Raw genomic sequence first — 128,909 nt, forward strand, 5'->3', positions numbered from 1 at the left:
TTTGCTTCTCTGTCGAATTAAAGAGAAACTCAAATCTAAAACTAATTGATCGTTTTTAACTCTTCATTCCATTTTGCCTTCTTTCAATGTTGCTTCTCACCCTAATACAGAGTTGGGAGAATTTAGCATGCATAAAAATTCATGCATTCCTCTTTGTTTTCCGAATTTGTACTTTACGGGTTTCAGAAAGAATGCCTCTTTTTGCCTTTTTTTGGGGTCTTTTCCTTTTTTTTTTTTTTTTTTTTTTCTTGGTGGCCAGTAGCTCCCACATCCGTAACAAATTCTTTTCCCTCTGATTTAACACCGAATAAGTTGCTCCTGCATCCACTAAAATTCCACTTTATTTCCTCTAGTCCCTAGTTTTAATTTAACCAGTGGATCTGCTGGGGTAGATTCCCCAGGTCCCCGTCTGTCTAGTTCCAATTCAGCCACAGGAGCCACCCCATGGCACTCCCCCCAGGGCAGTCCCACTTCCAACGTCCAAACTCCCCACAGCACACACGGATCCGGTCCCATAGGAGAAGAACCCACTCCCCCACCTCCGCCCGACATCCCTCCACCTCTGCCTCCCCAGCACTCATCCCACGCTCAAACACAGGAGCTGCCCGAGCTCCCTTGCTTTCCTTCTTGCTTTGCTTAACATCTTTCCCCAGTATCCCAATCTGAACATCTCTCCAGCTTAGCTTTCAGTTTTTCCCTCTCCTTTTCCAAAGCCAAAATTAAGGGATCTGACGGAGGTATATTCATCTCGCATTCCGTCTGTCACTTGGGGTGGTTTCTTAGAGTGAAAAACATATTTGCGTATAGCCTTTATTCAAAATGTCCCAGTAAAGCCAGATTGTGGACCACACGAATGTACCCTTCTCAATCTAACTATCATGACTATTGGAAAATGGAAAAATAAGAAAATTAAGGAATTTGGAATTAAAATATGGGCTACAGGAAAGGGTCCAGGAGCTAAAGTCCAAATTCAAATTACGGAAAGTGTTAAGGAATCAATACAACATCATTTATTATTCAACTCATTTTATCATGAAACGGAAACAGGAGTCCAATATGAAATTCCCACTGTTGCTAACAATCTCTTTGTAAAATATAGCTAAAGCATTGAATGTAAGCAACTGCTATGTTTGTGGGGGAACTAACCAGGGAGAGAGATGGTCCTGGGAAGCGATGGAGAGTAACATAAGCGATCCTGTGATCTGGAGAAATCAAGAAGGAAATAACAGAAGGCAGCAATGGATCTTACAAACAAATGTAATTGGAAAAGGTGTTGGCAAAATTCAGAAAGTGACGGCAAACCAGTAGGAAATTTGCTTTGTGAAGGAGGTGATCTATGGAAGAGAACAAAGAAAGGCTGGGAAAAATGGGGAGATCCTATAGAAATGAATCACCAATTCCCTAACTGGACTAATGGAACTAATATACCAAACGGTTGGCCCACTCCAGACGGGCATTATTGGATCTGTGGTAAAGCAGCCTTTGCATTTTTACCTAAAAATTGGACAGGATCACGTGTATTAGGAACAATGAGACCGAGTTTCTTTTTTACCAGCTATGAGCCAAGGAGAACGTTTGGGAGTCCAGTTGTACACAGAAACAGATGAACTAAGAAGGAAACGATCTAAAAGGGAACTACAAATTGGTAACTGGAAGGACAATGAGTGGCCACCCAAACAAATAATCTCTTACTATGATCTCTTACTACGGGTCGCAACAGCCCCATACACCAGGGAAAAGAGGCTGGTGGAAACGACTTGGGGTGGTGGTCAAAAGGCAGCTAAAGCTGAGCCAGGTCTGTGCCCAGGTGGCCAGGAAGGCCAGTGGCATCCTGGCTTGTATGAGCAAGAGTGCGGCAGCCGGGCCAGGGAAGCGATCATCCCCCTGTGCTGCTGGGTCCTGTGCCGGTGGGTCTAGCGCCGGGGCTGCCTGCAGGGCAGGCACTGTGAGGGGCAGGGGGGTCATGATGAGCCCAGCCAGCCTGTGCCACGCTCCCTGCCTCCATCCATCCCTGGATCACAGCCCTGCGCCTGTCCCCGCGTTCCAGATGCCCCGTGCGGAACCCTCGTGCGGTGCCGCGTCACAAACACCCTGCACGGCAAGGGTGCCCCGCCAGCAGCCCCAGAGCAGGAGGGTCTTTGAGCAGAGCCACGTCCCCAGGCGCAGGCATCTCCTTGGCTGCAGCCTCTCGCTACGATGAAGCGCAAATCACGGCGCCGCACGGCCCAGTGTCCGGCAGCGCTGCCGGAGGAGGACGAGCCCTCCTGTGAGCCTCCCCCGTGCAAGAGGCAGCGGGATGAGCCCGGTGAGGAGCGTGAGTGCACAGCACCCCGCTGGCACCCTGCCAGAGGGGATTGTGGATGCAAGCAGCATAGGAAGGCGGTCGGGTGTCTCCCCATTCCCGCTCCCAGCATTACACTGGGACCTTGTCACAGGGCAGGCGGTGACGCTGCTGTCCCCCTGCAGTGTGCGGGTTCTGCCAGCGCGCAGATTGCAACCCCGAGGTGCTGGGGCAGCTTTGCCGTCAGGATGGGCTCTGCGTCCATGAGAACTGCCTGGTGAGTGCCTGGTCCTGGCACCCCCTGCTCCCCGGCCCCGCACCGCCGGCAGCCCCTGGCACGTCCCCTCTTCTCCCCTCTTGCAGTACCACGCCAGCAGGCTGAACCAGAGAGGGGCTGATGAAGAGGGCTTCTATGGCTTCCTCTTCCCTGACATCCAAGAGGAGCTGAAGAGGGTGGCACGGAAGGTGAGGCCTGAGGGCATGACGGTCCCCATTGCCTATGTCCAGCACTGCACAGGCCAGCACTCCCGCAGGGACGCTCTGGCAGCTGGCTGCAAGCAACCGCACAGACACCCCTGTCATCCCCAGAGGTGCTGCATCTGCCGCCAGCCGGGCGCCTCGGTCACCTGCAGAGCCCGGCGCTGTCCCCGCACCTTCCACTACCCCTGCGGCAGCGAGCGGGGCTGCGTCTCCCAGTTCTTTGGGGAGTTCAAGTGAGTGTCCCCGCCCCGGGGTACCAGAGCCAGGGCCGCGATGGAGGAGAGCTGGCGCTGAAGCATCACCTCCGTCCGCAGGTCCTTCTGCTGGAAGCACCGGCCGGTGCAGCGGGTGCGGGCGGTGCAGCAGGACCAGACCCTGTGCCTCATCTGCCAGGAGGCGGTGGCGGAGCGGCCGTGCTTTGACACCCTGGTCTGTCCCACCTGCACCAGCGCCTGGTTCCACCGCCGCTGTATTCAGGTAGGCGGCAGCCCCCGCGGTCCCCGACATCATCACCCCTGCGCTCACCCCGGCACCAAGCTGCGGGGGGTGAACGGGACCCCAGCACCCCCTGGTGCTGACGCTGTGTCTGCCCCAGGGCCAGGCGCTGCGCTCTGCCCTGCACCACTTCCGCTGCCCGCTCTGCCAGGACACGGTCACCTTCCGAGAAGAGATGTTCCGCCTGGGCATCAAAATCCCGGACAGGTGGGTGCCCTCCCGCTGCCTCCTTCCCCTCCGGGATGCTCCAGCCGATCCCCTGCTGCCTCCCCACATCCCCAGGGCTGAGCCCTCCTCTGCTCCCACAGGGATGCTGCCTGGGAGGAGGATGGAGCCTTTGCCGACCATTATCGGCGGCACAGCTCCTGTGACAGCAGCCGGTGCCTGTGCCCCCTGGGACGGGAAGCGGCAGAGGAGAACGGGTGAGTGCGGGTGGTCCCCGAGGTCACCCCCTTTGGCTGGGGATGGAGGTACCAGGCTGGCACCCCCCATCCATCTCAGGGGCCTTTGGTGGCAATGTGTCCCATTGCCCCCCCAGGCCCTGGCGACTGCTGCTCTGCCAGTCCTGTGGCTCCCGCGGGACCCACCAGCGCTGCTCCAACCTGGGAGGAGAGGTGCATTCCTGGGAATGCTGTGACTGCAGCGGCACGGGCACTGGTGAGGGCTGCAGCTGGGGGTGGGACGCAAGGTCCCAAGAGCCATGCGGCCACCACTGCTACTTGGGACGCGGGGACAGGCTCGGGGCCGTGATCCAGGGCTGGAGGGAGGGAGCGTGGCACGGGCTGGCTGTGCTCATCATCCCCCTGCCCCTCGCAGCGCCCGCCTTGCAGCCAGCCCAGGCGCTGGACCCAGCGGCACAGGGATCCTCGCACAGTGGCCCAGCTCCGGACACCTCCCCTGAGGACGAAGAGGCCGGCATCCCTGCAGGACACCCCGACACCAACCTGCCCTCGCAGGCCCTGCCCTAGGCATGGGCAGGTTCCCTCTAATAAAACTTGGACCCTCACCGACGCGGCTTTGCTGCTTGTGCCTGAGCGCTGCGCGGCAAGAGGCGCTGCCGCGGCCCCAGCCTCCTCCTGGCATCACAGGGGATGCCGGGCTGCTTCCCAAAGAGGAGCTGGCGCTGGGCACCCGCTTGAGAACCTGGTGGCACCCGATGGGTGGCACCGCAGCTGAACCCAGGCTGGGGAGGGGGAGGCACCGTGGGGGATGCTGTGGGGCTGAGGCTGCTCTGTTCCAGAGAGAGCAGTGACCCCAGGATGCGTGGAGAGCAATGGGGTCCCCGTGGGTCTTGTCTCTCGCATCGGGGCTCCAGCAGGGACTTCAGAGACACACAAAGGGGTTGATAATGCAAACACTCTACTCAGGCACCGAAGCACCAGGCTGTTCATTAACAAGCAAATTGATACGGTTTAAATTCTTTTCAGTTTAAAGCAGGGATTTCATATAATTGATTTTGGGGGGTTTCCCCCCCTTTTTAGCAGAAAATAGTTTGTTTAAATAAGTTAAATAGAATAAGCTTTCCCATTGAAGAAGGCTGCCATCCAAGTGCTCTCCTGCGTACCTGGGTCTGGGGAAGCACCAGGGGCATCAGGGGTGGCAGTGGGGAAGGATCAGTTCTTCAGGCTCTGGAAGTGCTGCACATGCGCCTGCACCCAGGCCGCCCGCGGGTCTGTGCACAGCTCCTTCTTGGTGACCATGCTGCCAGGACAAGTCCCACGTTAGAGTGCTCGGCCGGGGCAGCGGGCTGCCTGCAATAGGGCCCCAGCCGTGTCCCCATCCCTCTGCCCCAGCCATCGCCCCCTTAGCCCCCAGCGGTACTCACATCACTCCCGGCTGGCTGCAGCCAAAGAGTCCTTTAAATCCAAGACGGCAAAGCATTTCTGATTAGTGTTCAATTTAGTCAATAAGGTGTACGGATTAGCTATTACTGGATGAATATCCTCTACAAATTTGTTGATTGCTCTGAGATCTTGAACCAGTCTGCAACTTTATTTCTTTACTGGCGAGATAGGAGTATTATATTCCAATTCACACTCAATTAATAATGTAGATTTCAAAATTTATCAACGATTTTTACTTCCCTTTCCCTGCAATTTTAGGGGATATTGTTTTATTCTAATTGGGCAGGCCCCCCCTTTTTATTTCTACTTGAACAGGCAAAGCATTTTTCGCCTTCCCTGGAACTTCAGACGCCCATACTACCAGATACACCTGCTTGAGGATTTCTTCTATTTCAGGAAGCTCCTCCTGTTTGCTTCTCTGTCGAATTAAAGAGAAACTCAAAACTAAAACTAATTGATCGTTTTTAACTCTTCATTCCATTTTGCCTTCTTTCAATGTTGCTTCTCACCCTAATACAGAGTTGGGAGAATTTAGCATGCATAAAAATTCATGCATTCCTCTTTGTTTTCCGAATTTGTACTTTACGGGTTTCAGAAAGAATGCCTCTTTTTGCCTTTTTTTGGGGTCTTTTCCTTTTTTTTTTTTTTTTTTTTTTTTTTTCTTGGTGGCCAGTAGCTCCCACATCTGTAACAAATTCTTTTCCCTCTGATTTAACACCGAATAAGTTGCTCCTGCATCCACTAAAATTCCACTTTATTTCCTCTAGTCCCTAGTTTTAATTTAACCAGTGGATCTGCTGGGGTAGATTCCCCAGGTCCCCGTCTGTCTAGTTCCAATTCAGCCACAGGAGCCACCCCATGGCACTCCCCCCAGGGCAGTCCCACTTCCAACGTCCAAACTCCCCACAGCACACACGGATCCGGTCCCATAGGAGAAGAACCCACTCCCCCACCTCCGCCCGACATCCCTCCACCTCTGCCTCCCCAGCACTCATCCCACGCTCAAACACAGGAGCTGCCCGAGCTCCCTTGCTTTCCTTCTTGCTTTGCTTAACATCTTTCCCCAGTATCCCAATCTGAACATCTCTCCAGCTTAGCTTTCAGTTTTTCCCTCTCCTTTTCCAAAGCCAAAATTAAGGGATCTGACGGAGGTATATTCATCTCGCATTCCGTCTGTCACTTGGGGTGGTTTCTTAGAGTGAAAAACATATCTGCGTATAGCCTTTATTCAAAATGTCCCAGTAAAGCCAGATTGTGGACCACACGAATGTACCCTTCTCAATCTAACTATCATGACTATTGGAAAATGGAAAAAATAAGAAAATTAAGGAATTTGGAATTAAAATATGGGCTACAGGAAAGGGTCCAGGAGCTAAAGTCCAAATTCAAATTACGGAAAGTGTTAAGGAATCAATACAACATCATTTATTATTCAACTCATTTTATCATGAAACGGAAACAGGAGTCCAATATGAAATTCCCACTGTTGCTAACAATCTCTTTGTAAAATATAGCTAAAGCATTGAATGTAAGCAACTGCTATGTTTGTGGGGGAACTAACCAGGGAGAGAGATGGCCCTGGGAAGCGATGGAGAGTAACATAAGCGATCCTGTGATCTGGAGAAATCAAGAAGGAAATAACAGAAGGCAGCAATGGATCTTACAAACAAATGTAATTGGAAAAGGTGTTGGCAAAATTCAGAAAGTGACGGCAAACCAGTAGGAAATTTGCTTTGTGAAGGAGGTGATCTATGGAAGAGAACAAAGAAAGGCTGGGAAAAACGGGGAGATCCTATAGAAATGAATCACCAATTCCCTAACTGGACTAATGGAACTAATATACCAAACGGTTGGCCCACTCCAGACGGGCATTATTGGATCTGTGGTAAAGCAGCCTTTGCATTTTTACCTAAAAATTGGACAGGATCACGTGTATTAGGAACAATGAGACCGAGTTTCTTTTTTACCAGCTATGAGCCAAGGAGAACGTTTGGGAGTCCAGTTGTACACAGAAACAGATGAACTAAGAAGGAAACGATCTAAAAGGGAACTACAAATTGGTAACTGGAAGGACAATGAGTGGCCACCCAAACAAATAATCTCTTACTATGATCTCTTACTACGGGTCGCAACAGCCCCATATACCAGGGAAAAGAGGCTGGTGGAAACGACTTGGGGTGGTGGTCAAAAGGCAGCTAAAGCTGAGCCAGGTCTGTGCCCAGGTGGCCAGGAAGGCCAGTGGCATCCTGGCTTGTATGAGCAAGAGTGCGGCAGCCGGGCCAGGGAAGCGATCATCCCCCTGTGCTGCTGGGTCCTGTGCCGGTGGGTCTAGCGCCGGGGCTGCCTGCAGGGCAGGCACTGTGAGGGGCAGGGGGGTCATGATGAGCCCAGCCAGCCTGTGCCACGCTCCCTGCCTCCATCCATCCCTGGATCACAGCCCTGCGCCTGTCCCCGCGTTCCAGATGCCCCGTGCGGAACCCTCGTGCGGTGCCGCGTCACAAACACCCTGCACGGCAAGGGTGCCCCGCCAGCAGCCCCAGAGCAGGAGGGTCTTTGAGCAGAGCAACGTCCCCAGGCGCAGGCATCTCCTTGGCTGCAGCCTCTCGCTACGATGAAGCGCAAATCACGGCGCCGCACGGCCCAGTGTCCGGCAGCGCTGCCGGAGGAGGACGAGCCCTCCTGTGAGCCTCCCCCGTGCAAGAGGCAGCGGGATGAGCCCGGTGAGGAGCGTGAGTGCACAGCACCCCGCTGGCACCCTGCCAGAGGGGATTGTGGATGCAAGCAGCATAGGAAGGCGGTCGGGTGTCTCCCCATTCCCGCTCCCAGCATTACACTGGGACCTTGTCACAGGGCAGGCGGTGACGCTGCTGTCCCCCTGCAGTGTGCGGGTTCTGCCAGCGCGCAGATTGCAACCCCGAGGTGCTGGGGCAGCTTTGCCGTCAGGATGGGCTCTGCGTCCATGAGAACTGCCTGGTGAGTGCCTGGTCCTGGCACCCCCTGCTCCCCGGCCCCGCACCGCCGGCAGCCCCTGGCACGTCCCCTCTTCTCCCCTCTTGCAGTACCACGCCAGCAGGCTGAACCAGAGAGGGGCTGATGAAGAGGGCTTCTATGGCTTCCTCTTCCCTGACATCCAAGAGGAGCTGAAGAGGGTGGCACGGAAGGTGAGGCCTGAGGGCATGACGGTCCCCATTGCCTATGTCCAGCACTGCACAGGCCAGCACTCCCGCAGGGACGCTCTGGCAGCTGGCTGCAAGCAACCGCACAGACACCCCTGTCATCCCCAGAGGTGCTGCATCTGCCGCCAGCCGGGCGCCTCGGTCACCTGCAGAGCCCGGCGCTGTCCCCGCACCTTCCACTACCCCTGCGGCAGCGAGCGAGGCTGCGTCTCCCAGTTCTTTGGGGAGTTCAAGTGAGTGTCCCCGCCCCGGGGTACCAGAGCCAGGGCCGCGATGGAGGAGAGCTGGCGCTGAAGCATCACCTCCGTCCGCAGGTCCTTCTGCTGGAAGCACCGGCCGGTGCAGCGGGTGCGGGCGGTGCAGCAGGACCAGACCCTGTGCCTCATCTGCCAGGAGGCGGTGGCGGAGCGGCCGTGCTTTGACACCCTGGTCTGTCCCACCTGCACCAGCGCCTGGTTCCACCGCCGCTGTATTCAGGTAGGCGGCAGCCCCCGCGGTCCCCGACATCATCACCCCTGCGCTCACCCCGGCACCAAGCTGCGGGGGGTGAACGGGACCCCAGCACCCCCTGGTGCTGACGCTGTGTCTGCCCCAGGGCCAGGCGCTGCGCTCTGCCCTGCACCACTTCCGCTGCCCGCTCTGCCAGGACACGGTCACCTTCCGAGAAGAGATGTTCCGCCTGGGCATCAAAATCCCGGACAGGTGGGTGCCCTCCCGCTGCCTCCTTCCCCTCCGGGATGCTCCAGCCGATCCCCTGCTGCCTCCCCACATCCCCAGGGCTGAGCCCTCCTCTGCTCCCACAGGGATGCTGCCTGGGAGGAGGATGGAGCCTTTGCCGACCATTATCGGCGGCACAGCTCCTGTGACAGCAGCCGGTGCCTGTGCCCCCTGGGACGGGAAGCGGCAGAGGAGAACGGGTGAGTGCGGGTGGTCCCCGAGGTCACCCCCTTTGGCTGGGGATGGAGGTACCAGGCTGGCACCCCCCATCCATCTCAGGGGCCTTTGGTGGCAATGTGTCCCATTGCCCCCCCAGGCCCTGGCGACTGCTGCTCTGCCAGTCCTGTGGCTCCCGCGGGACCCACCAGCGCTGCTCCAACCTGGGAGGAGAGGTGCATTCCTGGGAATGCTGTGACTGCAGCGGCACGGGCACTGGTGAGGGCTGCAGCTGGGGGTGGGACGCAAGGTCCCAAGAGCCATGCGGCCACCACTGCTACTTGGGACGCGGGGACAGGCTCGGGGCCGTGATCCAGGGCTGGAGGGAGGGAGCGTGGCACGGGCTGGCTGTGCTCATCATCCCCCTGCCCCTCGCAGCGCCCGCCTTGCAGCCAGCCCAGGCGCTGGACCCAGCGGCACAGGGACCCTCGCACAGTGGCCCAGCTCCGGACACCTCCCCTGAGGACGAAGAGGCCGGCATCCCTGCAGGACACCCCGACACCAACCTAAACGACACCAAATAGAATAAGCTTTCCCATTGAAGAAGGCTGCCATCCAAGTGCTCTCCTGTGTGCCCGGGGCTGGAAACTCTTTTTCATGAAAATCTGATGGCCTTCCCTCCCCACATCTCCCCCTTCTTTGTTTTGTGTATCCCCTATCAACACCTGCTTAAGGGCTGGGTTAATAAGAGCTGTATAATTTACTGAAAACTAACCAAACATTCTTAAGGCAGTTTTTTCACTCCTGCTCCTCGCCTAGCAAGCACACAGGTAAAGAGCAGTTACCGTTCTGCACCAACAGTTGGTTTCCAACTGCGGAATGAAAATGCAGCCCCACTTGTACAGCTCTTAGAAAATCTGTTTCCTGGGGCTGCGCTGTTTGACCCCCAGCCCTCCCACGTGTGCACGGATCTGAGGCTGCCATTGCTCACAACAGCAGCCTGAAAGGACTCGGAGGTGGGGCACCCGGCAGGCACAGGCTGTCTTGTCCCGCCGCCCTGGCTACAGATGTTCCCTTTTGGCTGGGCGGGAAACCGCGGTAGGCTCAGCCCTCTCGTGATGAGGAGGCAGGAGACAAGGCAGGACGGAGCCACCGTGCACGGAGCCAGCGAGGTCCTTTACCCGTGGCAGCACAAGCGCGCCCTCGTCCCCAGGGCGTTAAAGGGAACGGGCCTTCCCACTGAGGAGTTTCAAGATTCCGTACTTTAACAGGAGCTTTCCCCTGCTCAGAATCCTCAGAACCCCCGCGCTGGCTGGTGCTGTACAGGATCCGTCCAGCGATTTAAAACATCCCAAACATAACACGCTTTCACTATATGTTTTTGTGGGGTTAACCCTGAACTCCCCGTTTTGTTTCATGTATCTGTCAATGCCCGCTTTAGAACACTACCATTGCATTAGAATCTTTCTAGCTTTTGCCTTAGCATTTTCTAGCAGCTGCTGCAAACTCGCATGTTCTAGCATCTCTTTCAAGTGACAAATCCATACAAGGTGTAGTTTCTTATTAGCACCTGGCTAGTAAATACAGGTGGTTTATGCACAAAATCACAGCCTCTAGTAATAGGTACATTACAAGCACAGGCATTCAAGTTGTTACTTTTCAGGTGCCCCCAAGTGATGCTTTGCCATCATTGGTTTTTCTCTCCCTCTGTCTCATCTTGCTCGGGGTATTCACGGTCAGCTCCTGTGGCTGAGGCATGGGGTTCCTCCACTCGTCTGTCCAGCTCCCAGCTTAGCCCCAGTTTTGGCACAAACAGCCCTTCTCACCCTGCTCCCCTGCTCACAGCAGGGATACAGAGTTAGCTTCAGACCCCACACCTAGGCTGGGGAAATCAGTAATAAGCCCTCCACGGGCAGGGAAATAGGGGGCTCCTACCCTGGAAAAAAGCAGCACTGCCAGGGATGTGAGAGGGGACCCCTTGTAGCAGAAGGGAGCAAGCGCATCCCAGGGGTCCCTTGTGCCAGGGGTGGGAATGCACCAACCCCTTTCACCTCCTCTCAGTCCGCAGCCCCTATAGCGCTTGCTGCTACAAGGACATGTTCATCTGGCAGAAAATCCCTGCCCTCCTCATCAAGATCTACCAGGAGACACCTTCCCACTGCTCCCGCAGGGCTGTGCGGTCAGTACCCCAACCCAGCCTTCCTCCCTGGCACCCTGCTCCTCACCCTCACTCACCCACCTTCCTTATGTTCTTCTCTATGTTCCTTTCTTGTTTTGCCTTTGAGAATGCCCCAAGAGGTGGCTCCTCCTGCAGCAGGTGACTGAGCTGCGGGATGCTCTTCATAGTCTGCGAGATATCAGGGAAGCTGAGAGGAAGCAGGAGTGCTTGCTCCAGGGCCAAACTCTGCAGGGGCCTCAAGCGTCCCGTGTAGTTCTTGGAGGAAAGAAGGAGGCTGTTAACCCGGAAAGCTGGGAATTAGTAACAATAAAAAACCAACCGAAAAAGGAGGAAGAGGACAATTAAAAGCAGGGGACTCCCTTTGCTATCCTGCAGGGGGCTGATGAGGAAACGCACTCGCACCATGAACAACCGGCTGGTGCACTGCTAAAGATCTCTACTGGTGCTGCCAGGAAAAAGCAGCGGGTCATAGTAGTAGGGGACTCTACTTTGAAAGGAACAGAGGCACCCGTCTGTCGGCCTGACCCAGTCTCAAGGGAGGTGTGTTGTCTACCAGGGGCATGGATCAGGGTTGTTCCAGAGAGGCTGTCTGCTCTAATAAGTCCCACGGACTATTACCCACTTCTAGTGATCCATGCGGGTGCTAGGGATATAGACAACAGTATCCTGGAGAACATAAAGAAGGACTACAGAGCCCTGGGAGAGGTGGTTAGGGGCTCTGGAGCTCAGATTGTCTTTTGGTCAATCCTCCAGGAGACAGGGGAGGACCCTAAAAAGGCTAGGAGGATTGGCCAGGTTAATAAAAGGCTGAAAGGGTGGCGCCATAGTCAGGGGTTTGGGGGTCTCGAACCCTGGACCCAAGTTTGTAGGCCAGGTCTACTGGGGGCTGGTGAAGCTGATCCAAAGAACGGGAAGAGCGGTTTTGGTAGAAGGCTTGCCAGACTGGGCAAGGAGGCTTTAAACTAGATGTGTTGGGGGAGGGGGGCATCATTCCATCCCAACACACCCAGTCAGTTGCCAGCACCTATCCTAAATGCTTGGAGCAACGTAGAGATACTCCAGCCGCTGCAGCCAACGAGCCAGCTTCATTTGGAGCTCGGCTCAGATGCCTCTATACAAATGCCCGTAGCATGGGGAACCAACAAGAGGAATTAGAGATGTGTGCACGTCTCCGGGGGTATGATATAATAGGCATCACAGAAACATGGTGGGATGGCTCCTATGACTGGAGTGCTGGAATGGAAGGTTACAGGCTCTTTAGAAAAGACAGGCCCGGCAGACGGGGAGGGGGAGTTGCTATTTATGTTAGGGATAGGCTGGAGAGTACGAAACTCTGTCTGGGCACAGGTGGGCAGACAATAGGGAGTTTGTGGGTCTAGGTTAAGGGGAGATGGTGAGCATGCCAGACACACCTGAAGCCTGAACCCTGCTCCTGCAGCACGGTGCCCACCACGTCCTCGTTCTTCCAGTGCAGGGAGCAGGTGAAGGAGACCAAGTGAAGAAGAGCCGGGAAGCTCAGGGCATGGCTCACGGGCCACTTCCCAGCACTGCACTTGCAGGTCCTTGCTCCCACTCTTGAACCACACCTGTGGGGTTGAACAGTACTTGTTCGTGCTATTATTAGTGATTTTATCTATTTTACTTGTTTTTCTGCACTTTGCCTCTGCTTTGAGCAGCTGCAGTTTCCAGGCAAGGCTGCACAAACGTGCTGGAAAAGACCAGGGAGAGAGGGAGAAGCTCAGCTCTGGGTCATCCCTACAGTCACAAGCTTCTCTGAAAGCCCACATCAGGGTAAGAGTTTCTGGTCCAAAACATGGTAAAAACATGCATGGCCAGACTGGGGAGATTCCTTGCGTGTACAAACCCTTCCCTGCTTGTCCTTCAAATGGCCATCTCTTCATGCAGGCTTGATGAAGCACTGGAGATGATCACGTTGGTATTTAGCTTGTCACTGGCTATTAGCACTAGCACGCCATTTATAAATCTGCAAAGGAGATGCTGAGTGACGGCCTCAGAGGGTATTTGACAATCCCGTATTTCTTTGTTTTCAGGCTAAAGGTCCCGCGTTACGGAAACTTGATCTCAGCTGATGTACGAGCTTGGTGCTGAGAAGGCTGTTTCCTTAAAAGTCTTTTTCTGCAGCTCTCTGGTGGCGGGAACTTGATGCTTCAATAGCATTTCTTGTCCCGTTTGTAGGTGAGCAAGAGCATACAGTGGGCGTCAAAATAAATACCAGTATGGAGAGCCGGTGGGTTCTTGCCCGTGTCAACAGGAGCGTAACTCGCTGCGCGGCTGTTTGCTGACCACTTAACTGACATTTCCAAAGGGACATGGCTGGGCAGCAGCAGGCTGCTCTTGCTCCGTTGCTGTGGTTACAGCCCGGCAACAGTTGCCAGGGCGCAGGGAGCTCAGCTCCGTGTTGTGGTTACAGCCCAGTGACAATTATGAGGACGTAGGTTGCAAGGCTCCATTGGCTTGGCCACAGCTCCGTGAGCCTTACAGAGGGCCGTAGAACTGCAGTGGCTGCTACGTACGCAGTGGGGCTGGAGAGCCAAGGCAGCAGGAGCAGCATCATGCTGGGCCAGAAGCCAAACCTCAGCAAGCGCATGCGTGAGATGCGGGCCAGCATAGCCCTGCAAGGTGCTGCCCCGTTGGCTTTGCATTATGGACTGGGCCAAGCAGGGGGCATTTGGTCCCTGCATCGTCCTGCACGGTACCAACAGCTCCTCAATGTCGTGCAGGGCTAGCGAGGACGTTTTACTCCAAGCCAGAGGAAGAAAAGTTCAAAGAGAACCGGGAGCTGCTGCCCCAGCTGCGAGAGGCGGTGCAGGAGGATACCCATGTCCTGGGCCGTGTGCGGAAGGTACCAGCAGGTCCCATTTGCTGCCTCCGTGACTGTGGCTCTGCCGGAGCTGCAGAGCCAGCTTCTCCACTGGTCCTCTCCAGGAGCAGGAAGTGCAGGGCAGCAGGAGGCTGGGACTGTCCCCAGCCTGGCAGTGATGTGCTCTCTGCCCTTCTTTGCCCACAGCATGAGCTCACCCTCTCTGAGGCTTGCGCAGCGGAGCAGCCCTTGGGCATTGCTTTGGCCAATAAGACGGTGGAGGTAATAGCAGAGTCCAGCGGGCGCAGGCTGCTCGCAGCGGGCTGGGGTTCAGGGGATGCTCAGAAGGACCGGTTGTAGGGAACAGGGACCTGGTGCCAGCACCAGGACAGCCCCACAGGGCTGGTGCAGTGAGACACGGGGTGTTCATGAGTGGTCCCGTGGAACCCTTTGCACTGCAGGACCCATCAGTGTCTCCGTTAGCTCCCTGAGCGGAACCTTTGCCCCAGCAGAGCTCCTGTCCCGCCAAGGGAGTGACCAGGTGCCAGCATCACCAGCTCTGCCTTGGCAAAGAGTTGTGTGGGCAGGACCCCTTCTCCCGTGGGTGCCCAGCGAGCCCTGCCTCCAGCCTGGCAAATGCTCACATCCCATGCAGGTGGCCCAGGAGAAGCTGCGGGCCGAAATCTATGGCCGGGTGAACACGTGCAACATGCTGCTGTACCAGGTGAAGCAGCGGAGCCGGGCCAAGGAGCAGCTGCAGAGGCGGCTGCAGCAGCTGCAGGATGTGCGGATGGACGAGAAGCAGCACCAGGCACAGGTCCCAGGGCCCCTTGCTGGGGTGGCAGCACCCGTGGAGGGGTTCAGTCAAGCCTGCAGCCCTGGGTGGGCGCCGGTCTCAGCACATGGGCTCATCCCTTGTCCCCAACCATCTCTGCCCCAGGTGGTTCGGACGCTGGAGAGCAGCATTGAGAAGACGCAGACAAAAGTCCACGCTGGGCAGAAGGTGACTGCCCTGTACGTGGTGGTGCGGGATGCCCTGAGGAAGGTGAGCTCATCCTCACTGCGCTATGGTCTCAGCCGCTCCCCCTGGAAAGGCCCTGAAGTGCCCAAGGGGCTGTGCTGGTGGGACACCCTCCTGCAGGAGCTCCTCCTGCTCCCCCCCATCTTCTGTCCCAGCACAGGGCACCCCTGGGACTCAGTGGGCTGTGGCTCCCCGTGTCCCAGGAGCTGGCCCACCTGCCTCTGCACCTGGACGTGCTGAGTGAGACGGCCGAGCTGCAGCACGGGGAGGTGGAAGACATGGAGCTCAGGGCCTCGCATGGTCTCAGAGCTGCTCGTGTAGCCAAGGTGAGACGGTCCAGCGCACCTCAGGGTGCTTTCCTGCCCTGCAGAGCCCACAGGTGGCACCAGGTGCCCAGGCTGCTGAGTCTTCCTTCGAGGAAAAGCAAGACTGAGCTTGGCCTCCCCACAGCACCCTCCCGTGTGTGGCTCTCAGGCCAGGCTGCCCTGCGCTGGGGACAGCTGCCTGAAGCACTGGCCATGGGGAAGGTGGCATTCTCCATTCTCTAGCTGTCCTTGCTCAGTTTCCTCCCGGGGCTGTTTACTCGGGGTAGGGGGTGGCATTTTTGGTGCTGGCCATGCCCATGTTAGAAGCCCACAGAGGTCCATTGTAGCTTTGGGAGCCACTTCTTTTCTGCTCTGCTCTGCTCTGCTCCAGGAGCACAAGGCCAGGATGGAAGCCCAGTTCCGTGCCGAGAGAGAGCTCAGGGCCCGCACCCTGGCTGCTCGGAAAGTGCGCGTAGACAGACGCTGGCTCAAGGAAGCAGAAGAAAGGCTTCTGAAAGCGGTGAGCTGGGGGGACCTGGCCCAGGCAGGGTTGCAGGCGTAGGACGGGCATCGGTGCCCAGCCTCCCGTGGGCGAGGGGCTGCAGGGCCAGCTCCCCCAGGGTGCCAGCAGCTCAGGGTTGACGATGAACATCCTTGCAGCAAGCCAGGCATGACGTCACCAGGGACTTGCTGAGCCTGCCCGACCAGGACCCGCTGGTGGGTGAGTGCCTGTCAGGGTGCAGGGGGGGGATGTGGGCGCAGCCGCAGGCATCCTTCCCTGCCACAACCTTTCCACCCCAGCTGCCAAACCGGAGGCCACCAAGTCCCGGCTGGAGCGTGACGCCTGGCTGACGGAGAAGATGGAGAAGGCCAAGGCTGCGGTGCAGTGCTCCTGCCTCTGGGTGAGCTGAAAACCCATCTCTGGTAGAAGCTGGGGCTGCTCCAGCCCCAGGGAGCTGAGCCTTGTCTGCTCACCTTGGTCCACTGCAGGGTTATCTGCCCTCCTCTGTCCCCAGAGCCCCCCAGGGCCCCTCTTGTGCAGGCAGGGACGGAACTGCTGTGCTCCACGACACGAACTTGCAGCGGTTCTGTGGTTCCTGGGGCAGAAACCTCCCCAGCACCGCGGCCCAGATCCTGTACCCTGCAGGAGTGGCCTGGGCTGAGTCCATGTGCTCTCCCCCGGCCAGGACGTCCCCGGCAGGCTCCTGGCACAGCAGAAGTCCCTGGTGGCACTCGAACAGTACCTCAGAGGGTGCCAGGAGAAGCAGCAGGAGCTGAAGAAGGCACTGAAGGAGCTGGAGATGCAGCGGGATGAGCTGAAGTTTCGCCAGCCCGCAGACACAAGCAGGTGCTGCTGGGCTCCGGACAGCCATGCCAAAGGGGCCACCAGCCCTGGGGGCAGGGGGGCATGTGCATGGCAGGTGTCCCAACAGGGCACCCCTTCCTTTGTCACCCTGCGGCTGCCCACCCCTCCCGCACTGGGAGGGTTTCTGAGCAGAGTGCTGCCCCAGCTCTGGCGCTGGCAGAGCACCCAAAGAGGAGCCTTGCTCCTTGCCTGGCACGGGAAGTGGGCCCAGCAGCAGCACGGGGTTGAGCTGCAGGCAGCACCTCTGCTCTGCGCTTGGGGCAGGGGAGAACGTGGGCAGCAGCTTTTGCAAGAGCTCTGGGGCGTCTGCACCCCTGTGCACTTGTATGGATGTGACCGTGGTTGGCTCCAGGGGGCTGGAGGAGGAGCTGAGGACGAGGCTGCAGTGGGAGGAGGCTCGGCTGGCAGAGAGGCGAGCGCAGCTGCTGAGGAGCCAGGAGACGCTGCTGGAGTTTGCAAACGGACTCGACAGCCTCTTGGGCCGTCTGCGGGGCATCACCGTGCCTGGCCAGGTACCCGCACAAGGCCGGGCTGAGCACAGCCCAGGCTCTGCTCGGTGCTGCAACGGCACCGTGTGGTGACGCTCGGTGCAGCAGCCATCACCCCGAGGGGCTCGCTTTCCCCACCGAGGCTGTTCTCTCTCTGACTTCAGGAGCATTCTATCAAGGCCGTGGGAGCGCACGAGAAGCTCCAGCAGTGTGAGCAGAAGCTGCAGTACCTGGTGCAGCGGGTGGCTCACCTGCCCCCCTGCAGCCACAGCGAGGATGATGAGGTGCCCGGGGGCTCCATCCCTGCTGCGGTCCCTGGGGACCCACACAGGCTTTCCCGGGTGGCCCAGCCCAAGCCATCCTCCCAGCTGGAGGATGGAGGTGCTCGAGGGAGGAGCCACGGAGCAGCTCAGGCCCCGGTGGCCCTGGGCTCTGTGGGCTGTTCCCTACCAGGGGCACATGGAGCTTGGGCACCCCTTTGCTTGGAACACCCGCCTCCCCTTCAGCTATGAACACAGCGTCTCTTTCACAGACTTTTGTGAAGGTCAGGCAGCTGCTGGAGAAAACCCTCATGAACGAGCCGCAGAACCAGAAGGTTTCCTTGGAGGACGTGTGCATGAGGGTCCAAGGTAGGAAAGGGGACACATCCCACAGCAACTGCCGCAGCCCCTGCCTCCTGGCATTTCTGGGCGTCCTTGCCCACCTCCCAGTGTCCCAGCAGAGCCCAACCCGGGAGTTGCTCCGGGCGCTGGGGTGACCTTGGCTGTCTCCAGGGCTTTGAGCATGGTGCTGCTTTTATGTGTGGATGTGGGAGAGCGAAGGCAGGCGGTGGGCTGGGGAGCGTAGAACCACCGCAGGAGCAAGGAGGGATGCTGTGGGGCAAGCGGGGAGACCCTCGTCGTCTTCAAAATCACTGGGCAGCAGATGCCAGCAGCCCTCCAAACTGTGCCGGCTCCTCCTGGGGACACAGGCACAGCAGAGGCAGCCCCGCAGACCCTCCCCAGCCCACTCCTCTGCACTCTCTCCTGCAGACGATTCTGATTTTGGGGACAACCAGAGCGGCCTTGTCCTCAGCAGAGAAGACATCAAGAAGCACGGGCTGCGGCTGATCGAAAGCAAGAAGAAAAGCAAGAGGAAGTAGTGCTTGCTCCCCGAGAGCTGGGGACGCCCCAGACCACCCGTTGTACACTTTCCCCTTGGTTTAATAGAGGAGATGCTTTTCATTCCTCCAAAGCTCATGTTAGAGCCGAAAGAGGAGGTCGCAAGTCACTTCTGTCCGCAGAACATGTGGCTCAAAGGTGGAGGGGAGCTGAGCTGGCTTTGGAGGCAGCCACATCCCCTGCCCCTCTCCCCACAGTGGTGGCAATGGGCTGGGCTGGGGCCAGCTTTCTTGGGCAGAGCACAGCTGGGGGCAGGCTGGCTTTCTCCCCCTTGCTCCCGTGCGTCCAACACTTTCCTGGGCCCTCTGCACACTTCCCGGACCCTGACGGGCTGGCACAGAGGGCACTACGGCAAGCCTTTGGCTCCAGCATGGGAACCTCAGCCCTGCCCATAGCTCACAGGCCGTCTTCTCTTCTCTACAGAAGCATCACCTACACGTGGTGAGCACCAGATAAGCCCCACAGACATGCCAACCTGCCCTTTCTTAGCCCCCTAAAACTCCATCCCTCCACGTGGAAGGGAACCAAGGAAAACCTAGGGTGCAATGTGGGCACTGGCGGCAGGCAGAATGGGAGCCCTGGGGTGCTGAGGCAGCAAGGAGGCCTGTGTGAGAGGACCGCCGCTCCACTGAGCTGAGGGACTGAGGAGCAGTGGGTCTGGCCCCCACCTGGGCACACTGTCCCCACCACAGTGGGGTGGACAGCTGCATCCATGAGGAATGGCTCAGGGGGATCCGAGAGGAGCACAGAGGAAGGGAAGGGGGGCAGAAAACAAAAGTGACGCGCAGTGCAATTGTTCATCCACTGGTGTCAAGGAGGCTGCCCAGCAGGATGCCGAGATGAAATTCCTGCAGACCATCTTCACCCTGTGTGAAGCTGGCAGGGCCAGGGGCTTCTCGCAGTGCCTGAAGGAGTTCTACCACCAATTGCAGGTGGTAGAGACTATCACAGCGAGGGGACACCCGGTTGCTCCGGGGAAGGGGGCACGTTGCCAGGCACCAGCACACTGTCAGGACAGGGCACAGGCAGGGACCAGCGCGTGCAGACACCAAGCTGCCTGAGGGGCTGCGGGTGCCAGAGCAGCCCTGGCAGCTGGGACGCTGCCCAGCACCCCTCCCTGTGCCAGACACACCTGAAGCCTGAACCCTGCTCCTGCAGCACGGTGCCCACCACGTCCTCGTTCTTCCAGTGCAGGGAGCAGGTGAAGGAGACCAAGTGAAGCAAAGCTCAGGGCATGGCTCAGGGGCCACTTCCCAGCACTGCGCTTACAGGTCCTTGCTCCCACTCTTGAACTACACCTGTGGGGTTGGACAATACTTGTTCGTGTGGGTGACGGATAGAAATAGTTAATGAAATGGATCCAGGCGTTATCGCCTTGTCCCAGCTTAAGCCTTGGGAACCATGAAGAAAATACCAGGTGTTAGTGCCCTGCTCGGGCCTAAGCCTTGGGAGCTGTAGAGAGAACTATGAAGGAAGGGTAAAGATCAGTTAGCAAAACAAAGCAGGCGGTTTGCAAGATAAAGCAGGATGTGCATCTCAAAGGCAGACCAAACAGTGTGGATATTTGTAACCCTTAGTAGTGTTGCTAAATCGGGATAATAAGGGAGTAAAAGAGCGGAAAGTTACTGCTTAGCACTTAGTAGACTATAAAACGGATGGGAGGGGACCAATCAAAGAATGTGTGATCGTGTGTAAAGGAGGTAGAATGATATAAATAAGCGCTTGTCATGCAATAAAGCGTCTTATGCTGGATTCACGTTGGGTCAGGCACAGTCCGTTTCTTCCCTCATGTTCATACTATTATTACTATCTATTTTTATTTCCTTTGTTTTCCTCTGCTTTGCCTCTGCTCCAAGCAGTGGCAGTTTCCAGGCAAGGCTGCACAAACGTGCTGGAAAAGACCAGGGAGAGAGAGAAACTCAGCTCTGGGTCATCCCTACAGTCACAATCTTCTCTGAAACCCCACATCAGGGTAAGGGTTTCTGGGCCAAAACATGGTAAAAGACACCCTTAACCCAGCTGAGTTTACCGATGATGGGAGGCTGTGCCACAGCTCAGGCAGGCAGCAGGGTGACAATCCCCACCAGCCCCGGCTGGGCACTGCGCAGCCCTAAAACGGTTGTTTCACTCCTTTACCCGCTGCTTTTTCCTCTTCCTCTTCCTGGGAGCTGCTCCTGGCTCTGTTCCCTTGCCATGCTGCGGGGTGTCAGCAGCAGCCTCAGGCAGGGACCTGTGGACAAGAGCAAAGGGCCTGAGACCCACTCAACACAGCACCGTGGCTCCTGCCCTCTCCTCGTGCTGCAGTCAGACCCCTCCATCTTCCCTCTTCCTCCCCATGCCAGGAACGCAGCAGCACCCTCAGCCTACGTGTGCCACCAGCCCGAGCCTGTCCCCAGACCCACAGGAGCTGCTGGAGGCCACCGAGCTCCCAGGCCTGCTCTCACCTCGAGGCTGCAGCCCCGTCCCCGCGCCTCTCCAGGACAGCCACAAAGAAGCCGTGGGTGAGGGTGTCAGCAGCAGAGGCACGGAGGCAGCTCTCTGCCCCGGGGAAGGCAGCGAGTCCTCGGCAGGGCCAGCAAGGGAAGGCGTCCACCAGCCTGCAGTGTGGGATGAGGGTCAGGTCCAGGCCCCCCAGCGCCTGCCCTGCATCCCCCCAACACCAGACACACCTGAAGGCCGAGCCCCACTCCTGCAGCACAGCCCCCACCACGTCCTCGTTCTCCTCTTGGTGCAGAGAGCAGGTGGAGTAGACCAGGCGCTGCAGAGCCGGGAAACTCAGGGCATGGCTCAGCACCTTGCGCTGGAAGCCGGCCAGCCCCTGCAGCCGCTCGGCACTTGGGGCAGCCTCTGCCATCGGCACCCGGTTCACCATCCCTGCGGGGAGAGCAGCCGTTGCCTGGGGCGTGCGTGCCCACAGCCCACCCAGGGGTGGGCAGCCAAAGCCCCCCATGTTACCTGAGCCGCTGCAGGACGGGTCGAGCAGGATGTAGGCCACCTTGCTGTACTTGGGGTCTCCAGGATCCACCGTCAGGAAGTCCTGCTGGGCCAGCTGGAAACCGGTGACGCCAGCACGCATCAGCATGGTGTTCATGGTGGCCAGGCGCTTGGTGTCCACATCAAAGGCAAAGATCTGACTGAAGGCAGAGCCCGGCACCCAAGAGACACATAAACATCCTGCACGGCCTCAGGAACGCGCTGCCCAGGCAGCATCAAGCACCGGCCATCGGCCAGGCAGGCAGTGCTTGGGAGCTGCTCCCCCAGCCGGGGCAGGCCTTGGACAGGGAGAGGGACCAGAGGCTGCGAAGTGAACCCCTGTGTGATCCTACGTGCCCCTGCGCCCTCCCCAAGCCACCAGCCTACTCAGGGAAAAGCGAGCACCACACAGCCCTGCCCTCACCCCTTGTTCTTCAGGATGGCTGCCAGGTGGCTGGTCTTGTTCCCAGGTGCAGCACAGGCATCGATGATGTGGGAGCCAGCAGCAGGGCTGAGGAGGAAGGCTGGGAGGCAGCTGGCCTGCAGGAGGACAAAGCCCAGTGAGCGGAGCAGGCAAGAAGCAGCCCCTGTCCCTCCTCAGCCATGGCTGACACTGCGGGGCCGCAGGCAGCCACAGCAACAAGGAACAAGTGCACCAGCACCCACTGCCAGGAGCCTCTGCCTCACCGCAGCCTCCTGCTGCAACCAGAGCTGGTCCCGGCTCCTCCTGGGGGTTACAGCCCAGTTCACAGCAATACCCCCATCCGTATGTGCGACGGAAGCAGAGCCACAGGGCAGCCCCATGGCTGCCAGCTGCATTCATGCTCTCTGCTGCAGTAAAGCACGATCACAGCCCTTGGCATGTGGGAAGAAGCTTCCTCTCCACCCATGTCAGGGGATTCCCCAGCCCTGCAGCCTCCTGCCGCCAGCTCCCCACCTTGTCCTGCAGAATGATGTGTCCTGAAGTGTACAGCAGGTTCTCATGGAAGTCTGTCTGCGGAGGGAAAACCAGCAGCTCCGGGAGGTGAAGGTCCAACAAGAATTTCTTCCCGGAGAGGGCCCTCAGTTCTTCCACACTGCCCATGAGGCACAGGGATGATGAACACACAGTCCTGCCTCATCCTGCCCACACCAGAGCTCTGCAGAGCCTAGGCTGACACCCTCTTTGTCCCATGTCTCCTCTCTCCTTCAGTGCCAGGCAGCGCACAGAAGGACAGAACATAGGAGTGGGGAGTGGGGACACCCCAACCAAGGCACCCTGAGCACCAAGACCGATGACCCCCTGACCCACAGGGCCTCATCCCAAGCCCTTGCTGCTCACTGACACCCCAGATAAGCCAGGGCAGCAGGAAGAAACGCTTACCTGGCTGCCTTGCCCAGGTAGGAGTAGCCCTCACGCTTGAAGAAGTCAATCACGTCGTCCACACAAGTCTTCAGGGTGTTGACCCGGACATAGCGCGGTACCTGGGAAGCTGGGGGAGCCGTCTGGATCACACACGGTCACCCACTGCCACCACCACGGGGACACCACCGCGCCCAGAGGCACACTCACCGCCGGGGCCGGCTGCCTGCGCCGGGGCCAGGAGGTCCTCGTTGCGGCTCACCTTCTGCCGCACCTTCAGGCGGGCCAGCTCGGCCTCCAGCCGGGCCCGGTGCCGCCGGGCCAGCGCCTTCCAGCGGCCCCCGCACTTCAGGCCCTTGCCGAAGAGCAGGTCGTACACCAGCACCTGCGGGGACGAGGCTGAGCCGGGACCCGCCGTCCCGGGACCCGCCGCCGCCGCCGCCACCCCCGGCCCCGCTCACCTTCGCCAGCTGCGGGGACAGCTTCTTCTCGGCCCGCAGCAGCGCGGCGCCGGCCAGCAGCTCCTCCAGCACCGGCGAGTAGCGGAGCGTCTCGGACACCAGCGCGTACAGCTGCCGGACGTGCTGCGGGGCGGTCAGGGGCGGTCAGGGGCTGCCCGGAGGCACGGCCCCAGCCCGCCCCAGCCCCGCACACCCCCCGCACGCCCCGGGCCCGGGCCCGCCCCTCGCCCCCTCACCGGGAACCGGCTGTGGTACACCAGCGCCTTGACGCCGCCGGCGCCGCGCTCCAGCCCCTCCAGGACTGCGGCGGCCGCACTGTACAGCGCCATGGCTCCTGCCGCCCGCCTGCACACACGCCACTTCCGGCGGTGCCGCCCCCCCCCCGGCAGCTGGCAAGGACGGGCGGGGACTTCCGGGGTCTTCGTGCCGCAGGAAGCAAACTGAGCACAGCGGGGGGGACGCGGGGCTGCTGCGGCGAGGCCAGAGGGGGCCACGGGGATGCTGCGAGGGCTGGGGCAGCTCTGCTCTGGAGCCAGGCTGGGAGAGCTGCGCTGAGGTACCCGGCAGGGTGCCGGGGTGGCTGGAAGGGAGCGCAGCCGTGACGGCAGGGCCGGGCAGGGCCGATCGCCCCAGAACTGGAGATGCTGACGGAGGGCGCTGCGCTCCTGCGGGAGCTGAAGGGGAAGGTGCAGGTGTGGCCTCCAGGCAGGAAGCCCCCAGCCCGCTGGGGCTGTTCCTCAGCAGTGGGGGTGTTTCTGAGCTGTCCCTTCCAGCGTTGGCCGTGGTGAGGACAGCACAGAGAGGTGGCGGCACCTCAGTGTGCCCCAGTGCAGCCGTTGTGCTGTGGCTCATGGTTTCCTAGGCTCAGTAGTGTGGGTTGGAAGGGACCTTTGAAGATCATCCTGTCCAACCACTCTGCCGTGGGCGGGGATATCTTCCACAAGTGAGGTTGCTCCAGTTTCAGGTCCTTCTCTCTGCTCATCACGTCCTGGGTTTATGGGGAAAAGCTTTATGGTTGAGCTTTAAGGTCCCTGCTAACCCAAACCAGTCTGATTCTGTGATTAAAGGACAGCTTGGCCATGGAAGGAAAGATTTTGCTCTTGGGAAGCTTAGTGCTGTCCATGAGGATAAGGAACCACAGCATGGCATTTCCTGTGCCATGTCTTGGAAATGCTCTTGGCATTGTCCGGCATCACAGATAAGTGACTTAAGAGACCAACACCAAGCACATGAGGACCGATAGACAAGCAGCAACTGCTGCAAACTGAGAGCTCTTTGGCAAAGTTTGGCTGTGATGAGGAATCAGCACAGTGGGTGCTGGTGCTGAGGAAAGGTGCCTCATGCCTGAACAGCTGTAGGGTGTGAGAACCCTGTGGAAAGGCACATTTGGGTGCCCTGGTTGGTCTGGGACACAACATGTGCAAGAATATTCATAGAATCACTGAATGGTTTGGGTTGGAAGGAACCTTAAAGCCAATCTAGCATTAAGGAATGGCTATCTGCTCTTCTCCGACTGCTGTTGGTACCTCAGAGACATTACTCATGTAAGCCAGCAAGCACCTCATTTAGCACAAACTCCATTTATTCAGAGGAAAGACGCAGCAGCAAAGCCCCCGGATGCTCATGGCTCACACTTTTCAGGCAGACACCCCTTTCCATTGGGAGATTTCTGCAGGCCAGCCATGTTTTAGGGTTTGGACTCAGCCTGCCAAACTGGGGACAGGAATTCAAAGGTCAAGGCTGACATTTTATGCTGCTAAACATTACCCCGCAGTACCACAGCTTCCATGTGAGCACAAGCCTGCATACAGCTTGCTGCAGCCAAAGCCTCGTCCTGCTGGCCAGGCTATGGCTTCATGGGTTCCTTGGGGGCAGGATGGCTATTCAGCGCCTAAGGGTGCTCGCAGTGGGCACAGGCAGGATGATGGGAGGGGAATAGGGCCCTCGCTCGGGCCAGCACAGGTCCACAATGGGGTAGAGCTGCCCCTGGAACTCTGCCTGGAAGGTGTAGATGGGGCTGAGCTCATCAGGGTTGTCAGCATTGTAGAAGCTCAGCTCACCCTTCTCATAGTGCAGGTAGATGCCAATGCGCTGGGGCCGAGTGATCAGAGGCAGGGTAGCCCGTGGCATGCTAAAGGCCTCGTAGACCTTCCCTTCCTTCAGACCAATGAGCCACACGCCATTCTCAGGAGACTTGCTCAGCTTCCCTTTGCGGCTGACCGTGCCCTTGATGATGCCCACACGCCAGTGGTTCCTGGTGCCCACAATCACCTCCCAGTAGTGCTGGCCACAGGAGAAGCCCTTGCAGGTGAGGATACAATTGCTGGAGTCAAAACGCTTGGGGTTGCTGTCCCGGTGCTGGTAGAGGCCACACCGCACCATCGTGTCGCCCTTGAAGAGCTCCAGGAGAGGATGTGCTGTCACTGGGTCCAGTTTCAGTGTCTCTGGAGCTGTAAGGAAAGCACGTGGGATTCAGGCACCCCAGAAGGCAGGGGTCTGGCAGAGCACTGGCACAAGCTGGCACTGAACTGGAAGCAGCTGGAGCATTATGCCAAGACAGGCTGCTATCGGCATGAGACATGACCAGCCGCTGCTCCAGGAGTTCTCCTGAGGCAAGGAGCACACAAACAGCGGGCAAGACAGGCTGGGGCAGTGTGATGGTGGCTGGTCAGCCTGTCCCACACACCAGCGAGCCTGGGCACTCAGTGTGCTGCCAGGGGGGCAGGGAGTACCTGGTAGGACACGGCGGTGGAGGCGTTTCCACACAGTCATCTTGATGTCATCCTGGTGGAAGCATGGCTTAAAGGGCACGGGGCTAAACACGCCATCACCAGGGTGCAGGCTGAGGAGCTCTGACCTGGAAAGACGAGCAGCCATGATACAGTGACGGGATGGTGTGTGACCTCCTCTCACCTGGCCGCTCTTGCCCTCTTCTGGGCTGAGCGCATGGCTCTGGCTGTGACTGTCCATCACAACAGCAGTGTCCATGCAAGGCTGCCCCAGAATTGCTGAGGTGCTCACTGGCCTGTGACCACTAGCCCTGGTGTGGAGCCTGCCATCCCCTTTGGTGCTGTTTGGTCCCACCACTCACCTGAACTGGGAGGAGCTGTATTTCTGGAAAACATAAAAGAAAGAGAATTGTTGGTGGACAGAACAGCAGATCTGCATGGTCACAGCTGCACAAGCCTCTGCCCTGAGCTGGAGAGGCCAGGGCTCTCCTCTTGTGGGAGAGCTACAGGCATTGCTTCTTGTGGAGGGCAGGTTCCTCCCACCAGGGGAACGCCTGGCTAGACAGACAGTGCCTCCATCTGGCTTCTGGTACTGTCTCAGCGATGTCTGGTGAGGGTACCACTGCCCAAGGCAGGGCTCAGGGCTACGGGCAGTGGGCTGAGAGCTGGAAAGCTCAGCAGACTGTCACCGCCTTCACTAGCAAGTGCACTCACCTGGATGAAACCAAGCTGACTTTCATTGTTGAGTGCCTCCAGAGAGCTCTGCATCTCCTTAAGCCTCTGCAAGGCGTCTGATGTCTGCTTGACCTGGGACTCAATAGAGGTGATGAGTTGTGTTGCCTTCCTCTCAATGCTGTCCAGGAAGGTGGCCTTCTCCTCGTCAATGTACCTGTGCAGGTCCTGGAACTCCTTCCGGATCACCCACTTGAAGACATCTGCCTCATTCTGCAGGGAGACAGCAAGTGGCAGTGCAGGGCGGCCTCGCTCCATCCCCTTCACCTGCTTTTGAGTTTCAGAGGTGCTGCCAGCAATGTCAGCATGTCCCATCAAGCTGCCCTCCACTGTCTTTCCAAATAAAGAGCAGCTCTGTACACATCCCACTCTCCTCAGCAGCTCATCACCACAGCCCCCCTGCCTTACACCTCTCCTCTGAATCTCCCAGATTTTGATTTCCTGATGTCCCAGCCAGCCTTGTCAGAGCCTTGAAGGAGTCCCTGGATCCCTCTGCTCTCAGGGCTAAGGGAGAGAAAATGCATCTCTGTGCTGAACCATTTGGGTTCAGCCCTTTTGAGGAGCCCCACTGGGAAGCTTTAGTCTCTGAAGGGATGCTGGGTGGTCCCTTGGAGACAGCTACTGCATGGGAAATGGATGTGACACTAAACCAGGCATGAACTCAATGTGAAACCAGCTCATTGCTCTGACTGGGATGCCTGCTCCAAGCGGGGTCCTTTTCACCTGTTTATCTTCCCACCTCCAAGGACACTGAGTCAAACCAGCCTTCACCACTGCTCTGCTGGGATGTGCAGTGAGGGTAATATCACCCCTTCTGGAAACAGGGCTGTGCCACCAGAGAGGGCTACATCACCCTTCCCAAAAACAGGTCTACGGTTAATCCCTGAGTTTTGTGAGAAACAAACCACAGGGAATGGGGTGGAAGATAAGCCCTGTCTTTTTTTTTTTTCCTTTCCCAGGGAAAGGCAAAGGGAGGGGGAAGAGGAGACAAGCTGGGAGCAACCAGGAGCAGAGGCTGCTCCAGGGGCTGTGTAGGACACAAAGACTCGAGTACGTGGGCTCCCTTGACATATGGCACTCACTGCGATGCGGCTTTTGTTGTTGATGAGCTTGCTGATGTGTTCGTCCAGGTTCCTCTTGTACTGGTGGAGATTGGTCAGCAGCATAGACAGCTCCTCCTGAAAAGACAGCACCTCTGTAGGAGTGACCTCGGTGGCCACCTCTTTGGTTGCAGGCAGTGCTTGTCAGTCCCCTGAGGAGCACGTGGCCCTTAGAAGCCACGTTCTCTACGAGTTCTCTAAGTGTTCTCTAAGCTTTCTAGGGCCCTGCACATCCTGCTGGTCTTTACAGTCTTGGTCTAGAAGATTTGTGGTTACCAGAGGCAGGAGAGCACTCAGAGCATGGCTCAAATTTGGGTGCTGCTTGTACTCTCACCAGGAGCACTGTGTCTCTGCTCCCATTCCCAGCCCTCTATCTCACACTCCATGGTGGCTCTGCAAAGGGTGAGCAGGTGGCAAGTGGGTGGTGAGTAGCCACAAGCCAGCACCAGGCCAGCAGCACCCTCCTACCACTGGTGCTGGAAACCTGGCTGGGCAGGAGCATTTTTAGTGCCTCCTGCTCTTATCTCCCTTGTACCAAGAGTGGAGGGGACGGGTGGCCCTGTGCCTTTTCATTCCTGAGGCTTCCACGTGATGCTGGGCAGGGGATGCCAGATGTTTACTCTGCCTGGCTGGGTCCCTGCCTCCCTGCTCTCCTTACCCCAGCCCTTATCTTCAGACTCTTTTTGATGGTGTTTATAAACAGTCTTGAAAGGCCCCACCGACACTCCCTGATCCCAAGCTCTGCCCACTGTGGTGCAGCCACTGAAACTGTGGGTCCTCTCAGCCAGGGACATGCTTAGCCTGAGAAACGGCTGCCCCAAGGCCAGGGACCCTGCCCACATCTGTCTGTGCCATGGGACTGTGCTCCCTGCACTGGCATCGTTTCCAGCCTGTCTCTTGAAGGAGAGGGCACATTTGACCAGCAAGCACTTCGGGTGCCCTAACCCCCACCCCAGAAGCCGCAGCTGGCTCTGCCTGCAGACCTTCATCTGGCAGTACGCAGTAGAGATGGGGGTGATCTTGTGCTGGCGGTGGTTGCCAATGGTGCCACACAGCCCGCAGATCACCTCTTGGTCAGCCTCACAGAAGAGGCTGAGGGGGTTGTGGTGTGTTGGGCAGGACTCCGGGCTCGGCTCTGCCTCGCACAGGCTCTGCAGCGCCTCGATGACACGGGCCAGTGTGACGTTGGGTGACAAGGCACTGCAGTCCACCATCTGGCGGCACACAGGGCACAGGAACTGCCCATCCAGCTCCCCAGAGAGTGACACCACACAGGACTTGCAGTATGAATGCCCACACTGCAGCATCAGGGGCTCTTTGAAGACCTCCAAGCAGATGGGACAGAGTAGCTGGTCCTCCAGCTCATTGATGCTCATCCTCCGAGCCATCCTACCACCTTCCCACACAGCAGCACAGACCTGGCCTGGCAAACACGGGTGGGAGATCAGTCCTGTTCCAAGAGCAAGATAAGCAGAGATGAGTGAAGATGCAGCTTAACACCTGGGGAAGGCAAAACAGAGACATCTCCACCCCACCAGCAACACTACAGACAGTAGCAAACTTATCATTAGGCTCCCCCTTTGCTGCGCTCTGGAGGCATTGGTAGATGACATATTAGGAAAAAATTCTTCCCTGTGAGGGTGCTGAGGCGCTGGCACAGGGTGCCCAGAGAAGCTGTGGCTGCCCCATCCCTGGCAGTGTTCAAGGCCAGGTTGGACACAGGGGCTTGGAGCAAGCTGCTCCAGTGGAAGGGGTCCCTGCCCGTGGCAGGGGTTGGAACTAGATGAGCTTTAAGGTCCCTTCCAACCCAAACCAGGCTGGGGTTCTATGATACAAAGCCTGAGACACAGCATGCAGCCGTGACTGCAACTCACCCCCTTGAAACGCGGTGTGGTCTCTGGTCCCCACAGCACTCCATGCCCTGGGCCAGCACCCCCGAGAGACACAAGCCCAAATCCCAGCCCCTCCCACTAGCCCAGGGCTGCCTGTGGCCCAGCCTGTTTGATAGCTCTGACACTGTGCAGCTCTGCCTCCCCTGCTGCTCCCAGAGCTGTGAGTGTAACTGCCCAGATCCTTGGGCAAGTCAAAGACATGACCTGAAGTTGAAGAAAATAAACATGCAGCCAGAGGCTCAGTAGCTTTCCCAGGGAAAGGGGAGGCTGTGACCTGAGTTTGGCTTTTATCACACATCGCTATAGGAGCCTGGTGAATCAACAAAAGCCTGTGACCCATAAGACACCATAAAACCCCATACGGGGAAACCAGCTTCAGCTGCTCCCTCCACTCACACATACACATCCCAGAGACCCAGCTAACAGCCTCCCACTCCCTGCACCACTCACATGACCTGCACGGCTTCCTCCTGGTCCTGGCTTAGTGTGCTGAGCCTGATGGATGTCACTTGGCTTCCCAGTCAAGCTGAAGAGTTTGACCTGGTTGGAGAGGCAGAGAGGCAGGTGGTGGCACCGGCAGGCCCTCGGTGGGACAGGGAGCTGAGCCACTGCCCTCCTGCAGCCTCAGCCCTGCCAGGGATGTCCCTGCTCACTGGGGAGAGCCCAGGCAGCCTCTTGTTCCCTCTCCCACTCCAAGGGTGGTGTCACACCCCCCGGGAGGGCTGCCCTCCGCCCCTGCCACGCAGGTATGGGCACACACATCAGATGATTGGGCAGGCAGGAGCCTTGATAAGAGGTGGTGGTGTTTGCCTCCCGGAGCAGCCAGCCTCCCTGAGCCCCGCCACGTTTCACTCATACGCACTGCTGGGGACAGTAGGAACGTTTTCACTAAAACATTTTCTTATCAACTAAAGCTCTTTTTCTGCTTGAAACACCACATTTTTATTGTTCGGTGAAAACCTTTGGTTGTTTTGGAAAAGATCAGAAGGAAACCTCAAGTGCAGCTCCCCCAGGGCAGGGCAAGGCACACGTCTACTGTGCAGAAAATGGTTCCTCGCACAATTATTCCTGGTTCACGGATGCGTCCGGCTTGCAGGCACCCTGGTGGGTCCCTCTCGGCATCACCCAGGGGAAGCTGGGGACAAGGAGCCCTTCTCAGCCAGGAAGGCCCAGCTTTGGGGCAACCTCCAGAGGCTGTGCGGTGGGGAACTGGAGACAACGGCTCAGGATTAGCCTGGGGCTCCCACCTTGGCCGCTGGTGCTGGGGCAGTCCGGAGGATGCAGCTCTCACGGCCCAGAGGGAGCTGACAGCTGGGGCAGCCTCTGCTACGCTCTGGGGAGCTCCCCCCTGCGGTCCTGATGCAGCTCTGCGGCAACAGCACAAGAGGGACGTGGAGCTGTTGGAGCAAGTCCAGAGGAGGCCATGGAGCTGCTGCGAGGCATGGAGCAGCTCTGCTCCGGAGCCAGGCTGAGAGAGCTGGGCTTGGTGAGCGCTAAGGTTACAAACCACCCCATGCTTCTGACAGGCCGCGGGCACGTCCCTCGCCCGTAGGGCCACAGCTCAGCTCGGGAGCGGCGGCACGGCGCTGCTGCCGGCGCCGCGGAGGCAGCACACGGCCCCGGCCCGGCCCCGCGGGCCCACCCGGCTCTCCCAGGGGGACCGGTGCCGGGAAAGGCCGCCCGCCCCCCGCAGCCCCTCCGCGTACAGCGCGGACCCGCAGCAGGGCCCGGGCAGGAGGCCCGGCCCCGCCCGAGTGCGTCCCTCAGGGTGCACCGCAGCTGCCCATTGGCTGAGGGCAGCCCGGGGGCGTGTCCCTGCCCGAGACGCGCGAACGCGGAGTCTCTTAAGCCGCGTCTTAGGATGAGCGCGCTGCTCGGAGCGCGATTGGCGGAGAGCGCCGCGTGCGCTGGGCGGTGATTGGCGGGAGGGCGCGGGGCGCTGCGGCGATGGCGAGCGGCGGCGCTGCCCCGCGGCTGGCGGTACCGGCCCGGGCTGCGGGTGAGCCCCGGCCTTGGCCCGGGCCAGCGTGGAGGCTCCCGCCGGAAGGGCAGGCCCCGGCCGCGTACCCCTCGCAGAGCGTGGTGCGGTCCCGGGGCCTGCAGGACCTGAGCGGCGATGGAGGGGTGCGCAAGCAGGAGCTGCGCCCCGGCACTGGGCCGGCCATGCCCCCAGACGCCTCCGTGGCAGGTACTGCTGGGGCTGCAGGGCCGCTGGGGCTGCCGGCTGAGGAGCCTCTTGGCGCAGCCGCCGGTTCTTGCGTCTTTCTTAGGGCTGTGTGCGGCCTGCTGTGTGCGGCCTGCTGTGTGCGGCCTGCTGTGTGCGGCCTGCTGTGTGCGGCCTGCTGTGTGCGGCCTGCTGTGTGCGGCCTGCTGTGTGCGGCCTGCTGTGTGCGGCCTGCTGTGTGCGGCCTGCTGTGTGCGGCCTGCTGTGTGCGGCCTGCTGTGTGCCTCCAGCCACCGTCCTGCGGTGGGTGCCGCATGAAACCCTGGCCTGGCTCCCCTTGGGTTTCTGATGTGTTCTGCAGCAGTGCTGTACCCTGTTTGATGGACCCAAGCTGGCAGGCTCCAGTGCCTGTCTCTTGAGCAGCTTGCTTTATAAATGGCAATTGTCGAATTTAATCTGTGGCTAGCAGGACTCAGAAAACCTGAAATCCTCAGAGGCACAGAGTGAAGTCAGGATCTTATGTTCATCTATGTCATTTCCATCTCAGTGCAAGGTCCTTGCTTTGGGCTGTATGGCAGGGTGTGATGTGTCTGCTGGGGGAAATGGAGGGGACACAGTCTTCTTGTAAAGGACCCCCTGAGCTTCTAATGGGGAGGTGCTTGTGGCTGGCAAATCTCAGCACTCGGGATTTTAGTGTGAGGTCAGAACAAGAGTTTAAAAGTGCTTGTATTACACAGTATGTCTTTCTGTTTCAGAGACTGTCTGCTTTCCATATCAGTATTCTAGCACTTGAGATACTCTGTTTAACTTCTTGTGGGTGACATTAAATGAAAGGGCATCTTGACCTTGAGAATAGCAGGGTTTACGGGTCCCACCTGTGCTCACAGTACAGAGAAGAACTGTGAAGCTGGAAGTTCCTAAAGTGCAAAGGCCTGGTGCCGTATCAAGGGAATTGTAGACTCATCGACTGGTCTGGGTTGGCAGAGACCTTAAGGCTCATCCAGTTCCACCTCCCTGCCATGGGCAGGGACACCCTCCTCTAGAGCAGGTTACTCAAGAGCTCCATCCGGCCTGGCCTGAACACTGCCAGGACTCATTGCAGTTCTTTTCCTAACTGGGTGAGAGCTGGCATTGCACACACAGCACTCAGGAAGGTGGCAGGGCTCAGAGGGTTACCTTGTACTTTTTGCCTTTGTTTCTTTTCCCAGGCCTCCAGCTTTGGTTAGAAGAGGGTTTGTTACGTATTTTTGCAGATATTTGGGGCATTTTGATTTCTAAAGCTGAAGTTTCCAATTCTTTAAAACACAAAATCACATCTTTTAACTGGATAGGAAGCAGGGCTGTGAAGCAGCTGCCTTGCCTGCTGATGGTGTTAAAACAGCTTGGCTGTTTGGATGTGATCAGGTATTTGGTATAAAACACAAGGTGGTTTGCGCTGCCTCTGCTGTTCTACAGTAGAAGTAAAAAAGAAAAGCAGGATAAAATGGTGGCGCTGCAAATCTGATTCCTGATGCTGCTGTTGCTGGAGATGAAATCAACCTCTTGCTTTTTTCCTCACTTCTCGCTTTGGGCTTCACAGTGAAGTTCTCTGGATACCTGGAGCACCAGGATAAGCCCTTCTGCACAAACTGCTACAGGAAGTCTCCTGGGCTAATGAAACTTGGGAAAGGTAAGTTTGAGGCAAAAAGTTTGTCTTGTGACTCAGAATTGTAAACACCAGCCCCTTAAGACATGTTGTAAATGCTCTTTAGTGTTTTGGGGTTATTTGAACCTTTTAAATATTTTTAATGGAGCCTCAAAGCCTCCTGCTTCACATGGGTGATGGTCAGTCTGGAACTGATCACCCTCTGGCCCTCTTGACTCTTGGTGGCATGGGTGCTCCTCTCTGGTGTTCTTAGATCACTGAAGAGGAGACATTGTATAGAGTGTGTGCTTGGTCCCACCATGGGCTCCCTTGACAGGAGGCAGTTGGCCATTGTAGTTGCTGAGATATGAGCTACCAAGGATTTCTTCCTCCAGGTTTTGGAGAAATCGCATCTGTGTCAAGAGGTGGATTCTGTGTTTGTGATTCTCATGACCTTCCATGTCTTGTTGAGACAGACATTACGCTTTTGGGCCTGGAAGTTGGCCTGCTGACGATGAAGAAGGGAGAGTTGTCAAGGTTTGTCTTCACACCGGATTATGCCTATGGGCAGCAAGGCTGTCCTCCGCTCATTCCCCCAAGTGCCACGGTCGTCTTTGAAGTGGAGGTGCTGGACTTTCTAGACACGGCTGAATCTGACGCGTTCTTTGAGTTGACTGCTGTGAGTTGCTGTAGTAAGGTTTGAAACCTGAACCTGGTGGCTAAACCTTTGTTGTCTGTTGTCTCCTTCAGTTGCTGAGGCGCATGCATTACATACATTTAGCTTGCAGACACGTGCTTGCTGCCGCTGCCCCTGCTCACCTCCCCGTGTTTGTGCAGAGGGAGAAGCTGGGTCCTGCCGTTGTTTGCTCCTGCGTGCTGGAGTCAGGCTTCCATCCCATGGTTCTAGGATTTATTTTTAGCTTTACAAGAAACCTCCTGGCTGCACTAGAGGGCACCAGCTTCCAGGAGTTTCCCCGAAGGAACAGTGCGGAGCTGCCTGTAAAAACCCTGTGCTGTTGGCAGTGTCCGAGCGCCTCCCCCAGCCCCTGCCCTTTGTCCCTGGTCTTGGCTGCTTTCCCAAGTGCTCCTTCACTGTTTGCTTTCCTCCCCGGTGAGTTATAGTGCTATTGTTAATTGCCCCTTTTCGTGTAAAGGGTTTTGGGCTGTGGCTGTGGGGTGCCAGGGCCGGGGGGGAGGCTGCCTCCTCCTCCCCTCCTGCTGCTGCGCAGGCCATTTTTTCCACACAGAGCCCTGCGCAAACCACAGGTGCTGCAGGAGAGCTCGCTCCCCTCCCTCCCAGTTGCCCACCCTCTCTGGTTAACTGACCTCTCTGGGTGGTTCAAACTTGCAAGTCCAGGAGAAAACCTGGCTTGAATTTTATCCTTTACTATTGTTGTTTTGGTTTTGACACCTTGGCAGGATGTCAGCCTGGTCTTGGAGCTGGCCTGAGGCAACAGCCTGGGGGTGATGCAGGGCCATTAGAGCAATGGAGCCTTTCACAGCTTCAGCAGTACTGTTTAACTGTGTGCTCTGTGCTGAGCAGGTGAGAGTTGGGCAGGATTTAAGAATGCATTCCTGCTTTTTTCAGCCCACCCCAAGTGTTTTGGTTTCTGGCGTGATCGGTAGCACCCTTCACCAGTGCAAGAGCAGGAGCGTGTTTCAGCCTGGAGAAGGGAAATGCCACACAGAGTCCTGGCTGGACTCTGCTGTGGCCTTGGCAATGGCCTGTCTCCTGCTCTGGGAACTGAAAGGGACCGTGCAGGACTGGCCTGTCTGAGCTCTCTGCTGGTCTTTTGTTTGAGCTGAAACTCGTGTCTTTCTTTACACAGGAGCAGCAGGCGGCATTTCCGCTACAAAAGGTGTTGAGAGTGGCAGACACGGAGAGACAGTTTGGCAACTACCTCTACCGAAAGAGGCACTTGGATGATGCCAAAGACAGATACAAAAAGGTATGACACCAGAAAAAAAAAATGTGCTTTCCATTGTAAAAAGCTGTGAAAGTGGTGTTTGTATAGTGCTAGCTCCCCATAAAAAGTACAATTTGAAAATCGCATAATAGAACTGTAGCATCATTCTGTTGTCAAATGGCTTCATTCTATTTTCCAGGGTAGCTTGTTATTTAAGAACAGATCTTAGATACCTCTGCTGCTCACACAAAAGCAGGTAAATGAAGGAGAAGGGTTGGGAGAAACAGGCAGAGCCCTTTCCCTTCAGGCTTGCTCCCTGTGGGCTCTAGCCGGGAAGGAAGAGTGTGTCTTGGCTGTGAGCCCTGTGTGGTTGCGTAGCTGACTGCTGAGCTAGAGCATTTCAGGGCAGCTTTGGCTGGGAGACCTCATTGTGCAGCTCAGCCTTGTGTTGCAGCAGCATTCTGATTAATGCTTTAAGAAGGAATCTAGAATCCTTTTGTCTGGAAGCAGACATCATTGACACACTGTGCACTCAAACTTTATTTTTAGCCTTCCTGTTGGTAATCGCAGCATAGTTGAGGCTGGTGGGGGGCCTCTGGGCGCTGCCTAGTCCAGCGCTCTGCTGAAGTAAGGACAGCCATAGCTGGATATTGCCCAGGACTGTGTCCATTCAGGTTTTGAACATCTTCAAGGATGGAGACCCCACAGCCTCTCCAGGCAGGGAAACAGTCAGTTGTTCCCAAACTGGAGTGCATCTGCCTTTTTTTTTTTCTTTTTTTTTTTTGGAGGTAGTGGGGTTTTGTGAGTTTTTTCTTCCTTCCATTCAGAATTTTCCTTGCTGTTTTAGTAACAACACTAATTTCAATTGCCTTTCTCCTTGTAGGATGTCTCTGCCATCTTTGTCCTTAATGTTTGAGCTGTGGGTGTCATTTTTTTATTCTGTTGCTTTCAGGTCCCCTGAGAGGTTCCTAACCCTGTAGTGCTGTAGCTGAGCTTAGTCGTGCTGATAATGCCATGTGAATTCAGAGTTTTGATTCTTACTATTTTTGAAGTGCTCCAGGTGAACAGAAACATGGGTGCAGCTGTCTGATGAGATGGGCTTCTCATTTCCCTTAGCAGGTTTGTTGTGCACCAGTTCTTTTTGCTTGTCTGCTCAGGCATTATCCATCCTTGGTCTCAGCCCTTCCAGTGAGGCAGAGCAGCGTCAGATCAATGCTTCCAAGCTGCTGCTGCTCTTGAATCTCTCACTCACTTACCTGAAACTGAAGCGTCCTACCCAGGCTTTGGTGTATGGGGAGAAGGCCTTGGAAATCGACCAGAGAAATGCCAAAGCGTTGTTCAGGTGTGGCCAGGTGAGCAAAAATGAATTCCTTTGGTAGCCACATCAGGGAATATCCTGGCCTGACTGTATGTGGAGAGAACCTCGAATGGACTGAGGAGGGCCACTACATTCTGGGCCAGGCCTTTTAAGCTGCCACAGCAGCAGGGGAGATTTGCAGATCTGTCACATGGATCTCTTTTGGGGAGTAGCTCCTGAGCGACCTGGAGCTGGCTCAGAAATGTTTGCACATCTGTTGAGTCCTGAGGAATCGTGGTGAGTCTCTATTTATTGTGTGGCACAAATGTCTTCTTTCCATGGCAGGCTTGTCTCTGTATGACAGAATACAAAAAAGCCCGGGACTTCCTGGCCAGAGCTCAGCGCATACAGCCCTTCAACCATGATATTAACAGTGAGCTGAAAAAGCTGGCAAGGTGAGAGAACTCCTGTCCTCTCTGTGGAAGAGAGGGTGCTTAGACAGGCTAGAACACCTGCTTGAAAATATTCAATATGTTTAAAACAACCCAAAACAAAATGCAAAACTATTGGTCAGTAAGTGACTTGGGGAAGTGCAGAAAGCTTCTCTCAGTGTGGAGACAGCTGATTCAAACACATTGGACACAAAGTGGTTGCAGGTGATAAGTGAGAAGCTGAGAGCACCCGCTTATCCTGTACAGCATCTCTGCAGGATATGTGTTATGCTCCTAGGGAGTAGGGAGGTCAGGGATTTGGATGGTTTTGCAGCTCTGTTAAAACTAGGGAGATGGATTTGTAGTTCTGTTGGAAGGCTTGCGTTGCATCAAACCCAGAATCAAATCGTGTTGTTCAGATCTCTGGCATCAATCTGTGCCCCCAAATGAGAGGGGCTTTTGGATTTCCTGCTGTGGTAGGTATGTGAGCAGGCCATCCACAGTCCAGGTGGGCATCCCTGACCTACTCTGTGTGGACAGATGTGGCAATGTCTGTCTGAGACTTAACTGAAGAGACCTGCTGTGCTGGAATTTCATTGAGTGAAGCTCTTTTGAGGTTCTAGACACTGAGATGCTGATGGTGGGGGTAGAGGGAGGATTAGCCAATGTCACACTTGTGCTGTTTCTGGTGTGTTGCACAAAACCCCTTTGCTTTTGATGGTAACAGACGCTGGAAAGCTGACCGTGTGGGCAGCCATCAATCCCTGGGACGGTGCCCAAACTGAGTCAGTGTCTAGCTCAGGGATTCCTCACCAGTGAGACCTTCTTGCTAGTAAGGAGAGAGCACAGGGTGCAGAGGATGCTGTGCTTGGAGAAGCAGCAGTAAAAATGGAGCTGTCTGGGAAGCTTTTGCCATGCTAATGTGACACTGTTAGGGAAGTGAGAGTGGAGGAGGAAACAAATCCCAGCTATTTCCATTTAGGCCGGACACAAATCCCTGCTGTCTCCTACTCATCCTCTGCCCAGATTCAGTGTCAATGGTGGATACTCTCGAGTACAGCACTTGGGCTATATCTCCTGCTATGTGCTTGCATAAGGAGTGGCACAAACGAGGAGACAGGAAACTAGACTACAGGACATGGGTGGGGGTTCCTCTGCAGCATCACATGCTTGCAGAAATGGTATAGAAAGCATCTGGCTACCACAAATCAAACTATCTACTTAAGTTAATAGTCGCCAGTGGAGCAAAGACCCGAGGTCTGGGAACGAGGCACAATGTTTCCTGCTGTGCTTCCCTGACATGGCAGAAAGAAGGGGCTTGAAGGATCTGTGACTTTGCTGGCAGCGCTCTCCTGCATTAGGCTAATTTAGTTATTTAGAAACACTAAGAGATGTTTTCTGGTTGTGGCACTGGTGGGTGGGGCAGGTGGTCCCCAGCCTGTGCTGCCATGCTGTGCTCTGCTTTGCAGCTGCTACAGGGACTACCTGAACAAGGAGAAGGAAATGTGTTGCCGAATGTTTGCTTCTCTCAACACTTCTACCTGAGCAGGAATAAAGGTAATCAAGTAAAAAAAGCTGAGGTCTCCCAAAACCTCTGTTGTCTCTGAGCTGTTGTCAGGTGGGGAAACCTTTGGAGGGAAAGGAGTGGGAGTGTGTGGAGGGGAAGGTGCAGGATGGTGAAGTGCTGCTGTATTGTTAGCTTGGGGAAACTTTCCTGACAGACAAGCTCGTGTGTGGGGGACAGGAACCTGAGACTGGCAGTACTTGAATAAGTTTGATTTTGTTGTTTCCTGTGCTGCTCATCACAGCTATGCCTTGTCAGAGTCAAGGGGAGAAATAGCTGTATAGTCTTGTTTCTATGCCAATTAAACAAAAAAGATTGTTCCTGTCAAATGTAAGAATTAGATTTCCTCCTCCCCTCCAGCACTCCTGGCTGGAGCTGTTGGAATGTCTCCGTTCACAAAAAATCTAAATATTTTATTTTTCTTATATCAAAAAACCTGTTTGTACGAAAAATTTCAAATAGATGTTTTGGACTCTTTAGAGCCTTAAATCTTTGAGCAATATTGATGGGTTTGTAAATGCACAAAGGCTCTTTGATCATTCTTTTTTTGTCAAAACCTTTGGGGGGATGTAAGGGGGAGTGGAAATCTTCATTGGTCTCTTGCCTCTGGGTAAACCCTAGGGAAAGTTGTGGAAAATTACAGCAGCCTTCTATCAGAAAGCAGCAGCAGCTTGGGGCCATTGGAGTTCACGGCTGTTGTCTCATGCAGAACAGGCAGTGCTTCTGTGGATAGAAAAGCTGCCAATACTCATTTTATAGGAGTAGCAGTGAGAGTGCAGGCCTGGTATTTTAAGGTTGCCTCTTTTGTCTGTGCTGTGAGGAAGCTAAGGTAGTATGTGAGGAAAAGCTTTGCTTGAACAGTTGCTTCCTGAAGTGACATAACTCTCTTTTGGCTGGACGCACCTCCCTGCTCTAGTTTTCACCTCTTGCAGCCCCTGTGCCTGAGTCTGAGCTGGGCATGTTGCTGAACTGTCTCGGAGCACAAATGTTTCTGCCCTGGGTTCAGGATGAGACAGGCTGCATCTTTTAGCAGCTCTACCCTCAGGCAAGTAGCTGTGAAAGGAGATTTAAGGCTGAGAAGCGGACTTGCAAGTATGTGCAGAAAGGTTGTGGCTTTGGGCTTGGGAAGCTGGTTCAGATTCTGCACATGCTGAATTTCAGAGACTTGTAGTTTGGAACCTGCAGGACTTGGGGCTCATGGCTGATGGAACCACACAGCAGTGCCTGGCCTGGGAAGCTTCTTGTGTCCATCTGTGCCTTGCTTTGTGGTGGGAACTCCAAATGAATGTGGTGATCTGCTGAGTCACCAGACAGGTCCTGCACTGGAAAGGTAGTGTGGCCTCTTGTTTCCCAAAAAGCAGCTCACAAGGGGTGCTGGTTTTCACACAGTGGTGTAATGGCGCAGAGCTGCTGTCCTAAATAAACTGACATCTTCAGTTAGTGGAGCCCAAGAAGTGCTAGGGGAAGGGAAAAAGAGAAAACTCTGCTGGAGGTTCCAAGGAGTGGGCTGAACTGCTCATCAGCCAGTTTCCAGCCTGGCCTTGAACACTGCCAGGGATGGGGCAGCCACAGCTTCTCTGGGCACCCTGTGCCAGCACCTCAGCACCCTCACAGGGAAGAGCTTCTGCCTAAGAGCTCATCTCAGTCTCCCCTCGGGCAGGTTCAAGCCATTCCCCTTGGCCTGTCCCTACAGGCCCTTGTCCCAAGCCCCTCCAGGTTTCCTGTAGCCCCTTTAGGCACTGGAGCTGCTCTCAGGTCTCCCCTTCAGGAGCCTTCTCTTCTCCAGACTGACCCAGCCCAGCTCAGCCTGGCTCCAAGGCGGAGCTGCTCCACCCCTCTTGCAAGCACATGCTGCTAGGTCATGAGAAGCTTCTCATCAACCAGCCCCCCCAGTCCTTTTCCTCCAGGCTGCTGTCAAAGTATCTTGCTCAGAACACACTTCTTTCCTTTTTAATGGAGTTTCAGATCAGAATCAACCTTTTCTGTGGTGAAATTGAAGGCCAATTGTGATGCTTCCTTGAAGAATTTGGAAATCCTCATAGGGAGAAAATAGAAGCATGAACACTTCCTTAAAGCCATCCTGCTGCAGTTCCTAGCAAACACAGTGGCCTGGCTCTCATGCTTGCTCCTCTGGGTTTGGGTTATTTGCCTGCCTCTGCATGCTTTGTGTGGTGCAGAAATGTTAAGCCAGGTTACCTGGAATGTCCATAACTGTAAGTCTTCCTCAATTCCTTCCTGAATTGCAGGATGGATAGGCTGAGTACTGCTGGCTTATTGGAGGTTTTTCTTTCTTGTTTGAAAGACCCAGCATCAAAACCCCTGAATTTCTTATATTGCTGCAGTCCTTCATGATAAGAGATCTTAATTATAAGGAGTTGGGGTCAAGGTCCCTAGAAATTCTAGGTCTTTGGTTTCATCCCAGAAAGATGAGTATCTGAGCTTTTTTTTATTATAGGTGAGCTGAAGTTGCCTTTAACGTGTCTCCACAGCAGAAGTGGTCTCAGTAGTTGAGAGCACCCAGGGAAGTGTTCCAATGAAAACAAACTTCTGAAATATGGCAGGAAACTATGATTGTGAGGTCAAACCTGAGATTGCTGCGAATAGCGGGGTCTAGCAATTTTGAAGCCATTAACTGGTGAGAATTGGTTGCAGTACTGGGCCTGTGTCACCAGGTAGAAGTGACTGTAATTGGGCTTAAAATCAGCAGCAATTGCCAGTTAAACTGACCTAATAAGCTGAAAAGAGACTTGCAAATAAAATGAGTATGTGTATAGCACATACAAACATCCTGCCTTGGGAAGGCTCCAGCCTCTGCGTAAACAGCAACTTGCTGCTTCTCTTCCTGGTCTTATTACTGAGCAGATCTCAAATTTGCCTGTTGCTGACACTGTCCCTACCCACTGCCTGAAGCTGAACAACAGAGATCCAGCAATTCCACTTCTCCTTTAGAATATGTAGATTATTGTACCCCTGAGATGTCCTGTGCTGCACAGGGAACTGTTAAATACCTGCTTTATGCTGAGCATTGCCGGAGAAAGCAGGGGGGCTTGAAGGATGACTTAATTAAACATTCGCCTTGCTAAGCAGAGGAAGGAGAAAAGCTTTAATTAGGTTGTTGGGTTTTCTGCTTTCCCTCCAGCTCTCTCCTCTTCTAGCGTCTTTCTTTTTTTCAGAGTTGCTCTGCAGTTCATGCCTGCAGTAGTACCTGTAATGCCTCCATGGAGGATTGGTGGGCTCTAGTCTCTTCCAGAAACCGTCAGTGAAGAAAAGGCTGCACCTCCTCTCTTAGGGATACTGTGCCCTGACTGCTTCCTAGGCAGGTATACTGGCCATGTGCCCTGGTTTGAATGTACTAGTGGTGGCCATGTCCAGGCTGGGAGGCCCAGCCTGGGCTTTGAAGTGAAAAGATAATATGAAATGGAAAGGAGGGAGACCCGTGTGATACCTTGGTGCCCTACTGTGCCCATCCTTCAGGGCATCAGTGAAGTGATGGTTTTGGAGAATAATCCTCTGCTTGTGGGCTGCCAAACACTGTCCATCCTGTGCAGCCCTGTAATGGGGTGTTCTTTCCATCAGCAGTGACCCAGAGCAGCTGATGGGACTGGGGGCCGCATCACTTGAAAAGCACCAGGGCATTGATGGCTGTGTCTGACACAGTGGCACCAGTGACTGCAAACAGACAGTGTGGCTGCCAGCATCAGGAGGCAGGAGGCACCACTGAGGGCTTCGGATCTTGGGAGCATTGCTTTCAGAAAGGCTTTTTGCTGAAGATGCAGGGAATGTCTTGGCACTGCTGTGAGCTGGTTTGCGGAACTGAAGTTATTTCCAGTAAGGGTAGAGGTGACCATCATGTGCCTCTCCCACTACCCACCCTACTTTACTGGGGACCTGTTGATTTGGCAGAATGCTGAGCATTATTGACATGAAAGTTATCTGAGTTCTTGAAGGACTGGGGGCTGCTGTAAGGATCAGTTTGAGCCCAGACTTGCTGGATGAAGTCCTTTGTGAGTCAGAAGTGTGTGTTGAAGAGTTCATCCCTTCTTTCACCATCCCGTAATTATCCCTCTTGTGAGACCTCTTGCTCTCTGGGCAAGTTTTTCTGTTGCTTTGTCTGGGTGCTGTTTTAAGGGACTTCGTTTTAGACGTGCTTGAGAAAGAGCTCCGCTTTCTGCTTTTCCTTTTTGCTGGAGGTATCCTTGGCCTATCGCAGGTTTGAGCAAGCTTGACAGGCCTTTCTTCTGTCACCTCAGGTTCAGAAGGGTATCAGCATTCAGGGTCTTTTGGAGTCAAGAATTGTTAAAGATCTCTGGAGAGTTTATCCTGCCGCAGATGTGTCTATCTAGTTTACAGCAGTGCTTGAACCTCTCTGAGGATCCTTTGCAGAGCTGAGGATCATGACAAATTGATAGGCAAAGACAAAAGTTCCTGAGGAAAAAAACATGTGATTGCAGCTCTTCAGATGGCCATGGAGGTTCATATGGCTTGGTGATAGAAGAGGAGGAGCACATCTGTTCTTTGCGCCTTCCTCTGTGAGTCTGGACATTGAGGACGCCTGTGATGGGGTAGTCGGAGTCTGCTCATGCCTTCAGACATGGGGAGTCTCCAAGTGTGTGCTTGTGCTGCTGTGCTATGCAGACAGGCTTCACAGCCATCTTGGCCATAAAAGCGGGTCCACTTGAAGCACTAACAGCCGGACATTCCCAGGCAACACGTTAGAGAGGGTAGAGCTGACTGCAGAGTTGTTTCTGAGGACAGCAGATAAGTGGCACCCTAATTAGGAAACTTTCTGAAGGCATGTTGTGTGCTCAGAGAAAGGCTCCTTGGGATGGCAATGTGGCACGTTCCCTCTAGGAATTGTCCAGATAAAGCCATGATAGCTTGGTGTTGTAAATAGCTGTTTCTTCTCCTCATACCCAGTTGGATTGCCCAGCACATCTTATCAGTTAGCTGATAGCACTCTTGCTGTAGCTGGGGTTTCTTCTTGCCATCCCTGAGAGCTGCAGCCTGGCCATTACTGCTCGTGGGGTCTACGTGGTGTGTTTCACAAGGAGGTTGTTCCCCCCTGGTAGCAGTGGCTTTTCTCCAGGCTATCATTCCAGAGTGACAGATCCTTTTGGACTTGTCAAGGTTTGAGTGAAGAGCACTTCTCAGGTAATTGCCATTCAAGAAGGTTTTAGCTCCTCTGCTGATCCACACTCCAAATGCATACATGTTAACATCTGTTTTCCCAGTGTCTTCATGTGGAGCTGTGGTGGAAGATGTACTGTGTCCTTCTGACTGCCGTGTCAAGACTTCCCTTCTTTTTTTACTCCATGGTCAGTGAGAATCCTGTTTAGATTTGGACAGAAGGGTTGAAAAGAGGCATTCTGTCTCCCATCACAGACAGATGGAGGCTATATTTCTCTGAATGTCCTTTAAAGGCCCTTCTGTGAGGTGTAAAAGCTGGGCCAGCCTTCCAAGTTGCCCCCCTGATGCTGATAACCTGATTGCTTCTCTCAAGGAGCAGCTCTTCTCACTGAGGGGTATCTCAGTGCAGTGCTGTCGGGAGCTGCTGCTTCAAAGCCTGGGTGTAGCGAGGACTGAACTGGCAGGAGCTGAGCATCAGGTGCACACTTTGTACTTTCCAGTTTTGATGTGCTTTGTCAAGTATTGTATCTGCTGTGTTAGTTTGGTGCCTACGTGATACTTCTCCACAGCCCTGCTAGAGATGGAGGCAGGAGAGGGGGAGCTGGGGAACAGGCACCAACAGTTCTTCATGCAAGGAAGCAGCTTAAACAAATCTGAAAGCCTTAGTTAAACTGTTAATTATGGCTTTAATGCAGAGTAAAGGTGACTGTGATGATACGTGACCTGTGACCTGGCATGTTGCTTACTGTAAATTGATGATCTGCTGCCTTGTCTTTCTGAAGGATGAATTAAAATAGCTGGTACCAACAGACTTCTGTCTGAACTTCAAAGCAAGCATGTGCCTTGCTGGTTTTCGTGGCTGAGTTGCTGCCAACCTGCTGTTAGGCGAAGGAAACAAATCCTGGAGCAGAGTCCTGGTTGGAGCATGCTGTTCTACGTGCAGGAGCAGCAAACACTTTGAATGTGATCCAGTGCTCTGCATCTTCGGAGCCATGTGTTTCCCTTCCACTTCTCTTTTGATTGTGTAGCCATTAGGTGGAAATGAAAAAGATGAGCTGATCAAACAGTCCTTGAAATGGCTTTAGGGTTTCAGTTTGAATATTTTTAATTAGCTCGATGTGAAGACTATTACTTCAAATAGCAGCCATGGAACCAGAAGACTCACAGTTTGATCCTTTGTTTTTATGGTGCATAAGAAGCCTCAGTAGCTGTAGGTTTTATGCCCAGCTAGACACCCCAAACCACAACGAACAGCCGGTGAAATCATCAAGTGATGATTTTTTCAGTATGCCTGTCAGGGATACATGAAAGGAAACGCTATGTGGGAATAATATCAGACTAACAAATAGCAGAGGGTAAATCACTTGCAGTTTCAAAGAGAAGAGATCAGCTGAAGTGTCCTCAGTAGTTTTCCTTCTTTAGGAGCTTCCTCCCCCTCTTCTCTGGGTCGAAGGAGATAATAGATGGCACTGCCAGCCTGAAGCTGACTATGAGTATCTGGTGTTACAGTGACCTTTGTTAAGCAGCAGGTTTGGCTGTACAGGGCAGCCTGTGAAATGAGGCTGTAATATGGGATTTCCTGAGTCCAGGTGAACCTGGCCAGTGTCTTCACTGACTTGTCACCATGAATCCCACTTTGTGCTTGGCTAGAAGTCTTTACTCGTGTTTCTGTCAATCCTGAAAGGTGCTTGACTGCTTTGTGCTTTTATTATCCCAAACTTTAAATGGGGGGCAGCCCTTGAGAGAGACCCATTGCCCTGACTCAGAGTTTTCTGGCTTGGTGGCTTTTGAGTCACAGGTTTTTGGTGGCTCTGAGCATACCGACCAGCCAAAACCTGGCTGCTTCAGGGTCAGCAGAGGAAGATGAGTAATCTGGTTCACTTTATAGCTAGTCCTGCTCTGAGCAGAAGGTTGAACTAGAGACCTACTGATGTTCTTTGCAGCCCTAATTATTCTGTGATCCTGTGGTGCTTTTCAAGGATGTATAATGAATGAGGTGTGGATTTTGAGCATCATGTGATGCTTCATCTTCTCATCCTTTACTCTGCAAAATATCATTTTTCTTCACAATTACTGCTTTTCTTGCCCTCTGATTAGCAGTCTGTAAGCCAATATGCTCTAAGGAGCAGGCTTCCCCATTTTGCTACTAGTAATTTAACTTGGATTTGCAGAGCTTACTGCAGCTGAACTGGCTGAGCAAGCTGCAGTGGCTGTGGCTGCTGAAAGGGTATCCAAGATTGGTTTGGAACCTGGTATTCTTGAGCTGAGAGAAGATAGAACACCTTTTGAACACGCCTGCTTTGATCCTCAGAACTTCTGTAGGAGACAGATTAGGGGTTGTTTTGTGGAAAGGCTTCCAAGGATTTTTCTCATTTCTCTTTTTTTCTCCATCTGCTGTTCATTCCGTGGCCGATGGGATGATGGGGCTGACTGTTCTGCAGTGCCTCAGTCCTGTCTGCACTCTGACACATCAGGGAAATACCCTCTGTGTCAGCGCTCCTCTAGGAGGCTCTCAGAGGTGCCAGCTGCAGCAGCAGCAACATGAACTTTGTTAACAGCCCCATCAAAAAGCAGCATGAAAACGTGTGCTGAGTGTGTTTTATCCCAGGTGCTTAATGGCTCTGCGAACAAGAGAGAACTCCACATTGTGCGTGCCAGCACATAGCTCCACTGCAGATCTTGCAGTGTTGGACCAGCACTTGGAAACAAACAAACTCCAGCAGGTTTCGAGGGAGGTACTGGTCTGTCTGCAGCAGAGGGACAGAGCAGAGCATGGCTTGGAGAGGCACTGCAGGAGCCAGTGAGCTTTTGGCAGCAAGGTCCATGTAACCACGTAGAGGGTGAGGCAGGTGATCCAAGTCCTGATCAGTGACCCAAGAAAATTTCCTCTTTGAAATTAAGAGTGTGGAGAGGAAGTCACAGCTTAGAAGCAGCTTTGGCTTATACTCTTTGCCTGGACACTGGTTTTCTTCTACTGAAGCTCTCACGACCCTAGAGAGGTAAAGAGGTTTCTTGGGGTACAGAATCTGTCACCTTCTCAGTGTGTGCCAGGGCCCCAAGACTGGTATGGACCCAACCTCGAGTGATAGTGGTGGGGCACGGGGAACTAATGAAGAACAAAGTGCTGCAAGTACTTTGTGATCCATTGCCAGTGTCGCAGTGCTGTGACCGGGCCTCCTGCTGATCCTGTCTTACAAACAGGAAGGAGGGAAGAGGGGAGCAAGTAAACATGGTGAGAAGCAGTAGGAGTCTCAGATGAGGAGAATGGTGAATCTCAAAGGAGACACAGGCTATCTCCCAACAGCAAAGTGTAAGTATCCAGCCACTGGGTTTCCCAGAACAGGGTCAGAAAAAGTACAAGTGCTGGGCAGTATAGCTAGCCCTGGACAGGAAGGAAGGTGGCCTGATGCATGTGCTCAGGGTTTCTCTGAGGATAAATATGGTAGTTTTGAGTTCTTGTCACTGAAGACTCCATTTCCTCCAAGTCCAATGTGAAGTTGTATGAATTGTATGGGGATTTCCCTGTGCCTGCTCCACTCATGCTAATCCACAGAAATCCAGGTGTTTCTTTCAGGGCTGCTGTGGACATGTGCTAGTAACAACCAACTGACCATTTAATGTGAAAAATGTATAGGTGATGCCTGGCGGATGCTGTGTTTTGTTTTCCTAGGACCTTGGCAGCTTGCCTCTTGGACTGGAGGGTGACCCACCTCGGGGCACACAGGCATGTCGGCATCTCATCTGTGTTTTGGGCAAAGGGCGAGAGCACTGTCTTGTTTCGAGAGTGTGGAGGGGAGGCTCTGTGTTTGTACACAACCTGATCTTCCTGAAGTTGATTTTGTTTGCCATGCTCTGAGGCTGTTTGCAGAAGAACCAAGTCCTGCTGTCGGAGGGAGGAAGGCATTCCCTTGCTTCTCCCCTGCATGCTCTTGGAAGAAAACTCTTCTCTGACATCCTGCCTCTTACAGATTCTGGGCTGCTTTTAGGGAATCTGTGAATGGGGTATGATGCCACAAAGTTTTGCATTGTTTATGCAGGTTTTTCTTTAAAAACTTTATTATTGTTCTGAGAAAATAAACCAACCTGAGAACTAATACAGGATTTGTGCCAGTTCATTGTGCAAGAATGATTAATGTCTGTCTCTAAGTGTAAGGAGTTGGAATTTGGAAATAGCATCTGATTTGTTGCTCTTCTTGAGCAATGACATGTTACACTCTTTGTTTTGGCTGAATGTTCTGTGGATGTTGATGCTAAATTTCACGTTACCTAAGAATACCAGCTTTATCCCCTGCAAATATTGCTGACTCCTCTAACTTCATGTCTGTTTCCTTGTGGAGCAAAATCTGCTGTGTGCTCCCCTGTGTCTTTCTGAACATACACCTTCATGGTGAGGCTGAGATTCAGTAAATCAAAATCAGATGCTTCTGAGACAGACAGTGGCAGGTAACCACAAAGCTAGCAAGAAGCCATGGAGGAGGAACTTGGAAATATGAAACGATGTTTTCATGGTGTCTATCCTGCTGTGTCCATCTAGGATGGAGAATGTCTTCCAACTATCATTCAGTGCCTTGTTGACTTGCTGGGCAGGGAGAGTGGCCTGCTATCACTGTGTGATCCGAGGCAGCCTTTTGCCAGGAGAGAAATGTCAGGTGTTCTTGTTCTGCTGGTGCCTTTATGGCTTTTGGCTTCCTTACCACCCCATTGATGGTGTCTTAATATAAAATGCCCTCTCAGTAGGATGCTTGAAGTGAGAGGGGGAGGTTAGGAGAGCGTCGGGTTGCAGCACCTTGCAGGCACGCGTCTGAGCCTTGCTGCTTGTCTGGCTTGTTCTGGTCCTCTGTGCTTTTGGAGAAAGGATGGCTTGGTCTTGGAGAGGAGGTAAAATCCTGCTGTGCTGCTGGTCTGAAGCAAGCTCTAAAGGGAGTGCAGGGTTTGGGTTTTCTCATCTATCCCTTAAGAACAAGCCAGGGGTTGGGATTTCCCATATCTGCTGCTCCCCTGCTTCCTCTCCACTCCTTCCAACCCCTGCCCTGAGACTCCAGCAGCCTTCCCGATGCTCAGAAAGGAACAAAAGAAGTTACATGATACCACTTCTCTTAACCACACACTGATGCTTTGTCCTGGAGCAATAACATGCCCCTGAGAAGTAAGTGCTGGGCGGAAGGTTGTCAGGAAGGCAAGGAGAAGAGCAGAAGCCTGGGCTCTTGCCTGTTCAATGACTGGCTTCTGGGGCTTGGGCTTCCACAGCCATAGCTCCAGGGCTTCCCAGCTGTGCTTCTGTCACAGGCAGCCTTGTCCCGTGTGCTCAGCCTTGCCCTTTTTCAGAAGGGTGTTAGTACTGTCCCACACGGGTCCCGCTGGGCTGGAGGCACGGGAAGGTGGATGCGTGGCCGAGTCCTTTTTCCTGAGTGGACACTAGGTGGCAATGCCTCCCTTGTAATGCATTGCCGAAGGCGAGTGGTGCTGGGGTTCCGATGGGCTTTATAGCTGGGTATTGATCTTCTTCTGTACGAGTTGTTCTGGTCACTGACTTCCTTTGACTGGAAGCTGATGCCTCTTCCCTGGAAGCAGTAGAGAACATTGTGCTTCCCAACTGCTGGGATAAGATGGGTCTGAAGACCTGGAAATGGCAGAGTTTTCCAGCAGGAGACAGCTGAGCCTTTCATGCAGCTTCCTCTGTTCTGACGTGGGCCGTGCTGGCATTTCTCTGACAGCCGTCGGGTGCTTGGGTTGAGCGAGCATGGGCAGCTGGACCTGCACATGGAAACTTGGCACATCCATGCCCATTGATGACCTTGTGAAGGCAGAACCTTCTGCTCCCACCCTGCAGGGACGAAACTCTGCGTGGAAGGAGTCGCGTCTGCTACCTGAAATGTAGAAACCCATGTCAGTGAGGAGGGGGCACAGTGAGGAGCTTGGGAAGCCTCTGGAAGTCTGCTCCTGCTGCCGGCACTGCAGGAACAGCAACCTCCCTTCCCGAGCTGCCACCCAGCCTGGGCCAGTAAATTGTGTTTGACCTGGAGTGTGGCTCGATGGGCAGTTTACAGCAGTGTGAGAGGCTTGGTTAACCAGACAGTGCTGGAGCACTTCTCTCCATCTCTTTTTACCAAATAATGGCTAAAAAATGACTTCTCTGATGGTTTTGCTTGTTTTGCTAAAGGAAGAAACACAAACTTCCAGGCTCTGGGCGAAATCAAAGCTGTGTTTGGATCTTGACTTGACATTAAACCAGGAACACAAGTCCTTGAGCAAAACAGCCAAACATCTGTACGGAGAACCCTGTTTGCTGCTTGGTTTATCAGAAAGCACTGGCCTTTGAGAAGTTTGCTACTGGAATTTTATTTTCGCCTAAAATGCCTCTTCCCCCCCCATTAAAAAGCTTGACAAACATCATCATGTTCCTTGGGGAAGCTGTTCCAAAGGTTGGTTACAGCTCAGAAGTAGTCTTGTATTTCCAGTCTGGGTTTATCGGCTGTTAGCTTGTAGCTTCTGTGCTGAGCACAGCATTTGCTCAATTAAAATATCATCTAATCTCACAGGATGCTTTCCCGGTGCCTCACCTAAGATGAGCTCTTAGGCAGAAGCTCTTCCCTGTGAGGGTGCTGAGGCGCTGGCACAGGGTGCCCAGAGAAGCTGTGACTGCCCCATCCCTGGCAGTGCTCAAGGCCAGGTTGGACACAGGGGCTTGGAGCAAGCTGCTGCAGTGGAAGGGGTCCCTGCCCGTGGCAGGGGTTGGAGCTGGAGGAGCTTTAAGGTCCCTTCCAACCCAAACCAGGCTGGGGTTCTGTGATTCTATGAAAACCAGCCACTTGTGTCAAACAACCCAAAAAGAGCTTGCCTGGGCTGCAGATATCCTTTGAGGAGCTTAGGCAAGAGGGAAGCAGAGCCAGCCTGGGTGTCCTGTCTGTGGTACCATCCCCAGGAGCAGCTTTCTGCTCCTGCTCTGGTAGCTTGCAGGGTTCTTCCCAAAGCTGGAGGCAAAACCTGATGGATTTTGCAAAGCCCAGAGCAGCAGCAGCAGTGAGATGATGACATGGGGGTTTGGCTGCACCCCATGACCCAAAACCCACCCAACAGAGAAAAAAGCTCCCAAAACCGTGCAGATGCTTGAAGCGCCTTTGCCACTGAACTCTGGATGGGTTTGCATCTGGAAACAGCACCCCCCGGGTGCTAATGGCCCCTGGGGAGTCTTTCCCCTGCCAAGGGAGTGGAAACCCCCTTAGTGACCCAACTACAGGGGTTGTGGACAAATATCCCCCCAAGCACAGGAGGGCACAGCCAGCGCTACCGGCACGCTGGGGAAGAAAGGAATTTCTGTGTAAATGCTATTTACCTTTGGGTTTCTCACTTCCCCTCGGGCAGACAATCCCGGCCCTCAGTGCAGCGCTGCATGAACGGGCTGTTCAATGTATTTTTGGGAGAAGGGGAAAAAAAAACCCCTCTCTAAAAAGAGCCTCTTTCAGCTAATAATGAAGTGAATATTATATTAACAGTGAAAACATATTCAGGGTAACTTACAGAGCGAGACAGAAAACCTTTTCATAACACCCTGGCCACAAACACAACTGCCAATTAAACCGGCTTCGTTCGCTGGGCTGTGCCAAGACAAACGAGGGGCAGGGGAGCGGAGCACGATGGAGCCAGTGCGCTCGGTGCCCAGTTGGGTTTGGCCTGGCTGGCAGCACCGAAGGGTTTCCGCTCCTGCTGACATTCAGAGGCGGCTGTGGAAACGAAAAGGTGAGAGTCACAGAATGAGAGAACCCCCAACTGGTTTGCATTAGGAGGGAACTTAGAGCTCATCCAGCTCCAACCCCTGCCATGGGCAGGGACCCCTTCCACTGGAGCAGCTTGCTCCAAGCCCCTGTGTCCAACCTGGCCTTGAGCACTGCCAGGGATGGGGCAGCCACAGCTTCTCTGGGCACCCTGTGCCAGCGCCTCAGCACCCTCACAGGGAAGAGCTTCTGCCTAAGAGCTCATCTCAGTCTCCCCTCCGGCAGGTTCAAGCCATTCCCCTTGGCCTGTCCCTACAGGCCCTTGTCCCAAGCCCCTCCAGGTTTCCTGTTGCCCCTTTAGGCACTGGAGCTGCTCTCAGGTCTCCCCTTCAGGAGCCTTCTCTTCTCCAGGCTGCCCCAGCCCAGCTCTCTCAGCCTGGCTCCAGAGCAGAGCTGCTCCAGCCCTTGCAGTATCTCCATGGCCTCCTCTGGCCTCGCTCCAACAGCTCCACGTCCCTCTTGTGCTGCTGCCCCAGAGCTGGATCAGGGCTGCAGGGGGGTTGTGGGGGGGTCTCCCCAGCACACAGCAGAGGGGCAGGACCCCTCTCTTGACCTGCTGCTCACGCTCTGGGGGTGCAGCCCAGCACACGGGGGGGGTCTGGGCTCAAGCACCCACTGAAGCCAGGTCATGGGGAGCTTCTCATAGACCAACAGCCCCAAGTGCTTCTCCTCAGGGCTGCTCCATCCAGTCTCCCTCGGGCTCTTTGGTGTGGCTGCAGCTGTGCAGGGCTGTGAGGCAGCAGCGAGCGGCAGGGCAGGCGCCGGCAGCAGTATGTCTTCCCCCTGTTCCGTTGCCACCATTCCTCACCAGCCTGTGAAACACATTAGGGCTGGTGCCATTCACTGATGAGTATTCCATACTGGCCCTAACTGGGAACAATTAGCAGTTGTTTTAGCAAATGCATGTCTGTTTGTCAGGGTTCCCAGCTCTGAGTGCAGACGCAAGCATCCCCTTCCCCATCTGGACCAGGGACCATGGCCAAAGGAGCTCCCTATGGTTGAAGGTGCTCTTGGGAGAAGTCCAGCTTGTTCCAGGCTGAGCATCCCCAGCCCCTCAACGTGCCTGCTGGTCCCCCTCCAGGGTGGTGGCCGTCCCCAGTGCAGATGTGAGCAGGTCCCTGCTCTGTGGCTTGCCCAGGTCAGAGAGAAGCTACTGAAATGCTGATGGAGCCGGAACCTTGGCCCTCAGCTCCCTCCCAAGCTCCTGTTACATCTGGGCAAGTTGGAGCCACATGAGATGCTGCTCCAAGTCAACAAGGACCTTATTAACTTGTCCTTACCTGGGAAGGAGGGGGACAGCAGTAGGGGAGACTGCTTTGGGCAGTGGGGAGCTCACACCTTGGCTACTGACAGTCTGTGTGGCAGCCCCCCAAGTGCCTGGGATCTGCTCCCTACCACAGAGCGGGGCTTCCCTTGCTCTCTGGGCACTGGCAGGGAAGTGGGAGCTCTCTGATGTTCCTGGGCTTCTTTTATTTCCAGCTTTTGGGAAAAGGTAAATCAGCCTGGAGCTGTGTTTCTGCGGTCTTGCTGTCTGTGCCCTGCTCCCCATGTACACCTCGTGTCAGGTGTACCTCAGTGTCTCCCCTGCCTTTGCCTCAGTAAGGAGCATCCTCTTGCATAAAGCCAAACAGGAACCATACCTGGTAATAGAGAAGGTCGTGAAGGGATGTGGGCAAAAAGAGACTCCAAATCTGCTTTAAAATAGGACTGAAAACTGTGGCTTGGTTCTTGACCCTGCTGAGGAATGGGAAGTCCTGGGTGCGCTGCCCAGCACAGTGGGGGAAAAGCAATTCCCAGCTCTGCTCCCACAGATGCTGGTACTTCCCTGGCTTTGTAAGCAGCAGAGATGCTGCATGCTGGTGAGGCTGGTCCTGAAGGTGAGGCAGGCTGGAGCCAATGCATGCCTGTAAGACCTAGGCTTGGAGCAGCCCAGGGAAGGGTGGGTGAGGAAACCACCGGGGCTTCCTCAGCAGCACCGAGCGTTTGTCCTCAGCGTTCTCACTCTTGGAGCTCTGACTGATCCATGAAACCCACAGCGAGCCCCAGAACTGGCTCTCTGCAGCTCGGGGTCCTGCCAGGGGGAGCAGGCAGCCTGCTGCGGTGGGACACTGGAGATGCCAGGAGCTGGGGCTTGCAGACAGAGGGACTGAGCAGTGGCTCAGCTGCCGGGGACTGGCTTGGTTTTCCATGGCCTCACATTTTCCTGTGCTGGAGAGTTTGCAGAGAGGTGGAAAATGCAGCGGCCGGGAGGGGAAAGAGGGCAGAGGGAAGGTGAGTGGGAAGGGTTTGCTTTGCCAGGGTGTTTGGACCTTACGCGCCTGCCAAGGCAGACTGTTCCGGTGGGCAGTGGCGGGGGACATGGGCGTGGTCCCACCAAACCCTGTGGCTGTGGGCAGTGTCCCCTCCCAAGGTGGGCTGGGAAAGGGGTTTGGTGGAAGGAGAGCGCTGCCTGGCCTTCCTGGCTCCCACGGTGGGGGCCGGCAGCCCTGCGGGGCTCATGCAGGCTGGCGATGTTCAGAGGGTGCCGGGGACTTGCCAGGCCAGAGAGCGTGGGGATGGGCTCCAGCTTGCTGCCATGCTGTAGCTCCCTGCCGTGGATCTCAGCAGGGACCAGCTGAGGCAGCACCCGTGGCCACCCGAGGCGTCCCTCTTGTCATGCAGACATCCAGGGCTGCTGCTTGGTCAGCTCATTGCTGCTTCTGAGGGGGTTGCAGCAAACCTGACCCTAACAGGAGCCATGAGCTGGGCGCAGAGTGGCTTGAACGCACCTGAGGGCAGTGGGGCTCTGCCCTTGGCGCTGCTGGCCTGACTTGCAGGCAGACGCGGCAGCAGGGTGGGATGGGGCATTTCCTCGGGCCCATCTCTGCTGGAGGGATGTCTGTTCTGCAGCGCTGCTGTTCGAAGTTTGGAGAGCTGGCAGTGCCTGCGGGCTCTGCTTGCCCATTGGACAGGGCAAAATGATGAGGGATGGAGAGGGGGAAAAGATAACTCAGGGGTAACCCCAGGGCAAGGCAGAGGGCAAGAACAGGCAGGTGAAATGTCAGAGGAAGACTGAGCTCAGTTTTCGTCCTCTGCAGATACTTAGATGGACTCCTCTTGCCAAGAGGAGTCTTTCCTCTTTCAGCAACTTGAGGGATCGCTTTCTCTTGAATCCTTTCATTCTTTCCTCTTCTCTTACATCCCATCCTCACAGCCATCTCCATCTCTTCCCTCCCACAGAGCTGGGTCCCAGCTGGGTATCAGCTATCCTGCCTTCCCTTCATCCAGCAGAAGCATTTCATGATGTCTTGAGGAGATCCACCAGCACCCAGGGAGCTGGGACCCATGGTTTGGTACTGCTCTGGGAGGAGATGTTATCTCCAGATATTGACCTTCCTGATAACAGCCATTGAGCATCCACCCTTCCCCATCACCTCCAGTGATCTGGCATGTGCCCGAGGGTTCATGCCATTTGCTGGGGCAGGAGAGGGGCTGTGGCCAGGGCGAGGGATGGAGCAGTCCCGCAGCCCACCCTTGGCACTGCTCGGGGACACCAGGGCATGGGTGACACACCAAGAAAGTACCTTTCCTTAGCCCAGGACTGATGCCCACATGTCAGGGGCTGCCAGTGCGGGGAGAGCGTTTGCCACAGCCACCTGACCTTTAAGGAAGGGCGGTAGGAGAGGTGGAGGGAGCAGAAGCCCTGAGAGATTATTTGTTTCTCACAAACTATATTTAGGCGCCACTGGCAAAATACAGAAGTGCTGAGTTCTGCTGAATAAATACAGGAGCTTTGTGGTTCTTTCCCCCAGAGGAGACCAGGATTAGTAAGTTAACAGTAAGTTGTATTTTGGTTTGACATACCTGAGGGTTTCCATTCCAAGCTGAGCTCTTGATGCCATGAGGATGGTGATGGACCGAAGGCAGCACTGCCCCATCCTGTGAAGAGGGGAGGAGGCAGCTGACGCACCCGCCATGGCACTGGTTTAGGGTTTGGGTTCCACTTTGCGTTCTGGAGCATTTTCATAAATGTTTGCATATTAGGATGTTTTTAAGCTAGAAGGAGGGTGAAGCTGATGCCACTCCCATAGCAAAGTCCTTCCTAGTGGGATGCAGAGCCCCAGGCTCCCTGTTCCCCCAAAGTCATCAAAATTCCCTGTGCCTCAAGCTGGCTCCACTGGGGTGTCAGCATCTGTCTGTCGTAGAAATAAGGCACTGGAGTAATTGAGGTCCTTATTACAGCAGCTCATCCGCTGTAGCTCTTCTCCAGAGAGGCCCAAGTGGAGGCTTTGATGGAAAGTGTTGCACAACAGCAGCACCCTTCTAAGCAGATTAGAGACACAGCTGAAGAACTGTCTGGAGCTGCTCCTCTGACCAGGTCAGAGATAATGGTGTCGTAGCATGCTCTACATGGAGAAGAGAACATGAGAGAGGTACTCAAGGAGGATTCAGTTCAGGAAGAAGGATGCTGGTACCAGATGGTTTGTCAAGAGGAAGGAGTGACCCAGCCTTGGGTAAGAACCATCAGAAAGAGGGCAGTGACCTGAACAGGGACTGATTTGGGGCCTGGGAAGAGGAAATTCAACACGGTGTTTCCCAGCACTGATGAGTTCTATCCAGTAGCAGGGATTAAGACAGTGAGGCCGCAGGTGTGTGCCGGGGCTGCGAACACGGCAGCCAGGTCTGGGCTGCTCCAGCCTGCTCACTACTGAGCTTTGCTGGAGGAGTTGAAACCAACACAACCCAAAAGCCCTGCAAGTGCCAGACTGCCTCCCGGACCACCCTGATGAGTTCATGGGGCTTGGAGGGTGCGTCTGCATGCAGCTACCACAGCAGTGCTGGAGCTCCCAGCAAGCACGAGGCAGGCTTCAGCCACAGCACTGATGGCGCTGTCAGCAAGTGGGGGCTGGCAAAAGGCCACCCATGCTATGGGGCACCCAAAGGAGGTTGCCAGGTGACATCCATTGGGGTTGTACTGGAGATCTTTGGTTTGACCCAGGTTGAACTGGTGCAGATGTACTTGGCCCATGGCACATTCTGAGGTGTCAGAGCAACGTGTGAGCCGTGCACAAGAGCAAGATGGGGATGCAGGAGCTTCCTGGAGCTTTCTGCCGGGCCGTGGATATGTGCAGCTCTGGTTTTGGAGGGGCAGAGCTTGGGGATCCTCCAGTGCTTCCCAAATTACATGACCTGGCAGTGTGCACTTGCAGCCCAGAACCCCTCCATTTGCTGGGCTGCACCCCCAGGGCGTGAGCAGCAGCTCAGGGAGGGGATCCTGCCCCTCTGCTGTGCTCTGGGGAGACTGAGATGAGCTCTTAGGCAGAAGCTCTTCCCTGTGAGGGTGCTGAGGCACTGGCACAGGGTGCCCAGAGAAGCTGTGGCTGCCCCATCCCTGGCAGTGCTCAAGGCCAGGTTGGACACAGGGGCTTGGAGCAAGCTGCTGCAGTGGAAGGGGTCCCTGCCCGTGGCAGGGGTTGGAGCTGGAGGAGCTTTAAGGTCCCTTCCAACCCAAACCAGGCTGGGTTTCCATGATTCCATGTTTCTATATGATTCTCTTCCAGCCCAGTAGCAGTGCAAGTGGCCAGGGTCCCTGCCTGGCACATCAAGCCCCTTGCTGAGCACTTGCAGCACCCCAGCCTTGCAAAGCTGCCTTCTAGATTGCATTTGCTGGGATTTCAGCTGCTCCTTGGGGAGACACAAGGAATTGGCACAGACCTGGGGAGCATGGACATCCCGTGGGGCTCAGCTGCCGTGGGGCATCCCACGAGCAGGGGGCTCAGCTGCCATGGGGCCCCATCCCCTGGTGCTGTGGGGCTCAGCCCCAGCCCATGTCCTGCCTGGCTTCAGGCTGCCCCATCGTTCTCCTCCTCCTCTGGATCATATTTATTTATTTATACGGTGAATGTAATAAAACTCCACCAGGAAACGGGGGCGATTCCCTGCCATTCCGTGCAAGCCAGCCCTGGGCTGGGGCGAACAAGGAGGCTCATTGTGCGGCACAGCCCTGCCTGCCAGCACCAAGCCACACACGGGGCCGAGGGGCGAAGAAAGGGCTGTGTGTGTCTGTGCCTGCACCGGGGCTCAGGGCTGGCAGCAACGGCTCGGCGGGATGGGGCGTCCTGGGGAAGAAGCTTCACTTCGGGGGCAAGCAGGGCCAGGGATGAAAGGGCTCCTGTGCTGGCTTGGGACGTCATCAGGGAGCCCCACATGGCTTCTCCCAGCACAAGGTGCCTCCTCTGTCCATCCTTGTCTGCCAGGAAACAGGACTGGGCACTGCAGGTCAGCTGGGGGGCAGACGGTCACCCCACGGCCCAGTCTGGCATCTCCATGATCTGCTCTTCCCAGGGCTGAGCCAGCTGGGAGGCAGCTCCAGCCCTTCACTTACCTCCATCAGGAAGCTGCTGCAAACTGCAGATGCTGCCATCAGTAGGGTTCAGAGTGAATGCCTGCTGCCAAAGCTTGCGTGGGTCCTGAACCTCCCCGGGGGCCTGTATGGGTGAGTGATGTGGCTGAGAGCAGGGCATGGTTCAGTTCAGCTTCTCCTTTAATGGGAGAGGGTTCTCCACGGCCAGGCCCATGCATCTGAGCCCTGAGGAAGGCTGTAAGCAGCCTGTTGTGCTGCCAGCTGTACTGCCAGCCTTGCTGGCAGCTCGAACACTGGATGGGAGGTGGTGGGGTACTGGCCAAAGGCCCCCCTGCCCCTTGCTATCCCACCGTGCTCCGGGAGGCAGGTACCTCGGGCACCCCACTGCCCTCCTGCCCCATCACTCAAGGCCCATGGCTGCCTGTGGTCCCCACCCGTGTGCTGGTCTCTCAGGGCTCCTGGGGGTGGGACATGCCCTGTGCTGTGACTTTAGTGCCTGCTTCGTGCCAATGCTGCGTTGAGGGGGGTGTTGTGGTCCAGGGACCCTGTGGCCATTGTCCCCAGGGCCAGCCCCAAGACTGTCCCTCTGTGCCAACCCCACCTGTGCCGTGGTGCCACCCTACAGAGTGCCCATGGCTTCACAAGCGATGGGGTGACCAGGCTGCAGCGAGCATCCCTGAGGAGCTTTGGACACCCCATGTCCCTGAGCCCGGGCCACAGCCTCCCTGCACCATGGGCCGGGGCTGTCATTGCACACACTCAGGGGACTCAAGGCTAAGGGGTGACCAAGGGCCTGGGGACCCTGCCTGCTGCCTGCAGCTGCCTGCCCCTGCTCTGGGGTGGCTGGGTGACACTGGGGCAGTGGAGGGGCAGTACATCCCCCCGTGGCTCCAGCAGCTTCCACTGCCCGCAGCCACTCAGCTGCCCATTCAGGCAGGGAAGGCAACGCAGGCAATGGCTCCCATGGCTCCCGCGGGTGCCAACACAGCACGCACAGGGGAAAGGGGTGAAAACCTCCCGGCTCCCGAGGGAACGTCTCTGCAGGCCTCTCCGTGCGGTGCAGGGCCAGGTGCTGCTGCCTGGGCAGGCTGGGCTGGGACAGCAGCGGTGTTAACGGGGGGCACTGGGGGCTTTGGGAAGAGCTTTCCTTCCCCAGGATGGGTGAACTGGATCGGGCCCTAGCCTGGATAGGAGGACAGCTCAGGGGGGCTGCGGCCCCTCGGGATCCCTGCAGAGCCTTTGCATGGCTTGGGAGTGTTCCAACCGGGACACCAGGAGCAGTGGTGTGAGAAAAGGAGAGGACAGTCCTGTCCTGCAGGAGTCGCGTGCCAGTGTCCGAGTGCCTCAGCAGCAAGTGCCAGGGGATCAGCACCCAGTGGAGCTCCCCAGGACACGGGGCTGGGGTTCTGGGTGCTCTGTGCTTTGCGCTGCCACCGCCTGCGCCCACGGTGTCCTTCCAGGAGCAGGTTGCGTGTCTGGTGGCACAAGCTGCGGGGTTCTGTGAAGCCACCACAGCCGCTGTAGTTGGATGTACAGGGAATGGGGCTGGTTGGTAATTGCCCCGCACTGGGGGTCTCACTGATGTAATTAGTGCCAGCATTAGGGAAGGGATGAGGCTTTTCCCTTCTGTTGGTGCTGGCCAGGGTTGGGCAGGATTCGTGCCCCATGTTCACCCATCTCCTCCCACCCGTTTGTTTAGATCTGTCCCCCAGAATCCTCATCTTCCCACCTGCTGCCTCCTGCCCATGGTGGGGACTCTGGCAGGTCACTCACAGGGGCTGTGGGGCACAAATCATCCCTTGCCCTATGCTGTTCATGGGGCTGGCACACACGTGTGCATCTGCATCACATAGGACTGTGCCTGGGGGTAGGAAGGGTTCAGGCTGGAGGATGGCTTCTGCAGTGACACAAGGGGGTGTCCCCAGGGCAGCTGTCCCCACAGGCAAGGCAGTGCCACCCTGCAGCCCCCCCAGGTGCCCGGCATGGGGTGGTCCCAGGACAGACCCCTCCACCTGCTCCCCAGCCCATCCGGCCCCAGCAGTGGCATCCCTTTGAAATGGAAGCCACCGGCCTTTCGCACCAGCTATTCCTGTGAAATTCTTCAGGAAGGGAAAACCATCCCCTCGGATCACTGTGTGGCTCCTCGCGGGCTGGCAGCGAGAGCACGGGCTGCACTGCGGCCCAAGCTGGTCCCCGCGCATGGCCCATGGCCTGCCCTCGCTCTTTGGGTTTTCCCTCCCTGCCCCCGCCCCTGCCTGCAGACTTGCTCGGGGGCAATCTGGGACCACCAGGGGGATGGGGCGAGGGTAGGACAGTGGGGCCCTCAGCACCCCACAACAGGTCCTGCCTGCCCCAGACAAGGTGCGGCAGGACAGCACCCAAGGCCCCCTCCACAGCTCCATCATCCACTCCACAGCTCCATCACCCCCTCCCCGAATCCATCGCCCCCTCCCCAAATCCATCACCCCCTCCCCGAATCCATCACCCCCTCCCCAAATCCATCACCCTATCCCCTGCCTTTTGCCCTCTCTCCACCTCTAGTGCTCTCTCCCCACCTCTAGCACCTCCTCCCCAGCTCCACTTCCCACTCCCTGGCTCCATCACCTCCTCTACAGCTCTGTCACCTCCTCCTCTACCTCACTGCTCCCTCCTTGCCTCCACCACCCTCTCCCCACCTCCATCACCCCTGCCCAGCTCTGTCACCCCCTGCCCAGCTCACATGAGTGCTGTGCCCATCACTGGTGCTGAGGGGGATGTCCCAAACCCCGGGACCCCCCCTCCATGGCTGGGCAGGACGGGCACTGCTGCAGACTCTTTGTACCCTGGGTTGGCAGTGGGGGATTTTTCTCCACCCGTGTCCCTTCCTGCTCTCTTTCCTGCTCCCCTCACTGAGGCTCTTGCTGAGGTTTGCAAGGGCTGTTGATGGGAAGAAAGGAAATGGGGCAAAGCTGCTGCCAGGAACCACAGGCTCCCGGGCTCCTGCGATACGGCCCCGCTCCGCCGGCCTGGCTGCTTCCCGGGCAGGATTTCTGTGCAGCCTCTGTGAGCCCTTTCTTCCAGCTATTGATATTGGATTCCCAGCCCAGGGCCACTTCCAAGGCCGTAAATCTGCTGTGTTGCTCTACCTGGTGTTCTTGTTTTCACTGCGAGGCTTCCAGACCTGCTGGAGATCTCGGCTTCTGTGCGTGGCTGTGTCCCTCCCAGCCCGGTGCTGTGGTGCTGTGCCCTCCCCGGCTGCTGCGCCTCTGGTGTGTGGGCACGGGTGGGCAGGCAAATATCCTTGTGCACGGGCAAATTCAGCCAACGCTGGCGGCAGCCCCTGCTACCCCTACGCACCACCACGTGTGAGATGAAGCTCCGGGAAGGGTCCTTTGCTGTCCCCGTGCCGGTCCCTGAGGCTTGGGCATCCCATGGAGCACCCAAGGAGGGCGTTGGGGTGAGGGAGGAGCACCCCTGGGGTGAGGGGCATCCGCTCTTCTGTGTGAAAAGAGCCCCTTGACTCTAACCCCCCACATATTGCTCTTGGCTGGGCTGCGGCACCTCCTGCCAAGAGCAACAGTTTTACATATTAAAGCAAAATTAAATTAAAAGACATTTGTTTGTGCCTTTGGCCCCCCCTTCCCCCATTAACCCTTTGCCACCCGGGCAGCAGGGCCAGGAGGTCCAAGGGCACCCTTGAGGGTGAGTGGGGATGGTGGGACTGGCACCATCCGGCTGCTGCCCAAGCTGGGTCCTGAGGCCTTTGGGTGGCTCCAGGTGATGAGTCCAAGTTTCCATAGCAAATGGAAAAAAGGGAATCCTCGGTGGCAGGAGCTGGGCTCTAGGGTGCCCTGGAGCAGTGGCAGTGACACTGTTGGGTCCCTTACCCCACACAGGATGTGAATCCTGGGGCTGGGGGTGGGTGGGATGAGGGACCCTGCAGGGGTGCTGCCAGCTCCTCTGTGGATGACAATTTGCCCCCAAAGATGCACTGCGGCACAAAATACCCCGAACCCATCCATTTCCGAGAGTGTGAAAGGAGCATGGCGTCAGCTGTGGTGTGAAGTCCCTTGATGCCGGCTGCTGCTTCATCACCTGGGCACATGGGATGGTGCTTCCTGGGAGCCTCCTCGGAGCTGGTGGCCAAGGGGACAAACCCCCATCCAGCATCCTATTAGATGCCTCCAAATAACCCTTTTCCCAGGGCCCCAGAGCTGGGGTGAGCAGTCGCCCCATGCGAGAGGGAAATTCTGTGGCGACAGCTTATCTCCCATACCGTTAGAATAACCGATAAGTGGCTCCCATGGAATTTCCTTATAGCACTGGATCAGGGATGTTTGAATAACGCATGGCCGGGTGTCAGCGTGTGGCTGGCGATTAGGAACCGCGTTGACAGGTTGTTATGCTGTTACTAAAGGAATTGCAGGGCTGCGGGGAATGCCTGGGAACGGAGCGGCACCCGGACCCGCAGGCGCCAGCCTGTGCCCACACCACCGGCAGCGCAGCCAGCGCCCGGCTCGGCACCCGAACTGCCCCGGCGCGCCTGAGCTGCCCGTCCTCCTCACAAGCGGGCGCTGGGCTGGCACGGAGCACCCTGCACTGGTACACAAAAGCCAAATGGGTGGTCATCAGCTTCCGGACATGGGAGGCAGCTGGAGGCATCCTGTGACGGTGTCACATCCATGGCTTTAGCGCTGGCCCAAGCGCCCATGGCTCCTGCCAGCCTCCCCTTGCTCCCGGCGAGACCGAGTGGGACACTGGATTCTGGGGGACGGCAGCCCCAGCTGAGCCATGCTGACTTGTGTCCCCAGCCTGGCCCACACCAGTGCCGGTGGCATTGCTGTCCCCAGCCCACGGGCACCCATGTGTGCGTGTGATGTGGGCTGCAGGATCTGAGCTCGTGCCAGCGGCGGGGGAGGTGACCCCGAGAGGACAGTGCTGGGGTGCTCTCCCGTGGATGCCCCGCGGCGGGGGGGATGCAGCCCCTGCAAGGGGTGTGTGTGACGCTGTGGCTGCGGGTCCCGGTACCAGCCCCGGTGCGGTTGCGGGTCCCGGCCGCAGTCCCGGCCCTCACGCGGGTCCCGGTGCTGGTCCTGGGGCGGGTTCTTACGCGGGTGCCGGTTCCGCCCCCGGGCCTCGCCCCGTCCCGCCCCGCTCCCCCCCGTAGAGGCGCGTCCTTCCCTGTCCCCGCCCCGGGGGCGCGTCCCGCGGAGGGGCGGGGCGGGCGGGGCGGGCCGGGCCCTGCCCGCGGGCGCTGCCGGGGCTCGCGGGGCGCTCGGCGGGGCCGCCGCATGGCGCGCGGGGCCGGGGCCGGGGCCGCGGTCGCGGTCGGGGGGGGCCGCCCCGGCGCGGCGCCGCCGCCGCAGCAGCAGCAGGAGCCGGAGAAGCGGCGGGAGCAGCGGCAGCAGCGAGCGGCCGTCCCGGGGCGGCGGGGCCGGTGGGGCCGGGCGATGGAGGTGCTGTAGCCGGGGCCGGGCGATGGCGGCTCTGCGGCTGCGGCTGGCCCTGTCCGTGCTGTGGCAGCTGGCGGCGGCCGGGCGCGGGCTGGAGCTGCCGGGGCTGGAGGGGCCGCGGGGCCGGGCGGCGCGGTGCCAGCCCGTGGACATCCCCATGTGCCGCGGCATCGGGTACAACCTGACCCGCATGCCCAACCTGCTGGGCCACGACAGCCAGCGCGAGGCCGCCCTGAAGCTGCACGAGTTCGCGCCGCTGGTGGAGTACGGCTGCCACGTCCATCTGCGCTTCTTCCTCTGCTCGCTCTACGCGCCCATGTGCACCGACCAGGTGAGCGCCAGCATCCCCGCCTGCCGCCCCATGTGCGAGCAGGCCCGACACAAGTGCGTCCCCATCATGGAGCAGTTCAATTTCGGCTGGCCCGAGTCGCTTGACTGTGGCAAGCTGCCTACCAAGAACGACCCCAATGCCCTCTGCATGGAGGCCCCCGAGAATGCCTCGGCCGCCGAGCCCCACAAGGGCCAGGGCATGCTGCCCGTGGCACCCCGGCCGTGGCCACCAGGCACTGCCGAGGGACGGGGCCCCAACGGTCTGGGGGCCTGTGACAACCCCGAGAAGTTCCAGTATGTGGAGAAGAGCCTCTCCTGCGCGCCCCGGTGCTCCCCTGGGGTGGACGTCTACTGGTCTCGGGAGGACAAGGACTTTGCCTTCATCTGGATGGCCATCTGGTCCACGCTCTGCTTCGTCTCCACCGCCTTCACCGTCCTCACCTTCCTGCTTGACCCCCACCGTTTCCAGTACCCCGAGAGGCCCATCATCTTCCTCTCCATGTGCTACAACGTCTACTCCGTGGCCTTCATCATCCGCTCAGTGGCAGGGGCCGAGAACATCGCCTGCGACCGGGAGAATGGTGAGCTCTATATCATCCAGGAGGGGCTGGAGAGCACGGGCTGCACCATCGTCTTCCTCATCCTCTACTACTTCGGTATGGCCAGCTCGCTCTGGTGGGTCATCCTCACCCTCACCTGGTTCCTGGCTGCTGGGAAGAAGTGGGGACATGAGGCCATAGAGGCCCACAGCAGCTACTTCCACATGGCTGCCTGGGGCATCCCAGCCATGAAGACCATCATCATCCTCACCATGCGGAAGGTGGCAGGGGACGAGCTCACGGGGCTGTGCTATGTGGGGAGCATGGACGTCAGCGCCCTGACCGGCTTTGTCCTCATCCCCCTTTCCTGCTACCTGGTCATCGGCACCTCCTTCATCCTCACAGGCTTCGTCGCCCTCTTCCACATCAGGAAGATCATGAAGACGGGTGGCACCAACACGGAGAAGCTGGAGAAGCTGATGGTGAAGATTGGGGTCTTCTCCATTCTCTACACCGTCCCAGCCACCTGCGTCATCGTCTGCTACTTCTATGAACGGCTGAACATGGATTACTGGAATCTCAGGGCCCTGGAGCGCGGCTGCCTGCACCTCCCTGGCCGCCGCGCCGCCAACTGCTCCTTGGAAGCCTCAGTGCCCACCGTGGCCGTCTTTATGCTAAAGATTTTCATGTCGCTGGTGGTGGGCATCACCAGCGGGGTGTGGGTGTGGAGCTCCAAGACGCTGCAGACCTGGCAGAGCCTGTGCAACAGGAAGCTGGGCGTGAGGACGCGGGGCAAGCCCTGCAGCGGGGTGAGCTGCGGTGGGGGGCACTGCCACTACAAAGCCCCCACGGTCATGCTGCACATGACCAAGGCGGACCCGTACCTGGACAACCCGACGCACGTCTAGAGCAGGAGCTGCTCCCGTGCCGGGGAAAGCGGCCTCGCGGGTAAGGGGCGAGGGGATGCCGAGGCGGGCTGGTGGCACGGGGGACGCACTGGTTTGGGGTGGCAAGGCCCGCGGGACCCCGGCACCCCTTGACCTGACAAGGAGCTGCTTTTTCCTAGAGATTGTTTTGTTGTTGTTGCTGTTGCCAAATCCAGTGACTCTTCTAACGCTTTCTTTGGGGGGGGCAGCGGGGACGGGGCAGGGAGGGGAATAATCCAGCCTGTGTTTATTTAATTCTGTAATTTATTTTAGATTTTTTTTTTTTTTAATCATTAGCTGCGAGGAATGGAAAAAACAATAAACCCCGGATGTGTTATTTCAACTGAGCCTGGTGCTGTTTTCAGGAATCCGGGGGGGCCCGGAGCAGCCCCATGGGACGCCCCAGCCCAGCGGGTCCCCGTGTGGGTGCATGCAGGGCAGGGAGCTCTGTGCCAGCGGCAGGAGGTGTGTGCTGTGCCAGTGGAACGTGGTGCTGGAGGCAACCTGCCTCCGTCCCCCCACCATGGCGGGGCGATTGTGGCGCCCGCTGCCTGCCTCCCAGAGAGGAGGAGGAGGGTTTCCTGTGCTGTCACGCTCTTGAATCATCTTTTCCACACTGCGCTCTGTAGGTGATTTGTGTCAGTGCCATCGGCTGCCGGGCCCTTGGTGCCAGGCAAGGGGGGCTCAGCGTGCCAGGCATGGCAGGCCAGGAGCTGGGTGATGGACTGGGGGCGCAGGACCTTGGCATGGAGAGGGCTCAGCTTTGATGTCCCACGCAGAAGCCCGAGGTGCGGGTAATGGAAACTTACAGGCAGCTTTATTTATCCCCTGCTCTGGTTACAATCCCTGCTTGCCTTCCCCATTGTCCAGAGGGAAATTCAAGCCTCAGCTGGTGTTGCCGGGGGAGCCAGGCTGAGAGGTGGGCAGCAGGGGCTCGGCTGCTGGTTTGCCCCAGTGCCAAGGGGTAGAGGTGGGCTCTGCTCTGGCCCCATGGCAAGTAAGGGGCTGTGGGCAGGGACATGGGCAGCATGGGACCTGTGGCAGGCAGGGAGCTGTAGCAGGGACACAGGCAGCCCTGGTGATGCTCAGACTTGGCCATGATCAAATTGCCTGTTAATTGGCCAGTGTGCAGGCAGCAACAGCACTGGGCTCTAAGAAGGGTCTATAGGGCCCCTGGATCTTGCCCAGGAAGCAACAAGCCGGCAAGGGAGCCCCTGTCCAGCACCCAGTTTAGCACCAACAGCCCCTGGTGCTTGCCCCAGGCAGAGCCCTTGTAGCTCAGAGCCCCATGTGAGGGCTGCAGCCAAGGGAGACGTGCAAAAGATCCCCCCAATCCTGAGCAAGGTTGGGTTTGGTGGCCCCTCTCCTGCTGCTGTGCTGCACCAGGGCTTTGTTCTGCCGTGACTGATGCGGTGAAGCATCTTTCATCTGACCCTCCCGTCCCGGGGTGCCAGGACAGTGGGAGAAGTTGAGCAACTGATGTGAGAAAAGCCTTTGCCTCCCCTGGGAGCCCCTGCTGCCTGCGTGGTGCCGAGGACACACCAAGGGGCTCACACCCAATTCGGGGTGCTGGGGGGCAGACGTGCCCTTGGGTGGGCTGGGGGCACCCAGCCTCTTTCGGGTAGGGCAGGGGCCCGTGCTGGGGGGGGCTGCAGCCTCATGGGCTGCCCTGGCTGCACGCAGGGGGGGTTGTTTGGGCAGCTACAAGGGCCGTGACCCGGGGCAGGAGAGTCAATACTGCCTGCAGGGCAGGCTCCAAAGTCCAGCGCAGGCAGCCGGGCACGGCACAGGGTGGGGGGAACCTGGGGAGCGCTTGCGGGGCCTTGTCCCTGTGCGGGGCACATCCTGTGTGCTGGACCCGCTGCCCCAGGCTGTGTGCAGGCAGCCCCACAGCGCTGAGCTCTGAGCCAGCTCCTGGCACCTTCGGCTCGGTGATGGCCCCGGGGTGTGCGGGTGCCCTGGCAGGGACAGGCTGCTCTTGCCCTGGCACTTGCCAAGTAACCGGCTGCCTCCCGAGCGCCTACCCCAGTAACAGGCCCCCGTTACCAGCAGCACTGGGGGCTGCTGGTGCCCAACCACCACCCACCGTCAGCCCCGCAGCCCAGCCAGCTCTGCGTGCAGCCAGCAAGGTGCTGGGCATGGCCAGCCCCACTGAGGAGACAGAGCTGTCCCACCGCGCCTGCCCCAAAGCAGGGCTGCCCCTGGGAAGGGCTCAGTGTTAGGACAGCAGCTGCCCCCTTGTCACAGCTGCTTTCAGCCCTGTCCTGCGAAGGTTCAGCCTCCCTCCATGGTCCCCACCATCATCCCTGCATCCCCTCTTCACCCTACCTGGAAGAGACCCAAAGGCAGCCGAACACCCAGTGCTGGCAGGGTGGGGGCTGCTGCAGCAGGGCTCAGCACCCCTGGACCAGGCGCTGCTGCCATGGCTGCCAGCCCCAGTGCAGGCAGGAGGGGCTGAGCTGGGGCTGCCGCTGGGTGAGAGCAGGCACAGGACACCCCCAGGGCCTGGTGCAGCCAAGCGTGGGATCATGGACTTGCAGAATGGTTTAGGTTGAAGGGACCTTAAAGCTCCTCCAGCCCCAACCCCTGCCACGGGCAGGGACCCCTTCCACTGGAGCAGCTTGCTCCAAGCCCCTGTGTCCAACCTGGCCTTGAGCACTGCCAGGGATGGGGCAGCCACAGCTTCTCTGGGCATCCTGTGCCAGCGCCTCAGCACCCTCACAGGGAAGAGCAGCACGGAACAGCCACGCTGGGTGCCCCCACAGCACTTGCTGAGCTGTGGCCACTACCCCTCGCTAGGCAGGATGTTCCCTTGGGGTCTGGAGTATCAGAAGGGACATCGCTGTGCTCTGGGAACATGCTAAAAACCCCGAGTTACGCAGAGCCTCAACTGGTTGATGCTCCTGAGGAAGCCATGAGGACGCCACGCTCCAGGCTCCTCACCCACTGCACCCCATGGCCTCCTCCTGGGGCCTGATCCCTGGAAACACAGTTGACCCCAGGGTTTGGCACAGGCCAGCCCCGGTGAGGCGGTGGGGAGCAGGGCTGGCAAGTGTCCCCTTGGCCGCAGGGCCACGGCTGCCGGGATGGGCACAGCTATTTATGGCCCCCGCACAGGACACTCGTGCCATGCAGGGGCTGCTATAAAAAGCAAGGGTCTGAAAAGGTCTCAGAGCAGATGCTGGTGAGAGGTCTCCATGCCAAGGCCTGGAAACGTCCCAGCTGGAGTCACACTGGTTCGCCCGTCTCGCTGCGTGCCCAGCAAAGCAAAACCTCTTGTGCAGGGTGGATGAGGCTTCTCAAGCCTGTCCATCACTGGGAGCGTTCCATGCTCCAGCCCACCCCCAGGGCAGGGATTTCCTCTGTCCTGGCTGCAGCGCTCCCTGAAGACACCCAGGAACCCATCACTCCCTTCAGGCAGAGCACTGGCGTTGCAGCTGATGGGGGCTACATCACCTTGGGTTCGTTGCCTCCCTGGGCCATGCTGCCTCGGAAGCTCACTCCAGGAGACTGGGACAGCAGCTGGAGCCGTCCCTTTGGACACAGCCCAGCTCCAAGCCAGAGCCCCCAGTGCTGCGGTTGCAGAACACGGGAACAGAAGAGGGGAAGCACCCCCATCACATCCCTCTGGCAGTGCCAGACTTCAACTGCCCCATCACCTGCGTGTACTCCCTTCAGAACAGCAACCCGGTGCCACCCTGCGCGCTGTGGCAGGACGAGTGGCACTGGCAGCCTGCAGGAGACAAGGGACCGGCTCCCACATCCTGGTGCAGTGGCAGGAAGGGCACGGCCCCATCCCTCTCCTCTGAGGAGGACAAAGGGGGTCAGCTCGGCGCACACAGCACATCAGCTCTGCCTGGCACAGCTCAGGGCACGGGGTGTCACAGCTCTGTGCAGGGGAAGCAGCCAACCTGGCTGCAATACCCAGCAGCTGCTATAACCAAAGCCGAGCAGGTGCACGGGCAGATGGTGCTTCAGAGCTGAGCTGACCTGGCCCAGCCTTGCTGGTCCCTCCACCCCTTGCTCCGTGGCTCCGCTTTCCCTCTGGAAGGCAAGAGATGGCACATGTGGAGGGGGCTCTGGGGACGGCAGAGGGGAGGCACCCCTGCCACTCCCACACAAACACAGGGTGCCCACAAAGGACTCGCCACACACTGGCTTTACAAACACAAGTACATAATGTTTATTTTTAAGTTCCCGATTTATTACAAGTACAGCCCTTGGCAGAAACCCCCTCCCCCCAGACATTTATGTTTAAAAAACGTACAGTTCCAAAGGTTTCACCATGTAGGACCTGCAGAAAATGTTCTCTATGACCAGGACAAAACCAAGCCTCTGGAGGAGATGTGCGAGATACAAATGTCAGTGCTAGTCTGAGGGGCAGGGAGCTGAGGCTGGGGAGAGGGAAGTGGCTGGAAACCTGCCTGATCTCCACAGCCGGGGACAGCCCAGAACTGAAACAAATACCTGTGAAAAACCCCCAACAAACAAAGGTAAAACGTTCATAAAACCAGTCTGCATTTTTTAATTGACGATTCTTTTTGTCTCAAATCACAGGAGCTGCAGCAGCTGCTTCTGCTTTTGTTACAAAACCAGTCTAGAGCAGCCCTGGGTCTGGTTGGTGCCAAATCAAGAGTTCTGTAACAAAAAGTTCAAGCCCCAATTGTATGATCAAAACCTGTCATGATGGAGAGGGAGAGGTGAGGAACAAACACATCCTTTCCTTAGAGAAAGGCAGGGCTGGGCGCAGGATAGGCCATGACGGAGCAGCCTCCGGCAGCACCGGGCTGGTCCCGCTGCGCAGGGCGAGGAAGGCCAAGTGAGGGAAGGCGGCACTACAAAACATGGTGAGAGTGTGGCTACGGAGGGACTGGGAGACCCCCCCCAACAAGTCCCCTGATGTAACTCCAGCTACTGGTAGGAAAATGAGTTTTCAAGAGTGGGGGGCAAATATAAAGCAAACACGATTTCATATAAACTGTACATGTGCCAAAGCAAGACAACGGTATCTTACAGGTGTTCTTTGTACAAGATCACAGCTAGAAACAAGCCCCTTTTAATTAGAAAACTGATTTTAAAAGTGACACAGAACATGTTTCCGCTGCCCCCTTGCCCTGGAGCTCCCTGCGGGGGGTGAAGAAAACCACGCTCTTGGGTATGCTTCTGGCACTCATTCGTCCCAGGGGCTGCGTGCTGCTCGGGGGAGCCAGCTGCCTCCTCTTCACGTGTGTGAGCTGGGCTCAGAACCACCCTCTGTGGCGCTCAACCTCCAGAGATTACTCCCCAGGAAGAGAGAGGGGAGAAGCAGGCGCACCTCAAAGCCAGTGGTGTTAGGATGCTGGTGAAAGCCGGATCTCCATATATGTAAGTGCTTGCTTGCCCTATGCAGCCCTTCACTAGGGGCTCAGAATTAACACCATATAAATATATACATACAAGAACTAGCAGCCCATTGGCCTGATGGCACCCAGTCCTTCCATGAAGCAACATGATCCCTCCCTGCACCAGCCCCAGGCTGGTTTCACATCACAGGCAGCAGAGGCAGAAGGTCCCACCGCGCTCCAGCACCAGCTGCTCGTGGAGGGGAGGAAGTGGCTCATCCCAGGGAAGGCAGCAGCACCTGAGCTGGAGAAGGCTTCATGCTCCTCCGCCCAGCCTGGCTTTGGCCAGACCCTTCCTGTGCTCTCCCACCTTCCCCTCCTCGCAGGACAGGCTTGCCAAGAGCGTTGTGGATTTTGCAGGAAGCAGGACAGTCACCTCTGCTCACTCAACGGATGACTGAATACGTGAGGAAATTGCAGAAAAATTAAAACTAGGACAGGCCAAAGGGAAGGCTGGATTCATAGAGAAGTGCCTGCTGCTTCCCAACTCCCCCCAGACAACCCATCCTGCTGCTCGGCAGCACCAGGAGGCCTGCTCCAGCTCTGGCTCTCCCCCATGTCTCCCCATCCCTCATTTCTTCCTTTTCCGCCCCCGGGAATGTTCAAGGGGCTCTGACTCACTGTCCCCTTCCTGCTCCTCCAGTCCCTGGCACCTGGCAGAGAGCTTCCTGCGTTTCCTGCGTGCATACGTGTGGCCAGGCAAGTGTTTGTGCACCATGTCAATCAAACACTGTTCCGTCTTCTCCAGGCAGGACAGTACGTGACTCCCGTTCTGGTTGTAGCACTCGGCATTGGAGAACACCTGCTTGATGTCAGAGAGGAACTCCTGCACCGAGCGGTAATTGCCACAAGAGCACTTGCTCTGTATAGTTTGGAAGTCCATAGGGTTGCTGATGACCTCAAAGTAATCTTCAGCTTCCTCCGTGGTCACTGGCTCCCTGCCGAATGAAGAGCCACAACGATAGGAGGACAATGACAGCCCCGGCCACAAGCAGTGCAGGCTCTTGAGGAGAACCACAACCACCCCATCCCCTTCAATCTGGGCAGCAGCCCTGACCCACAACCTAACCTAACAAGCCCACACAGCACCTCAGCAGCGCTCCATATGTCAGTCATACAGTGTGATGACAGGAAGGACAGCAGCATGTCCCTCCAGGGAGCTGGTCTGGGCACAGGGACTGGCACGTGGCAGGTCACCTTCTCTGTTCCACTGCCTGCAGTGTGCCCTGCAGAGAACCTCCCCTCTTTGGCCCAACAGTGAACCCCCCTCTGCTACACCACCTCAGAAGCACTCCAGGTCTTCAGTCCAGCACAGGACTGAGAGAGCAAAGGGTTTTCTTCTGCACCAGCTTCACTCCCGTTTTTCCCCACCCATAACTTGTTTTTGAAACCCCAGTCTCGTAGCCCGCAAGAGGCTCTGTCAGGACCTCAGCACGGAAACCCCCCTTGCCTTCAGCAGCCGTGTGCCCATGCAGGGAGCCACCCGCCCTCACCTGAAGGGCCAGCTAAAGCGGTACTTGATCAGCTTGCTGAGGATTTCCTCACACTTCTGCAACTCGAGGCTCTGGCGACGTGCCATCTTCCTTGTCTGAAGGACCTGCCCACACAAAGGATGCTGTTAAAAGAAGGGAACCGCTGCGGGCTTTAGTGTTCAGCAAACAGTTTTGAGCTGGTTTTTAGCAGTTTTCTTTTCAATCCCCTCACTTATGAGCTAGTGTCTCGAGGGCTGGGGACATGTAGTACTGCTGCAGAAGCAGAGTTCAAGTCTATAAAACACAGCCATCTTCCACAATAACCAAGAGGCATAAAGCTCTGCTGCAGGACCTTTGATGGCAACAGCCAAAACATGCAGTGGCAACTTGAGTTACAGAACAGGAGCCCCATCCAGAAACTCTGGTGGGAATAACTCACCAGCAGCCTGTCTTTTTCTCCAGGGGCAGCAAAGCGTTTTCAAGATAGGTTCAAAGACAACATAGTCAAAACAACCAGCCAAAGAATACATGACAGCAAATGGGGAGTGTGAATTCCCTCCCTGCCTCCTCCAAGCCCCTTGGGGACAGAACGAGATGCAGAAGAAAAGCACTTGTGCTGCTGTACTGACACTGCAGAGCCAACCATGCACTTTAAATACCAAAGAGCAGCTGATGCCTCCAACACTGGCACAGGCTGAACACAAGGTCATTTGCCTGAGTCAGCCACCAGCATAGGGACATCCCCTTGGCTCCAGGCACACAGCTTGCCAGGCACTGCTGCTCAGGGCATGTCAGACGATGCGAAGGGTCCACACACAGGGCACTATTCCTGACCCAGCTTCAGTCTCTTCCCAGGAAAAACAGTTAAGTGCAAGAGCCCCAAGAGAGTCCTCTTCCCCAAGTTAAGTGTTTTGTCAGCTGAACAAATAAGACTTTCCCCACTTGAACATCCCTCTAAGTTGGCTGTGGCAGCTGATGGGCTTGCCAATTTGGTTGCCCTCAAATCTGTAGCACAGAGCAGCTAAAACGACACTGGAGATCCAGCAGCCGGGCCACTCACACACAGCGTGAAGCAGTGAGACCAAAGACCATCAAAACCACTCCAGAAGAGTGTCATCAGGACGCACCAGCACTACTAGTTCTGGTTAGTGATCAGATGGCAGATCTAACACAGGCTCAAGACATGGCCTGTGGGGCTTGCATATCCTCACGTATCCCCTGCAGTGTGTCCCTCCCCAGGACAACCAGCACAGCACACTGCAGCTCCACCCACCCAGCGCACACACAGAGCAGTGCTCTGTTCAGGAGCAGACAGTTTTATTCTTTAAATGTCAAGTGAAACCTAAACCAGCCAAATTATGTCCTGGAGGTCAGGGAGTGACCATACAGACAACAACTGTAAGAAAATGGCCAAGGCTGGGGAGCAAGGGTCCAGCATTGCTGGCATTCCCTGCCTAGCCAGGACCCCCATCTCTCTGCAGAGACATTTGGATACTATTTAAAACCCTTTAACAAGCTGCAGGCTGCCTGCTACTCAAGGGGACAATGTATGAAAACGGCTGGGGAAGGATGCCTGGCATAGCTGTGCTCTGTTTGCACCAGGCCCTTAGGGATGTGCATCCTTTGTCAGCCCTCCCCCAGCAGGGGCATCACGGTAGGATTCAGGGCATTTCTTTGGGAAGGGGAGGAAGCATGACACCTGCTTTGTTTATAACTAGTGACGGGAGCAGCCTCCGGGGAGCAGTTTGGCTCTTACCAGCTCATCAATGTCTGCGCCGTTGACAGGTGCCGCCCGCTGCCGGGGTCCCCTGGCAGGGTGCAAAGACTGCTTCTTCCTTTGGTGCCTTCCCTGCCTCGAGGAGTACATGGCTGCGCTCTGCTTGCCCCGGGCTGCCCTCCTGGGTCTCACTGAAACATACAAACCATGGCCTTAGAGGAGCAGGTTAACCTGGAAGCAGAGACCACAAGCCCTTTGCCCAGCCACATGCCAGGCACAGCCCTGCTGCCAGGGCAGGGAAGATGGTGAACCACTGGATGGCTTCACTGAACCCAGCTGCAGTCCTCACGTGGCACAGGCTGCTGTCAGCTGTGCTCTTGATACCCTCTCCAGACGAGATACACGGGTAATGACTTCCAGTCCAAAAAGAGGCCACTGCTATCTGGCATCAGCCTCCTGCTCAAGGGTGGTCATGCATACCAGCCAACTGGCCAGACCCTCCAGCCCCGAGCAAGACCAGGGAGCTTCCAGCATCTCTGCCACAGGCGAAGCCCTGGGCTGCAACAGCCCTTTTGTCCATGGAACAAGTGCTGAGTGAGACAAGAGCAAGGAATGGAGGAGAGGCAGTTGTTCTGCATAAAACTGCAACATCCCTTCTGAAAGCACCAGGAGCAGAAACTTGGGGTTTCTCTGGTTTCCTGCTGTCCCCCTGCTCCCCACTGTTTCAGGGATGGGTGCTTTTCCAAGCATTTACAAGTGGCCCACACAGTGGGACAAGCCCATTGCTGAGCTTCCATGAAAACTGAACTGCACACAGGGGGACTGTTGACTTACTGTAGCAGGGAGCTGCTCCGCACTGCAAGCGGGCCACAATGGGATTTTATTCCCCAAAACTGCTGCAATATATCCACAGAAAAGCACTTGCCGTTTGTTAGTTGGCCTGTCAGAGCTTCACAATGATGGAAATGCAAGCGTGCTGGTGCACTCCCTTGTCTTAAGTTTCCCCCATGACCCCTTTGTAGCAGGGGAATGTGTTGGTCAGCTTTCCCAACTAAGCTCCTTCCACCTGGTCCCTATGGCCTAAGCAAGCTGTATCCAGCATGCTGCAGCACTTGATGTGCAGCTCCTAATCCAGCCCTGCCCCATAAATCATCTTGCTGGGCCCCCTGCACGAGCAGTGTGTCGGGGCTGCGGGACGTCTGCCTGTTGTCACTCTGCTTGTGTGTCAAGCGTGCAGCACGTGTTGAATGTCTGGCAATCCAGCATTCTAGGTTCTATCACTCAGGATAAACACCACAGGGATTAATGGGACTTCTCTATTAAAACAAAAGTTTTCCACCGTGACCTTTCCATGTTAATGCTCTTTAAAACTTTGCATTTAGCACTTTATTTTTAGTGACTGCAACCCTCTTTGCTATTGTTTGGAAACCTTGGCTCAGCTCCTGACTTGGCCTTGCAACACAGGCTGAATACGCTCCAAGTGTGGACATGGATACACCACAGAACAACAAGCAGTGAACACAGCCAGGGAATCAGTGAACGTCCCTGAAACCAGAATAAAGCAAACGAATCAAGACTGACAGACCTGAATGGAAAACCCTCGGAAGAACATGGGGATAATCTTTTGGGTCCCAGTCTGCAGGTTCCACCATCTGCCTTGGTTAAATCAATCTGAAGTTAATTTTATGTCAGTCAAGGGCATTTTTGACAAAGCACAGGCTGGCAGTGTGCCATTCCGAGATTGATCTTTTCACCACATCACGTTGCCCAAATAAAACCAAGTCAAAGTGGATACACTTACTAAAAAGTGGTGAACTGGAGAAGCAGTCAGTGAGGAGTCTAGAAAATCCTCTTTTATTCCACTCAGCTGCCCAGGAATGTGCTAGTTGTGCACCCTGACTGCTGTCTGTGTGCAATCAAAGGGTGCTGGTGCTCCAGGCCACACCACACCTCAAGTACTGTGCCTTCCCACAGGAACAGGCAGAGGAAGCGCTAGTCCTGCTATTTGAAAATGCCTCCTTGCCAAATCAGTAGGAATCCCACTGGTGAAAGGGGAAAAAGCAAGGAGGAAGGGTTGTGGTTAAAGCTCCATAAGCACCTATTGACAGCATCCAGTTTACCAACCAACTCTGTAGGTGCAGAGGCTGCCAACGCCAGTAACTGATGATGCTGCAGCCTCCACCGCCCTTGCAGCGCTCTTCATGGTCTGGGCAGCATCCCCAGGGTGGTGAGTGAGAACTCAACACACCTTCCATTTCTGCTAACACTGACCCTTATCATAAAGGACAAGGGTTCCCTCCAGCTCCTCAGGTAACGCACAGCACCACCACAGCCTCCCCCCGTGACATCTCCCACCACTCACAAGCAAGACCCTGTTCAGTGTGAGGAAAAGCACAAGATCCAAATAGGATTAATACTTTTGATACTGAAGGCAGAGTCTTAATATTTTCTGTTTCTTTCCTGCACAGTCAAAGCCTTACATTTCAGACCAGCAACTTCATAATCTTCTTCCTCTTCCTCTTCCTCCTCAGCATCCTCAGCTTCCTCTGATACGTCCTCACCTTCCTCACCTTCATCTTCAGCAGAATCCTCTGCATAGTTCCTACAGTAAGGCAGACAAACATATTTGTTGTACCACACTGTGGGCACCAGAGGCTTTAGGCACTCTCTACTGTGTGTTCACAGGCAGAGACTTGCTGACCACCCTGATGGCAAATAACCACCAGCCCCACACTGAAGCAGCTATTTCAGAAAGTAGCAAGTTGCAGCTACAGCTAAAAGGGCACTTCCCAAGCGGCTGTCTGAACATCTGGGCTGAAAATCCCCAACAGCTGAACCTAGATATTTTTTGCTGGTTTAGGCACCTTAATAATGGATTTTAAGATTGCAATTGCTGTGCAATTACTCCTCCCTGAGAGGATGTCCTGCCCAGGTCTGCAGCCCAGGCCTAAGGAGTTTCAAGAGCGGGGCTTTTTGGTTTCTGCTGCAATATTTTCCATTTTATTCCTTCCCCTGTCATGCCACTTGCATGTGCACTACAGGAAACAGCCCTTGTTCAGTAATATTCACAGCAAAACTTGTATTTATCAGTGAGCAGAGTGTCAGGCTTCTTGTGTGCTGGTTTCAGAAACCGCAGAGCCTCCATGCCCAAGACAGTTCTGAGTTCTCATAGATGTCTGTTAAAGCATTCAAGCCATTACAAAAACAGGAAAACAAACAAACCAGCACACGTAGGCAAAAGGGGGACAAAGGCAAAGCTGTTGTGGGAGTCTCAATCCTCTGGAGAAAGAGGATCTTGAGCAGTAAAAGGAGTAAGAATACGTTCCCACAGTACAGGGGGGCAAAAGCACTCCCAGGACAACATTCTTTTCCTGCCTCAGGTAGGAAGACAATAGCAGCAAGCAGGTAACCAGGCAGGTGATACCCCTCCTGATGGCTCTCGTCCAGGAGCCAGCTTGCAGGTGACTGCCACATCAAAGTGATGATGATCTCAGGCTAGAACAGCTGCATTGCAGCCCTGTCATTTTTGTACAAGCCTGATGAACCCTTAAATTGTGCCCAGGGAGTAAGTAATACTTGTAAAGTCATACACCACCTGCATGCTCCAAGGCACTACACCTCTTATTGTCCTGCCACTCTGGAAGGGAGATCTGTTGGCTGCTTCTGTTTCAGGTGCCATTCGATAGCCTGACAAGCAGGTAGGTGCAGCACAGTCACAGGCAGCAGAGGACATACATTGTGAACAGAAAAATACATCTTGCATACATTGAATTTCCATCTTGCAATTCAAAAACTAATTTACCACCTTGCTCTCAAGAAGAAACTACTAATTTCTGCTGCATAGAACAACTCTGATTCCTCCTCAAATCATGTTCTCTCTGTAGCCCTACAAAGTTCCTGCCTTGTTAAGCTTTACCATGTCCAGAAAACCATGTAGACTGATTTTCAGTAGCACAGTAGGGGCTGAGCTGTAGCCTGGAGTAATGTCTGCTCTAACTTGACAAGAACACAGTAGAACTCAGCCCACTGGACAACACTGCTGCAGCACTACCAACTGCCCTCCATGAAAAAGCCACCCAGCTAGTTGTTCAGTTGAAGAAACAACAGCCCTCAGCACACCTATCTCGGTCCATGATTAGTGCATGACTCTGCCAAATATAAGTTATTTATTAAAACTCCTGAGTTGTCATGGGTCAGTACAACACAGGTGTGCTGAACTTACAGCCTGGAAAAATGGCTTTCCTATTGTTCCAGTGCCAGGGAGTTAACCAGGCTATCAAGAACCTGTTCAAGGGGCTCTGTTTCACGCTGGTTTGGTCGTGCTGTGGAAGCACGGCAGAAGTGCGCACGGGTGGGAAGGCAAAGTGAAGAGGGAGGCACTCACCGGCCCCGCAAGCTGCGCCGGGCAGTGGAAGGCTGGCACGCTGGGCACTGCCACTCGCCATCTGGGATCTCATAGAGTGCTGGTCTCAGGCAGAACAGGTGGAAGGCTTTGTTACACTCGTCACACAGGATCAGCTTGTCATCCTCACCTAGGAGAGTGCAACACACTTGTAACTAGTATGGCAGCCTTGCTCAACCTGAAGAGCAGAAGCTGCCACAATGCTGGAGGCTAGGACAAAGCAGGATAAAGATGCAGAGTACCCGTTGATGGCAGGGCCCCTTCCTTCTTGGTTCCACCGCTGCAGTGGAAACCAGCAGCACTGAAAAACAAAACAATGCAGAGTCCCTTGCCCTGCAAAGCTTTCAGCTGAGGCAGAGGTAGAAACCTGCTAAGTAGGTTCCACCCAGGCTAGATCTCAAACCAAACACAGGGAAAGAGAAATTTGCTGCTGATGTGCCCAAGAGCCCCACAAGAAGTTATAATTGCAGGTGTTCTTATTATACCCTCAATCTGGTTAACCTGCACAGCATGTTCTTTCAAATTAAGGCAGCAAGCCTACAAAGAAAATCAGTATGCAGCAGAACTAGCCTCTCTGTGCTTCTCACTAATGCAGGAAAACAGGGAGACAGTCCCGAGCCAGCTTCTTTCATTTACTGAAGAAGGAAAACAAGAAAGTACAGAGAGCATGCCAGCACCTCTCTTTTCTCTAACATCCCAGTTCTTAAGTTCTGTGAAACTATGATCTGTTAGACTCAGGTAAGCATCTTCCTTACATCTGCCCAGAATCCCCTCTCAGCAGCAGATGGTACAGTTTTTACATTGGGTTGGAATATCCCTGAGGCTGCAGGGTGAAGGACATTGCACCGATACAGCCATTATTTCTTTGAGGAGGTGGATGGCACAGCCTTTTGGTAAGCACAAGTGGTCCAGCATTCCTGCTTGCCCTCATTTCCCACTAGTGTTTCAGCAAATAGAAAGTGAGACAAAAAGCACATGATGAGGCAGAATGTACTACCAAGCTCTTTTCTCCAGGCTTCCATCCAAAAGGAGAGGTTATGGCAGAACAAATACTAGCACTCTTGCTGGTGACACCCCTTCAACTCTCCCCTCCACCTGCAAGACTCTGAAGCCCTCCACACTACAGTGTGCACAGAGAAGGTAGACCCTTGTCACTTACTTGGTTACTTCCCCAGCTGATAAGGCTTCCAGCCCACCAGCAATTCTGCTCCCACCCTGGCCTCAAAGCAGCGTCATCCCACCTCACTCTCTCCCAAAGGATAACATCCTTCCCAACCTCTCCTTATTCATTCCTTCTGTAAGAGATGGGATTAACTGAAAAGGCTCAGAAACCCACAGACCCTTCCAATTCAAAAATGAAACCAGGAAATGGACAGTGACACAAGTGCTTCCAGGAAGATTGTTGATGACTTGTGCCCAAGTACCCCAAGTACCGAGGGGACAGCAGCTCTGCAATGTTCTGCAAGACTGTGTACTGGTTTCGTAAGAACAGTTTATTGGAGTCAGGGTCAAATGCTTCTGTGAGATCAATGCTTCTGACTGTAAATCCTGATGCTCAAAACTCAAAATACAGCCAAAGACACTGACAGACTGCAAGGGCATGTTGCCTAAGCAGGGCATGGAGAGGTGACAGCGTCCAACTGCTACGCAGGCGTGGGGCAGGAATGCATTACCTTTCTTGCGACACACTTTGCATCTGGCATTCTCTGCTGACATATCCCACTTGATACAGGCATCCAGCATCCCGAGCAGCACGTGCATACGGGAGAAGGTCTGGGCCTCACGGATTGCTGTCTTCCACTTCTCCATGGCTGAAGCAACCTGCAGACAGACCTAACAACTTACAACGAAGCACACAGACATAACTTGCTACAATCTGAAGACATTTTTAAATCCTTTACCTGGGGCCCGTAATAACCAAAGCACAACTCTCTGTTTCTTTCCTTCTATACAGCCTCAGCAGTCCTATTTGTGGCTTATTCTCTGGATGGGACAGCTTGTTCATAACTGTAGAGCCCTTTTGCATTTCACAGCCAGGCTGAAACAACCTACGTGAAACTCCAATGAATTCCTGCTCTGAAAGTCTAACCCAAATAATCATTAGGCTAACAAAATAAAAGGCAGAAATCTAGCACTGTAAAATGCTGGATGGAAGTTAGGAGACAGCTGGCAGCACAGCTCAGCATGGTGGAGTGGAGCAGCCTATGCTGCCCTCCCGTGGGTACTGCAGAGGTATTCCAGACCAGCAGCAAGACCCACCACAGGCCTGGTCCTGCACGCTGGGCAAGGGGGACCAGGGCATTGGCTACCATCAGGTTTGTCAAGCAGAGCATGTGGAGCTCGGGACAGGAAATCAGCCACTGTCCTGAGACAAGATGAGTTTGGAGCATGTGAAAGTCCAGAATCAGCTGCAAGATGGGATGAAAGCATTAAACCTGAGGCTGGTACCAAGGCAACTGTTGGAGCCTGCATATCTCAAGTCACATGTGGCATCTCACACTCAACTCTGAAGTTTAGAAACAACACTGTGGTAAATCACAAATGCACCAGAACAGAGATCCAGAGCCACCACATGCTTCACTCCAATGTTAATCCTTTGCTTTACAACAATGAGGTGATGGCCTAGACGTGACAGGGACATAATAGGACTCAAGTTAATGTTCTTCGACCCCAGGAGAGTGAAAAAAACAAACAGTGAAGTGTCAGATGGGAAAATCTAAACTCTGCAGCTGACAGCAGTTTGGGAGCCAAACAAAACCCAGGGTTTTTGCAGAGTTGCACATTCTCCTCTGACTGAATTTGAGGAAGCACAGCATATATTAGACGCTTGGAAAAACACACAAACTGTTATAAAATGCCAACATCCTTGCTGCCATTGCTAGTGTGGAACCTGGAGTCCGAGACATTCAAGACAAACGGAAACCTGCGCAGCCTCCTGCGGCAGATCACACAGCCCTGAGCTATTTGCAGAACATTGTTGAGGTGCTTCACATACTGTGCAATTGATTTTCCAAGTAACTGTTCCTGGGTTTTGCTGTTAATATACTGGGTAACTGCTGGGCCAAGATAAATCTGCACAAGCTGTTGGCAAGTTTTGCTTAGATTTTTCTCCCCAAGCCTGTGGAATTTAGCAGATTTTTAGTCTTGCTTCCCAAGCATCATGAGACTGTGGCATTTTAGCAGTACCATTATCAAGGGAGTTCAGACTGCCAACTAGGCAAACAGGAGACTGAGTTACTTATATACCCTCCTGACTGGAGAGGAGCAATCTAGCACGGAAAACAAAACATACCCCACAAAAATCCCAAAGGAGAAGTCCTCAGTCACATTTCAACTTCAGTGACAGAAACCACCTTGGGTAAAGGTGGACAAATCTCCAGCTAGAAAGGTTCTCCCCTGGTATCCTAGGCAGATGTGGAGCTGCTCTTTGAGGTCTGCAGGTGAGGAATGACCCTCTCTAGGCTTTCCCATCACCATCGAGAAGGCCACTGAAAGCCAGCAGCAGCTGCCCATGCCTATGCAGTTGTGACCTCTTTGAAGCGTGACATCGCAGCACATCTCCTCTCCTGCTCTGGGACAGCCCAGGGTGCTGCTGCCACTAAAGTGGGAATGTTTTCACAGGCACAGTGGCACCAGAAACAGCCACAAGCCTAGGCTGCGCTGCGACCTCGAGCCCAGCCAGCAAGAACCCTTGGTACACACATGTCAGCAAACAGGGGCCTATTGAGCCATGACTTGTTTCTCACATGGAAAATGAGCAAATAACACACCACAGGGCTGCAATTTCACTCCTATGGTCTGTGAGTCTATTAAGTGTGTTTCTGCAGTAGAGCTATGCTTCATTTTACCTGCTATGGACTCACAGCTCAGGTCTGGCTCTAAAGGACTTTGCAATTCCTGACCTATGCAGGAAGTTTGTCTCTAAAAGCCTAACAGTCAGATTTTTTCACTGGAAAACTGTATCTAAGATCTAGGCTGCTCTTTCAAGTCATCTCTAGATTTTCTGCTTTGGCAAAAAAGAAAGCTCAACCCAGATAAACAGAAGGCAAACAGAACAAAACAAAAACCCCAACTAAAAAGCAAGCAAACCAACAAACCAGCCCCAAAACTCAACAAAATAAGATGGACATTACTTGTACCATCACAAGCGCCTAGAAAATTCTGAGCCTGACAAAGAGAGCATTGCCTAAATGCATGCTCCAGCACCACTGGCACACGACAAAAATCAGTGCTCTGGAGGGAGGCTGGGACAACTGCATGCTTGGACTGGCAACACTTCCATCTGTGCCCATACAGCTGTAAGGGGAGCTGCAGAGCTGAGCATGCAGTCACCAGAGAAACTGGGTGATACCAGAAAAAAATGCAAAGTAATTTATGATTGCAAGCCCAGCAATATTCAGAAATCTTGTTATCCAGCTGGTTCACAGAGGAGGAAGTACAAATCAGGATGTTTCCATCACACAGAGAACTTTACCTAACTAGGCTGCTGTAGCTGGAAGTTATGCTTGGTAGAACCAAATATGCTGAAGTAGCCTGGCCTTCCTGTAACCAACAAGGCTCTGTAACTGTGTCGTGAAGTAGGAAGGCCATGCTCTAAGGTAGAACAGAGAAACTACCCAAACATTCATGGTCAATATGGCTCCATTTTCAGGCAAATAAAAGTTTGGGTTTGAAATCTGGTAGAACTTTACCAATAGTAGGGATGTGACCAGGGATCATACTGCTAAATTACTATCCATTTAGACATTGTAGTAAAGCTGATGTTACCACTAAAGTATGCTCCACAGCTATAACCCTAGCCTTTATAGCTGTAAGACCCAAAAGAGTAAGGTTGCTGCAGATACAGGAAATGTGATGATCCAGGTCCTTTTTGTCTCAGACATAACTGATTCCTACAGCTCTGCGTTCTGCTGACAGCTTTTAGGAGGAGGCAGGCTTTCACTCCCCCTGCACTAAGGGCTGAAAGATGCAAAGTTAGCAAAGTTTAAATATTTCAGGACAACTGAGTAGCGTGAAAATTTCTAGTGCCTATCTGAATACCCTGCTAACGTGGTAATGCCACAGCACAGCAAAGACTTGATGTTCCAGCAAGGGTCCAGCATAAACTGACAGGAGCTTTAAAAAACCTACCAACCAAAATACCCAAACCCCCACACCCCAGCAGATAAACAGTATTGTATACTGGGAATTTTAAATGCTTCTGTTGATTCAGTTCTGATCTTGCTACTTCTGCTGAAGTCAGTGATCAACCTGGGCAAAGCACATTGAAGGTGGCAGTGGGTAAAGTCTTCTAACACCCTATTCACCTTAGTTCATAGAAGCTACTCCCAAGCACTAGCATCCATCCCTCTTCAGATGAAACACTAGTACAGCTCGACTGCCTGTGGAACCAACCAAACCCTCCACAGCAATCCTTCACCCCATCTAAGCTTCAGTTTGGAAGGCTGGATATTTATCCCCACAATACTTCTTCTGTACTGCAGCCACATACAGCTTGTGTGCCCAGGTATGCAGACATGCTGTGTGCAACCTTCTGTTTGCCATCTTGTGTGGGTGTCTCCATGCACATGATGATTTCTGTTGCTTCCTGCATAATGCTGAGATTTACTCTAACCTAAAGCCCTTGCAGTCCCCAAAACCTCAACATGTCTCTACTTCTCTTTATGGACCATGAGTCCTCCCTGATGGATATAACTCCTGTTACTTTCTCTATAAATGCTCCATAATATGCTTTTATTAAAGTACCCAATTTGTGTGAAGAAACTTCACAAAGGAACTCGGATATTTGACTTCACCCAATTCCTGTTTACAGAGAGGAAATTAGCTGTAATTCCTCAGTATGATATTAATTTTGCCAATGCTTTTACTCTTCAAAATAAATGGGGAACACCTGGCCCCATCACCTACACTCCAAACTTGGAATGGGGAAAAGCCACTCTGAATTTAGTACGTAATAAGATGTACTGTCCCTGCTCAAAGACGTACATCACAAGACAAAAACAAAGACCTGAAGTGAACAATACCTTTGCTTCTTCTGCCATTTTCTTGTCTTCATCAATCTCCTCAGCCTTGGCAACATAGTCCTCTCCTTGATGCTTCCTTCTCTTCTGCTTGGGGGCCATGAAACCTTGCAGAAACTTCTTAACAACACCAGCTTGGAGCGCAATCACACACTCCCCAAAATCCTTCAGGCTCTCTAGTGAGTATACCTGTTAGGAAGAGGATATGGTCATGTAACAGCTGATGTTACTCTCCCTTCTGTTTTAGGTAGGTCTGTCCTGCAAATGGATACATGGGATTCTTAATACAATGTCGTTATCTACCATACTTGGTTGTGGAATCAGCGTATTGCTGCTGCTTCTGCTAGAGTTCAGATACAGCTGATCGTGCATAATACTGGTCAGAAAAAAGCATCACGCCTTGAAAAAACAAATAAAAAACCAAACACACCAGAATTCCCCCAAAACTCAAATCCACAATGACCAAGCACTAAGCCATTCTTCCATTCCTATAGTGACTTAACTCTTCCCCTCCTTTTAACACTTATGGTCTCATCTACAAGTGGAAGTCTCTACACAGTGACTCAGCATGTAGCCTCACCACAGCTTTCACTATTTCAAGCCAACATCATTTGGCAGGAGGAGCACACACTCGTCATGGGAGTGTGTACCCTACCCACACCAGTCAGATCTACCCCCTCCTACAGACACTCAGTGCACCAGTAATTCTCACATGAGTTTGGCTGAACTAGCCAGCCCACCAAGATTTCATACTTCACTGCACAGTAACTTTCTCATGCTGATATACCCATGAAAAGAACATCCTTTAGGTCCTGGAACTGGGACATAATCATCATCCCAGGCTAAAGTGGTCTGAATTTACCAAAAAAATCCCAAAACCTCCAAAGTGGAAAACTGCTCTCACCAAGATACGCTGGCTTTGATGCAGAAGCTAAAAAATCACCTACAAAGAGGTCTGCTAATGCTCCATAAAGAAGTTCACTACTACATGAAGGAGACAGGACAAGTTAACAGCTGTGCAGGACACCTAGCTCCCACCTACACCAAACAGGCCTCAAGCCAGCAGCTGTGTAATCTTGAAATAAAGAGTTTAAAAAGAAAGGGCACGAGAAAACTGATTGTCCTGATCTTCTTGTCTGAGGAGAACAAGAATCAAGACCTTCTACACAAAGTGCTCATGCTTGTCTTGCTCAGTACTACTTTTGCCTGTTCACTCACTCTTGCTTCATATTCTGGTGTCACGTCAACATATCCCAGGCCTCCTTTCTGCAGCCGAGTCGCAACCTCAATTAGATCACTTCGGAGGTAGTTCAGCAGTTCCTGGTTGCCATCACAGGATTTGAGGCCCAAGTTCTGTTTCCGAGCCAAATGGATAGAATGTGTGATGTCCTGATACCTGGAAAATCAAAACCAACCTTTGAATACACACAGGCTCCTGCCCCATGAGCAGGAGTGGGGGCGCTGGAGCAAGAATGGTATCCCCTGTGATCTCCAGGCTAAACCAGTGCATAAAGTTCTTTGAAAGATACTGGAAAGCACGTGGCAGTTCTGGCTCTGCATGAAAACGCTCTGCCTTTGTTTCCAGCTCCAAGGAGGAGTTTCAAGACTGAGAGAACCTCTTCAGAGTTGAGAGCACTGGCTATCAACAATCTGCAGTTACTGCCCAAGAAAACCAGCAATTTCTCATCCTCAGTATCCTCCCCTCTTCAGCACAGGCACAGTCAAGACAAAGTGCAGAATGCTGCTGCAGGAATGGAAATGCTTGCTGTGAGAAGGACACGCTTTGACTTGGAGGGGGCACACAGAAGATTAAAAAAGGAGCAGGCTCACCTTTTCTCCAAACGCTCCTTGAGCTGGCTCTCTCTTACTCCTTGTGGGTGCAGGCAATCCAGCAGCTCATCCAAATCCTTTTGATTGTCACAGAGAAACCTGAAAGACAAAACATGCATCAGCATCAGCCAGTGTGTCTCTGTGGCAAGACAACTCCTTCCAAAGGGTGCACAAGTATTAGAGGGCAGGGATGACAAGTAATCTGTATCCCAACCGCATGGAGCAAGGTGAAATGCTTCCAGTAATGTTGGCATAAAAGCTTCCTGACTCAGACTGGCCTCATTTCCAGGTCCCCAACTGTAGTGAAATCCAGGGTGAGAAAAACAAAATCAAAATAAACATAGAACTGATTTTCTAGATTTTTCCCTGTAAAATTTATTGAAACACTGGCACTTGAATTCAGTCATCTACCCCAGGGGTTAGATTCACTAAGTTGCAGTCTGTTTAAGTAATCTGAAACATCATTTCAGAAGTACCAGAGAAGATGAATATGCCATACACTGCACAGCACAGAAATTCAATTGCTCTTTATGCAGACCCTTTAACTTCTGTTCACACAAGAAGTCCCTGTATTACCCACAGGGCATGTCCTGACTCCTACCACGCCTGCACATGATGAGGATTTGTGACTGTGAAGGCCATGCTCTCTACGAGTACAGAAGTCCTTGCTGCTAAGAAGCTTGCCTTAACTTGAAACCTCAAATGCAGTAAATGAAACCCACACTCATTAGCTTTAGACCTCTCTGCTAAGGAGGTCCTAGAGGCCAGCAGCAGTGACCCAGCAGTTAGCTGGATATAAAAATGGAAAGCTTTTGCAGCTATCTACACAAGGCTTCCCCTCTGCAATTCCAGAGCACAATCGATTCTTAGTGCTGGGCTGTAGCTTTAAGCTAACTTTCAGACAGCCTGAATTTCTGTTCTTTTCCTCTTTCCCCCCACCCAACTCCACCCTAGGATGCCATAGAGCCTCCTCACCTGGTGGGGGCCAAAGCCTATCTGAGCTGTAGAGCTCATTTACAGCAAATGAGACTGACCACATCTCCCAGAAGAGAATTGCTACTTAGAAGAGGGAAGTGAGGGAGCAGCAACATCAACCCTTTACGGAAACAACTGCAACGGATCACTATGTAATCCTCACCAGACGGAAAGAGGACTCCAGATCTAAATTTTCTTCCTAGGCACAAATTCAGATGAGCCAAGCAACAACTAGAGAAAGTTGTTCTGGCTCCTCCTGGAATAAGTGTCCACAATGCTTATTTTTCTGGCAGAAACACTTACTAAATATCATACCTGAAAAGAAAGTATTTCAGAGTTTTCATATACTCCTACTAGGGGAATGGCTTCACATTTAGTTAGAAAACTAATTACTGTAATAAAACATAGAATTCATTGTTTAAAAATGGAGGAAAAATAGTTTCTTGCCAGTCACCTGCTTCAGTACACTCCAGCCCTCTTTTAGTACACTCCATCCTCACTTTGCACACTGGGATCAAATCTCTTGGCCACCACTACCCTCCATATGTCCTCCCTGTGAGAAACAGGACAGAACGGCTCTAGATCTCTCACCCACTAGAGCCTACCACAGGCACTTAAAATGTTGCAGCCATGGGATCTGACAGGCAATTCCCAGATTCACTGGAAGGTCTTCTGACAGACCACTGCAAGGACTTGTGTTTCTAAGTCTACTGGACTTCTGCTAAATAAAAGAGAAATTTCACAGAATATTTGCTATCAAACCAACCCAAACCATTCTATGAAATTGCTTCCATTCACTTGAGGCAGACCTTGGGACTGGCCCTAAGCCATATTTCAATATGAAGAATCTGTCATGATATAGGAATAACACGAACCAAGCTTCAAAACAGTTGCCCTGCAGATACCCAGGAAAGGACTATTCCTTGGGCATGCTGAGAAGGTAGCCTAGGTCATGATGAAACAACACGAGTCGCTGCTGGCGGTACACCACTGGATCCAGCTGGAAAAATATCCAAAATGACCATGCCTGAGCTTTGTCAGCTTCCCCCAACAGCTGCAACTCTAAGGGGGGAATCCCCTGCACTGTTGTGTCGTACTGTAAAAATGAAAGGGCCCTGGAAGCTGTCAGCACATGGCACTTGGATTCTCCAGGGTTATGTGGCTTGGGGAAAGACAGCACAGGCTGCCACCAGTGTGAGAAAGCAGCTATCATCCTCTCACAGTAGAGCTAAGACCTAGCACAACTTTGTTCTTGCTGAAAAGGAAACAGGGCAGGGAAGTAGAACATCTACAACAGGTACTTGAGTCTTCCCAATTCACCCTGAGAGCTGGAACTGGAATTTCTGAAAGACAGAACTGTTCTATAGCAGCTTGAACTCCAATGTGCAAAATGGAAACATATCAAAGAGCCACCTATGTTGGTTTGAGAGGTGACACCTTGCTGCTCTGTGCAGCCACAGCTCCTGGTTCTCAACTCAGCTCCATGCTCTCCATCCTACCTAAAGAAACCACCTGCACCTCCAGCTAGGGCTCAGCCATCACAAGGCCAGGAGCATGGATATAGTAGGGCAGGGCTTGCATTTTAAACATGGGAGGCAACAGGGCTATGAGCTTGTGGCTCTTGACAAGAAGGAGAGGAAGCCAGCTGGTGCCCTTCATGTGGTCTGACACAGAATTTACTACTACAACCTAGAGTGATGGGAAAGATGCCTTTAGGAGAGTCAAGACCTCATAGGTCTTCAGACTGATCAGTATGCACGTTAGGTTGAATAGTCCTACCTGTTCTCAGGCTACAAGGAACAGAGAAAGGTCTAAAACCCAGAGTGAAGACTAGGGAATAAAGAAATCAAGAGGACAACACCTAGAGGAGCCCAGAATCAGTACCTGCTCTGGAGGGTTGGAAGAAACAGGGAAACTCCATCTGTAGAATATAGGCGTGAGAATGGAGTCTGTCAGCACCCACTCATGGTTAACTCACACTGTCTGCGGAGGGGACCCGCCATATCATGGTGTATTCCTGATAGATGAAGAACAATGGGAGTTACTCTGCAGAGATGCCACTGTTGCCAAAACTCAACTGCGTTCTTATCAGGATGAGCAAGAAGTCTCCTGCACACTCACATACAGTGATCAATCTGTGGCTTTTGCAAAGAAGCCCAGTACGTACAGGGCTCCCCAAGTACCACAGGACAGGAAGAGACATTTCCAGGGACCACATGCCCAGAAGTTTTAAATGGGGAGATTTTTTTAATAAGCATCAACATCAGTGGAAGCGGCAAACATTGTTAGAAATGGGACTGGTGCATCTATCTCGAGAAGACAGAAGTAACCAAGCTTTTATGATTCTGAATGAGAACAACGATTCAGCCTCTGCACTTCTAGGACAGAACATTGGGCCCTCTTCTTTTGGGGGACAAATTACTGAAAACAGAAACCACTTGCATAAGATACTGTTTCTGTAACTCTTGGCAGAAGTATGGAATTTATTGCTCCCTTTATCAATAACCTACCAGCTTCCATTCTCAAGGACCGAAGGAGCAGTTTCTGTGAAATCCAACCATTCACAGTGTTAATGTGGTGTTAACTTAGTGTTAACTTTAAAGTCTCATCACTCCAGAGCTTAAAAGGGTAAAGCTGAAGATGCTCTGTGTGCACTGTGAGGCTACTCTCAATCCCATATTAGATGTATGACTAGGAAAGAGACGTGGCAGGAGGTAAAGCAGACTTATGCAGCACATGCTTAACATCACTAGTTACAGCTCAGCAAGTCCTTGTACCTAAACCATAGGGAATGGAGGTATCCAAGGACCTCAGCGGTCTCAAGGATTCTCAGGATGCACAAGGACAATGTGCAAAGAGCAGCCAAGGAGGAGACTCTTCCATACCCATCAGTGCTCACTGGAGTCCTTGAGATTGGAGAGATCAACAGCCAAGGCGAAAATGAAGTAACAGGAAACTGGATTTCCTCAGAGAGGAGTTGTAGTTACTGTCTATCCCTGAAATAACAGCTCTTAGGTTGGCACTTGCCTTTTTGTAGAAGCTGACCTGTAAATGGTGACAGCTGTCAGACAGGTACATAGCAAACCTAACTGCTCTTTGCAGTTCCAGAGCTTTAAGTGAGTCTTTCAGCTGAGGAAGCTTCCTGCTTGTCTGTGGAAATGGCTTTAGGTTGCCCTGTCACTTACGAGAAAGCCATGCAGAGAGCACAGAAGAATGGGTAGCTAGAATTGGTTATGTTTCCTTTGAAAAGCTGCCACTGTGCCCCCTGCTCACTTGAAGGGGTGAAGGCCTGCATCTGGCACAGATCTTCCAACTGCACCGCTCTACCCATTGACATCCTGACACTGCCAACCTGCCTGGCACGACACCACACACAGGCATGATGCTCTCAGTGAAGAGCTGGCACACGCTGGGACTGTTAAAAGTTCTTCCCAGCAGGTGCCAAAACCGACAGAAATCAAAGACACTGGGACAAAAAAAATAATCCACCCAGCTCAGCATCTTATTTCTGAGTGAAGAAAGGGCAGAGCAGAGATGCAGTGACGTTTCTTTGATCCGCCCCTACAGATTTCAGCATCTGTAGGTTTGAGGACCTCCTTGGGTGCCAAGACAAGAACCTTTGTGCTTAACACTCCCCAATAAGCTCCTCTTGCAGCAATTTGTCCAATAGGTGCTTTGAAGAGGGAGGGACTTGGAGATCCCCAGCAGCTGGTAGCAACTGCAAGATCTGAATGAAGTGGCACCTCCTTCTCTGTTTCAAACCTGCCATTTGCTAGTTTAATTTCCTGATCCCTTTGTTCTGTATCAAAAGGAAATCCTCTTTCTTTAGGAGACTTGCCTGTTCTCCTCCAGCAGCACTCCCCCCCTTCTTGCTGAATGTACAAATTAGAGTATTTCTGTAATTTGTTTCATAGTACTTAGGCAATTATTGACTCATGAGAAGAGCTTCCCTCTTATCCTAAAGCAGGCTCAGGAACAACAGATATTGGGAAGCAAGACTGTTCCCCAAGGAAAGGAACAAAATGAATTGTTTCACTCTAAAGTCTGTACTGTATCATCCTTTTTATTTCCTTAATTTGACCCATGTAAATCTCTCAGAAAAAAGAAAGAAAAAGGAAAGAAAGAAAGAAAAAGGAAAGAAAGAAAGAAAAAGGAAAGAAAGAAAGAAAAAGGAAAGAAAGAAAGAAAAAGGAAAGAAAGAAAGAAAAAGGAAAGAAAGAAAGAAAAAGGAAAGAAAGAAAGAAAAAGGAAAGAAAGAAAGAAAAAGGAAAGAAAGAAAGAAAAAGGAAAGAAAGAAAGAAAAAGGAAAGAAAGAAAGAAAAAGGAAAGAAAGAAAGAAAAAGGAAAGAAAGGAGAACCTACATATTATGGTCACTTCATTCAAAGCAGCTCTTCGTAACAGAATGTAACTCCATCCTGAGAGCATACAGGACTTGGTTCCAGGAGCTTCTGCTCCTCGGATGGATGCTGGTTGTACTGTAAAGCACTCCCAAGCTCTGTAACCACTCTCATCTCCCCCAGCATGTCGCTGACAGTTGCCAACCTAACCGAGCAATTCAGCACTGTCATGTAAAACACTATGTTTTCTCAAGTTCAGCCTGGAATTACAAGTTACAGGGATTCTGTGTCACTTAACTCATCCAGTTTAGCTGTATCTTGACTTCAGCTCATAGCAGCATGCACTATTAATTTAAGCTACTGTTTTCCTTATATAATTCGTCCTTCTGGAACACACATCTGCTAAATGAAGATCAAGTATTACAAGAGGCAGTTCGCAGAGCAGAGAGGACTTCCCTGTGGTCCATACAGTTCTCAACAACTTCCCATTTAGCACCCTAGGAAAGCCCAACTGCTTGATATATGTTGTTGTGACAAGATGTACATAGGGTTGTTCAGCCTGGAGAACACAAAGCTCCCGGGAGACCTTACTGTGGCCTTTCAGTACCTTACGGGGGCCTACAAGAAATCTGGAGAGGGACTTCTGACAAGGGCCTGTAGGAACAGGACACAGGGGAATGGCTTGAACCTGCCCGAGGGGAGACTGAGATGAGCTCTTAGGCAGAAGCTCTTCCCTGTGAGGGTGCTGAGGCGCTGGCACAGGGTGCCCAGAGAAGCTGTGGCTGCCCCATCCCTGGCAGTGTTCAAGGCCAGGTTGGACACAGGAGCTTGGAGCAAGCTGCTCCAGTGGAAGGGGTCCCTGCCCATGGCAGGGGGGTGGAACTGGATAAGCTTTAAGGTCCCTTCCAACCCAAACTATTCTGTGATTCTGTGATGACCAGACTGAGAAAGGGAGGAGAGATCTGTCATGGCAATATTGACAGAGTGAAAGTGTGCGCTCTCTCCTACGGCCTGCCAGCAGTGAAAGAGAAGGGGCAGAGAACTACAGAGAGAGAGTACTCAGTACTGATGGTTTAGATGAACGAAAGCATCTACCCATTTCAGTCTCTTTGACAGTTTCTGGGGGACACAGGAACATCGCTAGTGAAGTATTTCTGACTCACGGCAGTGAAACTATGCTTTAGAGCTGGTGGTACTTATCAAAGATCAAATAACTCCGCTTTGTGGGTCAGAAGTAGAAAACTTGGGAAAAGCCACTGTTATCTAGAAAAATGCAGAGTCCTTCACTAGCAGTTTAGGAGATGAAGGTGTAGTCATTATTTCCTGGCCTGAGCAACAGTTAACACTGGAGATTTTCTTTAAAGATACAAGATGTTGGTAGGGCAAATTACTGGAACAAGTCACAATCACCCATGCTCTAAGTTAGAGGTTTAGATATGACTCACTTAGAAGAAAGACACAGGTGGCTATTGCTTGGCTTTGGGAAGCATTGAAGGGTAACAGGGTATCAACATGGCAGAATGATTTTGCCAAGCTATAATTATCACTAGCAACAAAAATCAAGTTGATATGGTGCTACAGGAGAACAAACGGACACCACTACAGTCTGCTGTGAAGACACTGACAAGGAGCTGGGGGATGGCTCTGCATGTCTCACATCATACAAGAGCATGCAGGATAAAGGCCTGTCTCCAAAGATCTCAATGAAGACTTTAATTTCATGTGCTTAAGGACCCCATGTGCCACAATTCAGGTCTCCTGAGATGAACCATGAAAGAAAATCCAGATACACTTAGCTAGGCCACTGCTCCCCTCCTCTGTTCTGGATGTTTTGGTTTTGTTCACTTCCCAATACCAAAAGAAGTGCACAGCAATTCTCTCAAATTAATACTTCTCCTGAATAGAAAGTATTTTAAAAGCAATATATCTAAATGGTATCTTACTAGCTTAATTCATACTGGCTCTGATTGATGAGATTGATTATTACAGTTCCACTGGCTCTTGGGACTGGCTGCCCTATTAGCCACTCACTACTAGTGGTAATAACAGTAACAGCCTGTGGAGCTGCTGAAGTGATCCAGCTGTTGAGTATTGGAAGAGTGGTGGTATAGAGTAGGGTCTATCAAAAGAAATGGGTCTTGTTTCCTGATCTCTGCCCTGTGAGTCCCTGGCAGCTAGAAAAGCTGTGTTACCATAAGTTCTGTCCCTGCTTGGGCACGGTGGTCTCCGCAGGCAGGTCTGCGGTGTGCACGGGCCTGTGCACTTTGCTCACTCTGCCATCAGCAGCTGTGCTCTTCCGCTTGTCTGCAAGAGAAAAACACAAACCTGAGTGGCTTCTTCTCCTTCCCCCCAGCAACCACGTGTGTTCTGCACAAACTCACCTACCTCCGGGGTAGGGTTTATATCCAGCATTTACGTGTCTGGGAGGGAAAACTAATCCAGTATTACCTCACGGTATATGCATTTATAGACATTAACAGAAAATTGTAACAGAATCTCAAAGAAAATACTGCATCTAAAAGCACATACATGAAATCCAAAAAAGCATTCCTGCTATTTTAAACACATAAAACTGGTTTTGCTTTTTAGCTATACACTGACAAAATACATTTAGAACTGAGTTATAAACAACATGTATTTGTGTTTCAGAGCATCTTAGATAGTAGCCTGACACGAATTTTATCCTTTGCTTATTTAAGCCTTTGCTTGTTAAGCTTTAAAATGAACATGCTGAAATCCTGCACAGTAGCTGGGTAAATACTCAGGCAGCAGGTAAGAAATGGAAGGAGGCTGGTGTGCAGGGGCAGTCTATAGTTGAGAGTTCACGTAAGAAATTACACCCATCTTGGACCACTGAGTGGTACCACCTCCAGCTTGACAAGCCACAGACAGCTAGGTTTGGCACTGTAGGTTTGTCCCGACCCATTCTTCTGTAGATGCCTACTCTGTCAATGCCCAAAGCACTACTGCTGGAGCTCTGATATAACCCAATGCACCCATCACATGCAGTGTCATTGCAGATGACCTCAATGCCAGCTTATGATGCTTCAGAAGCAAGAAGGACTGAAAGGACTGAAACTGCACTTAAGTCAGATTACAGCATACTCTTCCTTACCAAGAACTATTTCCACAGGAAAGCATTGCTCCCCTCCCCACAGGCTGATTTTTGTGTGTGCCCAAGCTCTGCCTGCAAGGCTCCACTTCACAGGCTCCAGGCTCAACTACAGAAGGAGCACCAGAACTTCAACCACCCACTGCACCTCACTGCACATTCAGTACAAGGGGAACAGCAGGCTGAGAGGACACGTGCAAGAGGACTGTTCGCCCAAATGGTCTCCCATCAGCAAAGCTATCGCTGTGTAGGAGATACCTACAGCTCGATACTATTTCACAGGTTAATCTGGGGCTCTTTGCACTGGTGGGACATTAGCACAATGATGGATGCCCTCACACTCTGCAACACACAACTGATCACCTGTAAAAGAAGTTTGGCACACTGCAACTCAGCAGGTTCAGAGTAAATGAGAGGGATTAGTCCACAACTGACATCAACCTCACTGCTTTTAAGAGAGGTGGTTGTATCCCGTGGCCATCATGTGGTACATTGTGGGCAGTCCCAAGACCTGCAGCAGCAGGACAGAGCATCATGAGCAGTCTCTCTTGTGTATAGGCTTCTAGGGTTTAAAGAAGGCTTAAATCAGAGCACCCCCATGAAAACAGACTAGACAGTTCTTTCACATCCACAAATCCATTCAGACAGTCCAACAGCAACAAAGGAAGCACCTACAGAGAGGCAAGCTGATCATACCTCCTGGGCTGTAGTCCTTTTTAAAATCTTCTTTTTTCTGATGGGGAAGGATGAATCTGTAGTCTATACTGTCATGTACCCAGCCCTTCTCAATGAACAAGCCAGGAACCTCATCCGAAAACAGCCAATACCTGTAGGAAACACACATGTTAACACATACTCTCTCCTCTCCTGGCTAGGTACATACATCTGCTTTTATTGGCATAGAAAAGCATCTAAGTGCTTGAGTCAAAGACTGGATGCATGTATATCTTTATATTAGCGCAGCTGAGAAACATGGAACACTTTCATTAGAATCCATTCTAAGAGCATTCCTGCACAACAAACATGAAAAACAAGACAGTAATTTGGTTATTGAGCAATCACAGAATCAGGATAGTTCAGGTTGGAAAGGGCCTTAAAGCTCATCCAGTCCCAATCCCCTGCCACAGGCAGGGACACCTTCCACTGGAGCAGCTTGCTCCAAGCCCCTGTGTCCAACCTGGCCTTGAACACTGCCAGGGATGGGGCAGCCACAGCTTCTCTGGGCACCCTGTGCCAGCACCTCAGCACCCTCACAGGGAACAGCTTCTGCCTAAGAGCTCATCTCAGTCTCCCCTCAGGCAGGTTCAAGCCATTCCCCTTGGCCTGTCCCTACAGGCCCTTGTCCCAAGCCCCTCTCCAGGTTTCCTGTAGCCCCTTTAGGCACTGGAGCTGCTCTCAGGTCTCCCCTTCAGGAGCCTTCTCTTCTCCAGGCTGCCCCAGCCCAGCTCTCTCAGTCTGGCTCCAGAGCAGAGCTGCTCCAGCCCTCACAGCATCTCCATAGCTTCCTCTGGACTTGCTCCAACAGCTCCATGTCCCTCTTGTGCTGTTGCCCCACATACGCCCTCTTGAGCTCTATCAGGACTGCAGGGGGGTCTCACCAGAGTGAAGTAGAGGGGTGGAATCCTGCTTGTCACACCACCCCTTTTAATGCAAGCATGCCAGAACTCCACCAGGTGGACCCTGACCCCCACAGGAAGCCCTCAACAAGCTGCCAGTGCAATCTAGTGAAGGCTGTTACACCCTATATACACAAAGCTGTCCCTTCTGCTCTCCTGCATGGTTCAATACACAGGAGTTCTCAACACCCTTATCAACCACTTCCTGGGGGCTCCTGTCTGATGAAGCTCCTCCCAGAGGACAGAGCTGGCAGCTGGGGATCTTCTCCTTTCCCACCTGTTATGATTGCGATCAGTGCCCACAGGGGTCCTGCGCATCACCAGCTTTGCTTTGGCAATCCCATCCTGGAACGTTTTCTCAGCTGCAGCTTTATGCTTCCGGATTCTTTCTTCCTCTGCTTCTCTCTCCATCCTCACTGTTGGAATTAGTACAGAGAAGTAGTAACTTTCTTCTATTGTATCCAGACATCAATATTCTCTTTTATTTGACCACACCATGGGGGTAAACCCAATAAATTATTGGTGACTTTGGTTAATTTTCTTTCAGCATAGGCACTCACCACCCTTCATCTTGCTCTCCACCCACCATTCTACAAAAAGAATCAAGAATTGTTAATAAGTCAAGGTATAAGGATTAACTGAGAAAAGTGGAAAGCCTGGATAAAACATGCTCGTTATCATTCCTCATTCTATGTCAACAGTAGCATCCACTGCTGTGCAATCCCATGTAACAACAGGGCCAATGACGTTTAGCTACAGCACAAAATACAACAAGGCCTGCCCAAGGAGTCCAAGCGTTGGCAGCGGTGCAGCTGTCACACCGGAGGCCAGCGTGGCTCATGGATGCCTGGACTTCTACAGCCACAGCTACAGGGACTGCTGCCCCCACAACCTCACCCACTGGAACACCAGACCTGGCACTACCTCGCAATAGCAACCGGATTACAACTCCTCACATCTTATGCTTTCCCACATAGTCTATAATTTGAAGAACATGAAAATAGAAACCTTAGGTTTCCAACTCATGACAATATCAGGATTTCAGTAACTGTCAATATCCACACCTGCTGACAAAAAAGAAGGGAAAGAAAAATATGAAGTGGCCTAAATATTCTGGCATCACAGGGTCTTACAGAACAAAACATGTCCTTTCACGTCTTTAGGTAAGGAGCAAGCTTCTGCCAAGAGACAGAACATTAAGGTCAATAGGATTTACACTTCTCATGATTGTTCAAGAGTCTCTCTCCACTTCTGCCTATCTGAAGAATGGATGTACTTTCACCAGGACAAAAAGGAATAAAACATCCAACTGAGTCACACTGGCTCTCCAGAGCCTGATTTCAGCCTGACAAAGACATCACCCCTTCATAACTTGTGCAAAAGGCTGTGGGCAACACTCCTGTATCCTGAGAAAATGCAAATTAAAAAAAAACAAAAGGAATGAAGAAATGAAGACTTCAGAGGTCAAAGCAAGTATATGGAGGTTGTACACTGGCTGCTGGCCCAGGGAGAAAGCCAGCTTCTTGCTAGGACTTCTCCCAGGGCTACTACCTACTCTCTCTCACAGCCATTTTCTGTATCCAGACAGGTTTGGTAACAGTTGATCAACAAATACCTGGTAAGTCTCTGAAGTCCTGCCACTGTCATCAATCCTGACTGATAAGAGGAGACATGCTGAGCAGCATACCCTTGCATGTGTTACACCAACTCGCTCTATCAGCTTTTATATAACAACATACCAACAATATACCAACTTACACTAACTGCAGCATGGCAAAACCATCCTATGAATCTACGCCTGCCAGACACAAGCAGCTGCACAACCCACATCCCAGAATCCTAGAATAGTTTGGTTTGGAAGGGACCTTAAAGCTCATCCAGTTCCAACCCCTGCCATGGGCAGGGACACCTTCCCTAGTGCAGGTTGCTCCAAGCCCCATCCAACCTGAGCCAGTGCCTCACCACCCTTATAGTATGTCTGTAAATACCAACTCCTCCCTAAACCTTATGACTGCTTCCCTATGTTGAAGTCCTGAAATCAGAATAAGGCACTACAGTCACTCTCACGGTACCAAGTGGTTTGTGTCAGCTAAATCTGAGTCTCACAAACCACATCACAAGGCCCACACTACAGGAAGTACCATCCTCACCTTCCACTAGGAGATGGAAGTGACAGGATTTCTCCAAGAATTTCTCCCCTGGACACCTTCTCAAGACTTGCTGCCGTGCCTGATGCTAGCACAAGGGACACCTCCCTCCTCCTCAGAACCCGCGCCTCAAGAGCCATGACTACAACCAAAACCAGCCATGCTGCCAGCAAACTCCTCAATGCTTACAACCTGGGATACCCTGCGCACTATGAGACAGGTATTTTTTCTATCTAACCCAGCTGCAGCATGTATCATCAAGTGCCAGAATAAAGAAGAGACAAGGAAAGAACAGAAACTCAGATTTATCTATATGCCAAAACTATTAACCAAAATGACACCAAGTAGACACCAAACACCAAATTAGACACTAAACTAGTGGCTTCCTCCCTGCACCTCACTTTCAGTTGTGATGGAAAGCTACTTTCAGTTGGTACTTTCCTCTAGCAGGCTTCATTAGCTGCATAAGCTTCCAGCTTTGCTCTCCTCCAACAGATTGTACAGGAGCTGTTGCTTTATGGAGTGATAAGGCAAAGAACAATTAGTGCTGTAGTAACACAGAAATGAAAGCAACTTGACTCTTACTATCAAGAAAATACAGATATTAATCACGTTATTTCAACAGGAAGTTCTATACTGACTTCTTTTGAAGTCAAGAAAGATCAAGAAAGGCCCATTTATGCTTTCTTACACTGGGCTCTTTTTTGAGATGAGACTAGAGAGGCAGCACTGGCCTCAACTGTGACAGGTTTTAACTAGAAAGAGGTTGGTGCTCCCCATGTTACAGATGATACCAGAGCAGTGGAAAAGAAACCTCTGACTGTGAGATACATATCTCTAGATATGTAAAGAGCAGCTGATGACAGAACACCTGTTGTGCATTGGTCCATATATATGTATATGAATATAGAACCACTGCACAATAGGTGTTTTCTCAGCAACTCCTTTTACTTCCCCCAGAGACACTAGCATTATTAAAACCAAATGCATCTGAAGTGCTGTGAAAGCCAGTATGCTGAAAGAGTCCACAGAGAGCCTGGGCAGAAGCAGGAGCACCCTGATGCAGCTCTCATTGTGGTTCCAAGTATTTTTCACATACTGAAGCCATACCAGCCCCCAGGCCTGAAGTCCTGAGCAGGCTACCCCTGAGCTGCTAACCTTGCAGCCCTAACTGGTGCCCATCAACACTAACCACAGTTGTTACCCCAAAAGGCTACCTCTGGGCCTGAAGCAACTACTTATTGGGTAAAAGCAGCCCTGGATGCCTGAAATGTTGGCGTATGCTTCGTGGAAAGGAAGCAAGATGGATTCAAACCATAATGAACGGCTTAATCCTTTCCTTCCCTGCTAGAGGGACATAGTTTTCCTTGTGGAGTGAATGAATGAATTAAATGAATGAAGAATGGATTAAACTTCCTCAGCAGGCAAGTCAAATTATTCTTATCTCCATCAATGTAGTCTTGCTTTTCCTCACATATAACTAGCGGAAAGCGTCACATGAGAGCTACAAGAAATATCCAAAGGAGCAATGTCCAAAATATATCAAGTTTTGCAGTAGAATCTTATCATGAATTTGAACTTGTGGTCAAAGCAACTGGAACCTCACAAAACTTGGGGCCACAGCCCTACAGGCTGTAGCTCTTTGGCATTTTGTTTTTTCTGGAGAAGCAGGACAGCACCCCACATCTTCAGCGGTTTATTGGCACTTCTGAGACTTGCAGTTCTTAAAAGAAGGTCTGAAAAATCTATTTACTGCCAGTGTGAGGCCAGTGCCTTACCTTAGAAGCCTCAGGGTATTACACGCTATTCACCCACTCCTGGTCTCTAAAACAGACACTCCCAGATCATAGCCAAGGCACAGAAATCATGCTCCACATGGGACTGTTTGAGAAGCGAACTAACAACCCACATGAGCTAGGCTGTCCAGTACCCACATCTGCAACCAAAACAATCCCTGACGTGTAATTCCAGAGTATTCCGCTCTTCATACTTCACTGTAGCAAAAGGCACTATTTCCTCAGAGGCATATGGAGTCTGGCACTGAAGCTTGTGTTTTGCAGAGGTCTGAGCAGACAGCTTATACAACTCAGTAACTACTTAAAATGAGAAACTGTAAACTGAAATGTGTTGCCCAAGTCCTTATCTGGGAAGTGGGCTGCTGGCATCAGCTTGACAATGTGCATGGCACCAAGACCAGCAGCAGCCGCAGGAAATAGGTTTTAGACAGGAAGTATCCCCTCTATACCTAAAAGTCAGAATATATTTGGATGTAGACCAATATTTGTTGTTTTCCGTTCTCCAATCATCTTGGGCCTGACAGAATTAGAAAGATACTGAACACTGCTCTAGAATCAGTTACTGCTTTTTGTGAACACTCCAGATTTTGAACTGCAATAGGAATCACAGCAGATGAATCACAATTCTCCAGTGAGGAAATCCCTTAAAAGCAGGTAATACTTTTGAGAACAGGCTATTGATTTTGCCATTAACTTATTCACCTCTACTCCACAAGTGCTCTAATCTCCTGGCATTTTTCTTACCTCTCATTTGTATTTCTTGTTGCTCCCTCTCTTTCTTGGCTTGGATGGCAAGAAGGCGCCTGCTCTTCACAGCACTGATCATATCATCAGCTTCTATTTCAACCCTCTGCTCTATTTTCATCATCTCATTTTTTTTCTTTTCGTTTCTTCCCATCATGTTCTCATCTTTCCCATTCTCCTTGTTCTTGGCCACCATTTCTTTTCGCTTTTGTTTTTCTGCTCTCTTCTTGTCATTTTCCTCCTTCAGGATAGCAAGCCGCTCCTTCCACAGCTCAGCCGACGTCTGCTGCTTGGCCTCCACGTGGTCCTGCACCGAGTATGTCATTAGAATCCGGTGGCACAGGGCTCCAAGTATGTGCAATTTCTCTTCAGGAGTCAACTCGAAGAACTCAGATGTCTCCAGTTTCTCCAGAAACTCATCCTGTACTTCATTATCTTCAAAAGCTGCTGAATCCTTGCTTTCATCTATGTTATCCGAGACCTCACTTTCCTCTTGCACATCTGACTTGCGCAGGCATAGGCGAACCAACTCAGAAGCAGAGTGCAAAGTCAGTGGTATTTCAGAAAGCTTCATTCCCAGCTCAGCATAATCTTCAGCAATTTCATCCTGCAGCAGGGTCTGCAAGAGAATGACCAGTACTCGATTCAAATACAGGAAGCCTCCCTTTTCTGCACAAAGCGCTTCCATGAGGGAAACTGCTGTGATGGGATATTGAGCATCCGGCATCAGTAACCCTGAGTAACAGCTCAGGAACTCCACTACCATGGCAACATCCCCAAAGAGTGTATTAGGAAGTCCTTCTGGAGTATCAACCAGTTTAAAAGTAGGCAAGCTCTTCCCTTTCAGATCTTGGTCCTCGTATCTTTTCTGTTTTTCCAGTTTTTCCTTCATCTCCTTCTCCTTTCTCTCCTTTGCTCTCTCCTTCAGTTTCTCTTTCAGCTTTTCCCTTTTCTTCTTCATGTACTCCTTTCGCTGCTCCTCTGTCATGGTGGCCCATTTCTTCCTGTGCTCTAGAAGCTCATAGCGTTTCTGTACTAAGCCTCGCAAATCCTCTGGGAGACGGGCACGATCCTCATTGGAGAGTAACCGAGCTGTTTTGGAGATGATGCAAGAAAGAGCACTTTTTTTGTCTTCCCGGTCTTTGTTTTCTTTGTAATAGGCAATGAGATGGAGTGCTGCAGGAGGCAGATGTTTCTGCGGTTTGCTGGAAGACCTAGGGGTGCCTCCTGAACTCCTGGGAGCCCTGGACACCTTAGTGGTACCTTTAGCCATGTCCAGTAGTGTCATTTGTTTCATTTTCATCTTAGGGGTCTTCAGGCCTTTCCTTGGAGACTTTGATTTCCCTGATGACTTCTGCCCATTCAGAACCCTTTTGCCTCTTTGCTTTTTGTCCAAGGATTTGTTGCTGCCCTTTCCCAGTCGGCTCCTCTTTGGAATGTGAAAGTTAGAACCAAGTTTAGCTGGTGATACAATTTTCATCACTTCTTCCAGCTCTTCTTTAGGAGATTTTGAATTCTTAGAGTTTTTCACCTTCAGTGGAGAGCCAATAATAGATTTCTCCAAATGCACGTGGCACCACAAAGTAGGACTCAGTGGCTGGCCCAGGGATGATCCATCAGCTTTGGACTTCTTAGAAGGCTTTCTGTCAGGTGATCGAGAGTTCTTCCTCTTGGTTGAGGGGTTGAGAGTCATATACTAAAATTAAAGAAAGAATTCATTTATATTAACATTTAAAGGTAACTAAAAGTATCCTTTCCTGTCAACTACTTTTGCCTATTTTTACTTTTGATGTACTTTTCCAACGAATAGGGGGTACTCAGTACATGAAGGGTAACAGGCCTCTGCAATAGCTTTCAACATTCTGCACCGCAGTCACTACGTGGGTTCGGGAGTCATCAGCTCACTCCAGGAAGTTCACATTTAACTTTAGAAACAGAAATACTACGAAGAATTTTTAAAGATTCCCAACTACATTACAGAAAACCTGAACAAGTTGTGGGGAGGGGTTTGCCTGGAAAATGCTGACATTCATTGCAGAAACAAGGCCTCTGATGAAAGACTTCTTCATGAATCACGGGGGGGTGCAGCCCTGGATCCCACCCTGCTCACTGCCCAGGGGAAAACCAAAGGAGCATCTATGGGAGACAGGGGTTCAGAGGCTGGTTTCTGAACTGCCTGAAAGAACCCGGAATGAAGGGTGGGGGGTGGGGGAGGGGGGGTGTGGTGCAGGATTTGGCTCTGAGGAAGGATTCTGTTCTGAAGCAATGTAACTGAGCAGTGACTGGTTTTAAACTGCTGAAATCACCTACCTGACAGGGCACTTTTAGCACAGAGCAGTTTAACCCAGAGCCAAAGACAGACTGATTTCAGAACTCTCTCAGCATCTCAATTTCAGTTTCAGAATGCACCCAGAATACTAACATATTTCAAGATGCAAAAAATAAAATACATAGATATAACCTTTATGGGCTAAAAAAATTTAGATTCCTTAGCAATAAAACACCTCCACTGCAATAAGTCCAATAAAAGGCACAACAATTATTTCAGAAGAGACATACAGAAACACGATCAAGTTATGACTGCCAGAGGAGCACTGAGATTTTCTGACTCAGGGATGGTCACTCTTGAAGGCTTTGTTTAAGAGCCCTCATTAGCCACCAGAGAAGACTTTACTGAAGACTGCACAATCATCAAATCCAGTGTCTGCATTAACTTCATTCTACAAAAATTGTTTTGAATTCTTTGCTAAAGACAATTACCTCAACCAAAAGCATCCAGCATCAATATGAATCCTAATGACAAATTTACAAATATTAGACCAAAACTTATAGTGGAAGGGGAGCCAAGAAGTTCCACCTTCAGCTGTGCCACCTCTCAAAGGGTCAGCCTGCAAGAGTGGACCTTCCTGCTCTGCAGCTCACTAAGCTGATGTAAGCTTTGGAGCTTACCCAACTGCCACATGAAGTCTCCACCAGGACTGTCTAACAGTGGGGAAAGGGTGAGAAAGCGAAGGAGGTACTTTTAGGAGCTCTTACCTTATGTGGGTCAAGCAAGAAGTCACTAAATTTACTGGGGAGAGCGTATTTCTTCACCAACTCATCCTCCACGACCCACGGAGCGTTCTCACATGTGCCAGCCCGGAGGGCATTATGTCGGATGAAGTACCTTAGGATCTCCTTGTTGGGAGGACGCTCTGTGCGGACTAAACTATCTGCTGGTACGTTGCTGATGATCTTGGAGATAACAGACAGACTGTTAACACTTAACTTCTAACCACATTATAAATGCATATCACGTGGCTAAAAGGAGGCAGGACTATTGTAGTGTTTCAGGCCCACAAACTTCTCACTCCTTAAAGCTCTTGTGAAGGCTCAAACCAACTTGCAGAACTGACATGCACAACAGAGAGTGGCAGGAGATTGTTAGCCAATAAAGTGAAAAATATGAGTTTATGTTGCAAATTTCTTGCCAAAGCTTCACCTCTGACCTTCCTCTGGCTGTGCTTGCTTCTGACTTAAAACACTTCACATGTTAGCGTTCATTTTGTTTTGACCTTTTTTTCCTGAGACCAGAGGTGTGAGTGGTGCTGTACTCTGTGAGGGATGCTCACTAAATTGAGGTCAGCTCTGCCTTCCATGTTAAATTAGCAAGCAGATGACAGAAAGTACCCAGCAGTGCTGGAGCTTCCCAAAGCTCAGCTACCTACAACTCTCAGAGGTACTCAGTTAGAACAATTTAACTAGTCTAACGGTCATTAACTGCCTGACCAGAGATTATCCAGTTAGCAGCAATCCCTCTAAGGCCATTGGCAGCACCACGACTCAGTGTGTGGTACTAGGGAACTGTCAGGTGTTACCATGCACAAAACCCAATTACATGTAGAAACAGCCAACAGTCTGTTACTGTACAGACACAATGGCAGTGATTAATCAAACTTGCATATTCATAATTAGAAACGATACAAACAGAGAACTCACCTTATCTTCATTTTTCAGTTTGACATCATATTTGTGTGGAAGGAATTTAGGTGGAACCCACTTCCGTTCTTCCTTCTTCAAAGAAGTGGGAAGCTTCCGAGGAGACCTACGCGCTCGGTCATCTGGTAAAGCAAGGGAAGAGATTCAGTGCCTTAGTACTGGAGGCATAAATAAATAAATAAATAAATAAATAAATCAAAGAATCCAGAGCATCACCAGGCGGGCACCTCACCCCCCCTGCGCACCCAGTGTTAGGTTAAACTAGAATGTCATGGAAAAAAATCCCAAATCAGGTTTTAGAATCCCAGACTGGTTTGGGTTGGAAGGGACCTTAAAGCTCATCCAGTCCCAAGCCCTGCCATGGGCAGGGACCCCTTCCACTGCAGCAGGTTGCTCCAAGCCTTGAGCACTGCCAGGGATGGGGCAGCCACAGCTTCTCTGGGCACCCTGTGCCAGCACCTCAGCACCCTCACAGGGAAGAGCTTCTGCCTGAGAGCTCATCTCAGTCTCCCCTCAGATTTTGTAAATTTGAGGTTTTAAAAATATCCTAAAGATGCAGGCTGCAGAGTCCCTAAACAGCTCCAAAGGAAGAGGTAAAACCTATCTTTAAGGAGTACAAAGGACCACTTGGAATATTTAAACCCATCTCTCTACAGCTGGTAAGCTGCAAGTACCTAGGGAGAAAATGGGAGAAAGGGAGAAAATGTCTGTAAGATTCATTAAGGGGAGAGAGGTTTCATAACCTAACCACAAACCTGTCCAGGGAGCTGCTGCTGAGTCCTACCTGCCTCTGCCATGCCATACTGGAAATAACTCTACTGCAGGAATTACTGGCTCTAAATTAAAGTAACTTTTACAAGCATTTAACTTTGGTGGCCACAGAGTTTTTCAGTTCTGAGCCCCATGTGTACAGGCTCGTTTAGCTTGAGATTTTAAGCATATTCATACAACCAGCCTCTTTATTCTCAAGAGAGATGTAACTGAAGGACATCACCTCGCCAGCTGGTGTTCAGTCTATTATTTCTATATTCAGGTTGCAAATGTTAATGATTTCGGACAAAAATCCAAGCTTACTGAAGGAAGCAACCCCCAGATGTTTCTCTGTTTGTGGCTATGACACAAAGAGAACACTAAAGCAAGCATGAGAGATGAGAACAATTATCTAAGTACATGCAGAATATAAGTAGATGGTAGACCAAAGTCAGGCTTTAAAATAAATAAATAAGAATTTGTCACATTCTAGGCCTGAGAGCGCTTAAGCTTCAGCAGCATTATAGCTTTCATGGTATAAAACCAAGTTCTATGGTTTTATATGGTTTTTATATGGTTTTATGCCCCCTGCCTTCCAGAATCACTCACCTCAGTTAAGAAACAGATTACAAATGTTATATAAATGTGCAGGTACTTTCCCCATTAGTGTTGCATTTCAGATAATGCAAAGTGGAAATCTCTGCTCCAAGCATCACTCATTTTGGAAGTCTTCCCACTCAGTAGTTTTTCTTTAAGATACCCCCCCCCCCCCCGGAATTTTCTAACAGTGATAGTACACGTGAAAGGCGATGAATCCTCTCATCACAAGTCAGGCTGAGGAGTAACTTTTGCCTACTTTGGTTCCCCATTTGTATTAAAAAATCTTGGTAAATTCACAATCACTGCACTATGTTTCTCTGCTCAACGGCACAACAGAAGTTGCATAAAGGATACTTGAAGCTCTGTCAAAGTCTTACTTTCAGAGATCTGCCTCCACATCTTCTAAGTGGCTGAACCTGATCTTCACTGGATGCACGTGCCACGCATAAGCAAGTTCTTGCCACAGGCCTGTGCATGACCTCTCCTGCAATTTACTTTCTAGATTTTAGAAATAGGGGTGACATCAAATCCCATCAAACAGCACCTGGACACTCAGAGCTGGGGAAGAAGAAACCACTGCATGCTTCTTTCTGCAGTTACCTCACAAAAAGTGTATTGTACTTCATTTGCTGTTGAATTCCATTGCAGCAGAACTTACAGTCACTACACTACATGAAGCTCAGAGAACATCCATGTGCTGGAGTCTCCTATTTTCCACTTATTCAGGATTTTTCCAAGGCAGTATTAGCTCCAACTACAGCTCAAGCTGCAGAACCTGCCTTCAGTAGGGCATTTCTGCCAATTTCTCAGAGTTCACTCCCTAAGCAGCTGAAAATACAAAGCCACTTCAGACTGCACATATGATGCAATGAAGCTGGTATAAAGCCTTATTTTGGGTTTCTGAAGCACAGCAGACTCCTAACCAGAACGAAGAGCTGAAGCTCGCTCTGCTCCTTTTCTCCCCTCCCACCAAGCCAGCTAATTTGATACCAGCGTTAGCAGAAATGCTCAAGGCAGCCCTGCCCCCTTGTGTGTGCACAGGAGAACACAGCTTCTACACAGAGCCTGTGCAGCAAACTCATGTGGTGACCTCAACCCATATGACCAGTGGTCACTGCTTTTACTGACCATGTTAGGACCTTTCTGGCACCCAAGATCTGAAAACACCAAGGATCATCTTTTCTGGCAAGGGCAGGACAGTCCAAGTTTAGAGACGTGACTAAACACACAGGTCAGATCATCAGCTGAGCCAGAAACTGCAAACAACACAGGAATTCCCAATCCTGTGGAATTCTTTCCATCTCCAAGCACTCCAATGGCACTGCCTGCAAGAACCCAGCTGAACACAGCTCCTCACAACAGGCACACCAATGGACAAAATATAATGGTTGACTTAATTCCCAAGCCCCAAAATGCTGCTATAAATTTGGTCAACAATCATTTTTAAAGTAAAAGGTACTTCCCAGGCCTTTAATGACGTAGTACAAGAGAACAGCTCAGATTAGCCCCCCCACCCACAAGCCCTACTACTGTTTCAAAGGATAAGACCAGACTGCTTCTGCAACATCTGTTTTTCCCCTTCCTGGTTATACAGAGGACTGCAGTGAAATCAGAACAGCTCAGAACTTCTTTCAGCACCCACCAGCAACAGCTGACAATTATTAAGCTTGGCAGAACTTGTCTTCCACTCCTGACTTTGCTATGAGCTTGCTGGGCTATTTCTGAGTTTCCTCTTCTGCATATCAGAGAAGGTTATGTGCACCTTCCCCAGATGCAGAAGTGGCCGTTGACAAATGTAAATGGTTTATTAAACAAGTAATAAATGCATCAAAAGGACTGCAACCTGTCTGGGTCCTTAGTCCCAACCGTAGTGACCGTAGGGTCACTATGACAATGTAGTCCCAACGTAGGGACCGCAGTGACAGGACAAGGGGTAACGGGTTCAAACTTAAACAGGGGAAGCTTAGACTGGATATAAGGAAGAAGTTCTCTACTGTGAGGGTGGTGAGGCACTGGAATGGGTTGCCCGGGGAGGTTGTGAATGCTCCATCCCTGGCAGTGTTCAAAGCCAGGTTGGACACAGCCTTGGGTGTCATGGTTTAATGCAAGGTGTTCCTGTCCATGGCAGGGAGGTTGGAACTAGATGATCCTAAGGTCCTTTCCAACCCTAACTATTCTATGATTCTAAAGACCACCTAGTTCCCCACCTAATCACCCTCACATAGATTTCAGTATTACACCCTAGAATGACGGCACATGTTCTGCTTTGAACCAGGCAAGAACAGCTGAGAGCCAACAGCACTGATGCCACCAAAGCTGCACCATCATTAGTGACAATCACAGAATTTTTCAACACATAACACTACTTAAACATCCCAGACAATATTCACAGCCCAGTCCCAGGACGTACGTAAGTTCAAATACTCACTTCCAGGTGCTATCTACTGGCATGCTATCTTACTACTTACTCATACTTTCCCTCCTGTTGTCATCCTCCTTCAAGATAGCTTCCTTCTGGTTGTCCTGTGCTGCCTGGCTGGAGTTCTCTTTGTCACTGGATGGGGAATCACAGGCTCCATCAGATTTCTTTTCCGAGGCCTCTTCATCAACCTTCTCCAGGGGATGTATCTTCACAACTTTGACAGGCAACATTTTCTCCTTACCAACCTGCAAGGCAATAGTGATGAAAACTGAACCTGAGCAAAACACATGAACTAATGAGCTTTAAACACTCCAAGGAAGGAAGTATGCAGCCAGGACTACCTACAAGCCATAATTTGGCAAAACACTTAACTGCCATCCTTCCTGAGGAAGGACGATCCCTCTCATGAGGCAATTACAGGGTTTCTTTCTACTACTCCTACCTGGAAGTTCTGTACAAATTGTTAAGAAAGAGAGAACTGCCAACCCTCAAGTTCTTCCAGTGTTTGATGATGCTACTTTCTCAGTCTGAGGAAAGAGTATGTCCACGGTGCAAGCTTGCTCTTTCAGCAGCCCCAGTTGAGCGTATGTTTCAGACAGACTGCCAGCACTTTATACCTTTCCCTTATTTTTAACAAGTTTGAGTTTTCCCCACAATTCCCAGCTCCAGAGGGATTTTTCCAACTGTTAGGGCATGGAGACTTGCAAGCAGTTGACTTCAAGCTACATTACTTTAGGACCACTGCTCCTCCTGGGAACACATTAGAGCAGGTTATGGCAGGTGATAATTTTTAACTTCCTCTAATTATGTATTTATATATACTTAAATATGTACAAAGACCATCACACATTTAAGCAGTATAATAAACATATCTCTATTTCCCTACACACACACAGATCAGCCATTTTCTTCTTGCCATCAGTATAGGTCATCCACTTGCTTCTGCTTATAGAACCATTCTGCACTCAAAAGCAGGTGCTGTCACGGGGATTCTACAGAAAAGAAACTGTCACCATCTTTCTGATGATGTGACTAACACATCCTTCCCATCTCCTGCCTTTAGATATCCAAAAGGAGCTCTGTGCAAAAAGCATGGGATAAAATAGAAAACAGATCCTTACCTCAAAGTCACACTCTTCTCCCACTGCAAATTTGGTCATGATCTCCAGCCAAGCAGCATCCACCAACTTTTCCAAAGATACAGTGTTGTGGTGGACTATTTCCAGTACCAGTTTCTCATACCAGATGGGGAACTCCTCCTTCAAGCTGAGCAAGCACAGAAGTTTTCATTGTTCCAGCAATAAAAGCCAAACTGCAGAGCCACCTCCCATTTCACAATCCGGGAACACTAACAGCCAGGACAATCTTGGAGGCAGATGCTGCATTAGCATGCAAACATCCTTGGGCTTTTGCTGCCCTTCCCCAGCACCTCCCCACAGTGTTAACTGACATAACAATACGAATTGCACTCTTCCTCCCAGAAGGAACACCAGAAAGTGGTCTGGAAGAGCAGCGCTGATGGTGAACTCCTTCCTGCTGGTCACTAACTACCTCTCTACCACGCGTTAAATATACACCAAGATAGTGTAGTGCTTCTGGGACTTGTTACTTTAAGATTTTTGCTTCCAACCAACACCACCACGATGCTGATGAAGATCTGGCATTTCTTTCTTTCCGAACAGACTGCTAACTTGGGGAACAAGATAGAGGCAGGTTAACACAAACCAATTATCCTTCCAGAGAAGGATATTTTGTGTGTTTCACCACATCATTATCGTCAAATGTTTTCACATAGAGAAAAGAAAGGACAGTTACAAATTGACCTGACTGATTTTCTTTCTAGAAGATCAGGTCTCGGCTGACAGAAGACTGTGAAATCTATTGCATAAAGCTTTCTGGCTAAAAAGGCCATTTCAAGCTACTTTAAGGAGGAACAAAATACTCCATTTTTCCAAAGCCCTTTTAGCTTTCTAGGCTCTGGGATACAGGGCTGACAATCCTCAGCTCTATCTGCTGTTCTACAACTGCCACTAGCAAATTTATCCCTTTAGCAAACTGCTAAATGAACTTTTTTCATTCAGACTTGTGTCAGGTATTCAGCAGCCAGCAAACTGCCTGGGAAGCTTTTCATCCCATTTCAAAGGGACAAAGCTAAAAATCTCATTCCACAGCCTTTTTTCCCCCCTCCATATTTAGAGAGGCTATAGCTAAATTTGCTATTGAGAATCTGCCATTTATCCTTCATTTACATTTCTCTGTGCTTTCAGAAGTGGCCAACCAACCCACCACTGTTAACCAAAACTAAGTGACACCAGACGAGTAGGCTTGGTCTCAGGATTTTAAACTAATGGAGCTAGCTCTGCACCCTCCTCTTAAAGAGGAATGTTCCAGAGGAAAGACTGACTGATGACAGTAATACTTCAACCCTCATGGGAATTAGGACTATCAGCAAACAGGTTTCTTATTTATTGCCTTTAAGGATGCAATTAACCTCAAATGATGGGAAATATCTCCTTAGGCTAAGGCTAATGAGTAGACTCTTCAAAGAGGCAGTAGAATATTTCATCCTTCAGCAGTACCACCGACCATCTCCCCAGCTTAAACCCAGGGAAAAGCAGTCACAGAAGTCCAAGCCACCAGTTCACCATTTGTTTGGCATCACACCTACAACTTGGCGATCACACATCAAGTTACAGACCTTGTTTCAGCCAAGGCCTTGCACCTTTACAGAAAATTCACTTCTATGGCATGAGTGACACTGGATCTCAACCAGGGCTTCAGGCCCAGTGCTGCGTGCTAGAAGGGAAGGTCAGGGCCATGGCAGCCACTGGAACACTCGTGGGCTGAACAGAGCAATTATTTTCCTTTATTCTTTATGGTTTCAAGTAGAGCAGATCCCCAAAAGAGCACTCCAAACTATTTTTTTTTATTTAGCACAACAACTGGTTCCAATGCTGATCTGGAAACCCCAGTTATAGCTGTGGCCCTGGCTAATAGAATACTTCAACAGCCTCTTTTTACTGCATTTTTACTTTAGCTCCTTCAAGATTCACTTTTTTTCCCTCTCTAAAAAATTCCCATTACTCGAGGGACTTTAAAATATGCCAAGCACCACATGCTGAACTATTTTGGTTTAGTAATACTACAATACAGCACTAAATAAGTACATTAACTCAACTACATTAGTGATGCTATCAAATTTGGACTTAACTTGCTTTCACCTCCAGAATCTAGTCACAGCCAGTAAAAAGCTACTTACCTCAGCTCCTAAGCCAGCAACCACATATCATTCCCAAGCCCACAGTTCTGCCCCAGTGCCTGAAGATAGACACATACCAATTTATTCTTTGGTACTTACAGCTCAGCAACTTCCTGCTCCTCCTCCCAAGCCTCTTTGTGCGTCAGCTGGCTGCTTCCTGTGCTCTTGCACGTCCATATGCGTTCACTGTACCTCTCCAAACGGGCTTCATACTCTCTGTAGAAGTGGCAGCTCAGGAAAACAGGACTTATGCAGTGGAGAGCACGATCATAACAACACAGGAAAACCAAATTCCGTTAAACCCTTAATATTGGGCTACACCAAGGCTGAGGACTGCTGTCATACAGTTTGACCCTGTGTCTACCACAGAGAAGCTGCTCACATCAGACAGGTTTTCAGACCAGAATGCCCTAAAGCTCTCAGCACTGAAATGCCCATCCTGTTCACCAAGCATACAGAAGGTAACACACCATCGTCATCAGTTCAGCTGGACTGCACAAGAGGAATACATACGACTGAATGTCCTGTGACATTGCTAAGTTACTTCTCAGTTTTCCAGGCTGATTGATCGGAAAAAGCACAAACAGTACCAGAGGCACATGTAGGAGTCATGGCACTGACTGCTGCTAAATGCCTGACAATAACAGGAAACTACTACTACTAATGCCTGAGGGCAGTGTTACAAACACTAGACGCAAACTACCACTCCACCCAGCACGCAAAATCCTTTGAGGAGGAAACCCAAGGGCTTTGTAACTGAAATCACATGGAAGTTCACCTTTCCTTTGGCTTCCAACAAGAGCAGCCTCCTGCACCAGCACAACATGAGGACCTTTCTCACCAGCTACATGACCTGCTGCCCATACCACAGCAGCCTCAAGGCTGAGTTACTCTGGCTATTCAGATTAATACCCATTACTGCAGACAGCACTGTGAATGAAAGCAGTAGCTACTGTGGTGTGTCTGGAGCTATGCTCTGCCCATTTCACCAAAGCAGTAATTAAGTGGGAGTGTAAACAGATACAAGCTACCTCATACTTTCTATGGATAGCACACGTACAGGCACAGCTATCAGAAAAACCAGCACAGTATAAATCCACACCAATTTACCCAGCAGCAGTCTACTCAAGTCACCATATGCTTACCAAGAGTAATTTAAGTGGAGAAATCATGGGAGAAGTACGAGCAGCATCCTTCCCCTCTCCTGCACTGCACTCACCAGCAGAGACGCAGGCACGGTGCACAAAGCATGCTTGTAACAGAGCAGCAGCTCAGCCCGGCACAGCACAAGTGCTAATTATGAGTCTTTGTGCGAATGAGCAGATTGCTCTATGCTCCTTTGAAGGCACAGCCACAGCAACTGCTCACTGTGTCTCACATACAGACCCATAGAATGGTCTGGGTTGTAAAGGACATTAGGATCACCCAGTTCCAACTCCCTGCCATGGGCAGGGACACCTCACACTAAACCATGGCACCCAAGACTCTGTCCAACCTGGCCTTGAACACTGCCAGGGATGGATCACTTACCACTTACCTGGGCAACCTATGCCAATGCCTCACCACCCTCACAGTAAAGAACTTCCTCCTCATATCCAACCTGAACTTCCCCTGTTTAACTTTGAACCCATTACCCCTTGTCCTATCGCTACAGTCCCTGATGAAGAGTCCCTCCACAGCATCCTTATAGGCTCCCTTCAAATACTGGCAGCTGCCCTGATGTCTCCACGCAGCCTTCTCTTCTCCAGGCTGAACAGCCTCAACTTTCTCAGCCTGTCTTCATATCGGAGGTGCTCCAGCCCCTGATCATCCTCCTCATGGCTTCCTCTGGACTTGCTCCAACAGCTCCATGTCCTTCTTATGTTGAAGACATCAGAACTGCACACAATGCTGCAAGTGGGGTCACAGGATTGCAGAGTAGAGGGGCAGGATCACCTATGTCTTTCAAGAAATTAAAAAATCCCACCAAAATTAGTTGCACTAAGATTCCTATTTGGAAATTACAACTCCAACAAAGCCAATTTTCCTTGATATTTCTTCACAGCCCCACAGGAAGGCACAGTAAGGTGCAGAAGCTATACTGTGGACCGTGATATACAGGTACCTTTCACAGCAACTGATGCTACACAAGACCATGAGCCAGGAACAGACCCAACTCCAGAGGAAGCTGTACTGATGGAGCATTCCCTCATCCTGAAACAGGTCTTAAACCAAGGAGAAACCCCACAGCTCCCCAGCTCACTCTGCTTGTGGAGTCTCCTGCTCATCAGCAACCTGACAAGTCATCTCCCATAAAGCCTCAAGCTCTCAGGCCAATCCTTACCCCTCCCAGAGCTTTCAAAGATGCTTAAAGTCTCCCTAGAAACACCCTAGAGGTGCTGCAGGGCAGGAAGCACATCATGGTGGTGGGGTGACGGCAAGGAGTAACCACAGCTCAGAGAGGAACCCATCCGCACAGCGCCACTGACCAGACCAGAGGTGTGTTTTTAACCAGTCTCTGTAGCAAGACTGAACGAGGAGGCAAAATAAATAAATAAAAATCCAACAAAAAAACAGGAGTCTCCCCCTGTCATTACAGCAATTAACCACTTTCATAATGACTAAACTGCAACCACAATGCTGCTCCTTCCTATGACTTGCCCACAAAAAGAAGAGTTAAACGCAAATTCAATCCTCACAGCAAACAGGAGCCTAAACACACAGAAACGGTGGTGTTCATCCTGTAGCCCCACCTCACCCCCAGGCTTCCCTTCTGCATGTCTGGGGACACCATCAATGCGGAGGGCTCACAGCTGCTGCAACACAAGCGCTGGGGGAAAGACACTTCCTCAGGGCCTGAGGTGCTGCTGCCTTCACAGACTTCAGTAGTCTTAACTACAAACAAATATCTGAAATACGGCTGGGAAATAAAATTATGGTCTACTTCTCTTTTACGAGTTTATCAACATTCTTCTCTCTACACCTGTGAGGAAATCCCTTTCCTTCCAGCAAGGAGAGCCAATAAATGCTGATCTCCAGCTGGAATGGAACTGAAAGATACACTTCTTCCTAACGTCATTTCCCAAACTGACAGAACTTTCCCCTCCTTATGCACACCTCTGAGAACAAGCTTAACCACACTATACCAGGACCCATATTTTTCAGATCAACACCAAACTCAAAAGCCTCAGGTACAGCAACTTCCCTTTCCAGCCCAGCTCTTCCTCTCACATGCAATTCAATTCCACCTAGCTGGTCTGACACTGACCCTGGACACATTCCTTGCTCAAGCTTCAGTCACACCTACAGTGCCCACCCTGCTCTGGGCTCTGCCATGAGCTCCCTACGCCAGGTTCTGCTCCGAATCCCTGGGGAAGCACAAAGCCAAAAGGCAGGAGGATGCTTTTGCACAGTTTAATCTCGCTCAGACTTTCCACTCCACATGTGCTGTTTGTCCTTTCCACTTGGATTGAAAACAAACCCCAGAATGTTCAGCAGGTCTGACTCAGTACTACGGCTGGTGTGCCACAACCAACCCATCTCCACACACATTTGGAGCTGCCATTGCCACAGAGTCCCAACACAGTAATAAATAACAAACCCTGGACACCAGCTTGTGAATGTTCCCCCAAAAGCCATCAGTAACACACGTGTTAAATTAAACAGCTGACTACCCACTGCATAACAGTTAACACACCACATCTGTTTGCATCACGCTGAAGATCACTTAATGCTGAAAGGCAGAAAACATAGAATAAAAACAAGGGACCCTTTTAGGGAAAAAAAGTCATGTTTAAAAGTAAACAAGCCAACCACACACAAGCAGCTATGAAGCAGATTTGAAGTTTACTTCTTCCTGGGTAACTGATCCTCTCCCAGAAATGACTGTCAACTCCAAAATAGCTTTAGAGCATCTCAATTGTTTCCACCTTACCTAAGGCAGCAAACCTACCCAGAAGGCCAGCACTGTTCCAAGACACCACTTCATGGGGGGGGTGGCAAAGCTGTTCTAGAAGTGCAGAGCTTTGGTGCTGTCATCTTTCAGTCAGAGTTTAACTGGCAGGTACCACAACAGCCTTGAACCTATAGGCCACAAGCAGCCAAATTCCTTATGTTCTCTGTGCTGCTTATCACAGAGAACACTAAAAGCAGACAGCAAGCTTTTATCTGAGGAGGAAAGCAGGACAGCTTCCTCACACGACACTGACGGCTGAAGGAAAGCTTTGCCTGGAACAGTCCCTTCTTGCTGCTCCAGGCTGGTTTGCTCTCAGAACCAAGCGTTTCCCTTGAGCTGGCAGCACTGTCTTCCAAATCACATCCAATACAGAATACACACACACACTGCAGCAGCCCCACGCTGTTTACTACGGAACAAATGCGGCATCTGGCAGGCATCAGATGGTCAGCACACGTGCCACAGACAGGCTGCACAGGTGACGTGAACCTGACAAGGCCATACCCTGCATGAAGCATTTGCCTGACACCTCACCTACCCCAGAGCAGGCTGACAGAGCTCCTACAAGAATGAGTCCACCTCCAGCCTCCCAGTGACCCACCCGTCCACAGCCACACAACCAACAGCGCTTGCACCGAGTCTGACCTGATAGGCCAAAGGCTCCACCGGCAAGCAGTGCGCTCTACACAAGATGGGTTCTCAGATTTTCAGGGGATTTGGCAAAGGAAGCCACGGGAAGCTACAAACAAATATGAAACTGAAATGAACATCTGAGCTCTCATGACCGTGTTATCACAGAATCCCAGACTTGCTTGGGATGGAAGGGCTTAAAACTCACCCAGTTCCAACCCCCCTGCCATGGGCAGGGACACCTTCCACTAAAGCAGGGTGCTCCAAGCCCCTGTGTCCAACCTGGCCTTGAGCACTGCCAGGGATGGGGCAGCCACAGCTTCTCTGTGCACCCTGTGCCAGCACCTCAGCACCCTCACAGGGAAGAATTATCCATCTGTTCACTGCTGCTGGACATGCTCCTGATACATGTCCATGGGGCAGACGTCTCCTCATATGCAAAACCCCAATCTTAATTTTTGGTTCAACCTAAACTACAGCTGCAAATCCTAACAAAAAGAAAAAAGTCTTCAAAACTTTGAATGTCTTCCAAATCCCTCATTTGCAGCTGCAGGGTAAGGATGGGCGCATCCTTTGGGGGAAGAGCTGATCAACCACTTTTCAAGGCGCAAAATCAGACGTCCAGGAGACTCTGTTTCTCAAGGCCTCTGCACAAATGGCACAAGCATGGTTAGGACTCATGTACCTCTCTGCAGGCTGTTCCCATCACCAACATTCCTTCCTCTACGCTATCGAGGACAGACAGACGTGACCAAAAACCCCTCCAAGTCTTCTTCAGGTTACATTTCCCTTCAACTGACTCACTTGCAATTTTCTGTTCCACTTTTTGCCTGGCATATATTATATACAGCCAACAAAGCAAGACAGAAACCCAACATTACTTAGTTTCTCTTTTTAGCTTCATGTCTACCTACCACAACGAACTTTCCAGAACGTGCTAGGCTGCCCGCCTCCCACAGCACCCTATGAAGTACTTTCTCCAAGCAAAGAGCATCTCTCTAGAACCGCAGGGCTTACACTGGTTCCCTCTTTCCTTCTGACCCTGCAGCTAATACCAGCCCCTCTGAGATGAGAAACCACCCCTCTCTTCCCTTAATTATTAATACCATGCAAGTGTCTGCAGAAACACGTCCTCCTCCACCTACTCATGGATCCACAAGAGCCATACCACCGGGCCAGCGCTCTCAGGAAGTGCCCTACAACTCCTCAGTGCTGTCCCTACAAGGCAGACAAACCTCAAAGCCACATTTTCTTTCACAAAAGTAGTCAACAGGTTTAATCTGAGTCTCTTTGATCAGTGATCACTCTTCAGAGCAAAAGGCAGAGCACAGGTTTCCTCCTGGTCACATGGATGACGGAGCTTCTTTCAGTTTGCGCATACCACAATAGCAGGCTTTGGAGTTACAGACAGAAAGCTTTCATTTCAAATAGTGCTGAAAAGCAAGTATCTAACCCTGTACCCAAGAGCATTTTACTGGGCTGAATGCACTACCGATGCTTATCTGCGTTAAGAGGTGCATTTCTTCTTCCAAAGCTCCCTAAACCTTCTTAGAGGCTTCCACCAGCTGTTGTTCATCTGAAGGCACAAGACACTCTCTAGCAAAAGGCCCTGTGTAAGTTCTGGAGCCCCTTTGTCTCCTGCACCGCCAAGACCTCCGAGGTACATCCCTGTTTAGGTTCACGCATTTCTCCCGCTCCCAGTCCTTCAGATTTAGGTCCCAACGCACCCCCTGCCCAGGCTGCCCACACAGCGGTCTGCAGCGACCTGGACTGTGGCTACCTCCGCAGGTGCTCGCCGCCTGCACAGCTACCGGCCAGGCCCAAGGCTGCTTCCTGCCGCTGTCACACGCCGACCCGCGAGGAAAGGTAGTAAGTAAGGATGGGTTTCATGTAAAAGCGGCCAAGAGGGAGAGGCTCCGTCGGGAGCGAAAGCCTGGGCTGTCCACAGACGAGCTGCCCCTTGCTGCGTCCCTCTGCTCCTCAGGGGGGTACGATGCCGCCCCCCACCACCCGGCTGCACCCCGCGGGACCGGTTCCGGCGCTAACTGCGTTAGGGAGCCCCGTCCCTTCCCAGAGGTGCCAGCTGCACACACCGGAGCCCCGCTTCCCGGCAGCCGTCACCCCTTCGCCGCCCTCCACTCCGCCCCAGGGCGCCCCGGCCCCGCTGTAACCGCCCGGAGGCTCGTCCTGAGCCGGGGCAGAAACTTGCCACGGAACAACCGCCCCGCCGCCGCCATCCCGCAGCGCCCCCGGCCGCGGGAGCCCCGGGAGCGCCGCAGAGCCCGGCTCCGCACGCGGCACCGCCGGGTCCGCTCGGCCCGGGGGCTGCCGCCGCGGGCGATGACAGCGGCGCGGCCGGAGCCCCGCGACCTCCCCCCCCCCGCCCCGTCCCCGTCCCCCGCGCCGGGCGGATACTCGCGGGTGCGGAAGGCCTCCTGCGTGTGGGGGATGACGAACCGCTCGCCGGGCTCCCCCGGCGGCAGCGGCCTGGCCAGCGGGAAGGGCTTGCGGCCCAGCAGCGGCGCCATGGCGGGGCCCGCCCGCAGCGGCCGAATCCGCGCGACGACCCCGGCGGCGGAGCCCGGGCGGGAGGATTGAAAAATGGCGGGAGATTCCCCTCCCCCCGCGGCGGGCGGCGGGACGGGCCTGGCCGCGCGCACCGCAACCTGCGCCCGCCCCCCAGGGCCCGCCCCGCCGCCGCCGATCCGCGAGCCTATTGGCGGGCCGCGAGCGCTGCCGGCTCTCGGTTGGCTGCACCGCCTGCCAATCGCTGCGGCTCGCCCCGCCCGCCGGAGCAGCGAGCTGGCCTGCACCGCGCGCGAGGTGAGAGGTCGCGTTATGTAAGCGGCAGGGAGCGCGGCGCCATTTTGTGTCCCCGTTATCCGCCCGCCCCCCTTCCCGCGGCGGCCAATCAGCGCGCAGCCACGCCCCCCCCGCCCATCCGGGTACCGCGGCCAGGCCGCGCGCCCAGCTTTGTCCTTCGCGGCCCGCTCGTGCTGCCACCGCCTCTTAAAGGGGCAGTGGCGCGCGGGGCATTGTGGGCCGGCGGCGGGGCCGCGGCGGAAGGGGCCGGGCTTGGGCCTAGCGCCCGCGGGGCTGTGGAGCGGCGGTGGCGGCGGCTGTGCGGGCAGTGGGGGCCGCCCCGTGTGCGCGGCGGCCGCGGCTCCGCGGAGCGTTGCTGGCTGGCTCGGTGCCGCGCCGGCGCTGGCCCTGGCCCCGGTGCTCCGTGCCCGTCGCGGGGGGGAGGGGGGGGCGCAGGAGGCGGAGGCCCGTGCCGCTCCTGCGGAAGGAGGGAGGACAAACGGCTGCGAGTTGTGTGCGGGGGAGCCGCTCTGAGCGGGTGTAGATAGGGAGCGGCAACGTGGAGGCTGCCTCACGGGTGTTGGTTGTGGGTCGGAGCCGCAGGTCGGGCCTTCGCAGCCGCACGAGCCTGGTGCGGCTCCCTCTGACCCCTTCTCGGTGGCAGGAGGGCAGCTCTGAGTGAGCTGTAGCAGTCCTGGGTGGCTGCTGCTGCTCTGCGGCACCGGGGAGCAGCTCGGATGAGCAGCAGCAGCAGCCGTGGCAAGCTGGTTAGAGCTGTGCGGAGTGAATTTAGCTCTGCAAAGGAACTGTGAAGTTAGGCACAGCCATGGTATGACCTGGAGTAGAGGTGTTAGATACTCCCATGATGAATCTGCACTGAAAAAGCATAACTTTTGCATAAATGTTGCAAAAACAAGGCCAACATAGGCATTTCCTGATGGATCCCAGAGGCTTCATCTAGGGCTGAAGGTAGTGGGAATAACAGCAAACGTCTCACTCTACGCTGCCAACCTTCGGTGCGAGCACACAGAGACGAACCTGCTCCCTGCTGGAGTTCCAGCAGGACCTGAGGTGCAGAACTGGTGCCAAGCTGCCATTCTTGGCCTTACAAAAGCCAAAAGGTTTTGCTTTGTTCCGCGCAGGAGCACCATGTGGAAGACTGCACTGTCACCTGAGCCCATAGCGAACGTGTGTCCTGAAAAGGCCCACACTTCGGTTGACTAAGAGTCCATGTGCCTTGTTGGAGCTGGTGGCACCCACTGGGCGATGTGGGTTCTCCTCTCTTGCTCAGAGATAACTTTACGCCAGCTCAGCAGCGTCAGCCACAACCTAGCCAGGAAAGGGGGCAGAGCTTGACACGCAAAAGCATATTCAGGGTTGTCAGTGACTTGTGTTCTGGTTCTCCGTTCCTGGGGGCCCTGAACAGGCTTGCTCTGGTGGCCCTCTGAGTGGCATCCCTGTATTGCTGGGTTTCTGCTGCCAGAGCAGCTTTGGGAGGTACTGGCTGTGGCAGGGCAGGAACTGCACTTTACCCAAGCCCTGCCATGTGGGCAAAGGCAGGGTTTGTGCTGTCTGTACTATTGCTTCCCAGGAGAGGAGTCCTACAGCCCTGCCAAGCTCACTGCATTTCCCTTCCTATTCCTATGCTCCATGGTGCAGCTCTGTGCTGGCTGGAGGTGCTCAGCACCCATCATGCCGGTACCTGGCACTTGGGCTGGTGCTTTTCTGAGCGGTGGCATTTCTGCGTTGGCACAGTGAGGAGCTCCCATCCGCAGGAGTGCAGTTCCTGCTCCCAGCCAGTCTCCAGTGTGCCAGGGCTGGCCTGTGCTACTGATGCTCTGCAGTCTTGCAGCCAGTGCCGTTGATGTGCAGGTCTCCAGGCTCTTGACAGCTATTGAGTTAATGAAAGTTTGCACTCTCCCTTTGGGCTGAATGAACTAAGCCCCATTTTGGTTTCATGGAGTTCTGTTCTCAGTGGTGCTCACTTACAGCCTGGTTCTCGGGAGCACGGGGACCTTTTCCCATGACTTTAATGGTCTGAAAGGACCCCAGAGTGCATGTAGGTAACCACTAACATCCCTGGGGTAATGCAGTTGATTAATCAGATATATTACTGTTTTCCACTGCTGCGGGTACTCACTCATTCAGTTTTCCCATCTCTTTTCTCATGCTGTGTCCCCTGGCCTCAGCTGTCACACAGGATATCAGATGTCAATTTTGTGTTCCTACAAATATGTATAATACATAAGACTTTATCACTTTTTAAATATAAATACGCAGCTTTTGTGTTTAACAAGTCTTCATGTGTCTGTGGAAAATATCTCTGCTGGGCAACAGGAGCAGCGCTCGTCTGATTTTGGTGTTTTCCTGCCTTTCCCAGTCACTTTTGGTCCTCAGTGAACCCTTTTATGTATAAATTATGTACTTTTTAAATCCTAAAGCTGTCCCAAAATGGGGTAGAAGCTTATTAAGCTATCATTTACTGCAGTATAAGTTAGAACAGCTCACAAGAGCCATGCCAAGGCACAGCTTGGGTGTCTGTCCCATCTCTAGCCCTGGGAGCTGTGGTCCATCCTGAAGTCCACTTCTTGTCCATGTCACACCTCCAGCCCCTGTTCCCCTGCTCCTCCTGCTCCTTGCTGTCTGCGAAGTCCACGTACACTCATGATCCCCACTCACACTGGGTGCTGTTTGCCCCAGAGGAGTTGGCATGAGTGGGGGTATCTGCATCTCGCACTGAGAATTGACCAGTTTATTATTGTGTATCTACCAGGTTACTTTATTAGAGGAAGGACCAGGTCATTTCTGCTGGTGGAGCAATAAAACGATTGCATTTCTTAGGACATTCATTTGTTTGAGATGTTTATAATCTTGGAACAGAGAGGTTTGTGCTTCGAGTATCCCTGTAACACAGCAGTTAAGGCGCAGAGCATGGTGTGTGTGGGCATGCAGAAATCAGTGGTGTTTTCCACAGCATTTTAAATGATCGTTTAACAGGCAGGAGATAGTGGTAAATACTGTAACATAGGAAAAAAGTTAATTGACAGAATAAAAGTGCCTACCGATGGATGCAGCTACAAATGCATCCCTCTGTCTACAGGGTGCAATGTGTGGATCCAGCAGTATGCTTGGAGAGAGAAGACAACAGAAATCAACTGCACGCTGGGTGAACTAAATTTGGGCTTGTCCATCTTACATGAAAAGGCACATTGGTGTCCTGCTGTGCTTGGCTCAGTCGAAGCTCAGTCACCTCCAAGTTCATGCACATAGTGCATCCCACATGCATCCCCTGCTTGGCTTAATCCCAGCAAATGCGTTTCTTTGACCCTTGTTTCTCAAGTAGCTCCTGCCATGGTGCTGCCAAAACCGCTTATGCCCATCCTGCCTGGAATGTGGGCAGGGGCAGGACCCACTGGCAACCCAGCTCCCTGCTGCCATCCTGCCACACCAAGCTGTCCTGGGTTCAGCAGTAGCAGTAATTCTTCTCCTTAGTGGCTGGTGCAGTGCTGTGTTCTGATTTTTGGCCTGGGAGCAGCGCTGATAACGCCGATGTTTTCAGTTGCTGCTCAAACGTTTGGTCTGGCCGAGGACTTTGTGAGCCTCATGCTCTGCCAGGGAGGAGGGAGGCCGGGAGGAAGCAGAGACAGGACACCTGACCCCAACTGACCAAAGAGGTATCCATACCACAGCATGGGGGGTTACCCGGAAGGGTGAGGGACAGCAGGGTTGGAGGAGGTATCGGTCAGTGTTCGGCTGGGGGGCGTGGGGCAAGTTATTGGTCGGATGGTGCTGAGGTGTTGTATTCTTTCTGCTTGTTATTTCCTTTATCATTATTATCATTGGTGGTAGCAGTAGTGATTTGTGTTATACCTTAGTTACTAAACTGTTCTTATCTCAACCCGTGGGAGTTGCATTCTTTTCGATTCTCCTCTCCGTCCCTCGGAGTAGGGGGAGGGCAAGAAGGGGGGAAGTGAGAGAGCGACTGTGTGATTTATGGATGGCTTTTGTTTAAACCATGACACGAGTAAACGGGGATGTGGGGAGCACCTGGGTGCCTGAAATGATTCCCTGGGAGCGCTGCTAACACCTGCACAGTTTTTCTATTCCAAGTGTTTCTATTCCGCTAATTTCTACATGCATATATAAACCATAAAATTAATGCTGAGGTATCTAAAGCTTTATTATGGGCACATTTGTTATTGCTAATTGCTGCTAACAGAACGGAGATTTAATGGCGTAAGTGGCGAGTTTAAGAACGGCTGTGGAAGATTCCTGTTGCTTCTGTAAGGAGCTGTAGGAGTTGCATGGAAAGCACAGCAGCTCACAGTCAGCAAAGGGCTGCGTGGTGCTTCTCATGAAGCTTGGCTTCATTAAGCCTCATTTTGTCAGACCTTAAACTGCCTAGGCTGAAATTCCCAGTGGCTTGTGGCTGCCTGTCTGGGCTGCTGGGGAAGGTGGGGAGGAGAGGGAGAGCTGGAGTAATGAAAAGAGGAAGGATTTGGGATTTGGGGGGTAGGTACAGACTTGAGGAGCAGGTGCTTTGCTGAAAGGGAGGGGTGGGTGAGCACAGCCCCGCTGCAGGCTCAGGCACTGTGGCTACATGGGGGGCTCAGCCTTAGGGGGTGCTTGGGCAGGGAATAGCCCCAAGGGCAGGGCAGGGGGATAGGAGAGGCACAGGGAGGGACAGGAGGGTGAGCTGCCTGTCCCCCCTGCGCCCAGCATGGTGCCGTTTACATGTTCCTCCATAGCAAACTGTTGGGCTCCAAGGCTCCAGCATTGGTGCAGGAGCATCTGGTGAAGGTCTGGTTTCACTTATGTGGTTTTCAGGTTGGGAAAGGGTGTGTGTGCTCAGTGGTGAGATTCGTGCTCTGCTTAGTTAAACACTAGGTTAGTTAGACTTTATTGAACAAGGGTTGAACACTCTGGTCATGAAGCTGATCAGCCCTGGAGCTCCTACTGCCGCTGCTTTTGGGGTACCCAGCGGCTGCGTTTCTCATGGCCAGCACCCGCCATCGCAGGGGCAGAGGACAAGGGCCCTGAGCTGTTCGAGGTCGGTGTTCTGGGGCTGTTCACACCAGGCTTCCCGCTGCCCAGGAGATGGCAGCCCTGCGTTTTGACAGTGCGGTCCCCACATGGCACCAGAGCTCTCCTGAAGAGCGGGGTTGTGCTTGCAGGAAACCCCAAGAGAAGGCTGTGCTCGGCTCTGCTGGGGAAGAAGGGTACGTGTGCAGGGCCTGTCCTGTTCCGTGGGATACCGAAACAGGGGTGCTGAGCCACCAGCAGTGAGGACAGTCTGTGCTCGGCAGGCAAGTGTCCCCGGGCACCTAGTAATGGTGCACCCTCAGCAACGGGACAGTGTCACTCTCAAGGAGTTATCACCATAGATGATCTGGGGATGCAAGGTCCGTGCAGCTCCAGCTCCTCCAGGTTTGAAGGCTTTAATCACAACCAGGTGAAAGGATCAAGCCCCCTATAATGGTGCCTGACCATCATCTGCCTCTTCCAAAGTGGAGCCATGGCTGGTGCCTTAAGCATTCAGGCAGGGCGTGTGTGATGGGAATCATCATCACTGCCACTTCCCAACCCCAGCAGGATCCCCATCTGTCTTCCTGCTCCTCACTTACATCCCTCAGCTGCTGCTGTCCTTCCCCTCTGTTCCCATCCTCGCCTGCCTTCACCAGCATCCCCAGGTCACCCTTGTCCTGCCCATCAGTCAATGCCACCTCCTTAGGCTGCTGTGCCTCACCTCCCAGGTGCCTGTCCTGGGCTGCAGCTTCAATATTCTTCCACCCGTTATTGTTCTCCTGGAAAGACAGTCACAGCGTTGGTGTTAGTGACGTGGTGCTGCACGGAGCACCTGCAAAGTGAACACCACGGAGTGTTCCCCCAGGAACTGTGGGAAAACCCTGGCCCCATCACATGCCAAAGAGCACAGAGTGCTGCTGGGGATGTCCCCACACCATACCAGTGTCACCAACCCTCTACCCATGTGGCAGTGAGTGCTGCCCAGCCCCAAGCACATGGGGTAGATGCAGATCCCATGGATGCTTTTTCTCTCTGCTGCTGGTGGCAAGGCACCCCTCAGATGTGCCTGTGCCACCCCTCCTTTTCTGGATCAGCCTGGAGTTAATCCAGCTGCACTACTGGAGACTGAGATGAGCTCATAGGCAGAACCTCTTCCCTGTGAGGGTGGTGAGGCACTGGCACAGGGTGCCCAGTATGGCTGAACAGCAAGGGGGCTTAACAGCCTGCGCCATGGGAACTGCAAAGCTTCTGCCATCCTCACCAAACCAGCTTCCTGCTGCTGGCTGCATTTTAATTTCCTTTCTGTCCAACCTGAGGCTAATTCTGGATCTGCAAAGAGACAGCAAAAGGAAAAACATGTCACAGCCAAGCCTAGTGTCCTAGGGGGTCTTTGCTGCGGTTGGTCATATATTAGCTACTGAAGAAAATAAGGCATTTTCCCCTTCCTCTCCCTCCTGTAGATTCCCTCTACTCCTCAGGCATACCTTTATCCTTTTGTTCAGAGTCTGCTCACTTTAGTTATATTAATAATCACTACAGTCTCTTGCAAAATCAGGAGTTTCCAAATCCGTAGTGTGCTTCATATGAAATGTGAAATGACCGCACCGGTGAGCCTGTACGGCTTTGTGAGTTAATTTACATCCTTAACTTCAGGCAAACAATGTAATTTTCACTTGCTCAAGATCTTGCTCAAGATGTTCAGGCACACACTCAAATTCCCACTGTCTACATTTCAGGCTTAATAGTTGTTAAATATTCAAACACACCTGTATCCCAAACCTGCCCGAGGTGTAAAAGTCTATTTCAAACCTTTGAAGTGCTCCCAGAGGTTCATGTGGTAGAAGATTTCCACCACTGAAGCTCAGCTTTCCTGTAGGACAGGCCTTGGGGATTGCAGGGCAAAAGCAGCATGAAAAGGAAACTTGAAATGCTCCATGCAGACTTCCCATTTGCAGTTCTGCCTGAGCGCAGGAAACGTCAAAGCGTTTTCTCTCAGCAGCAGTGAGGTTCAGGTTTTGTAGTCTACGCAACTCACATCCCTAAGCGCAGTGTGGAGTCTCCTGAGCCAAAGACCTGATGACTTTTGCCAGGGTCAAGCCTATGGACACTATAAATCCATCATTTAGACCATCAACCCACCAAGGCAAAGCATCATTTCCCACAAAAATCACGGTTGTCATGATGTGAAAGGATCAATATGCTCTCTTCTTTGAGGGAAGAAGCACCTCAGCAGATGCCATCCATTTCAGCTTCCAGCCACTGTGGTATTAATGTGCTAAAAGTGCCTACAATGGCATGTGAATTCCAGAGTGTCTTTGGCTCAGTGTGATGAGAGCTGTCTTCCTCATAAATAAACATGGGCTAGCAAATAAAACCTGGTGAAAACAGATCTGTTATTATCTCATTATGTTTGTGGGGGATTTTTTTACACTCTGGTTTTACTGGGTCTGCATGGCTGCCTTTCCAAGTGGTATTTCTCTCCCTGGCTCCTACCACCTCCTGCTCAGGCTCCCTTTGCTGTGAGTCATGAGGTGCATGACAGGCAAGAGGAGGCAGCTGCCAGCTCGGAACGAAGCCTGTGCTCAGTGTAGGAGATAATAACCTAAATAAAATCTTCTCAGCTCTCAAACTGCAGAATTTCTCGTTGCATTTAGATTTGACTTTTTTTCTCTGGCCTTGAGATGGGCTAATGCCCTCCCCTTCAGGACCCCATGGTTGTGAAGCCACTGTGCTCCCATCAGCACCTGCCCCTTCTCAACTGGAAGGACAATACTGTCAGGTACTGTCCTCCTTGGTACTGCCAGGTATCCCATCCTTGAGGAAGTCTCCTTAGCTGGATGCTGAAAAATCTCTTTCATACCAAGTACTCTCGTTAGAATCATAGAATAGTCAGGGTTGAAAAGGACCTTAAGGTCATCCAGTTCCAACCCCCCTGCCATGGGCAGGGACACCTCACACTAAACCATCCCACCCAAGGCTGTGTCCAACCTGGCCTTGAACACTGCCAGGGATGGAGCATTCACAGCTTCCCTGGGCAAGTTCCTTCCCTTGCTGTCCCTAAAGAGTGTGACTTTCACCGAGTGATAACTTGCTTTTTTCTATTGTTGTGAATGAAGTTCAGTTACCTGAATTCCTTTAGCTGAGTTCTTTCCACTGAGTGGTCTTGCTTAGCATGAGTTGTCCGTTAGCATGGGTACCTGAAGCTGCTGGAGCCTCAGGCCACAGCAGCCTGTGCTGTTATGCAAATGCAAGCCTCGAGGCCAATGCAAATTGGAAAATAAAGGAGATGTGTCCTTAGCAAGGAGCAGCTACTGGAGAAAGAAAAAGGAATTTACAGTCCACCTCCAGACGATGAAAGAGCCCAATGACAGACCAGGAGACCCTAGACCAAACTTCACTATTGGACCATTCACCGTTTCTTTGTCCTGGGTCCCTCCCTGGAGGCACCAGCTCCAGTTGCTCCTATTCCTGTACCACTCTGTTCTGAAATGATTTTGCTAAGACTCTAATGTCAGAGTTTTAGATGGATGATCAGGGGCTGGAGCACTTCCCATATGAAGACAGGCTGAGAAAGTTGGGGCTGTTCAGCCTGGAGAAGAGAGGGCTGCTTGGAGACCTCATAGCAGCCTTCCAGTATCTGAAGGGGGGCTATAGGGATGCTGGGGAGGGACTCTTCATTAGGGACCATAGTGACAGGACAAGGAGTAATGGGTTAAACAGGGGAAGTTTAGATTGGATATAAGGAAGAAATTCTTTACTGTGAGGGTGGTGAGGCACTGGAATGGGTTGCCCAGGGAGGTTGTGAGTGCTCCATCCCTGGCAGTGTTCAAGGCCAGGTTGGATGAAGCCTTGGGTGGGATGGTTTAGTGTGAGGTGTCCCTGCCCATGGCAGGGGGGTTGGAACTGGATGATCTTAAGGTCCTTTCCAACCCTAACCATTCTATGATTCTGTGATTCCATGTCTGTGGCCCTGCTGTGGGAACCCAGGGCAAACTCAATCTGTGCATCCTGAGGTCTCTTCTGCTTTCTCCAGGGAGGCTCAGACACCTTGGCTGGTAGCACTAGAAGCAGTGTGGCAAGCTCGCCCTCTCCAACAGCGTCCTCCTCTGGGCAAGCTCGCACCCACTGCCGCCATGAAATGCACTTAAAAGCAAATTCGGGGTGAAAAGAAATGGTTTGAGAAATGTGAAGTCTCATTGCTTACCTTTCTCTTCGTCCCCAGAGGTTGCTCTCACCCCGGTGTGAAGCAAGTCTTTGCAGGCAAGGGTAGCCCAGAAATACTGCCTGAGACCAACTGCAGGGTGCAATTTTCTCTTCCACATTTGTTGCTCTATCCTAGTGCTTCAAGGAGAGCTGAGAGCCCATCAGCACGGGCTGTACACATGGAGGTTGTGAGCAAGGCCATCTGAGGAAGGAAGCACCAAGAATCTCATTGCATAGAGCAGAAAATTTCCTTCCAGGCAGAGGGAATCAGCTTTCTCTGAACTAGGGTTTCCCAACCTTTCCCAAAGGGTTTAGTTATTTGGGATGCCACCATACTGTTTGGAGAAGAAGCTGATATTCTATCTTCCCCCAAAAGCTTTTGCTGCTTTCCCTTAGCTGTTACCTTGTGATGTGACCCACTTCCATCCTGCACTTGGCACTTCCCATCCACGCCAGCACACCCTTGCCCTGGTTCCTCCCAAGGCCACATCAAGTGACGTCTGTGTGAAGCTGGGCTCTTGGCACCCTTTTGAGCAGAGTGAGGCACAGCATGGTGTGCTGCAGATGCTCTGTGCTCTGTGT

General features: G+C 52.7%; 6 protein-coding genes across 12 annotated transcripts; 3 read left to right on the forward strand and 3 right to left on the reverse strand.

The window, feature by feature from the left end:
* The first annotated feature begins 13,901 nt into the window (after positions 1-13,901).
* Positions 13,902-18,470, forward strand: LOC136022103 (coiled-coil domain-containing protein 183-like). Its single transcript, XM_065695034.1, has 13 exons — positions 13,902-13,968; positions 14,070-14,431; positions 14,805-14,966; positions 15,090-15,194; positions 15,374-15,496; positions 15,867-15,995; positions 16,136-16,196; positions 16,277-16,377; positions 16,663-16,892; positions 17,194-17,353; positions 17,494-17,613; positions 17,862-17,958; positions 18,361-18,470. Exons 1-13 carry the CDS (start codon positions 13,902-13,904, stop codon positions 18,468-18,470), a joined length of 1,827 nt encoding a protein of 608 aa, XP_065551106.1.
* Positions 18,471-20,162: 1,692 nt separating this feature from the next.
* On the reverse strand, positions 20,163-24,132 carry NSUN5 (NOP2/Sun RNA methyltransferase 5). Of its 3 annotated transcripts, none has more exons than XM_065694399.1 (11): positions 23,502-24,132; positions 23,266-23,388; positions 23,015-23,203; positions 22,826-22,934; positions 22,400-22,538; positions 21,887-22,002; positions 21,445-21,623; positions 21,159-21,363; positions 20,934-21,086; positions 20,626-20,719; positions 20,163-20,380 (listed from the first exon to the last, which is right to left on the reverse strand). In XM_065694399.1, the coding sequence occupies exons 1-11, from the start codon at positions 24,115-24,117 to the stop codon at positions 20,306-20,308; spliced, it is 1,998 nt and encodes a 665-aa protein (XP_065550471.1). In that variant the 5' UTR covers positions 24,118-24,132; the 3' UTR covers positions 20,163-20,305. The 3 variants fall into 3 exon arrangements, with proteins under 3 accessions (XP_065550471.1, XP_065550472.1, XP_065550473.1); XM_065694400.1 differs by having other exon boundaries at positions 23,015-23,189; positions 23,502-23,636; XM_065694401.1 differs by lacking the exons at positions 20,163-20,380; positions 20,626-20,719; positions 20,934-21,086; ... (1 more) ...; positions 21,445-21,623; positions 21,887-22,002 and adding an exon at positions 22,178-22,293.
* A 706-nt stretch (positions 24,133-24,838) lies between these two features.
* On the reverse strand, positions 24,839-31,454 carry TRIM50 (tripartite motif containing 50). 2 transcript variants are annotated; one of them, XM_065694402.1, is made up of 9 exons: positions 31,226-31,454; positions 30,966-31,115; positions 30,169-30,258; positions 28,810-29,276; positions 27,809-27,904; positions 26,709-26,939; positions 26,357-26,379; positions 25,998-26,122; positions 24,839-25,715 (listed from the first exon to the last, which is right to left on the reverse strand). In XM_065694402.1, exons 4-9 carry the CDS (start codon positions 29,212-29,214, stop codon positions 25,150-25,152), a joined length of 1,446 nt encoding a protein of 481 aa, XP_065550474.1. In that variant the 5' UTR covers positions 29,215-29,276; positions 30,169-30,258; positions 30,966-31,115; positions 31,226-31,454; the 3' UTR covers positions 24,839-25,149. The 2 variants fall into 2 exon arrangements, with proteins under 2 accessions (XP_065550474.1, XP_065550475.1); XM_065694403.1 differs by lacking the exons at positions 30,169-30,258; positions 30,966-31,115; positions 31,226-31,454 and adding an exon at positions 29,701-29,772.
* A 154-nt stretch (positions 31,455-31,608) lies between these two features.
* On the forward strand, positions 31,609-55,004 carry FKBP6 (FKBP prolyl isomerase family member 6 (inactive)). 3 transcript variants are annotated; one of them, XM_065694405.1, is made up of 8 exons: positions 31,609-31,906; positions 33,462-33,551; positions 33,983-34,203; positions 35,336-35,455; positions 36,571-36,765; positions 37,056-37,165; positions 38,611-38,698; positions 54,824-55,004. In XM_065694405.1, exons 1-7 carry the CDS (start codon positions 31,666-31,668, stop codon positions 38,684-38,686), a joined length of 1,053 nt encoding a protein of 350 aa, XP_065550477.1. In that variant the 5' UTR covers positions 31,609-31,665; the 3' UTR covers positions 38,687-38,698; positions 54,824-55,004. The 3 variants fall into 3 exon arrangements, with proteins under 3 accessions (XP_065550477.1, XP_065550476.1, XP_065550478.1); XM_065694404.1 differs by lacking the exon at positions 54,824-55,004 and adding an exon at positions 47,503-47,926; XM_065694406.1 differs by lacking the exon at positions 54,824-55,004 and adding an exon at positions 47,503-47,926 and having other exon boundaries at positions 33,983-34,185.
* Positions 55,005-63,268: 8,264 nt separating this feature from the next.
* On the forward strand, positions 63,269-65,517 carry FZD9 (frizzled class receptor 9). The gene has a single exon (XM_065694847.1). The coding sequence runs from the start codon at positions 63,405-63,407 to the stop codon at positions 65,154-65,156; it is 1,752 nt and encodes a 583-aa protein (XP_065550919.1). The 5' UTR covers positions 63,269-63,404; the 3' UTR covers positions 65,157-65,517.
* Positions 65,518-69,333: 3,816 nt separating this feature from the next.
* On the reverse strand, positions 69,334-118,971 carry BAZ1B (bromodomain adjacent to zinc finger domain 1B). 2 transcript variants are annotated; one of them, XM_065695150.1, is made up of 19 exons: positions 118,713-118,966; positions 111,833-111,949; positions 109,596-109,740; positions 108,521-108,719; positions 104,703-104,824; positions 103,761-103,958; positions 100,725-102,420; positions 96,315-96,453; positions 95,118-95,248; positions 93,502-93,613; positions 85,997-86,095; positions 85,385-85,562; positions 84,170-84,355; positions 79,820-79,967; positions 78,129-78,276; positions 76,225-76,346; positions 73,784-73,935; positions 72,049-72,152; positions 69,334-71,493 (listed from the first exon to the last, which is right to left on the reverse strand). In XM_065695150.1, the coding sequence occupies exons 1-19, from the start codon at positions 118,823-118,825 to the stop codon at positions 71,127-71,129; spliced, it is 4,476 nt and encodes a 1,491-aa protein (XP_065551222.1). In that variant the 5' UTR covers positions 118,826-118,966; the 3' UTR covers positions 69,334-71,126. The 2 variants fall into 2 exon arrangements, 1 of the variants encoding a protein (XP_065551222.1); XR_010616026.1 differs by lacking the exons at positions 69,334-71,493; positions 72,049-72,152; positions 73,784-73,935 and adding an exon at positions 77,340-77,431 and having other exon boundaries at positions 76,261-76,346; positions 118,713-118,971.
* Positions 118,972-128,909: the final 9,938 nt, after the last annotated feature.

The sequence above is a fragment of the Lathamus discolor genome, chromosome 14, assembly GCF_037157495.1.
Source record: "Lathamus discolor isolate bLatDis1 chromosome 14, bLatDis1.hap1, whole genome shotgun sequence".
Lineage (NCBI taxonomy): Eukaryota > Metazoa > Chordata > Aves > Psittaciformes > Psittacidae > Lathamus > Lathamus discolor.

Coding starts and splice junctions, on each gene's coding strand:
- BAZ1B (XM_065695150.1), bottom strand. CDS start 118,825: ATGGCGCCGCTGCTGGGCCGCAAGCCCTTCCCGCTGGCCAGGCCGCTG. Junction 109,741..111,832: donor GAGCAGGAAGTTGCTGAGCT/GTAAGTACCAAA, acceptor GTGCTTGCTCAG/CTTGAAGGAGGAGTTCCCCA. Junction 102,421..103,760: donor TCTTGCTTGACCCACATAAG/GTAAGAGCTCCT, acceptor CTTTAATTTTAG/TATATGACTCTCAACCCCTC.
- FKBP6 (XM_065694405.1), top strand. CDS start 31,666: ATGGCGAGCGGCGGCGCTGCCCCGCGGCTGGCGGTACCGGCCCGGGCT. Junction 31,907..33,461: donor CCCAGACGCCTCCGTGGCAG/GTACTGCTGGGG, acceptor TGGGCTTCACAG/TGAAGTTCTCTGGATACCTG. Junction 34,204..35,335: donor CTGTGAGTTGCTGTAGTAAG/GTTTGAAACCTG, acceptor TTCTTTACACAG/GAGCAGCAGGCGGCATTTCC.
- FZD9 (XM_065694847.1), top strand. CDS start 63,405: ATGGCGGCTCTGCGGCTGCGGCTGGCCCTGTCCGTGCTGTGGCAGCTG.
- LOC136022103 (XM_065695034.1), top strand. CDS start 13,902: ATGCTGGGCCAGAAGCCAAACCTCAGCAAGCGCATGCGTGAGATGCGG. Junction 17,614..17,861: donor GCCACAGCGAGGATGATGAG/GTGCCCGGGGGC, acceptor TCTCTTTCACAG/ACTTTTGTGAAGGTCAGGCA. Junction 17,959..18,360: donor CGTGTGCATGAGGGTCCAAG/GTAGGAAAGGGG, acceptor TCTCTCCTGCAG/ACGATTCTGATTTTGGGGAC.
- TRIM50 (XM_065694402.1), bottom strand. CDS start 29,214: ATGGCTCGGAGGATGAGCATCAATGAGCTGGAGGACCAGCTACTCTGT. Junction 26,940..27,808: donor ACAACAAAAGCCGCATCGCA/GTGAGTGCCATA, acceptor GTCTCCCTGCAG/AATGAGGCAGATGTCTTCAA. Junction 26,380..26,708: donor GTCAGCTTGGTTTCATCCAG/GTGAGTGCACTT, acceptor TATGTTTTCCAG/AAATACAGCTCCTCCCAGTT.
- NSUN5 (XM_065694399.1), bottom strand. CDS start 24,117: ATGAGCCACAGCACAACGGCTGCACTGGGGCACACTGAGGTGCCGCCA. Junction 22,935..23,014: donor GCAGGCAGCCGGCCCCGGCG/GTGAGTGTGCCT, acceptor CGGCTCCCCCAG/CTTCCCAGGTACCGCGCTAT. Junction 21,364..21,444: donor CCCGTCCTGCAGCGGCTCAG/GTAACATGGGGG, acceptor CTCTCCCCGCAG/GGATGGTGAACCGGGTGCCG.